Genomic DNA, 121,996 nt, shown 5'->3' with positions numbered 1-121,996 from the left:
TAAATCTTAAATAATTCATTTAATTGCTCTAAAGTAGAAGAAAAAGTTACCACAAGCAGGGTTCTCCAAGGGTCTTCCACCACACACTGCTCTGTCCTCTTGGACTCCTTATATTCAATCTGGCTTGCTTACGTAGTAAAAGTTAAATATGGGACACATGCAAATATGGTGTGGATCACAGGCAATGCAGATATTCATTGAAGCAGGTGTTGCTGGTACATAGATGTGTCTCTTATCATTTGGATTGCAGTCTGTAAGATCATGTCCTACTTTTTGATTTTATGAAGATGTCTTTTTACTTTCTTGAAATGTGTCTTCAATGACATGACAATAGAAGGTATTGTATTAACATAATAGAAAGGGGAGGCGTGCACAGAAAGCACTTCTATTTTTTGCATGACTCATAATTGTAGAACAGACTTATTTTCTATGATTACCTCCAAATTGCCTCTGACCTTGTCACAGTGCCTGCCTTGGCTGTTATCAACAACACAGAATGCTTTTTAGTCACATTTGTCAGTTGTCTTTCTTATGCACAAATGATGGAACAGATATTTTAATCAATATAGATCTCTGCACATGTTGTGCAGTGGCTCACATTTCACTCATGGGCTTTACGAGTGTGACCACGACTAAGAATCTTTATAGGCTTCAAGTCTATTTTCTGCCTTTCTACGATCGTAACATATTACATACACATATTACTCATCACTGGTGTCAGTTATGCATCTCCAAATCATTTAGACCAAAGTTTGTCTTGACTTCTTCTGTTGCTGAAATATTTTTCTTACTATTTTTTCAACAGTAGTTTTCCATTCTAAGGAGTCCAAAACATGTTCTCCTGATGTGCATTCTGTGATGGCAAAATTGTTTTCCTGGACAATTTAGGAGCTCTAGGACAATACCACCGTGGACCATGACCACCAAAGATCGTGTATCACATCTTTTAACCAAAACACAGGGAATCTAAATAGGATTGCAACTACTGTATGCAAACTTGAGCAACACATTCTTTCACGTATATTTTAGGATCATCCATTGAGATTTTTTTTATTTATTTATTTTTTTTTCATGATGGGAGACTTAAAGTAGTAAACAACAGCGAAAAGTAGTAGAGATGTGTAAAGGCTGCTCGAACACTATACTATAACACGTACTAATGAAATATAATCCACATACGGTATGTAGCAGTGGAATATTCTACAGACTGCTTTGAGAAATTTAGAACTTCCTGTGAATATTCGGATATATTTAGACATGCTTTTTTTCTGTGACTCAGGGTCACAATTGGAATCTATTGCAGCTGCCATGAATCCAAGTTGACTACAGCTGTCATTGTCCTAAGCGAATGAATGAGATTTAAATGTTTCAGCAGCAACAGAACAGTGACACCAGGTCAGGCTCGGCTGTGATGCCAAGACATCTCAAAATGCTCTTATATTGGGAGGATGCCCACTCGTTTCCCTCAGCACCAATACTTTAAATATTAGTGTTAATTTAGGATTTTTGGTTGTTTGTCTCTAAACAGTGCAAGGAACTTTTGCCATCTGATCAGAGCTTTATAACTGCTCATATTATCCATTCATCACAAAACCATTATGCATACGTGACGTTATAGCCAGATTTTCGGACACAAATTTTGGTTTGTTAAGTTTCATGTTTTTCTGATATGAATTCAAGTTTCATTCTCAGGGGAAAGAATGTGGTGAGACTCATTTACTCTTTACTAGAAGACTATGCAAGGATTTCTCAACCTTTCTCACCCCATTTACAGGTTGCATGATTCTATTCAACCTTCAAGAGCATGTAAGAGAGCTCGTTCTGCTCCTTCATAATGCCTCCTATAGGCCTTCACCTTGAGCTATGAGATCTATGAGCCTGGTAATGTTTTCCTTCAATTTGTAGTATAAATGCATTTGCAAGTTTTAATGTTTTCAGCGATAACTATGTTTGATTTATTTTTTGTGTTAAATGTCAAGGTTGAATTGCATCTCTTCCTCCATGTCTCTTCGCCTTATCTTAACTATTTAGCCCGATCCAGGCAGTAATGCAGTTCTTCAGTAACAACTTCCAGTCGCTACTTCACTGTCGCTAGTTAGGTCATATATGAAATAAAGAGCACATGAAATGTACTGCTATCAGTGATGGCCTTCTTGGTCCCTCTCTGCCTATTTCAGAACAACCCTTAAATTTCTGCCATCTGTTGACTGACTCTACTCCTAGTAGGGGGATGCTTATGTGTGTTTAGACTACTAATATCCTTAGTTAATGTAATTGAGTTCTACTAAATATGTGCAACACCATAGTTTGATTTCAAAGCAGTTTATTGAGCTAGAGTTATAAAGCTTGTTCTGACTTAAAAAAAATGCACATGCTTAATAATATCAATATTTATTTAACATACAGAACTATTCCCTCGTGTGAAATGAGTAAAAGTTGTTGTGCATAACTAGCTTTAGCTATTGTAGACAGAATAGTTAATTTAACATGTGTAACTGATTAAAAAAAAATATTGCTTCTCTTCACATCATACTGCATAACAGTGTTGTATATTCAGACTACTGTTCCTTGACTCGTAGGCATCATAGTAATTAAAGTAAGTGGACAATTTCACCACACACACAAGCTTCACAGGCCTTCTTCCACACTGAGACTGGAATAGGATTCATTGCATTGAGTGTGTGTTGCTTACAAAGCAAAAGTTAAATGTGGGACACAAGCCAAATAGGGTTAGATAACAGCTGATGCTGACATGAGTTTGGCATTTGCTGCTGGTACATATATATCTTATGTTTCAGGTTCCCATCAGCAAAGGCACATCTTTAATTTGTGATAATCCCGTCTCAAAATTAATAACTTTAATTTTAGGTCTTTTGACAAACTGTTTATTCATTGATTTTTGTGAATTATTGAAGCATACCACTTACTGTTATAATACATATGTATTCTAATCCTTTTCTGAGATTGCTTGATTAAAAACTTAAAATGTTAAATTCTAAATACTAAATAGTAAGCAGAGCAACAATTAAGATGTCAATAGTTTCACAATAAATAAATAATAAAAAATATACAACCACTAATGATAAAGTGTAAGAGATATATCTGTGGTATTCACACTCATATGTCAAGTTATTAACACTTTAACTGACTCAGCAGACAGAGCTTCAAGTCCATTTTTGGCTCCAAGCACACCACTGCACTTTGAATGTCAGCTATTCTGGTTGTTGAGCAATATCTTTTTTAAATGTCACCGGCAGTAGTCTTGAACTTGCAGTACGAAAAATGCTCTGAAAATTCAGTTGTCACCCCACATTGTGACATGATGTTGTAATTTGTGATCTAAAAAATATCCCCTGTGTTAAAAAAGTGATTTAAATTCAGAAATTAGAATTTACCTTGACATTAAAGTGCACCCAATAATCACTAACACCACACTTCCAACAAATCAATAGTTTTTTTTTCTGAATTTAAGTTTAAACGTGCGCAATGTCAATGTCAATGTTTGTCAATGTTTTGTCGGAGGTGTCAGGACACCGAAAAACAGCTGTTACAGAACAGCTGACATGTGGGACCATGTGATAATGAAATATCAGGTTCATGTGCATGTGCATGCTTGGCATTGTGATGTGACTGATTTATGGAAATGTTCTAATAATTATATATTGGATTAGGTGGTTAATTAATCTATTTTTCATGCCTGTTTTCCAAGTTAGGATTAAAGTAATTTGAGTAACACACATGCCTTTTTTTTTCCCACAATCCATTTCTCTAACTTCCCCTGAGGAGTATAAAGGTGCTGGTAGGTCAGCTTGGCGATTTAGTCTCTGCACATCAGGGACAGGTTCATTAGCTGTCCATACCATCTCAACCTCAAATGTTAAAAATGTTAAGGACTGTTTTAGCATTTTAGACAATTGCTTGGCTGAAAACTTTGTGATATATGAACACTGATTACTGTACAAATTTCACATTACCCTTCATGGTAAGAAAAGACATGAAAGTATTGCAGACAAATTAAAAGTAACTGCTTAATCTTTATTGTTTCAGCATGTATTATATCATATTATATGACTCAAAACAGTGAAACATTCAAAGTGCTTTACTCAGCTGCGTCTTTTCCCTGTAAAAAAAAACAGAAAAATGGCTTGCGTGAGTTTGATTTTCATGAGCTCTAGGTGACAGTAATACTGATCAGTTAATGTCATAGCATTCAAACGTAATGCTGTGCACTGGTGAGAATATAATACTGTTAAGAATCTACCGTAACACAATGAAAAAGACAAATCAAAGAATGATGATTTAGTTATTTTCGTTAAGCTGACTTATATTTACCTTGCCAGAGTCACGGCTCTTTGCTCTCATTTTGTTGACCTGGGACTCAGCAATGTCAGCGCGCTCCTCAGCCTCCTCCAGCTCGTGCTGGATCTTCCTGCACTTGGACAGATGAACATTGGCCTGCTCCTCCTGAAATGCAAGAAAAACATGTAAATGTTCAAAAAGGCCTACTAAGTCAACAACAATGCCATTGTATTAAGTTGCCTTTTATAAATGTTTTGTCCTTACCGCTTCCTCAGCCTGCCTCTTGTAGGCCTTCACCTTAAGCTGCAACTTGTCAACCAGATCCTGCAGCCTGGTAATGTTTTTCTTGTCCTCCTCAGTCTGAAATAGAGAAGAAAGATTTGTATGTTTAAATATTTAAATATGTTAGCTCTGAACTCTACATGAAAAATCTTTATCTCGTTGTACCTGATAGGTGAGCTCCTTCACCCGCCTCTCATATTTGCGGACACCCTTAACAGCATCTGCTCCACGTCTCTGCTCACCCTCAACCTCTGTCTCCAGCTCACGCACCTTCAGAAAACCAGGAAATGTTGCTAATATTAAGAACCCATATGTGTTACATGCTTTCTTACATTTGTTCGAATTTGTTGATTTGTTGTGTAAATCTTAACAGCATTGTTTTACCCTAGACTCAAGTTTCTGGAGCTGCTTCTTGCCACCCTTCATGGCCAGGTTCTCAGCCTCATCCAGGCGATGCTGCAGGTCCTTAACAGCGACCTCCAGGTTCTTCTTCATCCTCTCCAGGTGAGCGCTAGTGTCCTGCTCCTTCTTCAGCTCCTCAGCCATCATAGCAGCCTAGAGGAGAGAGAGCATACAATGTTGATTGCAAATACCCTGAAAATAGACACATTTTGCCAGGTGTAAGATTAGGAACAAAAAATATTTAAACCTACATCAGTGATGGCCTTCTTGGCCTTATCCTCTGCATTCCTTGCTTCCTGAACAGTGTCATCCACTTCACTCTGGATCTGGACCAGGTCAGACTCAAGCTTCTTCTTGGTGTTCATCAGGCTTGTGTTCTAAAACATAAAAAGATTTAGTTGCTGAAGTTATGACATGCCTGATTTCCACATCATTTAAAAACTGGTTAGATTTTTGAATTATTCAAAACATCATGGTGTTTGTTCACCTGAGAGTGCAGAAGTCCAACACGCTCACTGGCATCCACCAGCTCCTGCTCAGCGATTTTGCGGCTTCTCTCTGTCTGTTCCAGAGCAGCTCTAAGTTCCTCAATTTCAGCCATCATGAGACCGTTCCTACGCTCCACCATAGCAGCTTGTTCCTTGAGGTCATCCTGGGCTCTGACAGCATCATCAAGGTGCAGTTGTGCATCCTGGTGGAAAAATGTCAGGAACATATTCACAGCATGCCAAAATGTAGGTGTACTGACCACAGTCTGTGCAACAAGTCCATGTCTTACAATACCTTCAGTTGTGCCTGCACATTCCTCAGCTGCTTCTGGGATTCAGCAGCCTGGCGATTGGCATGGCTCAACTGAATCTCCATCTCATTCAGGTCTCCCTCCATCTTCTTCTTGATTCTCAGGGCATCGTTCCTGCTCCTGACCTCAGAATCCAGTGTGCTCTGCATGGAGTCAGTCACCCTCTGGCTGTTCCTCTTGATCTGCTCCATCTCCTCATCTTTTTCTGCCAACTTCCTGTCCACTTCACCCTTAATCTGGTTGAGCTCCAGCTGGACACGCAGGATCTTAGACTCCTCATGTTCCAGAGTTCCCTGGTGATATCAAAGAAAGAAAACATTCACCTCTGCCTTCAGACATATGATAAAACTTGTCCCTGGTTTTTCAGAGGATCTTCCCAGACGAAATGTACCTCAGCCTCTTCAAGAGCTGTCTGGATCTCAGCCTTCTCAGTCTCCACCTGCTTCTTGGCCTTCTCCAGCTCATGGATGCTCTTGCCAGTCTCGCCAATCTGTTCAGTCAGATCTGAGATCTCCTCTGCAGAGAGAGCCATGTGTTTCATATTGTTAAGCTTTAAAATGTAAAATATTAATCACTTAATTCTAATAACTATATACATATGTTTAGTACACAAATGTGTTGAATACGATGTAAGTGTAGTTGCTAATATAATCTGGTAAGAACGTACGTTGCAGGTTCTTGTTTTCACGCTTCATGGTCTCCAGCTGATCCAGAGCTTCCTCATAAGAGTTCTTCATCTTGAATAGCTCAGTGCCAAGAGAACGAGCCTCCTTCTGAGCTCCCTCAAGCTCTGCCTGACCCTCCTCGTACTTCTGTTTCCACTCTGCCAACACCTGAATAACACAATCAATACAGTTCAGTTGGTTATGTAGCAACAAAAAGACCATTAAATATGTATTTCACTGTTTGAAAAGTGTGGTGACACAAAGTACTGTGAAAGAAGTGTTACCTTGTCAAAGTTCCTCTGCTTCTTGTCCAGATTGGCAGCCAGTCCATTGGCCCTCTCCACATCAATCATGAGGTCCTCCACCTCACTCTGGAGCCTCTGTTTGGTTTTCTCAAGAGAAGCACACTTGGAATTCACAGCCTCGATCTGCTCCTCAGCCTCCTGAAGGCGCTGGGCCAGCTTTTTCCTGTTTGCAAAAGGTAGGATTTGTTTTTTCATATATGAAGTAGAAATACTTAGATATACAAAACAAGAAAGCAGTGCTGAAATGTAAAATGTCTGCCCCAAAATATAATTCGAAATAAATGTCAAATTGTAATGTTTGGATAAGTTTGTTTAAATACAGGTATTGATACAAACAATTCATGGTTTGAACATGACTCACTTGGCTTCCTCAAGCTCTTCAGTGCGCTGGATAGCATCAGTTTCATACTTAGTTCTCCACTGAGCCACCTCACTGTTGGCCTTGGACATTCCTCGCTGCAGCTCAGCCTTGGCCTCCTGCTCCTCCTCAAACTGCTCCCTCAGCAGATCACAGTCATGGCGGGCTGATTGCAGTCCATGGGCAAGAGCATTCTTGGCCTGGTGTGAGAAATAATATTCAGTGTGAAAAATGTCTAAATAACAAACGTTAAGTTTGTCAGTATACACTTAACGTTTTCTTACCTTAACCTCCTCTTCAGTCTGCCTCTTCAGCTCCTCAATCTGCTGTGTGAAGGCCTGTTTGCCTCTGGTCAGCTGGGAGACGAGAGCCTCTTTCTCCTCAATTTGACGACTGAACTCGCCTGTGTGAGACACGTCATGACAAATTAGTTTCTGCTATGTTTCTCGATAATACACAACAGATCGTTTGCTGATAACCTTACATACCATTTTCTGTCAGGAGACGTGCTTTCTGTGCACCAATGTCGTTGATTTGACGGACATTTTCATCATTCTTGGTCTTCAGTTCGCTAAGTTGGTCCTCAAGAGTACGGCACATCTTTTCAAGATTTCCCTAATGAACAAAAGACACATCAGATCAGTGGTCATATTTTATTTGTAATATGAATGACCTCATGTACTGTAATACATTTTCTTATTGAAATAACATTTAATGTATTGTGTACCTTTGCTTTGGCAACAGCCTCCATGTTACTGGAGAGGTCATCAATTTCCATCTTGTATTCACTCTTTTCCTTCTCAAGCTTCTGCTTGACACGCTGGAGGTTGTCAATCTGCTCTCCCAGCTCAGCAACACTGTCAGCCTGCTTCTTGCGAAGAGCAGCAGCGGTGGCTTCATGCTGCAGAGTGGACTCTTCCAGGTCACGACGAAGCTTCTGGAACTCAGCTTCACGCTTCTTGTTCATCTCAATCTGAGCAGCTGTGGCACCACCTGCCTCCTCCAGCCTCTCACTGATCTCCTCAAGTTCCCTGGAGAGATCAGCTCTCTGCTTCTCAACCTTGGCACGAGCAGCACGCTCAGCCTCAATCTCCTCCTCCAGTTCCTCAATGCGGGCCTGTTGAATGTAGGTGCGTTGTCTGTCAACAAACTTTGACTACACAAAATAGGAAATGATTGCAGAAATGTTTTGTGGAACACAATGTGTCACCTGAAGCTCCTTGATCTTCTTCTGAAGCTGAGCACCCATTGACTGCTCATCCTCAATCTTGCTCAGGAGCTGACTGATTTCAAAGTCCTTCCTGTGAAAATAATGGATAAACAACATAGTAAGAGCTCATGCAGTTGACCATGATATTAAAAAGAGAAGTTGTACAAATTCAAAAGCAACATTACTTTTTCGTTTTCTCCTCAGATTGCTGCTTGTCATTCTCAAGATCCATGATGGATTCCTGGGCCAGTTTCAGATCTCCCTCCAGCTTCCTCTTGGCTCTCTCAAGGTCCATACGCAGCTTCTTCTCTTGCTCCAGAGAACCCTCAAGCTGATCATTAAAATGAGTTTTTAATTATCACGTTCAAGAGGAATCTTGCTTTGCAAATCCAAGTGACTTTGAACTTACATCATCCACTTGCTGCTCAAGCTTGGTCTTGGCCTTGGTCAGAGTGTTGACCTTGTCTTCCTCAGCCTGCAGGTCATCAAGTGTCTGCTGATGAGCCTCCTGAAGGGCTTTCTTTTCCTTGGTCAGCTTAGCAATGCTCTCATCCTGAGAGGCCATCTCCTCGGTCAGGTTCTTGACCTAAGTTAGCAAGAAAGATGTTAGGATTACATGGTGATCCTTAAACGTGACTTGATTTGCCCAATATCTTGATATTTACAGACCTTGTTCTCAGTGGCATGCTTCTCCTTCTCCACTTTGGCCAAGGTAAGCTCCAGGTCATCAATATCCTTCTTGAGCTCAGAGCATTCATCCTCCAGCTTTCTCTTCTTGGCAGTGAGTTCAGCATTGATTTCCTCTTCATCCTCCAGTCTCTCAGTTGTCTCTTTGAGTTTGGCCTCCAGCTGAATTTTACTCTTGATAAGTCCCTCACATCTCTCCTCAGCATCGGACAGATTCTCTGATTCCTAGTTCACATGATGGAAATAGGTACATATTAGCACATCAGCACTGAAACAACAAGAGAAAGCACAGCTGCTTTTGATGTGTACTTACAGATGCGACTTGCAGCTGCAGATCATTCTTCTCCTGCAGAAGGGACACCATCTTCTCCTCCAGCTCCTTCTTCTTGGCCAGGGCAGCAGCCAAGTCTGATTGCATCTTCTCATAGTTCTCCTTCATCTGGGCCAGCTCCTTCTCAGTTTCAGCACTCTTCAGCAGAGGCTTGATCTTGTAGTACACCTTCATCCATGGCCAGTGTTTGACATTCATGAATGAGCGGACATTGTACTGAATGGTAAAGATGGCATCCCTGTGGACAAGAAATTGCTGTTATCGACAAACTAATTCTTCATTATTCATTCCATGAGTGTGCACTCAAAAGCTGTTTTCAACATGCCTCCTCTCTGTCATCTTCACAAACTCCTTTCTCATGAGGTAACCACGACAGAGAGCCTGAGTCATGGTGACCAGAGCTGCCAACTTGTCATCTCTCATCTCTTCAAGGGTACCCAGCAGACCGGCTTTGAAGAACACCTGAACAAACAATGAATAGAAATTTGCTGTATTTCTGCACTGTGTACAATACTGAACAATAAACAAAAAGTTTTCACAGAGAAAGTGTACCTGACAAAATCATTCAAATCTATTTTTGAGAATTTTTTTTAATTTTTTATCTGCACCAGAATCTGGATCTGTATCAAAATACTGTTAAGAGTGAAAGACAATTATGCTACAGTAAATGGCTGAGAGCTATGAATATTCAAGACATCTTGAATCCTGTCTGGAAACATTTTACAGGGGTGAGTTGTGTGTTAGTGAGTCATACTTGTGATAACAGATTTATGGTAATTTAAAACGCAATTCAAATGCATTACAATCCTGAATCACCACCTTTGAAAACATAATGGTTTACACTAAATTTGATTGCAGTTTATGCAAAGGACTGCAATTTATGTTAAATAGAGTATACAAAAATTAGGCCAGAGGAAAATCTCATAACAAATGGTAAAATTAAACTCTTTGCAAGCTAATCCATATAATTAATATACTTAGTGAGAACAGGGGTGGGGCTTGCAGACAGGCAAGCCAGGCAGTTGCTTGGAGCCCCGGGCCACTATGGGGGCCCCAGCCACTTAGCCTGGGCTTTCAGGGACCTCTGTTGATCCCTGGACCTCACTTTGAGAACCACTAATGTATTTTTTCACTGTTCATCTCAAATGTCCCGGAAATTGTGCATTTATGTGTGCAAAAACCAAAATTTTTGCAGCATGCACGGGTGGGGTGGGGGCCCAAGGGATTTCTTGCTTGGAGCCCCAGGAGACACTAGCAACACCACTGGGTGAGAATCTCAATACATTTGTAGTGGGACTAAATTCAAAAGCAGTTCAATCAACATTTTGAATTGCTGAAAATGACACAGAATCCAGAGCAGAAAAAAGTTGATGTCTAAGTCTCTTTGTTCAAGAGTAACAAGGCCAAATGTAATGTTTATGTATGGCCAGATGCTGGTACAGTTTCTTTGGATGCCTTGTTATTATTTCACTCTTTGTCAACTTTTCCTTTGAATTATTTCAAATTGGGTAAAACGTTTTTAAGATACTATTCTATTGGACAAATAGAACTCTGACTGAAACCAGGGGCGAGGCTTGTGGACAGGCAAGCCAGGGAGTTGCTTGGAGCCCCCGGCCACTAGGGGGAACCCAGCCACTTATTTACAGCAACGATTATTGATAGTCTGGGCTTTCAGGGACCTCTGTTGGTCTCTGGACCTCACTTTGAGAACCACTAATGTATTTTTTCAGTATTCATCTCAAATGTCCCAGAAATTGTGCATTTATGTGTGCAAAAACCAAATTGTTGCGGTGTGCACGGGTGGGGTGGGGGCCCCAGGGATTTCTTGCATGGAGCGCCAAGAGACCCGAGCAACGCCACTGACTGAAACACATATCCACATTGGTAAGGACACTAAAGAATTTGAATGCTATCAATGTGCTTACCTTGGTGTGTCCAAATCTGTACTGGTCATGATCAACATCAATGGACCCAAGCAGCTTCTCTGAAGCCTTCTTGTTATCAATGAATTGGCCCTCAGGGATGACACTGGCATTCAGCACCTTGTACCTGTCATGAGAGTTAATGGTCAGTGCGAGCATTTTCTCTGACATTGTGCATCAAAATTGTACTCCAATGTCAATTAATACCTCTGCTTGAAGTCACCATAGAGGATTCTGCTGGGGAAACCTTTTCTGCAGATTCTGATACCCTCCAGCACACCGTTACACCTGAGCTGGTGGATAACTAGGAAGTTCTCCATCAGACCTGTTAAGAAGACATTTCTTAATTACTTCTTGAGTAAATGGTCTCTTTGTTGAAGCAGCACAAAATTAATCAAACCATAACAACAAAATAAAGCCACTCCTCAAAGACTCTATTTAGAGTATGTTTTCTATGTACCTGGAGTCTTTGACTCATTGGGAATCAGGCAGCGCACAAAGTGAGGATGGGTGCTCCTCAAGTTGGTCATCAGCTTGCCCAAGTTCTCCTGTAGATCCAAAATGATAACTCTTGTCATGAAATGTAACAGTTGTGAGTTTGAGCATAAACTGAGATATGATTTTATAACCAAGTTTAAAAGTTAAAACATTACCCTGAACTGAGAGGACACAGTCTGCATAGAACCACCCTTCTTCTTGCCTCCCTTCTTACCACCACCACCACTCTCTGTTGAAAATTGGGAGAAGACATGTTTTGTTAGTACAAAAATGTACATGAATATATGCTTTAAAATAACAGTATGAGTTTACTATTGTTAATGTCATACCCTCAACAACGGGAGGATACAAAAAGGCCAGCAGTTTAACTGAGGATTTCTGGTACAGCTGCAAAACAGACTCATTCAGTGGATCCTTGTTCTTGTCCAGCCAGCCAGCGATATTGTAGTCCACGGTTCCAGCATAGTGCACCAGGGAGAAGTGGGCCTCAGCCTTTCCCTTGGCTGGCTTTGGCTTCTCAAATGCTTTGCATTTGCCAAGATGCTGGTCATACAGCTTGTTCTTGAAGGATGTGTCTGTGGCCTTGGGGAACATGCACTCCTCTTCAAGGATGGAGAAGATGCCCATGGGCTTGAAAAAGTAGGAAGAATTCTTTAATGAAGGAACACATCAATTGAAATGAAGAAGAAGAATTAGGTAGATCACAAAATTGAATGGTTACCTTTTCAATCAGCTCAATGCAGGCAGCCAAGTCCATGCCAAAGTCAATGAACTCCCAAATAATACCCTCCTTCTTGTACTCCTCTTGCTCCAGGACAAACATGTGGTGGTTGAAGAACTGTTGCAGTTTCTCATTGGTGAAGTTGATGCACAGCTGTTCCATGCTGTTGAACTGCGAGTGGATAAGTAATTAGCAAATCTCTTACAGACAATGAGAATGATTCTGTTATGAAAAGTACTGCCTGCTGAATTGTTGGGAATGAAGCTCACATCAAAGATTTCAAAGCCAGCAATATCCAGGACACCAATGAAGAACTGCCTTGGCTGTTTAGTGTCCAACATCTGGTTGATACGGATGACCATCCACAAGAACATCCTCTCATAGATAGACTTGGCCAGGGCAGTCACTGAGTTCAGCACCTGAATGAAAACAAGGATGTGATGTTATTAATGTCAGTCAGATGTTTTGCCAAATGCCAATTTACTGGTATTCTGAAGTTTTAATGAAGTAAATGAGACAAAAGAATCAAAAGTGAACTCCAATTCAGACTTCAGGTTTATACCAGAACATCTCAATTACCTGAGGTACAGTCTGTCCCTTGGTGACAAACTCATTTCCGACCTTCACTCTGGGATAGCACAGAGCCTTCAGCATGTCAGCAGAGTTCAGACCCAGCAAGTAAGCAACCTTGTCAGCATCTGAAAATAGTTCAATCATTTACATCTAATACATATAGTATGTGACCGTGATTGCTGATTATGGTGTAATAGAAACCAGTCTGACAAAGAACTTCTCTGATGTTGTTCTGAAGATATTCAAGTTGCGCTGACATAAAATTCTCACCCTCTGTGCCATCAGGCTCAGCCTGCTCCTCACGCTGCTTCTGCTTGAACTTCATGTTACCATGGTGGAGCACAGCACCAGTCATCTTGTAGATGCTCATCTTCTCTTCACCACTGAAGCCCAGGATATCAATAGCATTCTGTGTTGAAGAGATGTATCCACATAAAACATTATCATTGTAGAAAATGCATGTAAGAGAGAAGTTTTAATGTTGTGTTTAATGAACAGAATGTTTTTTTATTTTATTATTATTTTGAAGTGAAGATCACTCACATCAGTGGCTTCCAGCTCAACTTTGTCATCAATGCTGGCCACAGTGATCTGACCCATACTGCACATGGGGAAGTCGTAGGGGTTGGTTGAGATGAGTGCCAATTCTGGAGATACAAACAAGGGTAATAAGGTCAATAGATTGTTGTACATGAAAACTGTATGCATGTTTAATATTGTGCAAGAACTCAATCTGTTTACCAATCAATTCAGGTTTGTGGTTGGTCATCATCTGGTAGAAGATGTGGTAGCCTCTTTCATCAGGAAGCTGGAATGTCACTCTAGACTTCTCCAGCAGATCTACAAATGTTGGTCATAAGTCACAACCTGGACAATTTTCAATTCAGTTGTTTTGCATGGACTCTGAGAATTGTTACTTACATGTCTCAATATCAGCACTAGACAGTTTGCCAGTTGTGCCGAAATGGATTCTGATGAATTTACCCTGTTTGGAACAAATTAGTTTTCAGCATCCCTCCAGATGGACAATGTGTAAAAAGACCTCTTGTGTCGAAATATCTCCATACTTACGAAACGAGAGGAGTTGTCATTCCTCACAGTTTTGGCATTACCATAGGCCTCCAGCAGAGGATTGGCTGCAATAATCTGATCCTCCAGTGACCCCTAAGATCCAGGTTTAGAATTGATATCAGAACATGACTGGAGAAATATTCTGTCCTTAAAGAACACTGAATTGCAATCATCAAACAGTTGCATGCTCCTACCTTTGATGTGTCACGCTTCTTATCTCCACCAACTGAGATTGTTGCAAAATACTGGATGACACGCTTGGTGTTCACAGTCTTTCCAGCACCAGATTCTCCACTAGGTATAAAGACAGACTTTTGAGAATTTGATCAAGATATTTGATTTTGTCAAACAAAGTCAACAAATGTTCAACTTACGTGATCAAGACAGACTGGTTCTCCCTATCTGTTAAATGACAAACAGCGGGATTAACTCTTTTTTTCTTCAACAGAAACCTCATATACTGACAAATTCTACATTGTTATGGCAATGACTTACCAGTAAGCATGTTCTGATAAGCGTTGTCAGAGACCGAGAAGATGTGGGGTGGAGCCTCCATACGCTTCTTGCCTCTATAGGCACTAACAACTTCAGCATCGTACACTGGGAGCCATTTGTAGGGGTTCACAGTGGCACAGAACAACCCAGAGTAGGTCTGAAAGTGATAATTGAGATTGAGCAATTTACTCTATATTTCCTTCAAGTATGGCCATTTTGCAATATTTAACATTTCTCAATCGGCAGATTGTCTTACGTAGATCATCCATGCTGCATAACGCTCTTTGAGGTTATACAGCACAGAGGCTTCATTGAGATGGGTCATCATGGCCATGTCCTCAATTTTGTCGTACTTGGGAGGGTTCATTGGAGAGACGTCATCTTCTTTAACTGTCCTCTCCTGGAACCGGACATATTATGTGTGAGAACTGATCATATTGATTTGCTGGTTGACTCTTACTTCATGATACCAACCTCTTGAGTGTCCAAGACTTTGACAGTGACTTTGCCACCATCTTTCTTGATGATAGTTCCCTTCAAGTACAGTTCCTTGGCATCAACAACATAGCAGGCAGACTTGGCATCAAAAGGTTTGTTCTGAGCCTCAATTCTCTCCTTCTCTGGCTTCCGGAGGTAAATGGCAGCTTTGCCATAAATGGCCATCTCCGCGTCCGTACTCATGGTGGCGGCTTATGTCTGTCACAGGTCAAACATATACAGTTTTAGGCTGGTATTTCCTATTCATCTTAACAGTGCCTAAGTGCCTGGTGTTATCCTGAACAGTTAGCATTTCCACATCCAACAATTTTTTTTCCTCATTACACAGCTTCAGCTTAGTTAAAGCCTTTCAGACTGGCAGACTGATTGCTGTAATAATTAACATTCACCATTATTTCCAAATTGGGTGAAAAACACCTGAACATACATCAAACATCCATCCATCCACCCACTACCTATACTTCCTCATCCTTTAGAGAGTTGTGTGCCGCTTGATTTTTGCTGTCACAGAGTAAGAGGCAGGATGCATATGGCACACACAACTGACACATGGAGATAGACAACTGTTCATGCTCACATTCACACCTTACGGGTAATTCAGAGTTGCAAATTAATGCAGACACAGGGAAGACATTCAAACTCCGCAATGAAAATCTCCACCCAGAATGTTCTTTCTGTGAGGCTAATCACTGCTTCACTGGGCCACCCATGAATTGAAACATAAATACTACTTAAACATATATTAAATGACATTATCTGACAGTTGTACATACCTTTTCCTTCCCCCTTGTGAAAAGTATGTTATATTCCACAATCCTGTTGAAAATATTATTTTGTTTGTCAGAGCAGGAAACAATGGAAAATTAATTTTAATTGAACTTGTGCTGACAATCATTTTAAAGTTACAAGGAAAGTACATTTGAGTGCAATTAATAAAATTCCATAAATATTTTTCCTCTTATATGACACTGTATTTTGTAAACTAATTTCTCAAATGAGCAAGACATTCAGTTGTTAAGAGGCATGTCAGCAGATAATCTCACCACAAGCAGGAACCTCAGTCTTCCACCATGCACTGTGAAGCTCTTCTTGGACCCCTTATATTCAGTTTGGTTTGCTTACAAAGCAAAGCTTCAAGCAGGTTAACACGCCAAATATGGTTGGACTGACAGCTGTGCCTTCAAGCTAAATTTGGGAGAATCCCCACCTGAAGTCAGTTCCTTGAGTTCATTTCAAACACTGAATGTATTTATTTCAATCCATATAAGCAGTAGATGGAATTATGGTTCATTTAATCTTTTTTTTATTAAAGATGATAACATCCAACACTAAGATGTGATATCATCACTCTTATCTTAATGTATAAACACCTTTAAGATCATTTCATGAGTGTGCATCACTTTCATACACTATCGATATTTTGCTTGTTAAAAGCTGTTGGTTGGCTTCAAATCATTTTTTGTGCTTATTTCGTAATTTCTTGGCTCCACATAAACCTGTTTGTGCTTAGGTAAGTGATTTTGCTTTTAGTCAGAATGTCACAGTGGCTCTGGTACTTGTTTTGGCATGATGTTACATTTAATTTTCTGAGCTAATGGCAGCCTTTATAGAAAATGCAAGAGTTAAGAGCAAACTCTGCACCCCAGTTCACATTAACATTAGGACTACAGCAGACATGCTTAGGAAGCATACTGGGCTCCATCAGAGCTCAGGCAGTTTTTCTTCTGAATAATCAAAATAATAATCAAAATAATAATTTTGTCATTGTGATAGTGGACATGTAAATATACCTTTGCTAACATGATATCTCAGTGTTGTCACTGTCTTCAAATATAAAGTCAACGCGCTCCCACTTCTGTGGTCTGAGGAGATTCAGTCCACATGACTGACTTTGATTTAGTGGGCTGAGTGAGCCAGTTGTCAGCTAACTTGGGGTGCAGTAAGGAACACATGCTGTGCCTCTATGAGCTACATTTGTCAGGGACCCTCTGTCATACTCCATCATGTAATGTGAGTAGTTTCAAAGATTGCACTGTGTAGGTGAAAGAAGTGGGCATGTCATCAAAGAGTGGGAGGGTGCATGGCTCATCCTGGATTGGTTGACTCTATATTGACTACATGAAAGGAATGTTTAGAATGAAACTGTATACTGCATTAAACTGTAGGGGGCATACTGTAAGTGTGAACAAGAGTCAATATTTATTCCAATACTCTTTACACATTGAACCCTTGTACTATTGCATTCTTGTTTGCAATTTGCAGATACAGTTTAACTTGTATAAAGAAGTTGTTTTGCTGTATATATTTATATGCATTTTTTTTTCATCTACTGGTATGTGCATTATAGATCATTTTTATTTGACCTATCTTTACTTGGATTTATGAATGGTACAAATGGTAATTGGAGTGCATTTATAACCATTCAAAGTTTTGCAACACAGGCCGTGATTCATTTATTCACACACACTTTCACACACTGGTGGCAGTGGCTACCATGCAAGGACACTTGCTCATCGGGAGCGATAACCATTCACGCACACTCACACACCCATGACACAGCATCAGGAGCAAAGTTGGTGAAGGACACTTTGACATGTACACACTTCGACCTTCTCATTAATGGACAGCCACTCTACCTCCTGAGTCTATTTGTTGTCCTTGTTTTCAGCTGTCTATTTCTATCTTCCTGAAAATTGTTCTTGGAGCTGTGTGTAACTTTGACAGCAAGGAAAAACTTGGAGTTAAATTCCTTGTGTGTGCACATGTAAGCAAACAGATTCAGATTCAGAAGACAAGGTTGCTATGACACTGCTTTTACTGACCTAGATGTCAGAAATATAGTTACAGAACTGATGAAACCGTGTTTCTGTGGATGATCCAAATGCCCACAATGAATTTTCAAAATGTAATGTTTACACATGTACAGTCTACTGAAGATATGCCAGGAAAGAGAAAAACACATTAAAAGTGAAATAGTTAAGGTGCATCAAGTGTGCGTGATACAGTGAAAGCACAAAATTAACACATTATCCAATTGTGTCCATTTTCCTGAAGGTGTGAATATGACTACTACTTCTACAACCTACTGCTCAAAGCTGCAGCAGCCACATGAGTGCTGCCTTCAATAGACAAAGTAAATGTATACAAGCTGCAATTTAACTCTTTATAATTACTATAACCACACATCACCATACATTATGGGAGAGGCTAGTCAAGCTCACCCTCCTATATAAGTTGAACAAATTCTGTTTAAGATGATTTGACGCACAGGTCACAGTCTCCCCACCCCTGCATTCGCAGTGAGCATGCTGTTGATTGATGGCACACAGGAGAGCCCTCCCATCTCTAGAGTTGGCCTCACTTGGTCAGCTGATACAGCCATACTATTTAGGTTACAAGAAGTATAAACTCTCTGTCAGTTCCATCAATCTATGATTTTGGTTTGAGTGTCTAAATGAATTCAGACAATTTCCACCCAACAGTGGTGTGCATTATCTGCTTATTTTGTACAAGAGTCTGTTTATGTTGAGTGCAAGTCCATGAATCACCGTGTATTGCAAAAGTTATTTGTTTATTATGTTTTCTTGAAAGCTTACTTAACATTTGGGGTGTGGTTGTACTGAAAAAGAAGAGGTCAGGCGGTGTAGTATGGTAGGAGTTTTAAGGCACAAGGCTGTAAAAAGCCAGTCAGCGGATTAGTTACCAAGGTGAGATGGCATAATACAGAAAAAGCTTTGACCAGTGGAAGTAGAGTCTAGTTGTGTTGAAAAAATGTGGCTAAATGGGACTGCAGCTCACCAAGGACACAGAGGGGATGAGCAGACACAGCGGGACACAGTTGCTTCTTCAGTCTCCCTGAGTATAATTAGAAATCATCTTTGGACATTAGACTTCAGTTGTTGTGGAGCTGGACAGCAAGAGTGTGAACACGGATAACATAAATTCATTTTACACCTACCTGTATTTATTTAATACTCAATTTTAAATGAAAACTTTAACTTAAAAGTATTAAAAGTAACTCAGTAACACAACAGTTGTTCCTTCACTGTCATATATTGTGTGTCTATGGCAGCCGGGCGCCCGCACGACGCACGGTGCGCTTTGTTTAATGTGACCATAAGGAGCCTCTGCCTCGCTCCGAAAGAGCTGAGCTCATCATTTGTGAACGAAACAGGTCTTATACCAAAACGTCACTCCCCGCCAGATTCCAACAGTTGTTAGTGAAATAATTTCTAAGCTATAAACAAATAAGTTTTAGACTAGCCGTCCATCAATGATCCTCACGTGTCCGTCTCTGCACAGAAGAATTGGCTGGCCCCCCAGTCTGTGCAAAAACGAAACCAAAACAATACCCTGCACTTAGTTTCGTTTTAGAATAAAAGGCGCCCTGACTGCAGAGAAATGCAGTCTGCGACAACAGCTGTTGGTGAGTGCTTATTTAATCCATTTTAGCGAACTTTGAACTAAGACAATGAGCAGTTTGCGCTCAACATGACAACATGTGAGAACAAAGCGATGCTCGTTACCTCAAACGACCTCGGCTCCAAATGAGCCTGTCCAGGTCAGGCTGGAGGACATGAGAACAAAAAGTAAGCTTTATACCTTAATGGATTTTTCAAGGGACAGTGCATTTATAAGGAAGACAACAGAAACTTAATGGTCGTCCAAAACAAAAGTAATGAAGTAGGCTACATTCATGCACAGGATATACTTCGTCTGGCTACGTTAAAAATATACGCACGCGCCCATGTCTGATGTCGGAGATAATAAAATTCTTTATGAACAGTTCGTTAATCCACAGAACCTGAAGTCTGATGTCAGAATCATTCACTTGTTTTACTCCATCATACGTGGCAAAAAAACAAAATACAGTTGATGAGATAGGGAGCTAAACAGAGAAAGAATAGTCTTACAAATGGCAACAATGAATGAAAACATGTCTATTAACTGGCTGAAAGAGGCAAAATCTAGACCATTAATGAGGCTCTGCTAATAGATTAGTAACTTTGAATTATAGCTCAAAGTTATACGTATAGTCAGTAATTAAGAGGAGCAGCTCCTGCATATGAAATGGACGTCTATCTCCCTGCGTCCACTTTGCAGACTGACTTTCTGCTATGGTGTTGCCTGATTGGTTTCATGTTTGCAGGGTCAGTCATTACTCAAAATATGGCCCAATTGATAAAAAACCCAACCAAATTATTATCTACGATAAATAATACAGTTGTGCTCTATGTATTCACATAATTAAGGAATTTTATTTATTAATGTATTTTTAATATACTATGAAGTTGAATGTATCTGCCCACCCAAGCTCGTTTTAACCCACACAATGTAACCCAAAACTGTCCAAATGGGAAGGAAAACCTTGTAATCTGGTAATACTGCGAAGATGATAATGTCAGTGGTCATCAGGTTCATAGCTGGTGTGAGTGGTTTGTCTGTTGTATGCTTACATTTACCTGACTAAGAGGAACTGTAAGAATCATAGGTGTCTCCCTAGCAGTTTAAATAGGCATTAACTGTTTCTGTTGTAAATTTTTCCTAAGTTAAAACAGTGAGATTGCGTGAGATTGTGCATGAATGGATACATGTGTGCCTGTGCTCATGTTTGCTTTTTTGTGTACCAGCTGATGGAGTCTGACCATGGATGAGGAGGTTGATCCTGACGATGCAAATGTGAACTTGATCTTGGCCCAGGAATCCTCAGAACTGCTCAGCATCCTTAGCAGTCAGTCACCCGCAGTCATAATGAAGTTGTGCCAAATGATGCCCGGTTTTACTGGGTGGAACATCAACCATCCGGCCCCTTCTCCAGCAGCACTAAGAGAACACATCAAAGCCATGTTGGAGTACTTCAGAGAGGCCAGTGCTGCAGATTGCTGCAACTTCCTTCAGAGCATGTGTATCTTGTGCGAGAACATCCCAATGCACCTGGAGTCGAGGCTCATGTCATTGGCTGGGCATGCAAACAGTGAGTGTATGATGCTATAAATGTTGTGATCGTTCTTGGCTACAAGGTTTACACTGGGTGTGAAGTGAGAGCATCCTCATTCAACCCATAGATCAAAACTGACTTCAGTGTATTTCATGTGTATGTGTGCAAAGACCATTATGGGAAGCACCTTTTATTGCAGCACCAGTCATGGTGCAACTTCACATGAAACAGTGCTGCAGCAGTTTTCTGCCTAAATTAATTCACCAATGCTGCATTTTGTCAGTGCATGTGCAGTGGCGTTGTTAGTGTCTCTTGGGGCTCCAAGCAAGAAATCCCTAGGGACCCCACCCCATCCGTGCACGCTGCAAAAATTTGGTTTTTGCACACATAAATGCACAATTTCTGGGACATTTGAGATGAATACTGAAAAAAATAGATTAGTGGTTCTCAAATTGAGGTCCAGGGACCAACAGAGGTCCTTGAAAGCCCAGGCCTATCAATAATCGTTGTTGTAATTAAGTGGCTGGGGCCCTGCGGATCTGCAGATTAATTCCATGCTTGATATTTTATGGTCTGCTAAAGTCAGACAGGATATAAGATGAATAAATCCCCGTGTTTGTTATCTTCATTGCATTCTTGACTGCTTCTCCTGTTTAATAACTGTGATAGTAGCGTACTCTGTTTAAACTGTGACCTTGGCACTGTACTAAACCAGAAACAGTTGATTGCTGAATTTGGTAGATACACTATATTCTGGTCGTAACTGATAGATTCCATTTTTACTTCATACTTTATCACTGTGGAGCAGTGTCAACATCCATCCATCCATCCATCCATCCATCCATCCATCCATTTTCTATAACACCTATCCCTTTCGGGGTTGGGGGGGGCTGAAGCCTATCCCAGCTTCAACGGGCGAGAGGCGGGGTACACCCTGAACCGGTCGCCAGCCGATTGCAGGGCCAGTGTCAACATGACAACTTAAATAATACTTTTCTTTTCAGTCCTTATACCCTTTGTCATTTGCCTTAAAGCTGAAAATGCTGTTCTGTTCACTGCATGAGGTGGAGTAATAGATAGTCAAATAGTGACATTTGCTCATACTAGAAAAACAGTCCAGCTAACAGTGTGACTTCCTGTTTGATTGTTCAGCTGATGCCATTCCATCTCCAGCCACAGAACCAGTGTCTCTGAGAAACACAGATAGTTCATTTGGTTTCCTGTTTTACCTACTTGCATGCACATCTTGCCATGCATCCAGTCACTTCAAAGGCAACATTTCCTCAAGTCACTAAACTTTATGCAACACGCGTTTTCACTGTTTACTGTTGACTCGCTGTTATGTATTTACATATTGAGCACAACCAAAGCAGCTCCCAAAAGATGAAATGCGGTATAAGGCTCATGAGCCAGTGAGCTATTTTGAGGGAAAGGGTTTGTCTTGGGACTTGTTTTTTTAATTTTCTTTATTTGTCTTTATAGTTAAGCACTTTGTTTTGTTTCACTTTGGGAATCCCCAGGATCCCCAGATGATTCAGAAAGTAAAAGTGAGTGCTGAAGAATATTATGCAGCATATGCAAATTCTTGCAGTGCTCTTGAAAGCATTAGTCTATATCTAGTATATCATGCTATACCTTTATTTAGGCAGATTTTTATATTTGTAGCATTTGAGCTTTTGTCATATATGTGTGTATAGATAGATAGATAGATAGATAGATAGATAGATAGATAGATAGATAGATAGATAGATAGATAGATAGATAGATAGATAGATAGATATTGTGAATAATAATAATAATTTTGTGTGTGTTTCTGCATTGCAGGTGTTTGGGAAAATTCCACTCCCAGTGTAACGGATGAGAAGTCGTCATCACCACCATCAGAGCAGCAGCTCATCAAACGCCCTCGGATTGGTAGAACATGCACAAAACACTAACGCAGCTACATTCACATGCACATGACTAACCTGGCAAATGGCCATTCACTGGTTAAAGTCCGTGGTTACAGTGGGGCTGAATTGCTGACGATTTATTCTACTGGCAGTAGCTGTGCTGTCACAAAAAAGTATTTCATCCAAAGAAAGTGTGTCCCCCTGCTGTAGCTGTAAAACCGCAAGCAGGACTTTCTTAGAAAAACGATTTTTTGGTATTTCAATGTAAAACACATGTCATGACTGACATGGACATGGCATGGAACAGTAAAAATATTTCTGGTGTATATGCTCGATGAGCAGCTGTCACTGGAATGACTGGGATCTATCATAAAACACTGTATCCAATATACAAGTGCTGCCAGCTACCAATATCAAGATGCAACCATAAAAGTGCAATGACGTTTACGCAGGTATAAAAAGTGAAATGAGATGTTTTCATTTCACAGTGACATGTTAATTGTCAGTGTCAGTGTAAACAAGGCATCTTAGCAATGTTTCTTTTATTGAGTATGACATTACCAGGGTTGGCCCAGCTCTTGGTTTAGTGCAGAACTAAAACAAGCTTGAATAACTACGAACCAACGCCCTGTGTGTTTACAGTAGATGCCCAGTATCTGATTTATTTTTTTAAATACCTTGGATTCCATCAGCCGTTTTATGTCTTTTTCGCACCAAATAATCTCCAACTCTCTAAATGTTCTATATAAGTTTGTACGTGTCATTACACACGAACAGGAAATTGTCCGTTGAAACTGCAATTAAATGTCAAAAAAATAAAAAAGGCGCATCTGACCCCGTGGGCTGGGGCACATTAGGAGCAGGGCTGCTGTTTACTTCGGCGGACACTTTTCTCTGCAGAAAAACTACAAATAATTTGTCTTTCCACCCACAGACCACTGGGAGCAGTACATTTTTGCGGTGATGAGTTTTTTGACAAGGAGGTGGGAGCAACTCAGTGAATGCCTGGTGAGAGAAGTGCCCCTAGAGAATGTGTGGGTCAGCCTAAGAGCAGCCAACAGAGGCAGGGACAGACCTGATCAAACCCCTGGATCAGCAGACAGAGGGAGCAGAACACCAGGTTAGCATGACTTATTACTGTACATCAAGTATCTACCAAATTTAAATCTTTAAATATGAAAGAATTTAAATATGCGTGGCACATGCAGCTAAAAATGCATCTTATACGGTGAGAATTGGCCATATATAGAACTTTCCCGCTCTTACATAATTAAAATCTGATGTATGTTAACCAAACTTTTTTTTTTTCAAATTCAGAGCCTGATGGGGATTATGGGTCGACGGAGTCCAGATTGACGTTGGAGACCTTCCTCCAGGGATGTGCGGGAAAGGTGACAGTTCTCATTGGCCAATCTGGATCAGGAAAAACTCTGCTGATGTGTAGTTTAGCACAGCAGTGGGCACGTGGACTAGTAAGTTTATCTTTTCTCATCATTCACTTGAAACAGATATTTACATTATCAGGGATGTGATGTGTCAGTCTGCTGGATTACTGTTAGGCTGCACAAACAAATACACCGCTGACGGTAGTTTCACTGAAATGGGAACACCACCTATTTTACACCTCAAGCTCTGTTTACAGGCCTTGAGAACTACTGCATATACCATGTGAGCAGACCTCCGTAGTCCACTCCTCATCCTTACGTGAGGCCAGAGGCACAACCGCCATGCAACCGGCATAACATGCCTGAATCTCTGGCCAAACTGCCTGCGGTCCACTTACATTGCGGGCAATGTAGGCACCAGGTTTTGACGTAGACATTGTGTATCAGAAAGCAAAGCCACCAGAGTCTCCTGTGACTTTACTCAGGTCTGTGTTGTGTGTTGTTCATGCTGGGGATGAAAGCAGAATGTCCAAACTTTTATAGTTAAAGCACATAAAGGTACACTGAGGAATTAAAACTTAACAAATATTAAAGGAAGCCTGCTTCAGGCTAAGGCTAAAGCTGTATTTATTTTAGGTCAGCACTCAACATACAAACATATACTGAGTATCCCACAGTATGTATTGTCTTCATACATTTTATACTAGAATGTCTCAATACTTAATACTTAATAACATTTTTTAATTCCACTCATTATTTCAAAGCTGCTTCCTACATTACTCACAATGTAACTCGGTTGCCAGCAGTCTGAGGCCTGATTTGGGTGTGTTATGCTAGTAGTGGCTAATGTAGCCTTGACCTGCTAGCAAGCAGAAGTAGGAGTGGGCCACAGAGGTCACATGATTTCACATGCCTACCTCTGGAGCTACCAAGGACTTTATTTTTGTAAAATTTTGGTAGTTCAAAAAGGACCCAAATGCCGAACATCAAGGCAGACAGGTTGAAGAACACGAAGCCAGCTATAACAACTGGTCTGCGATCACAAAGGCGGGAAGAAGACTAAGACAGACAGTACAACAGATCACAACACAAAACAGAAACATGAAACAGGAAACAACTAAATTAAAACCCAAACTCGTGGCACTTTTTTCACATGTGCAGTCTTACTCCCCAAGACCTGTAAACAGACTTTAACAGGTAAAATTGGTGCAGTTCCCCTTTAATTTTTCCTTTTCTGCTTGGTTTATTCTCTAATTCTGTCTTGATCCCCCCATCATTCAGGGTCCTATCCCCTCATCCTTTCTGTTTGTCCTGCTGGAGTTTCGCCAGCTCAACTTACTCTCCCAGCCTCTCTCCCTGTCTGAGCTGCTATTCCGACACTACCTCCCTCCAAAAGGGGGTGATGATGAAAAGGTATGCAGGTAGCAGCAATACATCAGCACCTTTATAAATCAGGACTTTTCTGATTTTGGATTTGACTGTAGCACTTTCTACTGTGATCATTGTTCAACCTGCCCACAGGTTGATTGTCAGGTCAATACGTTGTCTTTATTAGTCTCACACTGTCCATGTATTCTGTCTGTCTGAGCAGAGAGCCATTGTGGAATACCTCCTCTCCAATCCAGAGCAAAGCTGTTGGGTGCTGGATGGCTATGATGAGTTTCACAGCAAACTGACCAGACAAGAGGTGCAGAAAGAGCTACTGGACCCAGAAAGCCCTCTGCCTGTTGCAGACCTCATCTCAGGGTTATTAAATCGTCAGCTTCTTCCAGGATGTACTGTTATGGTGACCTGTCGTCCACGTGATGTCACTGATTTGGATGGCATACCAGATAAAGTGGGGCAGCTACTGGGGTGGGACTGCCATGAAATCAAGGAGTATGTACACAGCTTCTTTGGAGTAAAAGGTGAAAATGCGCTTTTCTATTTATATTATGTTTGTCCCTGTTCAAAACGTAGCTGTGTTAATTTGAAAAAGCTAGTTTTTAAACAGTTGATTTGGGTTGAACCCACTAGAATGTAATTCCTTCATGTGCACTTTGAAATTGACCCCCCACACATGTTTTTAAGTTATTCTAGCTGACCTCTGCTCAGCTTGAAGTCATGTTGAGCAATGCTGGGAATTATGTAAAGTCACTGAACTTAATGTAACAACAGGAATCATAACAGAGTCAGCAAAACTAAGATGAGAGTCACACCCACCCAATTATCCGCTCTGATGAGGCAAAATGATAAGAACACCTGTGTGGGTCTAATTCCAATTTCTGTGCGCTTCAACTAATTTATGTCTCAACTGCAAAGGTCACGCAGCAAACAGAGCTCTTGGGGTGCAGGCAGCAGACCTCCTTCTTTCCACTCGACATCTCCTTGCCATGTCATCCCTCCCTGTCCGCTGCAACATCTGCTGCATCTGTCTGGAGCATTTACTGCTGGAACAGAGAGACACAGGGATGGCACAGAAACAGGAAGAGAGAAGAAGTGAGACAAGGAAAGATGCCAGAGAAATTGAAGAAAAAGGAGTACAGATGCCAGGAGGGGCACGAGGAAAAGAGGGCAGTTTAGGAGGGAATCATGCACAGAGGGAAGATCAAGGCGGAAGAAGACGAGGGAGTGAAGACATAATGCTACCTCCCACCCTCACCCAGGTCTACCTCACTGGTCTCACTGCATTTCTAAGCCGTGACCCTGATAAAAGAGGAAGAAAAGATCCGGCAAAGACTGTGACACCTCAACAGAGGTGAAGGCTGAGTAGAGTAATAAACATATTAACACCATTTCACACCACTGACACAACATGCATAATATAACATTTCAGTAAATTTGATTGACAAGGTGAATTCAGAGGGAAGCTTGATTCTTCACTGTTAAATGCACATTGTTATTTTACACAAAGAGAGATGATACTCCCAGAAAGATTTAACTCTTCAAAAAAAATTAAAGACAATAAAATACAAAAATGGTGGCATGAACTGAAAAAAAACAAACTAAAGAATACTCATGTTTAAAGACACACTACCTCCTTTTAAGTTCACGTTCAGCTTCAACTCACTTTCACGTGATTGTTGATTAAATAATGTACTGAATGCAGATTTTCAGATAAATTTGTTTCTGTCTCTTTTTGCAGTATTGTGGGCATGCTGAGTCAGTATCGGTCTGAGTTGTGTGAGCTGAGTCAGCTGGCTTGGAAAGGCTTAGAGGACAGCAAGATCCTCTTCATGGAAGAAGACATTTCTCAGGATGTTTTACATTTTTCAGTCAGGACGGGCCTCTTCTCAAAGGTCAGACATGGTTAGACACGATGTGTGAATGTAGTCTGTGTCTGTCTCTCCTATGTCTGAGGGTGAGGAGGGTTTCTTCTGAAACCTGAGGGTGATCGTAGCAGTTGGAGGAGGTAAGGTTTCACTCTGTGTGTATGTGTGTGCGCGCGTGTGTTTGTGTGTGCGTGTATGCATGTGTGTGTGTGGGTGTGTGTGTGTATGTAGATACTTTGATACTTACTTTGAGCCTTAACTGGGTTTGCCCATTGTGCAAAACTAAGAATTTAGAAGCTCCTTTGCTTAGCATTAAAAATCTAATTGCTACACCTATGTGAGAGCACTGGGAATTAGTTTTTATTGTGGGCAAAATAATTTAGTAACCACCCTCTTCTGCCAAAAATCCCTACAGCTGAAACATGTGCACCATTCTGTAGCATGAACCATGTAACCATAGTGAGGACATGTTAGATTACAGTTCTCCCGTTGTTTGCAGCTCTTCATCTGAACCTGAACCTTCAGCAGAACCTTTGTGCCGTTCTATAAATTACTACCAATGTTTACATTCACTTCATGGCAGGCGCAGCTGAGGACTGTTCGTGACATAACAAATAACACATTTGTTGGTGTCTTCCTGTCAGGTGGAGCTCAGACGTGAGGATGGGATGCTCGTCAACTCCTACTGCTTCATCCATCTGACGATGCAGGAGTTTTTGGCTGCGCTCAGAATTATGACCAGTCAGGATGTTAGTGACACGCAGCTGACAAAGAGGTAGGGAACTGACCTCACAGAAGCCAAATGGATATGGGAACATGATTATATTTCCAATAGCCTGTTGTCATAATCACCACATTATCAGCTGAATGGCAGACTGGAAAAAGATGTATATTTACACTCCAGCATGTACTATATGAACAAATTATCTGAATACCAACACCTACTGTGTCTTAACACTGCCTCCTTTGAATCAACCTTCATCTGTTTGCACCTGTCCGTCCACATTTGTGCCATACGGTCTATGCAGGGCACAAATGTACCAAAGAGACAGGACACTTTTTTGGGGTCAGGTTAACACCAGCTTGTTTTAGTGTGTGTACTGTGACCAAAATAGAGCCCTGTAACCTAAGCTTGAAAAGTTATCTTATCAGTAGAGGAGCAAGTACTCACATCATTTGTTTAAGAGTATTAATACCATACTAAAAGTACTCCAAAATGTTTGCTAAAAGAAAAAAAAGTTACTTAAAGAAAGTATGTGAGCGTAATCAGGAAAATTCACTTAAAATATCTCAATTTAGAAAAATGGCCCCTGTGACTGTGGCACTATTATCTCATTATCATTACTCACGCATTACTGTCTATGCAGCATTTTACTGTTGATGTGATGATAGATTTGAACTACTTTGTATAAGTCGCTAATGATTATTTTTATTATGGATTTATCTGTTGGTTATTTTTTCGAGGAATCAGTTCAGCTGATAAATTTTCAGAAAATAGTGACACTTTCACAGTCTTAGCACCACCTACATGTGAAATTATGCTACAGACTTGTTCAGGATCCCCACTGCCGAATGTGCACTGCTCAATTTTGTAACAAGGTACAGTAACCTTACATTAAAGAGATACACCAGCTAATAAGTAGTATGGTGGTGTTTCACTAATGGCAACAAGGTGGGGCCATTGGTGCCATGCTTCAATTCGTCGCACACATGCTCATGAGGAACTGGTTTGCTGAGTTTAATTTTATGTTAGTCAGCAGGATTGTGGAAGTATCATGTTTTGATGCTACTGTAGCGCCCCCTGTGGTTAGAATTGCATGAAATATTTAACGCTTTTGCAATGTGACTCTATGCACAACATCCAAATTTGGTTGCAATCCAGTTTAGCACTAACGAGTTGTGGCCTGTTAAGGACGTCAGGCCACACTTTCAAAAGTATGCTAACTACAGACAAACAGTAAGTATCCAAAAACAGACTCATCTAAGCATGATGTGTGCTGAGTTTGCTGAAGGTTACAGCTTGCAGGTTGATTTTGTGCCAAAAGAAGCAAAAAATATTCTTAGCAAAAAATCCAAAATAGTTGCCTGAATCAGTGAAATCAGCAGCATCACAGGGACACATCTTCCAAGTATTGTTTAGCCACACCTCACGGTCGACGAGTTATTCGTCATAACATAAAACGTGTAATTACTGACCACATGGTGGCGCTATTGAAACCATGTTTCCAGATGGGGCACCTGTAGCTTTCAGATAATCACTTGTAGTTGCTGAGATTTCAACTTTCAAACATTCCTCCCATAGACTTCCATTATACATTTTAATATATTCAAAAAGGATATGAAGTCACTCAAACATGTTAGCATAAAAAAAATTAAGAACTTACATCTCCTGCAGAATAATTATGTTTTGACATCGAAAAGAAGTTCAAATGACAAACAGTGTGTAAGTAGATAGATAAATAATAATAATAATAATTTTTTTTTACATTAAAAAATTACTGCCATTATTGCCGTTAATTAATTAGTGAGTAAGTAAAGCTGTCAGATAAATGTAGTGAGTTAGAGCAGTATTTTATTTCTGTATGAAATGTAGTGGAATAGAGTTTGCATGAAAAGAAAATAAGTTCAGTACTTGATTAAATGTACTCAGATTACAGATTACTCACTGCACCTCATATATAAAAAAATCATACCAATAATTCTATTCAATCATCAAGTGATCTTGCAGCTTATATGAAAACTAAATTTCTAGATATCCCCTAACATCAGTGTGCAGTAATTTTGAATTATCTGAATAATGATACAACGTGCGAAAGAGTGCAATAGATAGTCTGACCATATAGAGTTACACTCCTAACCAGGAATAACCTTGCTTTGGAAACAGATGACTCGTGTAAGATGAGCACACTAAGATATGTTGCCTGTCTGCCCTGACCGTAAAAGGAGAGCAAAAATATGCTGACAAAGGCCCAAAGTGGATGATCCAATCACAGTAGTGAGGGCTCAGGGGGCGAGTGGGGAGGGGGCTTGACACAGCAGGAGGTGTCACTAAATAAGATAGATTTATTAGCCCCACAACGGGGACAGTTACAGAAATAAAAGCATTCCTGTCTATTCTGAATTCTACAAACAGCTCCTGCCTAATGTTTTGCTTGGAGAGAGAATGTGTTGCTGCTACTTCACCAGTCAATTAGGGACATCCAGTATAAAAAAGACTAATCAGCAGGGCAGGTGGTCCGGTGGTGGAGACACATGCCACAGACGTTCTATGGTGTCATTCTGGCCGTGGACTTTTCTTTTATGTCATATCATGTTTATGTTTATGTTTGGTATCCACAGTAGTGCAGGGATTTCCCAATGGTCGATCAGGCACTCAGAAGCAGGTAAAACTGCGCTCTGCTGTGCCAGTATCCTACTGTACGCTGTGTACTGTGGCGGTTCATTAAGTTCATTACAAGTGTGTGACATAGTGATCCCACAGCTAGTAAAAGTACCCATGGGCTCATTTTACAACAGCCATACAAACAACACAACCTCTTTGATGTAATATTTGTCAGTGGTTTGTGTTTATAAACTAAAAGGTAGCTTAATAAATACAGATAAATATTGCTCTCGTGCCAAAATATGACATGGGATCATCACCGAGCAGTGTAGTGTGCAACGTGACTTACTCTTATCATATGGCTAGAGAGGCAAGGAACTGTCCTCTACACAGCACAGGTGTGTCCTTCCTTCTTAATCTAACTATCAGCATGCTCTATCCTCTTCCTCATTGCTCTCTCAGATTCAGCCTGAAAACTCGCTGGACGACCAAGTCAGACCAGAGGACAGTCTTCACTGACTCCCTGCACCTGTATGTGTGTGGTCTGGCTTCCCCACGCTGCACTCAAGCCTTAGTTCAACTAGCCAGGACCTCTGGTGGAGCAGGAGGCCTAAATTTTGTCCAAACACGACAAGCCCTTGTTATAAAATTGCTGAAAAAACTGTGTCACAGCAACACCCTGACTGGACCAAAGGTAGAATATGAACTGAAGTGAATCCTGATAAACAGATGTATAATTTAACTGTACAGAATCTCTCTGTTTCTTTCTTTACTGATTCTGCCACATTACGTCTTCTCAGATATTGGAGCTCTGTCACTGTGTCCAGGAGAGCCAGGACCACCAGTTAGCTCAGCAGGTTTTGGGTATGAGACCCACCCTGGAGCTGCGCAACATCCGGCTAGTACCAGACGATATTGATGCTCTGGCTTTTGTAGCTAACTCAGTTGGTGATAATGGCATCGGACTGGACTTTGGAGCATGCTCAATGGAGTTGGAGTGTTTAGATGTCCTACCGCGCTGTCAGTACATTCACTATCTCTGGTAAGTCTGCACAAGTGCTCACATATGCAAAGCAATACATAGACCGTCAGCCATGTAAATGCAGTCAAAGAGCCAGGTGTGCACGGCATGCAGAGCTAAGTATTATTTTAATGGCCACAAGTGAAATTGCAACACACAGAAATGATGAGGTGGATGGTGTTAATCTGTCAAGAATCTGAAAACCTGTGTTTAGCTTCTGGCCCTTGGGAGGACAGCAAATGTGGAATGAGCTGCTGCTTTGCTGTTGACATTCCTCAGCTGATTGGCCAGCTGTCCCACATACTGTGAAACTAACTGAAGCTCTTTGTTTCCTGCTGTGATCTGTGGCTGGCTGAGTCTGTGCGTAACAAGCAGACCTGGCTCTGGACTCAGCAACGAAAAGACGACAGCTAAGTCATTAGAGGGATATTTTATCAGGCTGACTGATAAAGTAAACAATAAACAGTGAAGTGAAACTGGCCCGGAGACGGACTGAGCTGGAAAGTTAACAAACAGACTCTATGTGAAAAACAAACTCAGGCTCTTGTTCATAAGCACACTAGATTAAGCTGCATTGCATTTGTAATCCAACATGTTTTTTTTTCTCGCCACTTTTTGTTTGCTTTCAGTTTTCGTGGGCGTAAGTATGGGGACAAGTTTGCTGAGAAGCTGTCCTCCATTTTGCCAAAATTCACAACCCTGAGGAAACTAGAGTAAGATTCAAATTGGTGCTTTTTTCCTTCTGTGTTTTCTGTCTGTCTTGAATCATGAATTCATATCCATCTTATCTGAAGTGGTGTAGTGTAAGTGTTTGTTTACCCTCCTCGGACTCTACTCACAGATCAGTGTATTTTTTGCTGTAAAGATTGCAGTAGAAGCAATCAGCCTGATACTGTCTTTTGTCTTCTCGAGGTTTTGTGGTGCCAGTCTGACGGCCACAGGAGCAGCTTGTCTGGCCTCTGCCCTGCAGAACTGTCCGGCCATCACTGAAATCAAGTAAATTTGCCACATCATCATTTTTATTGTGTTTCTGAATAAATAAGATCGCTGATGCCTAATGGTGAAGTATTTTGGATGCAGCTCTTGCAGCGTGACACCAACTTCTGTTTTTTGTTTTGCAGCGTGAGTGACAACAATCTGAAAGACGCAGGCATTGAACACATTGCTGATGTCTTCACCAAACTACCAGGACTGGTCTCCGTGATGTAAGTGCGTGTTGCTAACCAGGTGCTGTTTTTAAAGAACCACAACAGCTCAAGATTTTGCTGTAGATTTTGCTGATTCCATGCACAGGGGTTGTGTGTGTGTGTGTGTGTGTGTGTGTGTGTGCGCGCGCGCCTTGCAGGTTGGGTCGAAACAACAGCTCTCTGAAAGCAGTGGACTGTCTCATCAGGAAAATGACTTCATGTTTGAACATCCAGCACGTTCATGCAGAGTATGACCACACACATTCACACACACATGCACACATGCACAGATACACAGCATGGTTTCATGGTTTAACAATGAGGCTGTATAGTACACACCCACGGGCTCTCCGGTGTGGGATCCATGAAAGTTTTGAGCTTATCCACTATCATACTTCTAACACTTGACTGCATTATATTCACATCTGTTTGGTCTAAATCCAAACTGTCTTCTCATCACATGTAACCTTGAGATTTATGATACTTAAACTTTTTTAAACAGTACACATTTTTCTTTGCAGTGGGATGAAGGAAGTGACAGTAACTTTCTCCCAAAACTCTGATTTGAATGGGTGAGTGTAATGGTCAGATAAACATGAGTAAGTACAAACCATAAGTGAGTAGCCGTACAGTGTCTCTGTGGCATGGTATGTCTATAATATTGTCATCAAATGACTCCTGCACATTCTGAAGTTCTGTCTTGTTTCCGTATTCCCCTCTGCAGCCATAAAACTAAGTCTGAGCCGAGAATCAGGTGAGGCATGAGTCAATTAAACGCTTATCAAATGTTGACCACTTTCCAGGTCTTTACGAACACAGCCCGTTTCCTTGAAGAACTTTGCTCCTTTTTGAAATCTAATGGTTCCTCAAAAGCTTCACGCACCTGAAATGGCCTCTGAATCAGTGAAGTCCAGTTACTTATTGTGGCCATTGATTTGAACAGGATTCAAATTATGTATATTTCGCACTTTCTTTATTGTGATATTGTTTTTATTATTATTTTGTGGTACCATTTGTTCTGCAGCTTGTTGAACCAGAAATGGAGCCAGCTTGAGATGCATAAACTTGCAGAGTCAGTGGCGCGTTGCCCGGCCTTGTCCATCCTTGAGTAAGTAAACCTAAATAACTATAACTAAATACACCCACCAAAGATATAACCAGTGGTGGAATGGAAAAAGTAGTTCCATTATATGCAACTTTAAACTTCTCTTCCACTAAATCTCAGATGCAAAAAAACCTTGACTCGTACCCTTCCTGTCCAGTGAAAACCATGCATCTCCATATGTAGTGATTCTGAATTGAGGATCGACTGCTCTTTTTTGTGTTGAGGAACTGCCCTCCTTCTTACACTAAATAAACTTTTTAAAAGCTGCCTCAGAATAGCTGGAAAATGCATTTTGATTTTTAGAGAAGTGGTTCTCACAGGACTCATAGAGCACTACAAACATATGATGGTTTTACAGAATATGAAACGTTGTTGTAGATTAAATTACCCAACAGTATATAAAGTAGCCAAAATGAGCTCAGCTTTAAACATCTTTAAGCATTATATAACAACACATTAATGCAGCAGTAACATTAACATAAACAAACATAATAGTAAAGCAAAGTAAAGTGAAGTGAAGTTAATACAGAAAAACATCGTAGCAGTAAAACACTGACAGGAAGCGTTTTACTGCTCAGTTAGTACTTTCACTTTTGATACGCTATGTAAGCACACTGTGCTGATGATACTTTTACTTTAGTAAAGCATTTGAATACTTCTTCCATCACTGGATACAACATCCTGGAAGAGAAGAATGCAACACTGAGTACAATAACATCTAGTTGTTGACTTGGCTGTTGTTGGTAGAAGTGATGTTTTACGAGAGTCGTCACTTCCTTTCGTCGCTGGAGTTCAGTTCACCACAACTGACAATTTGCATGGTGTAGCTTTACGTTAGTTAGAACTATACTGATACTACTTATACTATATTCATTCCGATGCTAATGAAGGTCTGTGTGTGTGTGTGTGTGTGTGTGTGTGTGTGTGTGTGTGTGTGTGTGTGTGTGTGTGTGTGTGTGTGTGTGTGTACACCCCCTAGTCTGTCTGGAAGCCAGTGGGATGTGGAAACTCTGAGGATGCTGACACAGTTTTTGCCAACGTTCAACATAACGGGAAAGATTATGTAAGACTGGATTCGTACGAAGCTGCGCATCACAAAGCACATGATACAAGAGTGACATGAAGCTGCATACGGCTGCTTTTTACTACACTACTTTTGCTATTCTAATGTGCCATTTATGCCAAACTCTATTTTAGCTAGCTGTTACAGACGACATTTAATGCATCATTTCATTCTTAGTGGTAAAGGATAGGCAAGTAGAAGGAAGTGTATTCAGCAGCAATAAGAAGTGAACAGCAGCAGACTGCTGACATTCAGAGGTCTCTTCTCAGTGTGAATGACAGCTGCTCTTCAGTGGAGGATTTGGTGATTCTGACTGCTCTGCTGCCTGACTGTCCCGCTGTGATCGAGCTTCATATCAGGTACAAACACACCCGCCATGTGCATTGCACACTATAAAGGCACACATGCACACACCTTTAAACATACTATACATACAACTTCATCATTATGGTTACAACAGGCAGGGCCATCATGTCATTGTTCAGCAACGCTCCTCTTTGTGTAAAACAACCAGCAACATATGTAAATTACATTAGTTGACCTCTATTTTTCATTATTTTGCATTTGTTATGACACACTGGAAGCATTCACAAACACTCATAACTTGTTTATTCATGGTAAGCCACATAGATGACTTAATTTAAATCTTTAATGGTGGCATCACCACTGCTCTGCATCCATATTTTTCTTAATGTTTCAGACTACAGATACCTGCCCAGGTGTCTATGGTGTTCTCTGGAAGGAGGGAAAAACCTGCAGATGAAAGATCTAAAATACTCTGGTATGTATCAAGTGCAGCTGCCCACAGGAAGTAATAATAAACAATATATTACTTAATATTGGTATTACTGATGGTGATGATGATAATGATGGTAATCACGAATGTGTTGCTTCTGTCAGCCTCAGCTGCTGTGATCTGCTGCCTGCCGATCTGGAGAGAGTGTGGAAGAGTTTGGGAGCCTCCTCGGATATCACTTTGCTGGAGTACGATACACGAGAACATCAGCCTCACCACCATACCTCATTAGCAATCACCATGTGTCTGCATGGTGATCAGATGTGTCCATAGATTATAATGCACTGATATTTTTCTCAAATTTTTTTTGTGTTTTCTGCATCCTCAGTTTACTTCAGTATCTCTACTATTTTATGCTCTTGTCTGTCAGTCTGTCCAGTAACTGTTTAGGCTGCAAAGGTCTGAGGAAACTGTTGGAGGCCTTACCTCGTCTGAGTAGCATCCAGGAGATCAAGTAAGACTCACACGTGACGTGATAACAGCATGACTAATGATACATTCCAAACAATAGAAAACTATCTGAAACTTTAGTGATCTTTGCAGCAAACCCCCGATATAAGGTTGTATGTTATGTTGTATGTCATTTGATAATTCTGCCTCCAGAATTGTGTGTTGTGGCTTCTGTATACGGAAATGAGGAGCTGTTTAAAATGAAGGACGAGACTCTGTCGTGAGACAGAGCTGATCTAATCTTGGTTAGCTGGCAAAAACTGGATGATTATATCCTCACCAAACAGGTTCCAAACACAATGTGCCAGTGCTGGCAGTACTATGTTTACCCTGGGGCTCTATTCAGTATAAATGGTGTATTTAGAGCTGAATGATGTCCCTCTTCCTGGCTCATTGTTCTCTGTGTGTTTTTCAGTGCCCATAACAACAACATCGGCATGGAGGGAGTGGTGATGCTGGCTGGTGCTTTGTGTTCCCATAACAACTTAACAGAAATCCTCATCAGGTACTCTTTGTTTCACATTTGAGGTATTAAATGATTTTATTACAGCAGCAACAATTTGAGCACCTGTTTCTCCATCGTGTTGAGCTTTCCGTTAAAACAGCTGATAAATGTTGGATGAGTGTCACTGTATATGTGCCGTAGAAATCAGCAAAATGTGCAGATCATTATTCTGATTGTGTCCTTTTGGTTTTACAGTCATGGAGGCAGAGGGCAGGTGACCCTGAAGTTCTGCCCTGACAGAAGGTAGAAAACCTCCACACATCTGGAAACCACTGTTTGCATTTTCATTTGCACTTAATAAACTCACCCTGTGCTCTTTTGTAGCGATGACAAACAGCAGATGAAGACGTTCAGGTACAGTGAGATGGCAGAGAGTTTGAGGAAAAACACGTGACCTGTGTCTGTGTCTCCATTACTTTGACGTTATCATTAAGTATTAATGATTCTTCTTTATGCTGTAGGATGAACAACAGCAGCCTGCTGCCATCTAATGTAACCACGCTGTGTAGAAAACTGGTCCAGTGTCACTCCCCTTTGGAGTTAGAGTAAGTTTAATTATTTCACATCCACATATTATTTTATGATCGTGACCAAACAGGTAGACATTAATATATTTCTCCGTTGGGTCAGTTTGTCTCACAGCTCGCTGACAGACAAGGCAGTTGAGAATCTGCTGAAGGTTTTGCCGAAGATGACGTCACTGCAGAGGCTGAAGTAAGAGCTACACACATGCAGGAGTTAATTAGTGTGGATGGTTTTATGTGTGAGCAAAAATCTCTCAGTCAAGAGAAACTTAAATAATCATGGCCGGCAGCATTAACAGATAACCAGATGGAGGAGTTATAATCAAACGTGGCACAAATATGTGTACTGTATGAATATTTACTGCTGTACTGACATGTACTGTTAGTTACTGAGATGGAGAAAATATAAAGATGCTGTCACAATCCAGAAATGAGTATGACTTCAGTTTGAAATGCCAAACAGAATGAAGTGTTTATGATGCCTTGGTTTTGAATTTAAGTGGTAGCCCAGTGTGAACAACCGCCTCCTGGGTCTCAGTGCGGAGGCTACTGATTGAAAAGGCTCTTTTCTAAGTGAGTCTGCAGGCCAATTCACCAGACCAGAACATGCTGTCAAGCTGAGGAAAGTCTTCATAGTTCATTTAGAACCACCACCTTTAAAGACACTGAAATTTGTTGGTTTGTGGTTTGCTTAACTTCTCATTTCATCTGAATCAACTCTGTCGTCTTCCTCCTCAGTGTCAGCCACAGCATCACATCCACAGCTGCAGCCCTGATGTTGGTCAGTTGTTTGACTGTCAGTCAGCGAGCCATGTCGGTGGAGCTCAGGTACTTTCCTGTGTTGCATCTGTCAATAATAGGAGTAATTACAATACTGTAAACATGTCCCTGCAGTAATTGTGCATGTTTTTTCTGTCTGGTAAATTCTGCTTCTTCAGGCCTCAGACTGAATCCTTCATCCATTTTGACAGTGTGAAAGCAGAACACGCCAGCTGCAGGTCTGTGATCAGCAGCTGAATAAATACAAAAAAAAGATTTTATGGCCCATAAGCAGTTTATCATGAAGTGTCTGTCTGTCTGTCTGCCTGCATGCCTGCCTGCCTGCCTGCCTGCCTGTCTGTCTGACTGAGTGACTGTCTGTCTGTCTGTCTGTCTGTCTGTCTGTCTGTCTGTCTGTCTGTCTGTCTGCCTGCCTGCCTGCCTGCCTGTCTGTCTGTCTGTCTGTCTGCCTGCCTGCCTGCCTGTCTGTCTGTCTGTCTGTCTGTCTGTCTGTCTGTCTGTCTGCCTGCCTGCCTGCCTGCCTGCCTGTCTGTCTGTCTGCCTGCCTGCCTGCCTGCCTGCCTGCCTGCCTGCCTGCCTGCCTGCCTGCCTGTCTGTCTGTCTGTCTGTCTGTCTGTCTGCCTGCCTGCCTGCCTGTCTGTCTGTCTGTCTGTCTGTCTGTCTGCCTGCCTGCCTGCCTGCCTGCCTGCCTGCCTGCCTGTCTGTCTGACTGAGTGACTGTCTGTCTGTCTGTCTGTCTGTCTGTCTGTCTGTCTGTCTGTCTGTCTGTCTGTCTGTCTGTCTAACTCACTGTCTGTCCATCTGTCTGACTGAGTGTCTGTCTGTGTGTCTGTGTGTCTGTCTGTCTGTCTGTCTGTCTGTCTGTCTGTCTGTCTGTCTGTCTAACTGCCTGTCTAACTGTCTGTCTAACTGTCTGTCTGACTGTCTTTGCACGCAGGTTAACTCACTTCAGCTTGAATGGAGACAGCTTGGAGAGACTGCTTGGGATCCTGCAGCAGGGTCCCCACCTGTCTGATCTGGAGTATGTGCTTCACCCAAACCACACACACAACACAGTCTTACTTACTTTAGTGTGTAATCGTGTGCTGTAAATACACACCGGAGCTTACTGCTGAGTAATACTGAGTCATCCTTTCTTTTGACTGCAGTTTATCAAGTAACCAACTGGAAGATGAAGGAGTGAAGCGTTTTGTGGATTCTCTGCCAGAGCTGAAAATCACCAGCTGCGTCAAGTAAGACCCATGCTGTGAAATACTGATGTTCATTTCTGTTTTCATTTGTAACAGCCGTAAAGAACAAGACAAGCAGCAAACAATACTGTTTTAATGAAGGGCTTGTTAAAAGTTGGAAAAAGGGGAAAATCAGTTGGTCCCTGTACAAAATAATTCAAATTATAAAATTCAACACAGAATAACACCTGCCTGGTCTTTAATGTGTCTTCATACACAGTTTGAGCAACAACAGCCTGACCCAGCAGGGGCTGCTGGATGTGGCCAGTACACTGTCTACCTGTGCCAACGTCTCTGATGTAGAAGTCAGGTGAGTCTGGAAACGAGTGGAGAAAGGACCAAGAGAAGACAGCGATGAAATGAATGGTTGAAAGGGTGAAAAACTGTATGAGCTAATGAAGTTTCATCCCTGTCTGTTTCTTTGTCTCTGACAGTTTGAGAGTAGGGGAGAGGTGTGTCATCTGGTTTACACAATACGAAGGCTGTGAAAAGACTCTGAGGTAGGACAAGAAGAATGCAAAATGCCAAAAGTATAAGTTCCTCGCGTGTCATCGTGCACAGGCTTTCTGTTTGATGCACATTTTAGCCTTGAAGCATGACCACATTCATACTGTGCCCCTCTGACGTACAGTGTAGAGTGTAGCGTGGGAGTCGTTCCTGCTCTCAATGTAAATGAACACTGTGGTTTTCCTGTGATGGTTTCATAAATTTCCATTCAGTTTAAATCTCAATAATTTATATGTCAGCAACTAGGTTTCTTTTACTGTTCCTTCACTCGCAAGCATGCACAGATGGAAACTGACAGGAAGAAGCAAAGTTCATTCCACCATATGTGATTATGTGGTGGCACAGTTGATGCTAGAGAAGGTCAGAGCTAAACGACTGCTCGTCAGCATTCACTGCAGACAGTCATAGGTCCCTGTTTCAGGTGCTTTCAGTACACTTTCATTCATCAGTTAGGCAATACATAAATCCTCATTTGCTGTTACTGTTTGTTTGTTCTCTCTCTTTCCACCTTGCTTGCCTCTCTGCCAGCATCAGAGAGAGTAGTTTGGAACGTGAACATCTGGTCAGATTAGCAGAGATCGTGTCTGTCTGTCCCAGTCTGACCAAACTGCAGTAAGTATGCCTTCATCTTCAGACCATTTTATACTCTAACTCTGATCCTACAAAAAACTTCTGAACAGCTTCAGCTTGTAAGGAATTTAGGAGGTTTTTAAAATAAAAATGGCATTTTTATGTCAATGTTGATATTGCGAATATCTCAAAACTGTAATTCCAGTCTTGTTGAGTCTCAAAGTTACATTTCTGTTGAAGGATAACTTGTACATAGAAATTTTCTTGACATATATGATCAGAAGGGCATCTCATGACTCATCATTATAAGTGTCTCAGCTGGTCAAGTGTTTATTTTCAGTGCTAGACCCCAGTACTGAACCATCATCTGAAATTCAGCGATGTCATTGATCCACAGGTTGAAGAACAATTGGCTGCAGTCAGGCTGGATTGGAGACTTTGTGAAAGTGTTGAACAGCAGTGAGAGAGGATTCAGTGTGAGGTGAGGAGGATACAGTAGATGCAGCCTGCACTGTTAGCTCCTAAAGGGAAGTGGATAACCACTTTCTGTTTATTCAAACCACTGACACATGGCCTGAGATGGCTTTTCATGTGACTATCACATCTCCAGTCATGTGGCTTCTTTGTGTGTATTTCTGGCCACAGACACTTGTTGTCACTTTTTGCAGCTGGTGATGGTGAACACAGAAGCATCTTGTTGATTGTTCTCTTTAATAGTCCAGTGGTTTTAATAAACCCTCTGAACATGATTCTTCCGAAGTGAATCTGCATGAGCTGTGTTTCCTTCTCTCTTCCTCGTCAGTATTGAGGAGTGTTGGATCAGGTCTGAGGAAGCTGTTAGTTTGGTGTGTCGCTGTCTGGACCTGAACAGCAACATACAAACGATCAAGTGAGATATGCAAATGAACACACACACACACACACACACACACACACACACACAGTGGAGGACTATACCCTCTTTGTAGTGAAGCATATTCAGACTCATTGTAGAATGGCCCATATGAAACCAGCATGTGTGCAGTATATGTAACAGTACTGTACACATTGACTTTGCAGGGTTCACTACACCACACTGCACCTGTCTTTGATGAAGTCCGCTGAACTGACTTCAGTCAGGTAACACATGTTTAAGTTAATTCAACTCAAAGATGTGCTCATTGTTTCTTACTGTCAGCCCTCCAACTATGTGTCAGATCATTCCAGTATTTTGTGGCTCTTTTTTTTGTATGACATGCTTGAAAATAACTCTTAACGCCGGTTTGGTTTAAATGTCACTGGATAGCCAGCACAACATTTTTGAGTGACGTTCATGAATTGAAGTGAAATCTTCCTTTTTCTCTCCCAGTCTATCGGGTCATGTGATTGAGGACTCTGCAGCTCAGATTATGTTATTGTTTCTTCTCTTGGATGTTTGAGCTTCACTGTGTAGAATGATCTATGTGCAGAGTTTGACAGCAGAGATCTGTTTTTACATTCTGCTGTGGGGGGTTTGAAGTTTGCAAGCCAGTCTGTACTTTATCAGACAAATTATTACTCAAAGCAGAGTATTCTTCCTGTGTCTTAAAATATGTCAGAAGGGGTCTTCAGTGATCTCAACACCATAGTTAAAATACACATAAACCGTAAACATCTTAAATAAATAGATATCTTAAAGCTGGCGTTGGAAATGTTGGAGAAAAGAGCAAGCTAGATTTGTGCTAGAAGTCGAGAAATCCCTTCTCCTCCATTCATGCCTCCCTCCAAACCCACAAAACACATGAAAGCGTGCTGCTCGACTGCTGCTGGAAGACGAGTCCACAAGAGAGCGATGGGGAGAGGATGTGATAGTGATGAGAAAGACGACCATTTTTTCAACTGAAATAGCTCTATTAAATGCCACAGTCATATAAACACAAGCAAAACATCCCTCACAAACGTACCTTCCCATCTGTCAGTCTGAATCAGCTGCACGGCCTGGCAGTTACTGCTCACTGCTGTGAGTGAGTGCTGTGTGTTAGTTTGTTAGCTGCTGAACGACAGTCTGTCTCTACAGGTTAGCAGGTATGTAGGCAGACGGACAGACGGACAGACGGACAGACAGACAGACAGACAGACAGACAGACAGACACTGCATTTTCTTTTCCTGTCAGTATTTGATTTATTGACTGCTGTTGGGATTCAAAGATAATTTCAACACAAACTTTATGTGTTTTTGTGTTTTCAGTGGTGACTCTGCAGATCTGACTCCATCAATGGCCACAGAGAAAATAGGGTACTTTTTCCTTACAATGTGCTAGCCTAAGCATTATTAGCAAGATTTACTTCCAGATGATCCATAATTTTAGCACAGTCCCATTGTTCTGCTGGCATGATTCAACGTCATGTTAGCTCCCCTTGGGAAAATACACATTAAGTTGGCCATTTTCACTGCACTTACCAGCTATGATCCTTGTTTCTCTTGAAAACAAATTTGTTGCCCTGTTAAGAATATCATATATATTGATAGAAAACGAGATTTGTTCTTCTGTCCTGCAGCCTTGTGGACTGTGCAGTGGAGGGACATCAGCTTGCATCTATGACAAGAATCATCCAGAAGTGTCCTTTACTGACAGAGTTGGAGTTAGTACTCTTTTGTGTCTGAATATAATATGCAATCATGAGCCTGTGCCAGGGAGACATTTTTGAAACAGAACTTGTCAAATCATGTTTGTTGTCATCATTCACAGTTTTTCCCACAACAGCCTGGGTCTAGAGGGAGCTGAGTTTCTCTGTTCTGTTTTGCCCTCGCTGCCACATCTCACGTCTCTCAGGTGAGAGTTTTCCTCTCACATTTGGTGCTTTTACTAATGTCTGGTTTAAAGTTGGAGCATGACAAGCGTCTGCTTTGATCCTTTGCAGTATTGGTTCCAAAGAGGCTTGTGGGGTTGAGAAGCTCTCAGAGGCCTTGCTGCAGGCCACAGCCCTTCAGTGCTTAAAGTGAGCAACACATGCATATTTTCAGGTTTCTTCCTCCTGTAATTATGGGCAAAGCGTCAAAGACTCTTGACTGAGTTACTGTCAGCTCTCCAAATATGTGTCAGATCATTCCAGTATTTTGTGGCTCTTTTTTTGTACAGTATGACATGCTTGAAAATAACTCGACATGGTTTAAATGTCACTGGATAGCCAGCACAACATTTTTGAGTGACGTTCATGAATTGAAGTGAAATCTTCCTTTTTTCTCTCCCAGTCTATCAGGTCATGTGATTGAGGACTCTGCAGCTCAGATTATGACCATGATGTTGCCCCGTCTACGATCACTTAAGTAAGCCTCAAACATTCAGCATAGTATTTCTGTAGAACTGTAAATTATTCTCGCATGTAGTTTCGTAGACTATGTGGACCTTACATGTGGGACTGTGTGAAGTGCTTCAACCATCTCATACAGTCTAAGAACATTAGACAATGTTATCGTCTGAATTGTCTCCTCTAGCCTGTCTCATTGTGTGTGGTCAGCGGCGGGAGGGCTGCAGCTCATCAAAGCCCTGGGAGAGTGTGTGAGTCTGGAAGGCCTTTGGTAAGACACACATGCAAGCATATGAATCAATATGTGTGAAAATGTTGGAATACAGATAGACTGGCTTCTATAATGTCTTGAAGTCCTAAGTGTGTTTCTGTCTGCATCCCAAGTCTGGACTCTTTGGAGCTGAATGAGGAGAGCAGGGTGTGTCTGGCACAGTCACTGAGGAATATCCACTCTATACGCAGTCTCAAGTAAGAAACACAGTCTCATTGAACTTGATGTGCTCCCCCAGTCCAAACAATAATCAATTAAGATTTCTTCATCTTATAAAAATGTATTCATAATCCAACATCTGACCTTTCCAAGTGATGTTAAAGGCTAATTAAGTGCAGTATAATGTGGCCTGTTATTAGCTCTTTACTCCGCAGTCCATCTATAAGTATTTATATACTATGTGGAGCTAAGCCCGCAAAGCTGAGGCAGATGTCTTTATGTGTACCTCTACGGACACACTGACACGCACAAATATCCATCACCTCTCTAATAATCTGATCTATTTATGATATCATGCATTGGCTTACACTCTTGCGGCCAAAACTACAGCTTCACTGCTCACATTACAGCCAAGGTTGCTGCAGCTCATCATGCCAGCATGTCATCAACTCCACATGAAGCTGATCATAAATGCCTGTGGGAGAAGTGTACCATTCTCATAGTGCTAGGCTGTAAAGTGTCGCACACTAACAGGCTTCCAGGCCAGAACTTAGATGGCTAATGCCAGTGCTGTTTGTACGCTGTGTGAATACGTATCGTATATCATATGTACATGGCTATACATCCCCCTCGCATTCACTTCATGGATATCCACTCCCAGATTGGAACCAGTATAACAGTTTTACAGAGGGTCTGATTGCATGGTACACAGCACATGTGACCCTTTTTTTCTGCAACGTGTGTGTGTGTGTGTGTGTGTGTGTGTGTGTGTGTGTGTGTCTGTGTGTGTGTGTGTGTCAGGCTAAATAAGATTGCTCCGGCAATGGGACATTCAGGAGCAAACAGTGTGTTACATCTCCTACCTGCCTTGGAGGGACTCACACGAATGGAGGAGATAGAGTGAGTTTTTCACATGGACTGTATACAAAGCACCCTGCACATAAACAAATGTGATAAACCACATTTTAGTCTGTTGTAAGATGTCACAAATTTGTCATCCGTGATTTTGGATGTGTTCTTTTTCATGTGGTTTTCAGGTTGGAGGGCTGGAGGATGGCTGATGTAGGAATAGAGCTGCTCACCAGACTGCTTCCTGTCTGGACGCAGCTCAGGAAGATCAGGTAGGCAGAAAGGTCCTGGTGGAAAAAAATGGTAGAGAAACTGTATGACAAGCATGTACAGTACAGAATGGTGTTTTCTCAGGAGGTCATTATTAATGCATTACGGTTCCATCTCGTATCCTGTTGTGCATATTTTAGGTCTTTCTCAAAGTTAGCTTCGTGTCTGGTGTGAAGGACTTGTGGACTGGTTAGCAACTAGAGACAAACCATGATGAAACAAATAAAAAAGAGTTCTATCCTTTTCCAAATGTTTTAACTGATAAAATAATCTACTGCGTTGGCATTTTTGGCTAAACTCATGAGTGCAGTTGAAGTGGAGACAGACAACTTTTCAACCTCCCTCGTGTTTCCAAGTGCTATCAGTGCTAGTGCTGCTGTAGCCAAGACAAGCAGGCTGCTTTCAGTTTTCCCCAGAGCTCAGCAGCAACCAACAACACAGGATACACTGCATTTGTTTCCAAATTTCCATGAAAAAACAATGAACACCACTTTGGAAGTAAGAGAGGAGGAAGGAGCGTGTTCACTGAAGAGGCAAAGTGCAATTGTCATAATTTTATATGAAGCAATAACATAGTTTGAGTATTGCTCTGTGCAAACAAGTAACTACAGCAGGGGTTGGTGTTGAGGTGGTGGAGAAGAAAACATTAGGAGAAAAAGTGGGAGTTCATTCCTTCATTTCATCTATCATGGAGATATGGAAACAGCCAGCCGGACCTGATCGCCAGTCAGTCTTCATTGTCTTTGGAGATTGTACCCATTGGCAGACACAATAATGCAAGCGTAAAGGGAACCAATCAAAACACTGATGGTGTCATTGCTCTAAAGCTATTATGATGTGCAATCAGCATTTACCTCATCATGATACATTAAAGAAAAAAAACCTGTCTATTGCCAGTTTAGACCATTCCTAAAGATCACAGGCTTGTCCACTGCTTGGTCATAATTGTGTGTGAAGTGACAATCACTCAGAACATTCAGGTCATTTTATTGGACTGTCATCACCTTATTTATGGGCACCAGCTGTTTCCATTTGGCAGCGGTTTCCTCTTCTCCAAGTGTTGAACTGACAGCCAAGTCATTTGGCCTTCATTTGGTGATGCTGTAATTTTGCGTTCATCTTATGTTGTATTACATGTTTTATACAGTGTCTTATGAATACAAACTGTTTCCTGGCTCCTAAGTCTCAATATACAGAATTTTGTGTGTGTGTGTCTGTGTGTGTGCGCGTGTGCTCGGCCTTTCAGTCTTTCCAAGAACCTTATCAGTGACCAATCAGGAGACAAGCTACTGGAGGCTTTGAGCAGCTGTGGTCGTCTGGAAGAACTCCAGTAAGGACACGATGACATTTTTTTATCATCCCTGTTAATACTGTTTTGGAAGTTTGCCCTGTGAGAGGTGACATGTAAAAGCTTTATTACAGCCAAGGGAAGAAGGAGGTCACAGCCTTTAATAGTGCAAACGTCTGGTTTATGTTGGACAAACTAAAAGAGCTTAAACACGAAGCATGGACTATGCTGCTGCTTGGCGTTATGCGCATACTAGCACGGTGGCACAAGTGGTAACACTGTCGCCTCACAGCTAGAAGGTCCCCGGTTCGAATCCCGCTGTGGGCGCTGGTGGCGTGTCCTCCACCATGCCTTGGTGCTCGAGGAAAAAGGGGCCTTTCTGTGTGGAGTTTGCATGTTCTCCCCGTGCTCACACAGGGTTTCCTCCGTAATAACCCCCACTGAAAACATGCAAGAAGATCACCACCTGACCGATGGTGACGGAGAAGTGCTGGTCCCCGGGCGCGGGCGTCAGCGTTGCCTGGCAGCTGGCAGCCCACCGCTCCTGGTCTGCCGCGGAGGATCAACAGATCGAGGATGGGTCAAATGCGGAAAAACTAATTTCACGGAAAGCATGGCGTGTAGTGCAACTAACACCTTGTGTGATGTGATTAATAAAGTACGTTTCTTCTTCTTTATTCTTCTTCTAACTGTGGCTCTGCAGCACTGTTGCAAGTCAGGGGAAGAGAAGAAAGGCTGCAAATCAATCACTCCCTTTTTCCACCTGGAAGTTTTGTCCTTGAGCTGAGAGTCATCTGATTTAGCTGCTTACTGCTGGAAGATGTGCAGAGAGCCCTGTTTTCAACAGTCTGACGTTTTGGTCTAATAGACTCTGCTGGGAAAAGTGTAGTTTTCCCATATGACCTTTACATTTTGCCATATTTATTTTTGTATTATCTGTAGTCCGTACTTTGGTTCGAGAGAAGAAATGAAAAATCTTTTCTTTTGCATGCTTCCATCAGTACACAATTCAAAAACATGCGTTTGTGCTGTCTTCCAGTGTGTCTGATAATAATCTGGGTGACCTCACTGCTGCCAGGATGGCTCTCGTTCTGCCATGGCTCACACACATCACTGTGTTAGAGTAAGTCACACACACACATTCAGATTCCTTACTGCCATTTATTCTAGTCGTTTGGCTCATCCTGAGGTGTGTCTTTTGTAGAATTTCAGAAAACCGTATTGGACGTGAAGGGTCAGTGAGTCTGTCCAAAGCAATAATGTGCATGAAGAACCTCACCAAGATTCAGTAAGACTGAAACTCCTCAGCTTGTTTTGAGGAGTCACAACCCTGATGTATGGCTAGATTCACTCATCATTAGTTTTATTTTGATAAAGTGTTTCTGCTTCTGTGTGTGGTCTGTCAGTCTGACCTCTGTTGGGACTTCAGAGCTGTGTGCTGTAGCTGCCAGTCTGGCCCACTGTCCTCTCGTACAGGATGTGGGGTAAGATCATAATTGAATACGTTGTTAGTACAAGCTACTGTGTGCAGTTTTCTGGCATCAAATAAGATAAAAACTCCTCCTGAATAAAATGAATCAGTGGATTCAAGTGAATCCTATGGGACAATTGACTGAATGATTGTGGATTGTGATGTGAGGTGTGAGGTTTGTCAGGTCTGATCTGAGTGTGTAGAGGGATCGTTAAACAACTGCGTCTGTCTGTGTCTGCAGTCTGGGCTGGAATAACTGTGGTGATGATGTGGCAGAGGAGCTGGCCAGAGTTCTGCCTCTCTGTCAGAAGCTGACCAGGATAGAGTGAGTTTATAAATGCACACACACACACACACACACACACACACACACACACACACACACACACACACACACACACACACACACACACACACACACACACACACACACACACACGTTGTGTTTTTATCACTTGTGGGGACATTACATAGACTTACATTCATTTCCTGGAGCCTTACCCTAACCTGACAGCCTTACATGTTACAGCAGAGACCCTGAAGTGAGGGGGGGACTTCGATAAACATACAAGTTCCCGCGGCCGGCCTGCACCGTGGCCCAATCCACCAAGCACATTTCAACGTCACACTTGGCCAGTCTTTTAAGTATTTCTAAGGATCAAAGATCCTTTGAGCCCCCGAGAGCCCGTGCCCCTCGGAGTGCTCCCCCAAGAGCACTGCGCCCTTATCTAAACCTAACCATAACCACTATTTGCCTGTTCCTGTTCCTGTTCGTAGTTGCTTTACAATTTAAGATTTTTGAGAACAAACCATATCAAGAACTGACAAATTAAACTACTCCACAGTTTATACAAGTACAGCTCAATTCACCAATTAGTCGATTGACAGAAAATTAATTGGCAACTAGTCTGATAATCTACATCTTTTAGGCACAGACGAATAACATTTCATGGATCCAGCTTCTCAAATGTCACTGTTTTTTCACTGTTTCAGAATTTTTACAAGCAGAAAATTAATCAGTTAACTGAAAAATAATCAATGAAAATAATAATGAACTCCACCTCAACCATCTACAACAGTAAAATCCTGCTTTTTACATTAACGCATGAGTAATCATCTAATGATGTGATACATATAATAGTATAACAGTCACAAGGGCCATTCAGATCACTTCAATAAAACAAGAATATTTAATAATACTTTAAAACCATTTTTTTTTGTGATTAGACTCACATTTACTTAAGTAACATTCACAATTCAGGACTTCTGTGAACACTTCATCTGCATTTTAGTTAGTTTGAAATACTTTGTTTATTTTTTTTCTCCATTTTGTTAAGGTTTTGTCTTTACTGCACTCAGTCAAATGTGCTCATGAAGATTTAGTTTAGATTGTGTTCTTACCTGCCGCCCACTCACTCACATTTGTTACACAGCATGTATGTTGTTTCTTTCTTCCAGTCTGGAGTCAAACAGTGTGAGTGTCTTAGGAGCAGAGGCCCTGGTTAGAGCCCTGCAGTCGTGTCCTGCTCTGCAGCTCATCAGGTAAACTGTCTGTCACAGTACCTCTCAGGCAAGGTTTGGCTCATGCAGGCACCTGTAGAGTTTGTTTCTCAGCTGTGCTATCTGCTGATAGCATATTAAATACCACTTTGCTTTTGAATTCATAATGTCTTTCATAATGTGTTTCAAACCAGCTATATTTTGATTTTTAAATATATATTTCAACACTGAAAATATTACATTCCCGCACACTGTGTTTTCCAGGCTGTGGAGGAACCACATCTCTCCCACTGAGGCCACCAGGCTCCATCTGAAGGAGAGGAGGCTGAATTTCTCCTCCACCTAATGGACGGTGGCAGTGAGAAGTAAAATTCTAGTTCATCAGAATCTGCAGAGGTGAATCACTGCTACAGTAAAGTTGTGCTCCAGCCACAAATACAGTAGAAATGTGTTTTCTCTGCAGTAGGACCGTGAAAAAGCACGAGGAATCTCACAGCAAATTATTAATATCGCCAAGTTTTCTTTTTTAAAACCCTTAATCAGATGTGTGTCTGATGACTGCAGCAGCTGGTGTTTCTAATAGTATGAAGTGTTAAAAGACCACTATGTGGTCAAGTATGGGAGAAAACTCATTTTGATGCATATCGTCTAACTATGTATATATGAAAGATTCTCATCCCTTGTTGTATTTCCTTAAAATGTGTTGATTTTTTTTTTCTTTTTTTGATCCTAAGAACTGTTTGAGGGAATATGCAATGAGATGCCTGTTTTAAAGGTGTTATTTTAGTGACAAGAAAGCTTCTATTTTTCAGCCTATTTAAATGCTTGAATATGTACTAATTGGCCTTTAGTGTTGCCATGGTGAACCAGCGTAATCAGCTGATGCTGGGTGTGGCGATTCTCACATGGGTGTGTTACGAATACACTACTACACCTGAGTACTGAGCAGCAACTAGTGCATCAGCACCTGTGACGGCCAGCTGGCAGACTGTTGTCTGTCCAGCCTCTGGACAGGACACTGATAGTATAAGAGAAAAATGTCTCACTGTTCAGTCACTACAACAGAATGTGATACTATATGATATGATAAATCAAAACTAAGACAAACTTAGATAAGGCCACTAAGTGTAGTGTAAATATAATACTGACAACAGACAGATAAGTCACTGTGGGAATATTCAAAATGACCAAAATAAACATTGACAATGTTCTAACAGCAACTAATTTCATCAAGGGGCTAAAGTTATGATTCAGCAAACATAGAGGTACCAATATTACACAGGGCTTAAAACGATAAAGTAAGTGAACTATTGCTCTGAAATTCGCTTTTTTAATTGATGTTGTTCTAAGCTGCCTACTGCTTGCTTCTAATTGTACACACAGCATGGCTAGTGGACTTGTATGTACATGGGAATGGAGTTGTTGGTTAAGTAAGACAATTCAGAGATTGACAGTAATTTGAGGTTGTATGAGGCACATTTCCTTCTTTTTAAGATGAAAGGTATGCATTTTAATCGGCAGCTGTTGGTATGTGTGATTTATCTGTGTGGAGGCTGATGGGTCTTACTGGTGAACTAAAATTGCACTTTCTGCCAACCCATACCTCTGTGGCCCTGGAGGCCATGATGTGAAAGATTCCTTGGTTTCCAGTAAGGTTTCCTCTGATGGAAATGACTCTGATAAACTGTTCACTTTGAACTGTGATGTGTTTACAATAACTAGAGGCCACATGCGTGATAACACAATAAATCATACACTCACAGTAAAAGAAGAGCTGAGAGGGAGAATCCTGCTCTGCTGTTCGCTCGCACTCATTTTAGGTTGTGGTCTCTATCCAATTTGCGTATTTATTTCTGGTGTTATCATGGAAAGAAAGAAAGCGTTTTTTCAGTTACTTATTTAGCTGTAATTCTTTCAAATGTCTGCATAATTATGCACAATGAGAATTAGATTGAACAGGATGTATTGTGTGTATTTAATGGCAGAAAAGGGGACAATTACAGATTGTCTCACCACTGTTATCTCTGCTTTCTTGTTGGACTGATAATGTTTTAATGACGCATTCATTCTGAAATGAATGCACCTTATTTCCTCTCCCATTCCTCTGTGTATTGTTGTCCAGCTTTTCCAGTTCATTCAGTTTCATTGTAATCTCTACAAAGACTCTGGATTTTAATTAGCACTGAGATGTTCTGTGCTATGTGTTAAATGCGGGTTTGCTCTTTAACGTTTGTGTTCAGGTTGAGGTTTAAGTTCTCAGGTGACTGATTACATTTGACATTCATTCATTCTAGCTTGCACTGAGATGTCCATTGAGAATAAAAGAAAGACTGCCTTGAGTTTTGGCTTTTATTCACACTTTACACACTTCGTTTATCCATCTTTCTTTCACAACTTGCTGCTAAATTTGGTCTTAATTCCTTTATTCTTTTTTTGTAATCCTGTTTATTAGGTTTGCACTGAACAGGGTCATAAGGGCACTGAGTGGAAATCAGTCCTCACCAGATCCTGTCCCTAAAGGATTTAAAAATGTCTGATAAGCAGGGACAGGTTCAAAGTGTGGAGCAAGTCAGCAGGTGACTGTCCATAACACTTACTTGCATTACTTGTGCCAGGAAGTACCCTTGCTAGTCTAGCATTAGTATAATGAATGCGATGTGAAATCTTACACTGTGAAAGATTGTGTCTGGCATATATGGAGGAGGTGTGAGCTCACCCCAGCACAGTCTTTCCATCCATCAGCTCTCCCCCTCCCTCCAACCAAATCCTGCTCCCACGCCACTTTGACGTTATTAGTAAGAGTTTGGGGCTTAATGGCGTGGTGTAAGTAAAATTAGGCTCTTTACATTGGAGTTCAAAAGGAAGATGGAATCGGTTTCAGAATGACTGGGCTGGTTTGGAAACTGCTTTTGTAATTGTGTAATCTTGAATTCTTTTCATCAGGCTTAAAGTTGAGATGAACAGCAGTGAAATACAGTCATAAGCACAAAATCTCAAAATCTACTGGAACTGTTAGAAGTACAGTATTTCACCCATGTAGCTGTGTGTCTACAGATCTTGAATCAAGCCCAGTCAAAAATCTCCCCTCCCATGTATACAAAATTAAAAGTTGATTGTTACATATTTCACTGCTTATTAGTTGAGATGACTTGTCAATATAACCTTTGTTTTGTGACCCACTCTTATTTCCTCCTGACTTCTGCCAACAGGAGCAGCTGAAATGACAGCTGGGCCTGCTAAGACAGGGCTCCCATTCATGTGTGTTCATCTGGCACTCTCTTGTGGTTAAGACTAGTGGTGCAAATATGGTGCAGTCAGACACACAGATGCACATTAATAAGACATAATGATGTTTCATGGTTGAGTCTCAGGCTCTGTTAAGACTAGTGCCCTTATCACTGTCTTTAGTTTGCTGTGCTCAGACATCCACCAGGACGATCAAGTTGCTTTCCTCATCCACATGTTATTTATCACTGTAGACTCTGTGCAGTGTTGGAAGAATATCTACTAAAATGTCATGCAATTAAATAAGGAATTAACAGGGAATTAACTTCATTACTTCATCATATGCTGACATACTGTATTACAAATAGTTTCTAACCACATATGCATATTCATCTAACATTAGACACTAATTATTACACAAACTTCCGATCACATGTGGACGGACTGAAGACAGAGCGATGTCTCCCTTAGTGAAGCCCAACAGTCCTGTGCGCCCCCTGCTGGAGCTCTCCGGTAACTACTACCACTCTCACCACTGCAGGTGTTAAAGTGTGTTACAACGCAAAACATACGAAAACAAATAAAAGTACTGTACTGTCACCGCTGAAACTGGAACATTATAACCATACATTGTGCCATGAAAATCCATCATGTAAATACATCAGAATGTGAAAACTGTAGTAAATGAGACCATTAAATGTTACTCTACTTGCTGTGACTTGCTGATAATGCACATTACGCCATCCACCCGTCACACATGTCTCTATTTGTTTTATTTGATTTCCACAATGACATTAAAAAAGCACTTTCCTCTTAAAATAACGTCACCTCCACCTGCTCTACCAGCATGAAACATGAACAGCAATCCATCAGTGATAGCAATCCAATAACGAAATGTGACAGATAACACTAGGATGGGTCACTGCACTGCATGTTGAGTACATGTGTTACTTTTACTTAATACCAATTCTTCCACGCCTGGTAATGTAAATACTGTGTTTTGTAAAGTAATGAACAAACATGGGTCGTGATACCTGTATTAACCACAAGAGAGAGCCAGGGGAACAATCCATCTTCCACAGAGATGTTACAATACATCACAGGCAGTTTGTATGCTCTTCATAAAAACCACCATCAGGTACGACCGTCACGCAAAGTGTGCGTGTCTGAGGATCAAGTCTGCAAATGTTACAAAAGCAAGTTCTAAATTAGGATTAAACACTTCTGACGGAAGCTATCCACGTCTCCTTGACAGCGACGCTTTTATTTTGTACGCGAACTCGCATTACTTCCGGGCGTAAGCTAACTCCGTTAACTTGACCGAGCAGTTCTGTCCATCAGTGGCGCTAAGCAGAGCGAACAGGAGTCCAGGTGGATCCGAGGATGATTTATGGTCACACACTGTTGCGCCTTTCCGAACACTGTGGATGAAAATGCCAACATCAACTTCAGTTTTCACTCTTTGGTAGAAACCCCCCCCCCAAAAAAAATCTTTTAGGCATTTTATTTCTCCTCACTGTGCGCAGTAATTAAAGAACTGAAGAGCGGAGAAGTTGGTCGTCGTTTAGTGAGGTGAGTGCGGCTTTAATTTTCACATTTTGTTCCACTTTGACATTCATTGGTAGACATGAACAGTTCGCTGCTGTGTGTGTTTGCTGTTTGAAGAACACTGAGGGGCTCGAAATGACTCCAAAGCCAAAACGTGCGCTCAGCCTGCTGCTTAGAGAGGTTCAATACGGAAAAGGGAAGGATACTAGAAGGATGAGGCATTCACTGAACACCTTCCGTGCGGGGTGAACATTAAAGAAAACATGGACAAGTGTGTTTGCGTGTTCATGCATGAAAGAGAGTTGCTGTCCTGCTGTTACGTCTGTTTCATGCTCAGTTTAAGTGGACCTCATCTCTTAATGACTGCTGTTCACAGTCAGTCATTTCTATTGGGCAGTCTGACTGAAATAAGGCACACGACATGTAATTAGACTTAATGACTGTGCAGGGCTCGCTCTGTGCAGGGCGACACACTTGACCTGCCCTTTATATCAGGTTTTTTTTCTGCTCTGCCCCCTGCACAGGGGTGACTCAGGTGTGGATGTGCAGTTTGACTGGGTGTGAACATCTTCAGCGCGCTTAGTACAACCAGAGACCTGGACAAGGCTGCCAATGCTTGGTTTTATGTGATCCTGCTGTATAGTCCATGCATACCTGTAATGCACTCAAATATGCAGTTTGCTGCTGTTCTACTGTCATACATACAGAGTGCAAACGGTCTTGATCTAATTGCACCTTAAAGGCAGGTGATATGGTCTTAATAGCAGGTTCAGGGTGTTGCAACTGCAGTGAGGTTATGGCATCAGCTTCTTTGGGATTATCATTGGAAGACATTTAAAGGATGTTTTTCATGCCTGCAGCCTTGAAAGTTGGTTAACAGCCCTTGTTTGTGTTTCCAGCTGATCAAAGTAAAGCATGATGGCACAAAATATACTGGTCTTTGCCAGAAAAGAATAAGCACACACTATCTAAGTAGTCGTAGTATAGTTTTCTCTCCTGGTAGCAGCTCTGATAATCAGTCTTGGTGATTATGAGGTCATTTTACAAGATATCTTGCTTTAACACCTGCCCCAGTTTAGTGCACCATCACGTATGAATTGTGTAAGCAGTGTCCGTTCATGGCACCTGTTAATTTTTCTGAGCTCATCTTGGAAAAAGTAAGCGTAATCGTTCCTCGTGTGGTCCATTCATGAGCCATGAGTGATTGAGTAAAAGTGTTTCAGCCAGGCAAAACAAGCTTTTCATCACCTATGAATGACTGAGCAAATGAATGAAAATAATACTTTGGTGTTTTCAGTACATCACCACAACCAGTGTGACATCACAGGAGCAGGATGGGAGGAGCACGCTGGCTATGACACTTTAGTATCTTAGCAACAGACTGCATCCTTTTAGCTTGCCGCTCTGAGAACAAAACCACCTTTACGCTGTGCCGTTTATTTGTCCTGTAAGTCTCTCGGAAATTATTTAAAATGTGACACAAGTTTTTTCTGAGGACATGTCAACAGCTTGATCAGACGTGTAGTTTTTATACGCGACACATGAGTGTGTTTTCTCATGTCTTTTTCCACTTATTGCTCCATTTTTGAGGTTCTGTGGTGGCTTTGATCTGGGGTTGTGTGTGTGTGTGTGTGTGTGTGTGTGTGTGTGTGTGTGTGTGTGTTTGTGTGTGGTCTGTGCAGTGTCTAATACTGGATATCGTTGGGGCTTCCAGAGGGCAGCAATGGCCTATACTAGGGTCATGCTGCATTGTCAAGGCCTCACATTGTGTGTGTGTGTGTGTGTGTGTATTACCGTCTGTGTTAACTCTTCCTCAGGGGGTAGTTCTAACAGTATCATTAGTCTAATTAAACTGAACTCTTTAGGGCTCTAAAACCACAGGTGACATATTGTAGTTTTGATTCATTCATTATTTGCAAGTACTTAATCGTGTACTTTTTTGTCAAACATAAATAAACATTGAAATGTTGCCTAAATTACACAAATTTCAAACTCAACATTATTTTCTGACAGTCTACCTGTGTAAACCCTTTGTTTCTGCAGGGAAACGCACACCCAGTGACACGGACACCCAGTGTGCCGCTATTATCTTATTTTCTCTCTGCAGTGATGTTTCCTGTAATTTATGATTTTGTCAGCTGTCAGTGTAAGACACACTCTTGCTCCTGTAAAGTGTTGGAGTTACATAAGACCCCTAATGAGAACCTGCATGTTATCTTGGATACCAGCCATCACTGTGTGTAACAACAACCAACAGTGCAGCTCTTTTCCCAGAGACTGTTTGGTGGACCTTACAGTCTTTCATTGATCATGACGTCAGTGGTTGGCAGACACTTGCCGCTGTTGTTTTCAAAGAAAAATGCCAAACATTTGATGAATCCATGTTCTCAAGTGTGACAATTTGCAGCTTTTCTTCATCTAACCGAATAGTAAGTTGAATATTTTTGGGTTCTGGACTGTTGCTCACACAAAACAAGATGACATCATCTTGTGCTCCAGGACACTGGGTCAGGCGTTTTTCACTGCTCTGATGCTTTATAGGCAACACAATTAATCAATTAGTTGAGAAAAAAATCTGTTTTGTAATCTGTAGATTAATCAATAATGAAGATAATCGTTAATTGCAGTCCAAGACTTTGGTTTATGACCAAATGCCTGCAAACTAGCGACATAGTGCTTTTAGTGCTGATGATTAGCAGATGTCAGCATGCTAACACACAAAACTAAGAGCATAATGAACATTGTTCACACTGAACGCAAGCATGTTAACTCACTTTTTCATTGAACTCAAAACATCACTTTGCCAAGTTCATCTCACAGAGCCGCTAGCATGGCTGCAGCTTCTGACTATGGTTTTTGTGCACATGCCTACAAAAGCCTTGACCGGAGGAATAATGCCGATGTACAGACGGATGGACAGACAACCCAAAGGCGTACTCTTGTGAATGCAACATCTGAGGAATGCCTTGAGGAATTTTGTTCACTTGGACTCAAGGATGACTTGATTAGAGTTTGGTGGTCAAAGGTCACCTGGCCAAACACATTTTTTGACCATAACTCAAGAATTCATACTTTAAATATGACAGAACATGACAATAATATCTCACAGGAAAAAATGACGACGTGATGACATTTTATCTCCAAGAGGTCAAAGGTCAGCTTCACTGTGACATCACAGTGTTGTGCAAATACCGTTTTCTGGCCTTTATTCAACACCATAACTGAGGAACAGAAGGCAGATTGTGACCAAGTTTCACATCTGCAGATACTCAATTGGAGACACTAGTCTTGGGTGTCTGCCTTGAAACTGTGCTGATTGTAGAGATCTTCTAAGATGTGCATGAAGTGTCCACTTCTTCAGTTAGTAGCTTCTCTGCAGCAACACCCATATTTGAATCACTGTAGTCCACCATGAACTCATTGGCTCTGCTCATATTGATCTTCAGGTGATTGTCGTTGCTCCATGTGATGAAGCTCTCTCTCTGTCCTCTGTGCTCCTCTGGAAAAACAGTCTCTAAGTGAAGACAGCATGTTTCTACCTGGAAATCATTCACTGGAATCAAACATGTCGATACGGTGATAATTTCCATTTAGCCAAAAAAGACACTCAATACCTTTTATTAAATTCCTTCAAAGCCTTCACCACATGTAGGAGTCTGGACAGACATGGATGTGAACTGCAGCTTGACTGGTTGGTGGAGGCAGGCAACCATGAGGTGGTTGTACTTGTACTGACGGTAATGAGCACCTGTTTTGGCTTGGCTTGTTGTTTAATTAGTTTACAGAACTCTATTTTGTTGTCTATTCCACACTCTAGTTTTAGCCACGGTACTAAATGTTCAAAATGTGTTATTATTCTGTTGTCAGTTATCAAGCGGCAGCCGTGGTCACCCAAGAAACAGCCACAGTGGGATTTAGTCTACTTATTTCTCTTTGCTTTCTTTTCTCCAGGGTGATTAGTCTTGACTTCAGACCATGGCCTACACCCTAGGCTCGGCCACTGAGGGCCAGACACGCAGCGTCGCACCTCAGCACTGCGTCACTCGGGTGGAGCTGTCCGTCACCGCAGCCAGCCTGCTGGACCGAGATGTAGCCTCCAAGTCTGACCCGTTCTGTGTTCTCTTCCATGAAGTTGATGGAAACTGGGTGGAGGTAAGGAGGAAGGGGTGACGGGATAAAAGAAAAACTGGCAGATGAAAAGAGAGGCGGAGAATCAGATGTGAAATATGTGAAAGGCATGATTTGTCATCATAAAACAGGTGGAAAAGGGAGAGAAATCAGCAGAGGATGAGAATGGCAGATTGTGGCGAAAAGGCTGAACAGAGAGTAATATATTAGTGTTCGGATCATAAGAAGTCAAACCCATTTCTGGTGCTTCGCCATGCTGTGTGTTTCAACTCCAGGGAGGCGCAGAGAAGAGGATAAAAGGGAGGCAGAAATGAAAAGATTGAAGGGAGGATGGATGATTTGAATAAGTGTTAGAAGTGCTTTCAAGGTCACATGCAGCATGCTGGCTCCTCCAGCAAACGAAAGACTAGAAGACTGTGTTTGTTGTCTATGGTACTTTGCAGACAGTTTATGTTGTGAACTAGATCCAAACTCATGATGTCTTGACCATCTGGCATGAGCCCCGGCGTGCTGAGCCCAGGATGTTGTAATATTTGTTAGCATCTTCCAGCACTGGTCTGCCTCTGGAGACTTGGTTAAAGACACTATTTGCCTGCCAAATTAATAAAATAGGTTTCCACAAGTAGGCCTAGGTCCTGTTAGTGACTGAGCTGAGTGAAGGGAAGTTTGCCAACTGATCGTTAGCAAGCTCGTTTCCCTCTTCACTAAATTTATATTGAACAAAATGGTTTATAATAGTAAGAAAATAGAAAGAATCTCCAGAAGCTATTATGGCAAGCAGTATGTTAATAGTACAATGTAAAACTGATTATGTGAATGATACTTGACTATAGATTTTATACATACAAATATGTATATATAAATAATACATGCACATAAATGACAGTCCTGCATCAGTCAGCGGATGGGTTGAGCTCAGGCACATTGTACTCTGTGTTCTGTTTCTTGTTTGCGTAACCTTCTGCCTCGCTCTAATTCTATAAACAACATCTGATGTCATGTGATGTACAGAATTTTCATGGTGTAGAAAAAAAAAAACGTGCGCTAAGTTGAAGATGCTCGAGACATGGCGATGAAGTTTTGGTGTGTGTAGGCAGCAGCAGCCGCCTCGAGGCTTTTTTGTAGCGAACAGCTGGTCAACAGGGCAAGCTGGCTTTGGTGTTTGTGCGTGCATGTGTGCTTGTGTGTGTGTGTAGGCGAGTGCCTCGGGTTGTAGCTCGCTGTCGGTCAGCAGGGCATGTGGCTCTGATATGAAATTGCCAACGGTTTCTATGGCGACGGCAAGGGAAACAAAAGCTTAGTGCTCCTGGAGTGAGGGAACGATGGAGGAGGCGAAATGAGGCCCAAACCTTTTCTCGGATATTATCCACAGCTCGCTGTTTCTCTCACACCCCAGCATTCTCACTTTCTCTGATCCCCTCCTGTTCGCTTTGTTTTCTCTCTCCTCCGATTGTCTTTCTCATTTCTCTCATCAGATTTCCCCTCTCTGTCTCTCTCTCTCTCTCTGTCTCACTGTCTGTCTGTCTGTCTGTCTGTCTGTCTGTCTGTCTGTCTGTCTGTCTGTCTGTCTGTCTGTCTGTCTGTCTGTCTGCCTTCTGAGATAGAGGTGTGAGAAGCAGCTGGGTCCCTCGGGGAGAGAGGGGGTAAGGAGGGTAAAAGTGTGAGAGCGAGGAGGTGTGTGAGAGAGAGATGAGAAAAGGGTGGAGGGAAAGAGAGGGTGAGGGGAAAATGAAAATCAGAGATCAGAGAAAGAAAGAGAATGAGCGACAGATAGAGAAAGAAGTGGTACCAAGCAAGTGGTGAATGAAGGGCGCCATGATGGGAAAATGTGATAGCAGCTAAAACTGGTGTTAGAGAGGCTTTAGAGGACATGATAGGCCTACAGAAATGTGGATCTAATATATGTAAATGATGTGGCACACAGTTAGCTGACTACTTGGGCTATTTTCTAAAGTCCTTTGATTTTTTTTTTTCTCTCCAAACTCCAAATCCTCATACTAATCTCAACACGTGTCATGGACACAGATGTACGCCTGTAACGCAAGTGAAAGCTCACATTCAACGTGATGCCAAAATCAGCAGGGTTTAAACTCACATCTCTGTGCTGAGTGCGTTATTAGTGCTTATATAGCTTTGTAATGTCTTTTGCAGGATCAATTTTTGTGATACTGAACATTTCAATGACATTTCTGCTTTATTAAACACCATTAAATGGAGCATCTAAAGAAAGTTAGCTGAATAACAAGGTCCTTCACCAAAGTCGTCATCAGCACACATCAGCCTTTTTTGGGTTACTTTTTGGTTGAGTGATCAAATCAATTCAAATATGCACATGGATTATTGCAGCTGCTCTAATCAATATTGTTCACAGTGGATCGAATCACTATGCGCAATGTGAAAGGTGAAGCTCACAGTGACGAGCAACAGATAATTATCACTCCATCCTGCAGCTTCCCTCAGCGCTGCGGTGCATTTTCACATCTTTCAGCTCGTTGTTTTGCTTTTATGGTCCATAACCGGTTTGGTTCTCTCTCACCACTCTCATCAGCCTAATTTTCACCAGCAGCAGGAAGCTGTTTTTCAGGGAAAAAGCTCAGATAAATCCATTGTACACCACCTGCCCAGCACCAAACAGCAGTCAGACAAAGTAAGGTTCTAGCTGGTGAACATAGCGGAGCATTTAGCTGATACAGAGACAGAGATGATGAAAACATGCCAGAGCAAAAGGAGAGTATTGGACTTGATTCATTTGGTGGATGCTCTAAAATAAGGTTAATGTTACTCCCTATCTGCTCTGTGTGTAAATAAGCAACTGTTTGCTAGCACCATCTCACTTTTTTAAAGGTCATAAGCTGTTTTTGTGTTTAAAGCTTGTTGTGTACCCAAGTGGCCAAAAAGTTCATTCTTGTTTTTGGTTCTGCAGATTTGTTCAAGTGATTTCTTTTTAACAGCAACTTCTCTGATATCTCTGAGTCCTGGAGACCACCTGGGCTCGTCTTATTGACTGAACCCGTAAACATTGAGCTGTTTGGCTCTCTTTTCTCTCCCTATTGAACACCAGAAACAACACAGAAACTATAAACCACCTCATTACATTCATATTGGTCATTAACATTTTTTTCAATCCCCAAGTGCACAGTCAGGTCTATCCCATACACACATTTACCATAAGAGAGTTCAAATGTTTCAGGTAGTTTTCAGTACTTGTAATCCAAACCCTAACAGGTCCTTGAGCAGTCATACAACCTAAAGCACCATCCAACCCCAAATAACTGCCAATCAGCAAACACCTATAACTGTGTGCTCACAAGGGAGTTTGTCTCAAGACATTCTTGTTATCATGGCCCTGTAGTCAGGTATTGTTGCTTCCAGCTGTATATTGTTATTGTTAATATTGCACCATTGGTAACATATATGAAAATGCCTTTTCTTCTGATAGTAAACCTCTCATGCCTCAAGAGTCTGATTCATTTCCAGAGTCGGTCAGCCAGGTTCAAATCCACAGTGGCACAAATATAAGATATGCAGTCTGTCAGGCGGCCATGATGCCCCAGTAATATCAGTCTTTAAGTCAAAAAGTGCAGCCATTCTTCTCTGCTGTCCTCCCATGCGTCAGACAGATGGATAAGTGCTGTAAGCAAGCTGAAGTTAACTCTTTTCTTTCCAAAATAGATCTGCAGCCTCTCAGTTCTTTAGTAATAACAGTGTTTACAGTCAGAGTAAGATAAGATGTTTTGGATAAAAGTATTGATAATGGCATGTAAAAGGTACATTTTATAGAGGTACCATATGTCCATGCAGTTATTTGATACTATACTACTATACTATACTACTATACTCAAAGGGAAAACACTGAATCATGTCAGACAATAGGTGGAGAGTTTCAGCTGCCTTGAGACAGATGAATCGAAGCAAAATGATATGTATTTTCCCTTCAGACCCAGTTCAGTTTAACTGCACAATAGAAGAAAATCAAAAGATAATACATGAAAAAACAAAGAAAACAACTCCTGATTGGACAGTCTACCGTAACTCTATGCTGTAATGTGTGTGAGAGAACAACTAACCAATGAATGGGCCATGAACTGGAGGATGGTGCATAGAGGAGTCAAATATTTTATATTATGCTGCTAAACCCTTTCCCACGTGCCTTCATTAAAATAAGACAGAATAAAAGCAGCTCTGCAAGGCTGCTTTTGGGGCTGCTAACATGCTGATGTTGAGCAGGAAAAATGCTCTCAGAGGCTGCATTTAAGCACAGTGATGCTTTCAGCTAGCTAATGCTAATGTATGACATGCTCATAGTGACAATACTAATATATTGATGTTAAGCATCAGCATGTTAACATTGTCATTAGTACGGTATGTATACCGTATTAACAATCTTAGATTAGTAGGTTAGCATGCTAACATTTACTAAATAGCAGTAAACAAAAAATTGAGGATATGGTATGTTGTTAGTTTTGAAGCTATTTTGTCATTTAAAAACATTTTGGACAAAGTAACCTGATGATGGCACTTAATGAAATGTCTGTACATCACTACAGTTACAATTCATTCTGAGTCGCCATGAATGTCCGTACCAAATGTGGCAATCAGTGGAGTAATTTTCAGGATGTTTCACTTCAAACCACTAATGTCAACCTCATGGTGGCGCTAAGCAATAGGTTTTTCTTCTTGGGGCTACAGTTGTCAGTACAATCAATTGTTTATGGCAGTTGATTTGGTAGTTTTTGAGAAATTTTTCATCTGAACCAACATGGTGGACCCACCAACCAACATTGCTAACCTTTTATGCCACACCGCATGGCATGGATAAAAAGGATCAAAAGGTATGAGAATCATCACCAGCTCTGTGCTGACAGTAGTTGCACTTTACTTTGTGTATGAACTAAAATCAACTCAAATGGCTGACTTAAATTTAGCAACACTTATGTCCAAGCACCAAAACACCATAGCCTTTTATTACCACTGTGATAAAATATGACAAACACAGTTAAGTGCTTTGTTTAGTACCTGTGAATTAGCACATGGGCAGATGTAATTCAGTGTCAGGGTGTTGACATTTCATGCCTGCCATCCACAATGTATCAGTCCAATGAACATTCAAACTTTCCATTTATATTCACTCTAATCCGAAACTGGCATATAGTGACCTCATCTAGTGGTGGATAAACACACCCTGCAGTGCTTTCTGGGTGAGTCACACTGGAGAGTAACGAGGCTAGTGAGTATTAGTCATCCGACCACCTTGTTACAAGGACTACAAGGACCCACAGCAAATAAAATGACTCTTACAGTGCTCTCACAGACATCCATGCACTCTGATCTGTCTGTGTGCTGTCCAGGCTTTTGTTTTTTTTTGGGGGGGGACGATGAGAACTCATCACTTGTAATACCTCAAAGCTGGACCGACCTGCGAAAAGTAGTTAAGAATGAGGAAAACTAAGTTTAGGCAGCACCTTGGATTAGGGGTTAGCACTGTGGCCTCATAGCTGGAAGGGTTTGATTCATGTATGGAGTTTTCATGTTTTACCTGTGCTTGGGTGGGTTTACTCCAGGTGGTCTAGTTTCCTCCAACATCAGAACATGTACCTTAGGTCAGCTCTCCAGTCAGTGTCCTTGACCTAGGCACCTGAGCACCACACAGTGACTGCCCACTGCTCCTCAGGGATGGATTTAAATGCAGAGAGAACAGATTTGACTATGTTGTACTAACTATGAGTGTATGTGACAATAAAGCAATCTTCAATCTACAATAATCTTTTTTGTTTTCATTAGAACATTGAACCAAATTACTCTTTTGGCCCATTTTAACTCTTTGTTTTGCTTTTACGGTACATTTACCATTTGGGTCAGTCTCACAAAAGTGTACTCTCAGCTGTTTCCAGCAGCAGCAGGCTGACAGGCTAAAAAGCTCTGATGAGGCTGCTCAACTCAACATCACCTGTTCGGCACCAATGGCAGACAGACTGAGTTAGCAATGGATGAAATCAGCTAAGGTAATACCCGCATATTTCTAGTGACATCGCTCTAGACATGGCATTACTGATCCCCTGTCTTTTCCTCTTGCGACACCATTGAGATGGACTTTGTGCTTTTTAGTGTGTGTCTGAACACTTGTTAGTGTCACAGTATATTCAGTTCTCTTTCCTGCTGCCGTTGTCTCCTCATCTGCTCACCTGTGGCCTCAGTACTGTTCCACACTCAGCCACGCCTACCTTTCTGCTCACCTGATCACACACCTGAGGCTCATAGCAATTAGTGCAGTATTTAAGCTGCTGTGCACACTCACTCATTGCCAGACTGTCTTCGCCCTTATGCAAGACTCTCCGGCATTACTATCTGGATTGATCTCCCAGTTTCAATCTTGCCTGTCCTCGACTTCGTCCGTTCTCTGCACCCCTGGTAACCACCCATGCCTTCTGTCTCTGCCCATGTCTCTAGCCTCACCCCTGTTGAACCCAAGAACTGTTAATTGTTTGGTTCACCAAACCTCTCCTGGGTCTGTTCGCTCCTCACCGAGCACCTAGTGTGCTACGGTACAACCACCCAGAAATTCCTGGGTTCAGTTTGTGCTGCTCTTGGATCCTAAGCCAAACCATGACAGTTGGATTAAATGGCTACAAAATGTGGCACATATATTAATGTTCTCTATAGAATGAATTGTAATTGTAACTTATGATCATTTGACTTTTTAAGCTAGCATCACCATCAGGTCACAATTTTATAATTCCTTGGTTTATGAACAAATTTGTGAGCAGCCAGTGCATTCCAATCAACTTCAGCTGTACTTTGTGTTTTATGGTAAGTAGTAAATGCTAGCATGCTAACATTTTAAACTAAGATGGTGAACATGGCAAACATTGTATTATACCTGCTTAACATTAGTTTATTGTCTTGAACAAGTTAGCACGCTAAGAACATCTAGAGAACTATAGATCATCTTGCTGTGGGATTTCACCATCCACGTAGCTCGTCAACATGTTGACCGTGAGTACTCAGTATTCATGGGTCAAACCATACCCATCTTCAGATGGATCAAGCTTACCCTTCATTTTGATCTCAACTACAGACTTAGTTGATATTAATTTTAAGGAATGGGGATTGACTTAGACTTAGTTGATATTAATTTTAGGTAATGGGGATTGTGGAATTCTTGGGTGGCTCTGCCATTTTTGGCCAATAGCATACTCGCAGTCATTATGTCTGTCTCTGGTCATTTGTCATCTGCCATCTGTCAATTGTTTATCATCAGAAATGTATTAAGTACTCACGAAAGACAAATGTCCATATAAAGAGAAGCTCTCAACAGAGACAAAGGGTGATATATTACAAAACTGAACTTAATGATACTTAGCTAATGACAGGGTTAGGCTTAGCTATTGTTATGCTAACTTAATGCTAACAAAACATCAGCTAAAACATCATGCATAACTAGTTTACCGTTATCTAGCAAAATGAAGCAGCATTAGCCAACCTTTGTTTGTGACTGTATAGTGCAATCTTTCGTGTTTTGAACCTTAATCAATGTGAAGTGTTTTTTGTGTTAGTTCAGCACTTCTTTTTTGACACACAGTAAACAGATGTTAGCACTCTCAGTGTTACAAATGTGCCAAGATCCTCAGTAACTATTATTTTTTATATCCTCTGACTGTGTGACACATAACATGTTGTAGCCTCTATACAGTAACTAGTAACAAGTTTATTTCTCACTGCCTACCTAATATATCCTCCATCTATCTTAAACTGAGAAAATGTTAAAGCTGTACTCACACATTTACTGTATCCAAAGGTCCTGCACTCACAGCGCCTCAGCGTGATCAAATTTGTTTTTGGTTGTTGGTTGTGTGATTGGCTGTTGCAGCCCACCATACAATGGTCTTTACCAACCATGTTGAGGTCAACCCGAGTTACACTGAGTTGAACAGGGTGTTGATGGTGTACAGGTGAAGGTTGGCATCCTCCAAATATGGCTGATGTGCTGTTGATGATGTCACATTCCCATTACCCATTACTAAAAACACAGCCTATTGCTAATGGGAGCTGGTTGTTGTTGCCACTATAGTCAGTTTGAGAGGAGCACTGAGAGTGCAGCTGGAACCGCTGTGTTTTGGTAATGAGGTGCTTACAAATACTAAACTAATAATAATACTAATTCTTATATATATTGTATTGATATCCCTATGAAATTGCATTTATTTGACCTTGATCTCTTCACACTTTTTTACACGGTTGTAATGTTACAGTGGATGGTGTTTCAGCACTACTGACCAGCTTTTGCATTGCATTACTCCACTCTGTTGTTTTGCAGTGCAAATAAACGGTTTCATTTAAACATTTTGTTGCTTGTTGCTCTTGCATTTCATTACTGGTGATAAGATGGAGAAACCAAATCCAGAGTGGTAAATGTAGTAGAGTACAGGCAGTCATAGACTAGAGTGGGTTCATCATTAAGCTCAGTTCATTTGGTACAGAAAAGACAGAGAGAGGCTGGATGTGGAGGAGTCAGAGACAAGCCTTCACAAAAAAGAAAAACTGCCTCTTAAGAAAAATGCCTTGATGTAATCAGGTTATTCTGTTTTCAGTTTAAACACAATGTCTTGAATCTGATCACAACCAGGATAAGATGTATAGCTTACAAGCATGCATGTAAACTGATGTTCAGTGGAACGTAGTGCCTTCTCAGTGAAACCACACTGTTCCATCAGCAGGTTCAGCCACAGTCCAGCTGAATTGCATGTGATTACATATTTTTTTGTTTTAAAAGTCTGTCCCTGTCTTTGTCTCTTGTGTTTTAGCTTGGCCGCACTGAAACAGCCGTGAACAATTTGAACCCAGTGTTTGGAGTGAAGTTTCAGGTGGACTACCACTTCGAGGAGATCCAGAAGCTTCGCTTTGCCATGTTCGATGAAGACAAGTGTGCCACACAGCTCTACGAACATGACTTCCTGGGAGAATTCATTTGTACGCTGGGAGTGGTAAGGAATGATTCCTCCTCTTTAGTCCAAAGTTGTGTCTGTATTGAATAGGATGACAGAGTATAATTTGCCATAAAATGTATTGATCTCATTTGGCCATTTTTTCATTTTGTTCCATTTCCAGTTTTATCTTTAAGCCTATGGACGCTGTTGCTGGCGATAGCAGACTCAAACCAAAAAAGTCTGTTAAGTCCCGATCTGTTCATATAGCCTGTTATGCATTTCTCAATACATCAGCGACACCCTGTCCATATTTTAGAGGAGGCCATTTGACCTGCCGACACGACATCCAGCACAGATAGCGGACTAAAAAAGACCATCTTTAGCACAAAGTTACCTGCAGTTTACTGTGTGTTGCAGAAGTACATGAGCTTGATCTTTGTATGGTGAAAATCACAGACATTTAACTTATCAGTACGATGATGCAGATGAGTGTGAGTGACTTTTTGCTTCGTTCGTTTGGAAGCTGTTATATAATAACAAATGTAATTAATATTGAATTAAACTAAAACCCACACAACTATGTAATGTAATGCATATTTTTCTGATAATATAATTTGGAATAATTAGCTTGTTGGACTGGACTATGTGTCATTGTAACTAAACAGACCAGTCTCTAAAGTGCAGTGTTTGTCGTTTGGATGAAGAAATTCGTATTGAACTCTCAGACAACTGAATTAAGCACACTTGGACAACTTCTATTGTAATGTCATATTTTTCTAAACACAAAATAAAACAAAAATACAGACACATTCTGACCAGTATCCATTGCTATTACAGTATAATAGTAGATGACCAGCTGATCCCAGAGCTGTGTGGGAGAACTAATTAGCACTGCTGTCTAAGTAATGGCCAGTGTTTGTCAGATTGTTGTAGAGCAAAGCCTCTCATTAAGCTCTAGCTCTGTCAGGCCTTCATGCTATAAAACTTGGTAAATATTCAGAAAATTTAGGTGCAAGGTGATCAGAAGCAGCAAATGTCAAGCTACACAACATCACACTACACTCACACTGTGTTCAGGAAGTTGACAGATAAAATAACAGAGTTGGAGCATTTCCTGTTTGCTAAAATGCACAAGTTGAGTAGTTAATTAAACTGATTGACCTGATTGAAGTTTATTAGGTTCAGACAATAATTTACAACAGAATAGGCCAGAGTAAATATGTTCACTGGTTCATACTCATATTTCTTTAGTTTTGTGTTTTGTCTCAACTATTCTTTCATGATTCCTTTCCTGTGTGTCTCTCTTAAATTGTCCATTAGATTGTGTCCAATAAGAAACTTCACAGGCCGTTGATTTTAGCCAATGGGAAGCCAGCTGGCAAAGGATCTATTACGGTAAGAATCAGTCCTGTCTTTTAAAGGTACTCTCTCTTTCTTTCTGTCTCTCCTCTTGACACACATACAGGCAGCACCATATCATCAGAGGTTCCTGTAGTTGCCCCTGGCCATTGACTATAATGGCATGTTTGCTATTGTTGATGATGATGACGATGAAGATGTTCCGGTGGATGCTGCTGTTACTGTTTTGATGACTGTTATTGCTGCTGCTCTTCCTGCTGATATTGGTGTGAATGCTAATAGTTACCAGTATTTTTGCTATTGTTGTGCTGTAATGTCATTTTAGATAACAGCTCAGGAGCTGTCTGACAACAGAATCATCACTTTGACCCTGAGTGGGCGTAAACTGGATAAGAAGGTATGCAGTTAGACCTACACACACACACACACACACACACACACACACTCTGGATGCATGCGAACGACATGTACTGCTTTGGGGCACACAAGCAAAGGCGACAGAGACAATACATTTATACATGAAAACCTTTACAGTAAATTAATTCATGCCGTTCACCAATTAATGGGCTGTCAGGTGCACTGATAGTCAGAGATGAAAATCATGTAGGATAATTATTTATTTTTATTTGTGCTTATTTTCAATCTTGCACCAAGGGAGTAGCTTCTGGGATATGGTGCAGGGAAGACCGACAGTGGGTCAGAGACAGCACAGCTTGAATTGTGATTTGAATGAATGCTGGTGTGTGCCTGCTGTGTACCCTCTGGTTAAACCTCCAGGATACATACGAAGCACAGTAATTGCAGGAGCTCAGAGAATCTTTTAATAGACATGTTAATTAAACAAAATAAAGACTTTGCAGTGCAATATGGTGTGTTTGGTCATTGTAATTTAATTTACTGTAAGAATTCATCATATTGGGATACATGTGTTATGATGAGGAGAGGGAGAATGAGGATAAAACAGGATTCACCCTCAAAAGACCTTCACAACAAACTGTCTCTGGTCTGCGCAGGACTTTTTTGGGAAGTCCGACCCCTACCTGGAGTTTCACAAGCAGGGAGAAGACGGCAAATGGATGCTGGTGCACAGGACAGAGGTGAGTCATCGGCAGGGATTAAAGCACCATCATCTAACTGTCATTATTGTCAACCATGAGCTGTCATTGTCAGCAACACCAGGTCTTACAGAAGGTCACGCACTGTAGCTTTAGCAGTAAGTGTAGGAGGCTGGATGAAGCAGATTATAGCCTGAAGTTTACAAATTTCTACTATGGCTACAACTGCATTATATATCTGCTGCTGTGTAATTCAAATATTACTTGTCTATTACTGTGTTTGTGACTTCAGGTCATAAAGAACACCTTAGATCCAGCATGGAAACCCTTCACTGTCCCCCTCATTTCTCTCTGCAATGGCGATGTGGACAGAAACATCAAGGTTAGTGCTTAGAGTTTCATATGTTGCAAAGCTGGTGTGGTATGGAATTTCTGCTTCATTAAATGTGAGATTGACAGTGGAAAAAGGACAGGATGTAGTGTGTTAATGCGCTGGTTAGCACTGCATCAAAGTGATTTGATCATGTTGTTTCAATGCTGTGTTATAATCACAAAGTACAGACTTGCAACAGTGTGTTTAAGTCCAAGTCTAAAAAGTGTTACTGTTCGTATAAAATGTAACCAATTATGAATTTTCATAACAGTTAACATTGTAGAATAGACAGTCTTTCGGATGGGCATACATGCAAGTGTGACAAGTATGGAAGTGTAAAGAGGGCAAAATACCACAGAAATAACCACTTGGGTCTCAGGAAGGAAGCTACACAAAGTAACCACGTCATGGAAAAGGTGATGGTATGATATGATGTGTTCTGCACAATGACAGGTTCTGTGTTATGACTATGATAATGATGGAGGCCACGACTTCATAGGAGAGTTTCAAACGACGGTTTCCAAGATGAGTGAAGCCCAGAACTCAGTGGAGGTAAAACATATTTGATGTTAGTACACTTAATGTGTTTATCAGTTCAGTTTAAATGTGAAATGTTAGGTTCTGAACTAACTCTGTACCTTCATTCAGTTCGGGTTTAAGCACATTTCCAGTGACAATGTAACCCCAGTTCTGTGAAAAGTCAGTGAGGTATCTCACTATGGGTGCCTTCAAGTGGGGTTTGAAATAGTACCCATCAGCCTCAGCATAACACGCTTTACATAAGCATGTTATATATGTGTGTGTGTGTGTGTGTGTGTGTGTGTGTGTGTGTGTGTGTGTGTGTGTGTGTGTGTGTGCGCGCGCGTGTGCGTGTGTATACATACATATCCATATATACATATATACACACACATCTATTTTAAGTTGCTTATTAGCTTGAGGGTAGGGTCAGCATATTAGCATGTTAACTTTTGTATTCAGCTGAGTGATGAGACATACAATAGACTGTACAGTACAGCTTATACCCAAGATGAGGCAGTGTCACGGTGTAGAGCTGACCTGAGATGGTTCAACAACATAACATAAACATGTATTTTATTGATATTTATTTTTTTAGTATTAAATTTTTGTTAATAATTTGCAATGGACATAAAACAGGAATTTCAGACAGAGAGGGAAGATAAATGGCAACAGTGCAAAGATCATGATCTGGATTGAAACCATTACATCATGTAGTTTGTCATGCAGCAGCTCAGCTGCCATTTATTTACCTAAAAACAGCATTTAGCTGATTTTGCACAAAATAACTGATATACTGCTGTCATCAGCTAATGGGTAACAGTTTTATTTTATCTTTTAGCTGTACTGAATGGGCTACAGCTCTGCCCCACACTGGCTAATTTGCAGTTTAAATGCATTCAGTCGCATTTATAAACGAGGAAGCCGGAATAATCATGCACAGATTTGCATTGTGCATTTTTCACACATTATGGTGACTTAGGACCAATTGGGTCTTCAGTCTGAGCTGCTAATGACTAAATACTACTGAGATTCATTTTCTCACTTTTGCATTTCTTGCCTGCCAAAGATGTGAAGATGCAGGGATCAGAAGATCGTTCATTCATTAGTAGCTCTGTGTGTGTTTGTGTGTGCATCTGTGTGTATGTGAGCAAATGTGTGTTCATTTGTGAAACTGCGTGCACGCATGTACCAAAGCAGCCTTATGACTTGTTCTCCCACTGAGTCTCTTCATGTGTGGTGAATGTTGTTGGGGGGAGGCGAGTGAAGAGATGGGGGATGGAAAGAGAGAGAGACAGTGTGTGAAAAGAAGGATGAGAAAATGAGAGGTGCTTTTGAGATGTAAAACAGCATTTAGCTGAGCCCTGGTAACACGACAAGGCATTTAGAGCTACCTGTCATATGAATCACCAGCTGACTTTAAGGCATGTGAGTCTGTGTAGTGTGTTTGTTTGTGTGTGTGTGTGTGTGTGTGTGTGTGTGTGTGTGCGTGCGCGCATGTCTCAAATGTCTCTTTTGATCAAACACATTGCTGTGCGATACTTACAGTATTAAAGACTTCAATCTTCATGTTCATCACATAAAATGAATTCATAGTGCTTTTAACAGTGTTTTTGTGGATTCCCATTTAAACTGTGTAGTACACCACTATAATACAGTTTGCCCAAAATACATCTCTAAGTTTGACTGTCAAGTTGTAGTTACTGTAGGCGGTGTGTAGAATGCGTGCAGATCCAAGTTTCAGTCTCTCAGTTGTCTGCTCATTTCCCCCAAGCTCACCGCTCCTCTTTCCAACCCTGCTATCATCTCTACTTTCCCCATTATTTCCCCCCTTCTTTTTAAACTTTATTCTCAGTTTCCGCTCTGATAGCAATACTTGTCATCTTTCTGTTCTCTGCAATGTCATAATGTCTCTTCAGGTGGAGTTTGACTGCATCAACCCCAAGAAACAGAAGAAGAAGAAGAACTATAAAAACTCTGGAATTATCATTGTCAAGTTATGTAAGGTGAGGATGGATGGATGGATGGAGCTTTGTTCTAGTCATTTTTACGGCAGCATCCATGTTTTTTTCACAATTTTAATGTTCGGTTATGTCTAAACTAGAGCTGAAACACGTAATCAATGAAATGGATTAAAATCTATGATAAAAATAGTTATCAAATCAATTATCAAAATCAATGTCATCATTGATTTGTTGGGTCTATGTTATGATGCATAGCACGTGCTGTGCCATCTCTGCTGCATAGTAAAGCTGTATCTGAAGTTGCCTACTCCATTCGCAGTACATACTGATTTGGCCAAAATGTAGCATGTGTTATGTTTACGCAAACAAAGGCAAAATTTGCTGTCTCCAGCAGCCGTTTACAGGTTAATTTAAAAACCAGTGTAATAGACAGAAATACCTTCTGTCTGTCTTTTCTCCATTTTGGGATGGATCAAGCTTTATCAGGGGCATTAGCTTTATCAAGCATTAGCTTTAGAATAGCTATATCAGGGGAGCTAGCTTTATTGAGCATAAGCTTTAAAATAGCTGTATCAGGGAAGTTAACTTTATCAAGTGTTAGCTTAAGAAATAGCTAAAGTTATATCAGGGGTTTTAGCTTTATAAAACGTCAGCTTTAAAATTGCTAAAACAGAAGCCCAAAATGGAGGGAAAACAGATGGAAGGCATTTTGGTGCATTACGTTTCTTTTTAAATCATCAAAACAACCACAAATCTGCCAGAGATGGCAGATTAGACAGTCTAAAGTGAATCCTGTATTTCCTCATAATGAAATCTTGAGTAATAAAATATATAATAAAAAATATATTAGTTACATTTCTCTTTTATTCTCAGTGCCTTGTACCACAAGACATGGAAAGGTTTTGTTTTTGAATGCTGGAAAGAATCAAATTTAGCTTTTTCTTTTTATCTGATTCCTGGATAAATCAAAGTAATAATCAACAGATTCATCGATTATCAAAATGGTCAGTTGATAGCCCAGTCTAAATTGTAACTACTGGTGTGATTATTTTCCGCAGATAGGATAGTGCAGACAATAATGATAAGTTGGGTTCTCAGCATTTGACTAATTAGCCTGGCACATAGATTTGTAGAATCCCATAAGCATGTTTCCAATTTTTACATTTGTCTTCCTGTGAGTTGTAGCATGGGGCCTTAAGATAACTTAGCAAAATAATCTTAGTAGCAAATAACGATACAACTTTATCAAGGCAAACAGAGTAGAAAGTAGAAATGTAACATTTTATTTCGGGGATTCTGTGTTTTTTTTGTTTTTTTTTTTGAGTGCCTTTAATAAAATTCGAAAGCTAACAATAGGAAAACAACTGACCTTTTCAGAATAAATACATTTTCATTTTATCATGCTCTATGAAAACAAACGTCACCTCTAATCTTAAAGCTTCATTAAATGATTTCTGACCACCAGAGGGCAAAATATTTCCAAAACAATCTTTCAGAAACACAGCCCTGATATTTAGACTTAGACTTTATTGATCCCAATTTGAGAAATTCTTTTGTTGCAGCAGCAGGTTAAACATACACATGAACATAAATTATATACAAATTACAGTTGTACAGTGTTATGGCTTGTGACAGGAATGATTTCGTGAAGCGGTCCTTGTAACAGCAGAGCTGGATGAGTCTATTGGAGAAGGATCTCCACTGTCACCACTCATGAACAGGACCACAAGATTCTTAAACTCCTTTGCTTAGGACAGCAACTCACCCCCAACCCAGAGGGAGGAATCCACTTGTTTCACCATGGTCTCAGACTCGGAGGTGCTGACTCTTGGCCACTTCACACTTGTCTGAAAACTGGCCCAGTGTCTGCTGAAGGTCTTAGTCTGATGAAGCCATCGGATCAACTTCATCTGCAAAAAGTAGACACACAGTTCTGAGGTTCCCAACCTGGACACTCTCTTTACCTGTGCCTTGAAATCCTGGCCATGAGAGGCAACCTTGGTAGAGTCCGCCACTCACTGAAAATGTGCTTGACTTTGTGCCGAGAATATGGACATAGCTCTCAATTTGGTTATACAAGAATGGCCCTAGTACCCCATACTCCCACAGTACCCCCACAGGATTCCCAGGGGGAAACTGTCGGAAGCCTTCTCCAAGTCCACAATACATATGTAGACTGGATAGTCAAACTCCCATGACCCCAGTAAACCTGCAAGGTTAAAGAGCTGGTCCATTGTTCCATGGCCAGGATGGAATCCGCATTTCTCCTCCTGAATCTGTGGTTCGACAGTCCTATCTAGGACCTTGGAGTGAATTTTCCTCGGGATACGTGGCAGTGTGATACCCTGGTAATTGGAGCTTTTTTGTAAATGGAATGCTCAAAGCTGCAACTGCCACTCCACAAATACTGTTTCTAACCTCCACGCAACATTTAAGAAGTGTGTTAGCCAAGACAGCCCAGCAATGTCCAGAGCCTTTAGCATCTCAAGGCAAATCTCATCATATCTGGTGCCTTGCTATCAAGGACCTTCTTGACTTTGACCATCTGCCAGAGATATCGGTGAGACTACCCTCAAGTCTTCAGACTCCGCAGAGGATGTGCTGGTTGCATTCAGGGGCTCCTCAAAGTGCTCTTTCCACTGTTTGAAAAAAGTTCGGTCCAGATCTGCACTTGTACTTGCCGGCTGAACACAGCCTTAGTTAAGCCCTGCTTTTCCTTCTTGAGTCATTGAACGATTTTTCAGAACTTCCATGATAGCCTCCCTGAACTTCTCCCACACCTGGGTTTTTGCTTCTAATGGGTCAGTCCTCCACTGATCTTCTGCAACTTATCAAAAAATATGTCACTGACAATTTTATATATCGCTAGGAAATACTAATGTGATGTAAATGTTAATAAATTAATGTACTTAATAAATAATTATAGACCTTATTTTTGTGGGGTTTTTTAACTTCTTGCTTTGCAGAAACCAGTTGCTTGTGGTTTCATATGGAGTGGTTCATGTGAACCATAAGACTAAGCCATACAGTGGAATCTCTCCGTGTGCAGAATGTAAAACAAAAACAATGAGTTAAAGAGGCTAAAATTGGGAGAAATCTGCTTGGTTTAAAACTCAGAATAGCTGCTAAGCTCTCCTCCTAACCCTAACTAACCACTTTCACACCACTGTAGTCACTCCCCTTTTTGGGGTAGCAATGTTACTTTTGCTTTTGGCCATGCTTTTTGTTGCTATGCGTGACAACATAATGCCATTCCTTGAACAAATACAGCATATTGGAATTATCGCAATATGGATTTTTTTTTCATCACATTAAAAAATACCAGTATTGTTGTGAACGATATGATGTGGCGCATTCCTAAATACCAGGTTAAGTTGCTTAAAGAATCTTTGTTGTCTGTTCAAGATGAAATCCAATTTCAAATTTCAATACGAAAAAAACCCACAAAAATAAGGTACGATATGGTTGTATCCAACTGACTTGACTGTCAACCAAATCATTCAGCATGTCCTCATGTCTTGTCACCTCATAATGACCCATCTTACACTCGATGCAATGAAGCATTATATTAAACCATTGTGGTTTTGATCCGCTGACACACTTCTAACTGGGTGTTAGTATCTCACTCTGAATAACTAATTAGTGCAGCAGCTTGGAGCCCAACAGAGGACACATTAAGCTGGAACACTGAGTCTTTAGATGACTACTGGAATGACATTAAAGCAGTGTGCATATGATGACAAGCTTTCATAATTGATTCTTTTCCTCCTTCTTCTTTTCATGTGCACAATCATGAACGAACGCCTTGGTACAGACATGTGCACACACATACACATCCAGCACAAAACTGCTAATACAGTAATTATATTTGTTGGCTGCCAGCATGGATTAGACTAATGACACTAAATTCCATGCTGAATATTCATTGTAATTGGAGTGGAAATTGTGTTCAAACATGATAATAATTGGTACTCCATTGGTGGTACCTTGAATCAGAAAACACATGGGTTGTTTTTTTTATGGAATGGAATTTTTTTATGGAATTTTATGGATCTGCTTCTGAAAGGAATTAATAATTTATGTATTTTTACAGTGTGCTATGTTTAGTTAGGTTGTTTTCAACATTGACTGGTGTAAGAAAAAATGCAACAAACTGTATCAGACACTGCCCCTCAAATAAAAACTTGTCAATAGGTCAACACTCTCCTCTTCTCTTGGAAGATGAAGTTAATTTCCTGAACCTTTTACTTACTTTGTCCTTTGGTTCTTGTGTTTTTAGATTACAAGAGACTACACTTTTCTGGATTACATACTGGGAGGATGCCAGCTCATGTTTACAGTGAGTAAGATATTATCGTGCCTGTCTTTCTGCCTCTGCAATGATATGATGATGTGATACATGTTTCTGCATGCTTTTGCTGTGAAAATGAGATTGAAAACAGTCAGTTTTCCTGTTTTCATCTCCTGGGGTTTCAGTTATATCAGGATCATTTACATACAGAGAGCAGAAGTGTGAGGGACAGGGAGAAGGTACTGAGAGATCAGAGGGAGTAATGGGGTTTTCTGAAATGTTGAAATGTGGGTACTTTAATTGAATTGTGAAAATGGGAGTGCAGAGAGATAGTACAAGAATTGTTGTAATAGAAAGTGCGTGGGGGATTAAGAAAGAGAAACAGGTAAAGAAAGAAAAGATTGAGATTTTACCAGAGGGAGGGAGGGAGACAGAGAATTGTTATCGTCTATTTTGGTCTCTTGTTAGGACAAACTCTTGTGTGTCCCTGGTGATGTCACCCCATTGTGTGCGACTGAGTGAGTGCGAGAAATTCCTGTTTTATAATAGCCAATCTCTCTCTCTCTCTCTCTCTCTCTCTCTCTCTCTCTCTCTCTCTCTCTCTCTCTCTCACACACACACACACACACACACACACACACACACATTGCACAACAAAATCGAGTTGTTTTTATTATTATCCAGGTTGATTTTGTCCAAGACATACATCTGCCCTGCTGGTGAATCTCAGGACTAGGAGTGGTTCACTGTTACTGTAAAGCACTCACGCACATACACACGTACACAAATCCTGAAACCACATGCACACAAAGAATAATGTGAAGACACACTTAAGATGCATGTACAGTGAGAGAACAAACACACATGCTGTATGCACATACACAGTGTCCCCTTTTTCTCTTCTCTATCTGTCCAGCAATTTCCCAGCTTTGTGAGCTAGAACCAGGCTCCAGATGTAGCGCAGTACAGATAATGTAGTTTATTACATGCTGGGTTTTGTGGGATTTCCCTTTAAGTATGCTCTGAGATTGGGCACCTGTGCAGCTCCTTGTATATTAAGATTTGGTAAGAGTCATTGCGTCTGTGCTCTGTGTTTAGTAAAACAAGTGATTAAATGCTAAAAATGGATCTAACCTATGAATGGTTTATTTCAATCATCATCAATCATGTTAACAACTGCTCCATTTTCTTCTATTCCAAAATTGACTCAACGTGTTCAAATTAATCATTCATTCATCCTCTATACCCGCCTATCCCTTTCGGGGTTGCGGGGGGCTGGAGCCTATCCCAGCTGTCAACGGATGAGAGGCGGGGTACACCCTGGACCGGTCGCCAGTCGATCGCAGGGCAACATACACAAACAACAACCATTCACTCTCACACTCACACCTAAGGGCAATCTAAGAGTCACCAATTAACCTAATGAGCATGTTTTTGGTCTGTGGGAGGAAGCCGGAGTGCCCGGAGAGAACCCACGCAAGCACAGAAAGGCCCCTGCCTGACCCGGGGATCGAACCGGCGACCTTTATGCTGTGAGGCACGCTCACTACCTGCTGTCCCACCGTGCCGCCCTATGTGTTCAAATTAATTATTATTATTTTTTTTTTTTGTTAAATGCACAAAAAATATTTCAGACCATTCCACATTGTTTATGCTAGTGGTTTTTAGATCAATCCAAGTGGCAGAATTGTCAAACAGCTGTTTTAGCCTCCCCTGCCTTGTTGCTGTACAGGAAAATGCAGCTCCACAGATGTGTCCTTTGTAGCATCTTGCACATTGCATCTCACCCTCTTGCTCTTGGTGACGGTAAAGCTATGATTGCGTGGAGTATATTTCTGGCTCAAGGTCTTGGTCAAGTGCAAGACAGTTGTTGTGCGGAGGTGACTTTACTCTTGTGCAGACATGCTGCCAGTGTCAGAGGATGTTTTATATGCCTCCTGGGGACAAATAACCACTAGATCGTCTGTTAAATTGAGGGCATTGTTGAGGAACACACATAGAAACACAAACAATGACAAGCTTCACTGTCAGCCTGTTATTTTCACCTTATCTTATTGTTGGAAATGAGGCATTAAAGCAAAGAGCATAGTGGTGTTGCCATAGTGACACTTTGTGCTGTTGATTACAATGTTTGCACTATGATGAATGAGTTGGGAGAAAAAAATGTAGCAGAGTGGGAAAAAGAGCATTAAAACAGAATGGTTTAATGCATGTTTGTCTGTGTGTATGAATGTTGTTTTTGTCAGTGAAGAGGATTTTATCCTCATAATGTGTTCTCAATTTAAAGTAGGCTTCTGCATTGACAAAACAGTTACAGCCAATTAATACATTTAAAATATTTATATCTTTTTATTCTTTGAATTGACTGTTTTAAAAATTAAAATTATTTTTAGTAATTCAAGTGAACAACAATAAAGAACAATTGTCCATTTATAGTGAAGCATCTGTCAAGTCAGTAAAGCTTTGGATTTCTCTTGAAGCAGAGTACATGGTACATCCTAAGAGGTTTTTTTTATACTAACCACATCTAAAATGTTAATGTGAAAACAGTGTGGCAGTGTGAAAGCGGTCAGTGGCAGTGATGAACCTACAGAAAATGATTCTAATATGCTACTTTACAGAGCTTTGCTGCTTTAGTTCGCTCTCACTGCTCTCATGGTGTAGTTCTCTCACAGCAAACGGACAAGGTTAGCGACAAGCTGCTGAACAGAGAGACAGATATTTTTTGGGGAGATGATACGGATGATGCCCTGCGATCGGCTGGCGACCGGTCCAGGGCGTACCCCGCCTCCCGCCCGTTGACAGCCGAGATAGGCTCCGGCCCCCCCGCGACCCCGAAAGGGATAAGCGGCATAGAAAATGGATGGTTGGATGGATGGATGGATGGATGATACGGATGAAAAACAGCCTAAATAACAGTGAACTTCAGACTTACATGTCAGGTGGTCAGAAACACAATTCCAAATGACTGATAATGTATTCAAATAATGATTCTGTGTAACTGCTGGATTTGTGAATCGTGAAATGTTTACTAGTTCACTACATCAACTTAAAAGGTGATACTATGGCAGTGTTTCTCAACTCCAGTCCTCGGGCCCCACTGCCCTGCATTAGATGTTGCCCTCCTCCACCACACCTGATTCAAATGACCAGCTTGTCATCAAGCTCTGCAGTGGCCTGATAACGAGCCACTCATTTGAATCAGGTGTGTTGGAGCAGGAAACATCTAAAACATGCAGGTTAGTGGGGCCCGAGGACCGGAGTTGAGAAACACTGTACTATGGCAACGCTGTTCACAACTGCTGTCACCAAGTGGCCAAAAAATTCAGTTATTGTACGGTTCAAAATGAAAGCAGATTGTTCGAAAATATGAACATGTTTGAAATGTATGAAACATTTTGATTTTACATTTTTCCTCAACATGCTTATAATAGGGGGACAAGAAAGCTCTGCACTACTACACGACAACAATGCTGTGTCTTTAATTCTTTGTTTTGTTCACTGGTGAAGACGCTGCCTTTTTTTCCTGAGACACGTGGCTTTGGCAGTCATTTATGACCCTGTTTACATGTTTCTCCTTTCTCATTTTAAAGTAAGTCACCTAGAAACTACCACCAAAGTCTTAGTGCTAAAGTTGGCTTAATTAGCTTTTTAGCTACAGCCGATAAAATCTGCTGGTGACAGATGGTTTCTTGACCAAGAAAAATTGTCACTGGCTAGAAATGATAAGCTGCTTTTGTGTACCTTATTTTGAAACCATTGAACCATTGTTCCAAACATTAGTAGAATTTTGTGCCTTGTTATCACTGTGAAGTACTGTGTTAAGTGCTGTGCTAGAATAGAGAGCTTGACAGGCAACACGAGTCAATGGAGGCGAAGTCTAACAAACGGCCAGTTTCACCCACATGTCAACTGAAGATGCATGTAGATAGGACACAATTACAGAAAGACTTACCCTCTATGTGCTACAATGTAGGTCCCACTTAATTGCTGGCTAGCTGATGTAGCACTGGTCAGAGCTTGATGACAGGTTAAAACCTGAGTGGGGAGTCTTGACTCTCTACATCCAGCCTGCTCTGTTTTGGATGACCGAGGCGAACGAGAAACACTCCCCTCTGTCCTCAGCGGCAGTCGAGTGCCTCAGTGAAAGGTTGGATGGTGTTGGGCTGCTCTCAGCTGTGAATATTTCAGTGCTGAGTGGGAATCGGGATGTTGCTAAAAGGCAAACATCCAACGCACTGTGTTAAAATAGAAATATCCCAATTTGTAGAATTTGCGAATGGATGCTGGTTATTGATTGACCTCTCTCACAGCCTTGCTTGCATGTAATGAGTAGAATTTATTCCAATGTGAACATTTGGCAGTTCTGGTGGTGGTGAGATGAGTAAATTTAAGGCGGAATGGGAAGTCTTAAATCCTCGCTGCGCCCTCCTAATCTTTTGCCTTTTGTCACAGACCTGCAGCTCTGCCACTGATACACACGCGTGCACACACACACACACACACACACACACACACACACACACACACACACACACACACACACACACACACACACACACACACACACACACACACACACCTAATACTGTCTTAACACAGATACTTCCTCTCTCCAGCTTACAAACTCATTTACATACACACACGTGAGCACAAACATATAATATCCTCGTCACACTCTCAACGATCGATTTACATGCAACCTCCCAAACATGACTTTGGGACAAACACACACACACCGGCACACACAAATCCAGACACAGTATCTTTTTCATGTAGATGTTTTATCACACATAGCTCTGCACTATGAACAAGATTTGTGTTGTAGGTGTGCACGCACACCTACAATATCTTCAATACCAAGCCTCCCTGCTTACACACACTGACTGATTTAGACATACACAAGCACACATAATCTCACGCAGGCGCTCAGTCACCAATAACATCCTCTCCTCACGTACACACTGCCACTTGTATGCACAGGTTTGACATACAGACACATACAGCGAGAAGCCTTCGTGTACAAAAACACACCCTCACAGAAGCACACACATGCAGAAAGAGCTCTTCTGCGGTGTTCAATCAGACTTAGTATGGCTCTAATCCTAATCTCCAGGAAGGGAAAGTCTCTCCTCGGGGTTGTGCGAGCTGGAGGCGAGAGCGGCATTTCTCTGTTACACACTCCAACACAAAGAGACAGCTTGCTAGTGCTGATGGGCTGTTTGTGAAAGACTCATTTCAACTGAATTACGCTATTATTCATATCTTATGTTTGATATCATTCGAGCTGTGTAGAGTGTAGTACTCATGTCCCCGTGGATTCATGGAGAAAACAAACTTTTCATGAATCAGAGCACAGACAAGCATCTCCACAGCGCAAGATGTTGATACAGACAATATCTCTGAGGACACGTATCTGTTTTCTGAGTTTCTACCTTTTTCCATACTGTGGCCTACGACACTGTTTAGATTTCTCACAACAAATCTAAGGGCCTCATCATTTTATTCAGTGAAGTGAGGACATGTGACACTGGCAAAATATTAGATCTTGACATGCTCCCAAAAGCCTGATGGTATCTCATGGTAGAGAAACATCTGTGCAGGACATGTTGAGTTTCACTGACTGTACTTAAACACCAATGAAAAACATAGACTCCAGTTCATTTGTGAATGAAAAGAACGGCATTTATGAATTATGTTGTTGTAATGACTGAATAAGTACTGTGGAAATGTACAATATATAGCCTGTACCATACTGGATTTTGAGATAAATGCAGATGTCAGTATTTCAGAGTTTAAACAAATCTGACCAAGTTATATCAACCATCATCCATTTTATATAAACAAACAACATAAACAAGCAATTAAATTTTAATAAAAGCCTGTCTCCAATATAACCCTCTTTCAGATAAAGGCCTGGTTCTATCTACAGTAAGGCTTCTTTTTTATTACGTATAATTTAATTGCTAAATCCAACCACATTACAAATAATCATTGTTATTCCTCATATCACTGTGTATGACACATCCCTGTGAGACATCCAGCAATGTATGCGAGGCACTACTGAGATTTTTATTGTTTTAAAAACATATGGTGGCTGTTATTTGGTGGATAAAACTTGTCATGAAGGACACAATACACAATGATACACAAGAACAAATATCGACCAAAAACAGATGTTCCCATAGTAAAGCTCTGCCAGTGGACAGCAGCTCCTGGTTATCTCAAAGAACACCTCAGAGGAAGACAGAGAATAGCTGCACAAGATGTTCACACACACTCATCCATCCAACCTCCCCTCCATCCATCTCTCTGGCTGTTTAACTGCAAATGAGTCTGAGAGGTCCTGGCGAGAGAATTGGCTGATTCTCAACAAGGCACAGCTGAGAAAACTCCAGCGTGAATGTCAGTATGTCAATTATTTGACAGTAATTTGGCAGTAGTGTAATCCCTCTAATTTACTGCAGCCACAGACGTTTTCTGCTCCATCGCTGCTCAGAAATATACAGTAATGAGATGCTGCTTTGTCGCCCCCTATTCATTCTAATTCTGTGCACTTGCTTGTTGAAATTGTGTGTTTGTCATGTCGTGTTTAGTCTTCTTGTGTGTTAGCAATTACTAATAGCTTGGGGCGAGGAATAAGTTGGAAGCAGAATGGTGTCATCTCCCACTGTCATCAAATTCGCAGCCATCAAACTAAAAATATCTGTCACCGGAGAGGGCACTGGAGGGAAAATGCCGTAATAGTGTTTTTGGATGATGTTGTGCCATCGACTTGTCACTTTGAGCATACATATTTTCAGGTTGATAGCAAGAAAAAATGAATGGATACCAATGCCAAAAAATGAACATCAGTCATACATGTGACAAGAACAAATGAAAAATACACTTCTTTCCTCTTTAGCAGTGTGCACATTCATGCACGTCAACTAGCACAGATGCAGGCATTTGAATCAGTTACAAGCAAGTTACACTATGTTCTCTTTAATATATTCTATGAGAAAATCCCAATGCAATTTCTCAGATATCACTTTTATAACTGCTGAGGTAAAGGCAAAACATCAGTGTCATCTTCAGTATACCAAACAGTAAACACAGATTATAATCAGAAATGCGTTCCAGCTATGTTTAATACAGAAACCTTTATGGTACACCTGAATAAGAGATACCAGTTAGCAGTTCAAGACTTACAAAAGTGTCACCTGGAACAGGAATGTCAGCGTCTGCTTTCTGAACCCAGGCTTGGAAGTGCTGTGCAGAGCTGAGAGCCTGTTGGCTGGATGATTAAAGTAAGTCTGGAAATGCATTTTGGGTCTCATTCAACATGACTTATCTCTGGGTAAAGAAAGCCAAGGTTGGTGCAAGAACGTCAGAGGGAACATAGTCACAGCTATACTGAGCACCTTGATGGGAAGAAAGAAGGTTTGGAATAGTGGTGGGTGATATAGCCAAAATCTTCTAATAAGGTATATGGGTTTTTTTTTTTTTTATCATAGTAATGGTATATATGGCTGTAAAGTAACTGCTATGTAAATTCAGTGAAGAAATGGTAAAATAACTGTACCATAACATACTTCATCACATTTTCTTATTTTCTTCTTTTATTTGGAACAAATACATCTGCCTCACACTTGAGTTAAAAACAAGAGACTCAAAACAGTAAAATTAGATTTCTGTCAAAATAGAAGCTTTAAGGGTCTAAATGAGAACAATAGAGATGCAATATCACCACCAACTGTTGCTCTCAGGTGAAAATGTGTGTAAGCTGCAACGCTGCACAAATCACCAGACCTAGTGAGGCAGCTGAACTCATACATCGCCCTGCCTGCCCCCGAATATATCGCACAGACGCTAGAAATTTTCTCATATGAACTCCTGACTGTGTCTGCAGAATGAGGTCTCGACATTGTCCTCTAACACATGTAGCACATTGCCTGTGTCAAACACATTCTCACTTACTGGAAATACTCCGTTTGGTTTCGGCGAGGGGTGTCGCCTGGGTAGTTTGCAAGAGGAGGACACATCTGTAATGACAACTGTTTTTGCATTGATATCAATACTACGTATCTTTGGACATATTCGCAATGTACAGACAAGCAGAAAAGAGTACGAAGCAGCTACACCATCATCAACACGGCCAGTCGCTTGCTGTGGAGCAGGGTAGCAGTGCAGACACTGTGAATGACAGTGTGAATAAGGGATAGCTCCCACAGTGGAAAAATGTATTGTCAAGTCTCTGCCAGTCGACACATTTCTACCATTGCTTGGTCTATACCATCAATTGCATAAAATTGGATCGCGACTGCCGAGACAGTTTGCAGTTAAGTTTGTTAGTTTGTCACTTAGGTAGGCGACGTGCATATTTAATCATGTATGTTGTGTTAACTCACACTACATGGTTTAATCAGCCTCTCTGCATGACCAAAACCTGCAGCTTTTATGCTCACACATTCTGGATCAATTGACCTTCCACGACGTGGCTGCTCACATTGAGCATTAGCATGGAATCCCTGGATGGGTTTGTCCATTGACTTTCCATTTTAATTCCAATAAAGTTTTACTCAAACAAGACGACCATGTCCTCAGAAATGACAAAAATAAAAAAAATGACTTAATGTCAGTGACAGCCAATCTGGCATAATTTTAGCCTGACGCCTGAAATGACCAATTTTGGACTAAAATCAGTTTTAATCAAGTGTGTGGACTTGAATGCCAAAGTTCATCAAAGTTTGACGTGAGAGCACTACACAAATTTATTTTGCCCCCATGAGTGACTCTGTTAATTAGAGTGATTATGCTGGAATTGAATTATTTTAGTCTCTAATGTTGCTGTTACAAAAACTGTCACCAACTTCCAAGAAGGATGGCCTCACTTAGCTGAGCCTGAGTAGTGTCATGATGTCAAGCTCCTTTGAGAAAATGATAGAGTTTTTTATTACAATATCCTAGAGCACAAGGTTGCGTCATTAAATGCCTTATTTTATTGACTTACAGTGCAAAACCCCAAAATATTAAATTTACTTTAATTCATATTCCCATATTTGAGAACCACCAAATGTTTGACATTTTTTCTTGAGAAAATACATAAATGATTTAGCGATTCCAGCTAGTGATTGTAGCCGCTAATTTTCTTTCGATCAATCAATTCATTAGATAATTTATCAACTAATCATTGCTGCTCTCTTGAGTTTTTGATTTCTAGGTTACAGGTTTATAAACTCATGAAATACTCAGCAATACTTTAAGCTATTATGATGTTTGATTTCCAGGGACCAGCTGTGATTACAGGGAAATGATTTGTTCACCTGTCACCCTGGACCGAGACTAGCATGCTACATATATAGTTCTTTTTTGCACGTATGTCCTTTCAGGAATAACACACATGCTCACACAGATACAAAATACACAAGAGCACCCTAATTCTGTCACCCTGAATCTCTGTGTCCGTCACTCCTGCTGCGCTTTAATGCTCCCTCCCGCATCTCTCTCCCCTCCCATTCATTCCCTCATTTACCCAGTTTTCTCTCTGGTACTCACACATCTACCACCTTTGCTCTCTCTTCCTGCTTCTCCATTTTCTCTGTCTTGGATCGTTGTCCCTTTTGAACAAGAGCATTGCGGTTTTATAAAAGTCCAGGCAGAGAGACAAAGAAAGGAGACGGTTCAGACTATCTTTAAGATGATAGGATGGAGGCGGAGTTTCTGGGTTGGGTTCTTGTCAGCACACAAACCTCAGGTCACCGCCTGAGGGAAAGCTTGTCACTCTTCATCCCATGTTATGTTAGGCTGTGTGTCTCCACGTCAGTGTGTGTGTGCCATATGTGCCTCTGTACTTTGGGTACATGTGTTCAAAGCAGCTGTGTGTTCATATTTATATATACTGTATGTCATTGCAGTGTCACCCTGTGGTCATCTGTGTTATAAATATGCCTCTCTGTGGTTTCAGGGCCATTCTTTCATTTTTAGACACAGCTGCGCTACAGTATTTCTTTTATCTGTCCTCACATGAAAACCTCCAAGTCCAGGCATGAAGACAGCCAGATCAATTACTTGCTTGCTTGAACTTGAAGTTTTGAAGTTATAACGTTTGTGGTGTATTTGATGAATTCAGGTTAAATTTACAAGAGACATTACGAGTCATTTAATGTCACGATCATGTCAGTTGGCTGTCAAACAAGGAACGCATGTGAGTGGTGCATTTCTCTCAAAATCAGATTGTCGATGTTCTCTTAGTCCAGGATAAGGAGATGTTCCAGCTCATACACTGTTTTCAAAACATACCAGCACCTGCAGTTTCTCTTTTTTCCTTCAGATCTCCACTTTGCATTGTGTGATGGCACTGAATGGCAGGAGTAAATCTGAAGATATCATGTGTGAACCCTAAACAGATCATTTGTGTTTCAGTGAGTCAGCAAGGTGCTCTCTGAACTAAACTAACAACTGTCTGAACTAAACATGCAGAAAACCCTGTCATGTGATACCACTAAAACACTGGACACTAAGACAATTGCAGTTATGTAGTTTCATGTTATCCTAGTTACTGCACCTTCAACAGAGAAACAAACTTAAACCGTTAGTGGTTCCAGTTAAAGTGATTGAGGCATCAATGAGAGCAGCAGGTACCACATTGAGAGCTCAGATTAAATTCCTCAGCCCACATTTAGATGATATACAAGTGAGCTGAACTGAATAACTTATTAAAAGTCACAGCTTGTGTAGTTGCCAGATGAATCCCGTGTACACTGTTGCACAGAAGGAAAACAATGAAACTGGGCTCCTACGCTGGCTCCTCCAGTGATGTTTTCATTTCAAAAGACACTCAACCATTCCTTTGTTTTAGGTTGCCCCTGCTACCTTTATTCACCTGTCAGTCCATCATTTTAGGTGATTTTGCGAGATGAAAACAATGGAAACAGATTACAACCCACAACAGTTACAGAATCTTGAGCCCACTGAAATCAGCTGGACCTTAACAAATCTGCAGCTTTCTAAGAGGAACTCTAATCTGTCTGTTTCTCCACAGGTTGGTATAGACTTCACAGCATCTAATGGGAACCCCCGAGAGCCGTCCTCCCTCCACTACATTAACCCACTGGGCAGCAACGAGTATCTTGCTGCCATTTTAGCTGTGGGACAAATCATACAGGACTATGATACGTGAGTATCTCATGCAGCCTTCTTGCTTGTTGCAGTGTTAAATGGTGACAGTTCAAATATTTCAGCACTGGAATCGAATGTTAACAGTGACAAAGAAATGGTTTCTCCTCTGTCATTTCCATCCACATCACTGTGGGCTTTGCAGTAAGAATTAAAGTGATTTATGATTTCCCTAATATCCGTCTTAATCCAATCCTCTACCCAAGAACCACCGCACGGAGCTTTGATATACCAGCCAACTATTCTGTTACAAGTACGGTTTTTAGAGTAAAGGCCTAAATTTGTGTCACTGAAAACATACTGAAGACCAAAGAAAATACATAGATTTAAATGCCATTTTTTAAGGTAATTGAAGAATTGATATTGTCAGAGTTTTTGTGTATACTGTCGCTCAAAAAAAAAGGTTCATCTTCTCTCAGCGATAAGCCATTTTACAATATCGCTTTTTTTTTTTTGCACCAGCTCTCCGCTTGTTTCTCTGTAAATGTCCTTGAATGCGTTTCTTTGTGAAACAGGTAACAGGATTTCCTCCGCTGTCTAAATCCAGCTTGTTGAATTTGGTTGAAAAAAAAAAAAAAGAAAAGGTTTAACTCACGTTCCAATCTGTTGTCATGGTTTCCTCCTCAGCGACAAAATGTTTCCTGCTCTGGGATTTGGAGCCCAACTCCCACCAGACTGGAAGGTGCAGTATGTGTGTGTGCGTTTGTTGTTGTTATTGTTGTGTGTGTGTGTGAGTGTGTGTGTGTTGTCTTCTAGACACATGCATATGAGATCCATGGATCTCTGAGTGACAGAGAGCAGGGAGTGGGAGGGGGGAGTGCCATATGCAAACTTCCAGTTAAAGCAGCCTATGTTATACATGCATTTTACACATCAACACACACACACACACACACACACACACACACACACAGATTAAACTGTAAGCATTATACATGCATATTCACTTGATTACGCAACTGTCAACCCATCTGTGTTGCCATGGCACTGAGCTGATGAAAAGGACAAAGGAGAGAGAGCGGTGAACAGAGAGAGAGTGGGTGGGAGGGAGAAAATGTGGGAGAAATGGACATTTTACAATGTAGTGAAGGATGGTTCCTTGTCTCCTCAGGTGTCACACGAATTTGCCATCAACTTTAACCCCACCAACCCCTTCTGTTCAGGTGAGTTACCGTGCAGTCGTCACAGACGCCATCCGTGACCCTGCCGCAGCTAGTGATGTTCCTAGCGAGCAGTTTCCCTGATGTTTAAACAGGAGCCTAAATTTAGAAGTCAACTTGTCTAAAAGTAAGAAAACACTCAAAAGAGTCAATATTGAGCACAACTCAATATAATGTTAAACATTCTCCAATAAAATATTCTGTAAATTGAGAGCCATTTGAAACTATCAATAACCAAACTGTGTTTTAAACTCTGCTGACATGTCAGTGCTGTGTGTTATGAACACTGCACAATAATAAAGCAATAATGATAAGATGAACAGACTAGTATTTCCGTTGCTGACTAGGGAGGGGAACAAAATTTAGGCTGCAGTTTTTGAAAAGATTGATCACATTTTCACATCATCTTTTTATTGGATTGATCTGTGTTCCTTGAGCAATACTGCATTTTTCTTAGGTTAATACTAATAGACTGTAAAATGCAATACATTGATTTTACAGTGGCTGAAACAGAAGAAGTTAAATTAAACGATCATTATAATATAATCCAATTATCTCTCAAAACATACAGGCATGAGGCTGCAATGCCATTGTTTTTTTCAGACTACTGGGAAACATCACCTCAGTAGAAACTGGAGTATTCTTCAGTTTAACAAGAATGCAGGACACCCAGTAAAAAATAGACATGCCATATCCAGATCATGTGACAGCAGCAGGTGCTGCACTTCTCTGTGAGCGTCTTGCTGAGTCTGAGTAAATAACACCTTCACACTTCACCTACACGTTCTGCTTAGGGCACTTGTGTAAATTGGCAGTGTGAACACCAGTGCACACTATGACACCAAACAGTTGCTCCTGACAATTTGGACCACTTAATGATGCAGATAATTGATTGTGTACAGCTCTAAAGAGGGTCACAACTGAAGAAGTGTTTTGGACGTGGTGGAATTTCCTCAAGAATCTACAGCAAGTCAAATTTCCTTTGACTGAGCACGTCAAGATAGCATATTATCTGGATGACTGAGTGTCTTTATAAAAATCCATTGATATTCCCCCCCTTCTCTGAGGATTTAGCACATTTTGGATCTTGGAGATAAAGAATTTGAGGTTTCAAACTGCATGGTTAAATAGTGTTAGGCTGATATCCAACTAGCTCAGTATACTGCATGCTAGCAATGCACACCTTATAAAATAATTGCCAATTCGGAAATTTAGCTCTGGTGGCTAGCTGTGGTCAGTGATGGTCAGTCAGTCATTGGTGGGTCCACCATGTTGTTCCACACTGATATATCTCAGCAACTCCTCATATTGCCATGAAATTTGAGAGTTAGGCTTTTCCATACATTCGTGGTTCCCATAGGATGAATCATCATGACAGTGGTGATTTCCTGAACCTTCCTCTAGCACATCAGAAGGTTGCTGTGTGATTTTGAGGGAAATGTGACAGCTGTTGGATGAATTGCTTTAAAATTTGTTAGACACATTCATGCCCTGCTCAGATGAATTGTAATCAATTTAGTGATTAAGCTAGCAAGGCCGTAGACTCTTGGTCTTCTTTAAACATGAGTGCTTATCAAAAGGTTATTCAGCATAAATGCATGCTCTAACTAGCATTTCCTCACCACTACATCTAGTTAAATTTAATGAACCACAAAGTGAGCACTTTTTAAAATTTTGATCTATGCGTGCACCATTAGCATTTTAAATGTTTAGTATGCAAATATGTTTATTGACAAATGCAAATGACTTGAGTACCACCTGCTGAGAGCACAACTGTGAGACTCAGAATGCAATTGACCTTTGCATTTCTCTACTTGCCGTCGAGTGTGGTGCTTACAGTGTGACTGAAGCTCTAAGAGGAGTGATACTCAGTATCTTAAATGTTTGGAGGGTTTTCTAGTTTTTGAAAAACACAAAACACAAGAACAAATGATTGAGAAATGGATTTAACTTTGTCTTTATCTGCTCTGACGTAAGCTGCATATGTTAGCATGTCTGGCTCATTAAGTTACAGTAGTAATCAAGCATTACATCCAAAGGCAAGGGGCATGTTACTAGGTTTTTACAGTATTTTGTGAGGTTAAAGGACCTGTTCATGAGTGACACGTCCACAGTGTGTCCATCTGTGAGCCAACTACATCAGAATTTAGCTTAATGATCGCAGCTCAGTCATCTTTATTTGGTTAGGGGAGGCTCACACTTCCAAACATTCATTATGACACCACTCCATTTGCCAAACTCATGGCTTTTTCCTCCAATCCTTCTCTCTTGTAAAAGTGAAGCACACTGTTTGAAAATATTATTATTATACTCTTATATTTTAAAACAATAAAGCATAGCCTAAATATTAGCCCTGTATTGCATATCCAAATAAGTTTTTCTGTTGTAAGCATCCAAAAAATTCAAGGGTTATGTTGAACCAATATCATTTAAATTGGCCTAGAATGTATTATTGTCGCATTTTATTTTTAAAACCGTGATGCAAACTAGCTCTACATTGAACTACACAAACAGGCTGCTCCCTTGTATATATATATAATATATGGATCAACACCTGGTGAGGATGCTGATGTTATGCTTCGAACATGTAGCTTTAGCCTCAGTCTTTTAGCTTCATATCATATGCAGTCATCAAGTAAGACCCTTTAAGACCCTTTTACAGGGTTCTCATTCTAAAATGTGTCACATGGAAAAGTTAGCTGGAGTCTCAGCTGACTCACAGAGTTTAAGCATTAATATTAGCTTTCATTAGCTAGCTACACACATAAAATCTGCTTGCGGGTCATCATTTTAGCCAACAAAATCCACTATCGTCAGCTAGAGATGAGAGGCCTGCTTTTGTTAACTCTTGTGAGGAATCGATAACCTAGTGTTTCAGAAATTATTTTGAATTTCCATGTTAAATCTGCCACCGTTATCACTGTAAACTCATTGAGTGCAGTGCGAGAATGAGAAGCTTGACAGGCGTAGCAACGGTGATCAAGGAGGGCGGGGCCTAGTGAACATTCAATGGCGTAACACATATTTTAACCTGCCAGTAGCAGGCGATTATGCTCAAAAGAACATTTATGCTTAGTCGTCTGCTGATGAAGGTCTGAGTAAAAACATTAAGTTCTGTGTGCTTCTTCAAAATAGATCTACAGCTTGTTGTTATTAAAACATCTGCCTCCACAAACAGCCTTTCTTTTTAAGTTCAGAAGATGAACTGCTTCTCTACAAACTACTTGCGGCTCATCTTTTCTTGGAAAGGCCAATACAGCCTCCAGTGCACTCTAAAATAAAAAAAAAAAAAAAAAAGTTTCAGGTCAAATAACAAAACCTGATTTGAAGGACTACAGCCACAAAGTGCTGCTAAGACTGCTGTAAAACCTTTTTCTATGAAGTGCAGTATGCAGTCATCCTAACAGCAGGTTAGTGTTATATCTGCTCTGGTTTATTGGTACACAGTCTTTGAAGATATCCACCATTTATCTGTCAGAAATCTGAAAGTGTATATTTTTAGCAAACTGGGATGTGACTGAACACAACTGTTATACCAAGAAATGAGAAAACATGAAAAATAAACACCTGTGTTTAAGCTGCAGTGTTGACTTTCCAGTTCGCTCAAAGGAGCGAAGACACATGCTGGTCGCAGAGACAGGAGGCTGCTGTTCAGCAAACAAACCGTCTGGGCACACATTCAGTCGTCTGGTTGTTTAAGCTGACGGGTGTCTGAAATAGCTGGGAAACAGGAATATGTTTTGTGAGCTTCTGGCCCTCTGAAAGTGTCTGATTTGAGCTGAAATGTGTAAACAGCATGTTTTTCATATGTGACCCATCGCCCGCCCCCCATCACAAACTCTCTCCTGCCCTCACCATTTCTCACCCATCTTTAAATTTAAGCTGTGTCTCTCTGTCTTCCTCTGTGTGCAGGTGTGGAGGGTATCGCCCAGGCCTACTCTGCCTGTCTCCCTCACATTCGCTTCTACGGCCCGACAAACTTTGCTCCGATCATAAACCATGTAGCTCGTTTTGCTGCCCAGGCGCTTCAGCAAGAGAAAGCAGCGGTAGGTGACAACGACTTACCTGCTTATCTGCCTTTCTGCATTTTAATTATTCTTCAGTTGAATGTAACGCAGACTGGAAAGGTGATTCCAGTTTGAACTCAGCTCCTCTTCCTTTCCTGGCATTTCTTATTTATCAGCTCTCAGGAGTCTGAGGTAGAATAAGTTTCTGGAGTAGGTATGTAACGCCAGACACAGCTGCCGACCCGAACCATAACCACGACAAATCCACACCTCAAACACAGCCAGACATTTCTCACAATCTGTCAGAGCAGCCTTTTATGATGGCACATCCGCCCATAATGCTTCACATGCCCACATGTTCCAGACATATGCTACAAACATATGTATGCTCTGTGATGTTTCCCATATGTGTCGGAAGGGAATAATTGTTGTTTATGAGAAGAATTGAAGGAAAGTCCACAGAATGGCTGGCTTCATCGTGACATTTAATATCAGCTGCACATTTCATGCCAGTCCTGCCAACATGTGCACAGGTCATGACTGAAACAGAGAAAGCCTCTGAGGAACATGTTTGTTACGTTCAAGTGGAAAATTCGACCTGATGGTAGCAACAGAGCAAAGGTCAAGTGAGGTTTATAGTCGTGGGAATTCCATCTTATTTGACTGTATATTTGATGTGGGTTTGATTATTTGAAGTGTTTCTCTCTATGGTTTACCCTGCTGCTGTTTTTTGTTTCTGATAGGGAGATTATTTTTTTGTATTTGTATTTTTTTGCCTATTTGATATCAATATATTTTATATTGGTTTTATGTCTGTGACTTCCGGTGGCCTGTGTGTTTAACTCCCACCTGCACACCACATTTTCTTCAGGATAATGACAAAGTTGAAGCTAAAGTTGGTTTGGATTAGATGGTGTAAAGTACGTTTAGGCTGCAGTTACCTGTAAAGGGCTAATTTCAGGACCAGTCAGGACCAAGGCTGCTTTCTGCTACCAGTCCTGTACCATCTTCCACCAGCTGCTTCTCTTGGTGAAACTGCCTCTTTTGTTACTTGAGTTGGACTTTGAAATTCAATGAAACAATAGTATGATTCTTTTCACATTTCATTGCAGTATCTCAAACTCTTCCATTTATTTTCTAAGTTCTAATGCACTTCCTGCTCTGTGTGCTGCTCTTATGCTTGGTGAACAGCTCACACACTGTATAATGCTGCACTACCCTCTTTCATTTCATCTCTTCACAGGATTCTGTGCCTTTTCGCAGTGCTATCAAACAGTTCTTTAAGTTCACTTGATCCCTTTCCAGATATCATCTTTCATCATCTGATTCCTCCCTCACTTTAGTCTCTGCCTTCCCTTTAAACTGCCTGGTGCCAAATCAGTGTTAGGATATTCCCACTAGTGCGTTTCTATTACTATTATTAATATTATGATTATTATTATTAATTCTTGTGGCTGTTATTGTACAAAGGTGTGCACACAAACACACCATTGAGTGATATCATTCACTCATTCATAGTAGATGAGCCTTCAGAAGTGAGTTAGTGTCTGTACTCTATAATCTATCTACTCTGTTTAGCAGCTTGATGGCTGATGAGACAAACAAGTGTGTGCATCTTTTGGCATGTTGACCACGGTGTCAAGGAGGAGGGTGACAGACTGGAGTGACAACTTCTGTCCTCTCTTCTTGCATCTCACACCTCTTTTAAGCTGACACACTGACCAGGCGTTTCACACATTTTTGGGCTCAACTGCATGATAGGGAGGAACCTACATTTCATTTTCTGCTTTTCTGTGTCACTTTAGGTTTAGTTTTCCTCCTTTGATACAGACAGCCGTGGTCCCCAGAGAATGGCTCCTAATGGCTTTTGTGATCCACTACATTTCCTCCCCCTAGCGCCACAGTAAGGTTGACATTTGTGGTTAATAGTGAAATGTCTCCACAGCTACTGGATGAATTGCCATAAAGTTTGGTTTCCATATTAATGTCCCCCTCAGGATGAATTGTAATCACTTTGGTGATCCTCTGACTTCTCCTCTAGTGTTATCATTTCAGCATACTGTACTTCCAGCAGGTGAAGCACTGGATTATGTATCTGAGCCAGTAACACATAAAATCCAAATTAAGAACAAGCCTAAGGCTCAGTCTCACACTCAAGACTGATTTCTATTTTGGTAGCATTTCTTGGTAGGAAGTCATACCATATTCCTCGAGCTGCAGTACATAACATAGAAATTGCTAAAAGGAATTAACAGTAAAAGTGTCAATAAACAGAAAAACTGTTATGTTTTTTTTTTTTTGCTGCACATGCTGATGAGAAAATAATCAGGAAACAGGGAGTCCAGTTTGAAAGCTTATCAAATGCAGTTTATTTTCCTTTGACACTGGATTTTATGCAGAAAAGTGAAAGCAATAATTTGCTCCTCTGACTCAGTGAATCAGTTAATACGATTGCACATGTTTTTTACCTAGTATCACAGTAAAATGAGTCTCTTACCTGCTGCTATATTCCTTCATCTGTTCACATGCTCAGTCAGTACTTTTCCACTCTCACTGCCCTGCCAGCCACACCCACCTGCCCACTCACCTGATTACACACCTGAGATTCATTCCCAATCAGTCTAGTATTTAAGCTGCTCTCCCACACTCACTCATTGCTGGACTGTTTGTTGTCATGTCATGCAAAACTCTCCAGCAATTACTACTGGACTGATCTCTCATTGCCAAACCTGCCTGCCTTTGACCCAGTCTGTTCTCCTGTTCCCCACTAAATATCTCTGCCTTTTGTCTCTGACTACAAGTCCTGCTTTGCACTTCCTGGATCTTTGTTTGCTTGTGATTGTTTGGTGTTGGTTAACAAACATTTCAAGAGTATCTGTATTCCATTGAGAGACTGTAGTTCTGAGCTGATCATTGAACTTCATTGTTGCTTAGCCATCTCTGCTGAGCTGGTAATTAAAGTTGCGACAAGCTCTTCCCGTGTTCTGGCGGTACTGCAATTGGGTCCTAAATCCCCGTTACACCTAGAATATGCACTTATATATCTGACCAGGCAATGTGACATTGGACTGCGCTGTGACAAATATTACCCCAGGATCATATTAAGCCTGATAACCTTACTTTTTTCACCCGATCCCTCTCCACAGCACCCTCACTGTGTCAATGCGGTCTCCAGTGTTTGCTCTCAGTTGACAGCTTTGGGGTGGCGATGGATGTGTCTGGTGGGGCTAACTAAGTTTGACACTCATTCTACCACCACGTCAAAGTCTATTTTTAAAATTAAATATTTATAAATTACATGAACCATGTGAACCACTCTTCACATCGGCATAAAGTAGATACCGCACACTCCACTTATTTAAAAAGAAAATAGGTCGTATTTAAGCTGGTTCACCTGTTATTCGTGTTATTTCCTTGTTCCCAAACAGTGATGAAAAACTGAGTTTTCATTCTAAGAAAATAATGACTGGAGTGTTCACTGCATTCCAAATTAATCAGAGCACAAAAGGCCGTGGACATTGATTTCCGAATGAATGGATATTTGGTGTTATTTTTGGCATTTCACAAAAAAGATTTTCTTCTTTTTTTGTTTTTTGGGCCTGGCAAGAGTTCCCGGTGGCCAGGCCTGTACAAGTACAGGGGAAACTCTGGTCTCATTGAATCGATTTAGGAGTCTGTGTTATTTGATGCAAAGGGTCATTCATTTTACTAATAATAGTCTCTTTTGCATGTCTAATCATAGCCCCAGTGTGGCCTCACCTGCAGCACACACATCACCCCGTCAGGCAGGTGTAACATTGATGGCCATCTCAGATTTGAGCTGCTTATCACTGAGTTCAGTGCACATCTGTCAGGGAAGTAACGCAGGACAGAACAAAGTCTCAGAGGACAGAATTAAATGGGAAGTTTTACTCTGTACCTTACTCTGTAAGTTGGCGTTACAAAAAAAAAAAAAAATGCAAGAACTGGTCTTCATCACTTTATTGTAGTCAGCAAAAAAGATGCCTACCTACAAGCTATCTGTTAAAACTCACCTGATTTGCCTACTTGGTTGGAAACATGTTTCAATGACAGTAAACTTGTGTTACAATTCAGGGAATTCATGCACACACAAGAGTCGCTGGGCTGCTGTGAGACTATTAAATCACAAATAAATATGTAACCTGAGCCGCTGCTCTACCACAGCTAAATCTGATGCTTGGGGTCCCAAATAAGAGAAGTATTGGTGGCTTTGATGCACAGACCTGTTCACTGTGAGGCAGCAGTGATTAGCACTGTAGGCTGCACCTCCAGTAAGACCTACTGAATCATATCGAGCCAGTATATCTACTTTAATTTCTGTTTCAATTTCAGAGCCAGCAAATGCAAAATACACAGAAGTAGTCATTCCGTAACAAAAGAAACTATAGTTTAATAAATAGCAGGCTGTGCAGCTGGAGGAAGCTTGTCGCCGTCCATTGGCTCAGCCTGTTTCAGTTTATGCTGTCTGATGTTTTGAGTTCATGCGTCGGACTGCGTGACTAGACCGCAGCTTAAACAAGACGAGTGTGGGCACAAACAGAGGTTTCACACACGTTGTTGTTGTCTGTACTGCAGCAAGATGGCAAACAGCAAGACAGGAACCATTACCTGTGAGGCTCAGCGTGATGTTCCCACTGGGATCATTCATACAGGAAAATGTACAGAGGTGTGACACTCACAGGAGCTTTGGATCTACAAACTTTCAACAAACGGTATATGTCCCCTTCTGCATATATCCAGTGGCACATCTCCTGCCGAAATCTGAAGAGGGTGCAGTAGCTGGGTATCATTATGCTCCCACAGTGCTTTTTGTCCCTAATTGCACCCTGTCACCCTGTGGAGAACAAATACACGAGCGAAATATACAAAGGATTGTACTCGTCTGTGTGTTGTGTGCCAGAATGCCTTTGTTTCTGTAAGGAAATGATTGTGGACCCTATTCTTGTTTTATATTACAGTGAGTTCAAACAGGGGGAACATATGAAGACAGGAAGGAGTAACAGACAATGAGATGTGACAGCTGCAGTAGTCAAGTGTCTGTGGACCACATACTGGGGTAGTGGTTAGACTGGTGTGTGTTGGGGTTAGTGGGTGGGTAGGTTGTAGGCTGCACAAATCGGCTGCTGCTCTGTACTCATTGTTCTTGTTCCTCAGATAATGAGGGAACCTGCGACTGCAGACTGTGTGACTGTGTACCAAGACACTCTTGCTCCTGACACACACACAGGCTGCAGGCCAGTGCAGTTTGTGCGTGCCCCAGTGTGTGAGCGACCCTGTCTGTCTGTGTGATAATGATTCTCTAATGAGCGCTGCTGTTAGCACATTAAAGGGACAGGCTTCAGAGCCCTCCCTGCGTGTGTGTCTGTGTGTGCGTGACATGGAAGTGTGATTTTGTTCCGAGTAAAGTCAGTGTGTGTCTTCACGTTGTCTGTTCTTATCATAGGATAACAATTCACATGTTAGTTTGCAGAACTGATGCACTTTCTTTGTGCGCGCGTGTGTGTTTCTGTGTATGATCTGCCTCATACCAGATCATGACCAAGCCGTTCAACATCAGGCTTTTCACCAGTAGAGCCTTCTCTGCCAAATCTAGCTGTGGAACCATTTGCTGTAAATAATTTGTTTTGCGTGTCACCTACTAATTTGAAGTATTGCATTAGTTCAGAGCACTGAAGATCGCGCTTGTATTGGCTGATCAGCGTCAGCTGATTGCATTTATCTTTCCAATAATTGGCTCATTCACAGCTGTGTGGTTATTAGTGCCCAGTCATATCCACCACCCCAGCCCGCTCCTAATGAGGCATTTCCTATTGTTGATTTAGCTAAGATTCACTGTGTGTTTCTTAAGGGGGGGTAGCTTTCTCAGCTGAATCCTCGTCGCTCCCTCAAACAGCAGAGTGTTTTCCGCCATAGCTATGTAACCACTTGATATAAATGATCAATTCCTCGGTGTTAGTGAACTGTGAAACTGTGGAAGAGCCAGTTTTAAGTTGTTGATTGTCAGCTCAGACCAGTCTTCAAAAACAGTTTTCCCCTTATGGCGCAGTCGCAGCAGAAAAGGGTTTAAAATACCCTCGTTGAACTACACTGGTGATCTGACCGCCAGCATCTGCCTGTATTTTCTTCTTTTTTGTTCGAATGAATATTCAGCACAATGCTTTACATACAGCGTGTGATTGAAATAAAAAATAACGAAATGATAGTTGTTGGATGTTTATTACAGGCAACGTTAAATAATGAAATTGATGTGATATGTCATTGTGTTTGGGGTTTACCATGGGAAGAGGAGGCGAGCATCTCACAGTGGTCACTGATTAAGATTTCAATTGCAAAATAAGTTTTTAAATGTATTAATAATGCAGCCTCTGAGAGAACAGAAAACACTCTTCTTGGTGTAACACGGCCCTCTCATGCACCAGACGCCAAATGTCATGGCAGTGTTGTAGATGTCCTGTCATGTCTGAATGCCGTAGTTAGGAACATTAACATAAAACACACCTATGTCTTCTACAACAGCCAGCAATGTTATGCATTTCATGTCTGAAAAGGGCTTAACATTGACAATTCTGGACAACCTGTGTCATGAAACTGGTTATCAAGTGGCTCATTTTCTTCATTCATTCATGTAGGATAGACGGATAATAGCTCCCTGAAATAGCATTCTCTGTCATGCTAACGTCGAGTGTATTTGATTGACAGCGCAAGATGTCCTGAAAGTGCTTTATTTCTCATTTGCCTGTTTGTTTTTTGTAAACACAGATGAGAAGAGATAGGATGAGTGCCATCTGTCTGCACAATCCATCTCCAGACCACGAAAAACATTTTTTCACTTTATACAGACACAACTTTTCCTATTCATCAGATAGTTCAGTGCCCTTTACGCCTTCATTATTGTTCCTCCTCTCATTTATTCAGGTTTGTCCTTTACCCATTTGTGGGTAAATTCACAAAAAATACCTGCAAGGAAAAAATGTCAGCATGTATCGATTATAACATGATATTTCAGTCTGATGCCAAAGACTGATCCTTTCTCTCCTGACTCTTCTTCACTGTTTGCTCTTCCTTTCTTTTTTCAGCTCTTTCTGTTTTTCATCACTGGGTTGTTTTTTTTTCTTCCTTCATTTTTTTCCAGGGACAGATGGTCTGCTGTGTCATATGAATGGAGCCCAACTTGCTGCTATGCAGAAAAGCTTTCATTCTGCTTTCTATTTTTCTGTCCCTCGTGAAGTGTCGTCCAGCTCCTCCTGTCTCCTCGTCCCTGTCACTCTCTGAAATATCCCTTTATAGTTTTTTTTCTTCACTTCTCCCTTGTTTCTGTTTTTGTTCTTCTGTCTCCACTTCCACAACTCTGCTTACCGTCACTGACAATATAATTATGGTTGTAACAGGTTTTCCCTGTCTCTTTGTCTCTTGATGTGGATTTCTCTTCAAGTAACTTTAGAAGCTTTGAGACGTCGCAGTGACATCACATGAAAATGGGATTTCTCATTTGCCTTTGTGTCTTCTCTCCCTCCTTTCCCTCATTTGTCTGCCCATCTCTTCTCATCTGCAGCAGTACTTCACTCTCCTCATTATAACAGACGGTGTCATCAGCGATATGGACGAGACGCGTCATGCCATCGTGCAGGCGTCTAAACTACCCATGTCCATCATCATCATAGGTGTGGGCAACGCAGACTTTGCTGCCATGGAGTTCTTAGATGGAGACGCCAGCGTTTTGAGGTCCAACACGGGAGAGGAGGCTGTTCGAGACATCGTGCAGTTCGTCCCTTTCAGGGATTTCCGTAATGTGAGTAATGCTCTCAGGCTGTTCATAACAAGGAACCTGCATGCTCTCAAAAAAACAAGAAAAAGTTTATCAGTGAGGCCCAGTCCCAGAGCTGGAAGATGTGCATTTCATTTTCTTCAGTAAACATCAATGCCACAATTCAAAGTACTTCAGTAAAAGTAGAAAATTTATGTTACAATGTTTAGACAAAGAAAAACTCTTCATTTCGAAAACCCCACTATGTATTATTGAGCCAGCACCAAACAGCAGACAGACATAGTTTGCAATGAGCTGGTCAACATATTGGAGCATTTAGGAGCTAAAGAGACACAATGTCCTCAAGAGTTTGTGCTAGAAGACGGAAAATACTGGACTGGTATCATCAGGCGGCCATAATAATGCTAATGTTGCTCCATATCTGCTGGATGTGTAAATAGGCATCCACTTGAGTTCACCACTTAAAGAGATTAAAATGTGCCAATGATGCATTCACAACTTCACAACCCCAAGTGACCAAAAAGGCAGTTATTGCAGGTTCATGTTTGAAGAATTTAACAGCACTTTTATATGCTTGACAGCTGGACACATAAAACCTTTTTGTTCCTGAAAACTAGTCAGCTATAAACAGATCAGATCAGATCAGATCATCAACATCAGGTAACATACCTGATGAGTACTTCAAAGTTTTCCATCAGTGAAATACTTGAGGTAAGTGTTCATTTACAGCTGTGGAGTGTAAACAAAATAGACATAGAAGAGAGTTTGGAGTGAATCATTGACAAAGTTCAACGACCGAACAGGTCTCAGCAAAGTTCGTCGTCTTTCACTCGTCATTTGCTGAGATGCCACTTTAGCCAGTATTTTAACTCGCTGATGTGATTAACAATGTCATTTTGACTCCATCTTAGTCCTGCAGTGGAGGCTTTACCTAATGACATGATGTCATGCTGTCTGAGTGTGAATGTGTTACCAGATGGCAGCCTGTTGCTACTCAGATTGTAGCTGCTCACACACAACACACACACAGTCTGCGAGATGAGGAGCGCTGCCTTGGTTATCTCAGGCTCAACAGAGATGTTGTGAGTGTGTATGTGCGTGTGTGTGTGAGAGTGATGTGTTGACGAGCGTGCATACCGCACATGGTAAAAGAGTTAAAGTGAGTGTCATATGTATTGAAGGTGAACACATGCACTGATTTGTGTGTGCACATTTATAGGCTGTGCACAGGAGGCAGTTTTGGTCATTATGTAAATTTTGTGTGTGTGCGCGCACGTGTGCATGTGTGTGTGTGTGGGCTGGTGGTGGGCGAACTGACTTCCTCTGTAGTGGGAGGAACAGACAGTGTTTGCTGGCTTCATTCCAGATTGTTGGTGGGAGGTTGAGAGACGGCAACAGACATAATAGAGCGGAAGAGGGAGAAATGAAGCTGAGACAGAGGCAAAGTAATAATGAGAGTGGCCTGAAATGATGAGCTGTGTTGGCAGGCGAACCTCCACTATAAAACATTATCTTCATGAAGCTGGACTCGTTGGTGCTGATTAGATACTCTGAAAGTTGTTGTTGTAGAATTTATAACCTTTTACAAAAATGCTGCAGAATAAAACCACGTCACAGCCATGTCGCATCAACAACATCCATCCATCCATTTTCTATGCCGCTTATCCCTTTCGGGGTCGCCGGAGCCGATCTCGGCTGTCAACGGGCGAGAGGCAGGGTACACCCTGGACCGGTCGCCAGCCGATCGCAGGCGATCGCAGTCACACTCACGCCTAGGGGCAATTTAGAGTCACCAATCAACCTAATGAGCATGTTTTTGGTCTGTGGGAGAGAACCCACGCATGCACGGGAAGAACATGCAAACTTCACACAGAAAGGCCCGACCCGGGAATCGAACCTGCAACCTTCTTGTTGTGAGGCACGCGCACTACCTGCTGCGCCACCGTGCAGCCCGCATCAACAACATCTTAATGCAAATTTTGGGAATAAAAAAGTTAAAGATAAAATGTTTGCTGGTCTGACTTGCAGGAACAAAAACTCCAGTCTTGAACTTTGAGTGTGACACAATCAGGAACCCTTCTTCTGATAATCTGAGAGCCAGACGGATCTGTATGGAATCAGTGACATATGGTGGAGCCTAATGTGTAGTGCTTGAAAAGCAATTTTAATGACTTTGAATTTCCTGAATTTGAGTATAAGGAAACCAGCACTGTGTTGATATAGAAACACTGTGAAGTCCTAAAAGTTTGAGCCACTTGTAATTGTGCTACAGCCTATTTGCTGAAACAAGAATAATGCATCACAGTAATCAAGATGTGAAGGGACAAAACAATGAATGATTTATTCAAACTCTTGGAAATAGCAGAAGGGATGCAGTTTCTGACAAGTGACATCAACTGACTTCAGATGATGCTCAACTTCGAATCAGAAATCGCTGGAAACCAACTTTGGGTTACAAGCCAGTAACACCACCAGGAAAGTGCTGGTGCAAAGACCAGAACTTCTTTGATTTTTATTCTGGAAACTCAGATACATCAAGGCATTAACCTCATTAAGGCAATTTTGTACAATGACCAGTGGCCTGGTTTCACAAACACACAAAGCTCGATATCTTCAGCACAGCAATGCTAACACAAATGGCCAAACTGATGGATAATGTGGGAACAAGCAACTTTCTCAAGACCACATTCTGACAGAGACAGTGTTGTAGAAATTGAAATTGTTCCCCACCTTCGGTCTACATGAACCTCTGTAGGAGCCACCATTGTTGTTTTTGAAGGTCCAATCTCACACCTAAACCACACCCGCCCATAGCTGCCAGCAGTTCCTCATAGGACGCTGATTGGTTCAAACCACTGTGGTTCTGCCACAAGCGCATAACATGAAGTCAGTTGTCGTTTCACGCAAGCTTTGTCGACATCAGTAAGACATCAAACTCTTCTGCTGTTGATGCTACTGCACCTCAAAAGGTAAAGAACATCTCTGTCAGGTAGAAATCACGGTTGAGAAACACCTCAGCTGTCACAAGTCAGAGAAGAGAATGCAAGAAAGCTGAGTGCAAATGGAATAATCTCCTGATTCTGAAGGCATCTTCAAAGAGAGGCTTCATATTTACTGTTGAGAAGCTAACTAATCCCCTGACTTCCTGTCTCTCAGTAAGTGTAATGAGTTTCATCTTTTTTTGTGGAAAAAAAAAGAAAAGATCAGGGTGGCCATAAATCCCTCCATGTCAAACAGAAGAACCACACCAGTGCTGCTACATTGTTAACCTCTTGTGCTATCAATGCTTAAACTCTGGAGGATTTAGTGAAGCATCTGAATTCATCCACCTGCTGTTTTGACACGCTGCCAACCTGCTTCTTCAGAAATGTTTTCAGTTCGCTTGTGTGGATAATGTGTATGCATTATTTCCATTTCTAAACCAGACTCTGCCTGTTCTTTCAGTTGATAGGACCTTTTCAGACTTTACAGCAGATTGAGATACCTGGCTGCAGGGATTTGCTCCCATCAGGCCACCGCAGCATCAGTGAGGTCGACCACAGATGTTGGACACAGTTTGCATCACTGTTCATTCCAAACATATGGAGGGGGTCGAGGTCAGCGCTCTGTGCAGCCGAGCCAAATTCTTCCACACCGAACTGGGAAAGCCATGTGTTTATGGAGCTGGCTTTGAGCACATGAGCATTGTCATGTTGAAAAAAGACAGACTTTTTCACCAAGCTGAAAGCACACTGTTCTCCACAGGTGTAGACACACATTATGACTGTGCAGCCAATTAAGAATATAATTTAGGCATGACGACTGATTGGACCAAGGACATACAAATACCAGGACTAGACTGGAAAAGTCTGCCAAAGCAGGATCAAAGACCACAATCACCAGTATGCTAACATTCTACAGCCTACAGCTTCTGTGTTTTTGTGGAAATGAATTCACTCTCCTGTTCTTTTTTCCTGTCAGGCACCCAAGGAGACCCTCGCTAAGTCGGTCCTGGCCGAGCTGCCTCAGCAGGTCACCCAGTACTTTAAACAGCGGAATCTACCGCCCATCAACCCGGCACCAGAGTGAGACACCCCGAGGACGAGAGCCCACACGCTGTACAATAGCTCAACAAGACCTCTCTTCTCATTAACAGCAAACAATACAGAAACAAAGTGTGTATATCAGCTGTGAACAAAAATATGTCATGGACAAAAAAATGAAACATTGAAGACATTCCTGTCATTATATTTGCAAAGTTTTTACTTGTTAAAGAATGTCTGGTCAGTATCCAGTGTGAATCCATCAGAAGTGATATTCTCTGTTTCATAAAGCTTTCCAGCACACAGAACACGATGATAATAAAAGACCTTGCATGTCTGCAGTGATGGCAGGTGTCTGCAAATGACAGTGATATATATAAATATGCAGGTAAAACACTGGCCTTTTTTTCAGAGAACTGAAAAATATCTTGATTTAGCAGGATGTAGGCTTTTTTGCTTTTTGCATGTGTGTGTCTCGTGATTGATACTGTGTCATACATACAACTCCTTGGTGTAAAGTCCCTCCTAAGCTGAAATATAGCAGTGGTTGAATCCCCTCCTGTTGTCATATGGAGCCTTTTTAGGTAGCGGACCGGATGAAGGCTGTTTGCTTTTGTCCTCTGTGTGACTCACAGCCTGAACCTGAACGCAGCACTGTCTCTTCACCCCTGCGGCATCGTCTGGGGAGGTTTTAAATTTGAAGTTGAGCACCAGTTGTCTGAGAGGCAGGTTTTAATGCTCCACTATGCTGACTTGACTCAAGAGGACAGAAGCAGGAGGACGAGGCCGTAGTGGCAGCTGTAGCATTAACACAGAATAGATGTGGAATACTGTGTGAACTCATTAGGCTGTTAAATATGGGGCCAATTTGGTAGCTTTTGCAGAATCTTTTCATTTCTAATGACCGGTTCATCCTGCATGTTGCCAATATCTACTCACTGTTTACAAACTGAAGCTGATGATCACAAACGCATGATTTTTTCCTTCTCAAATGATGTATTTATCAGATTTTGTAAATATTTTAACGAGATTCTGATGAAAGGGAAGAAAGTGTTAGATGGCACACAGTGTCAGAGAAGGCTGTGAGTGTCAGAGGTTTAATGACGGGAATCAGGAGACTTTCTGATATGCATATATATCGAATGTATATTTATATGACGCTGTTTATGTTCTGATAAGCCAATGTTTCTGACATGTTTTTAATGTACTTTTTATGCAGTGCTGAATTGTGTACTTAAACTACTACTATGTGTATTGCTGTGCATCTTTGTACTAAATGTGTTGCTATTGATTTTCTAAAGTTGTGTGTATGTCCACACTCAGGTTAATAAACTGAAGGAAATGTCAGATTTCTTGTGTCTCTGTGGATACGAGAGCAGCACACCACAAAAAAGATGACTACAGTGACACACAAAATGATCACATACACACACAACGCAACAACAAAAAAGTGACCACAGAGACACAAAATTCGAAAAAGGTCTGAAAATTCACTGCAAATGGATGTACAACAGCTACAAACAGATGCAAAATGACAACCAAGAGACTAAAAACATCCAGAAGAGACAAAATGACCACAAAGAGATGCAAAATGACTTCAAAGACATGCAAAATGAGAAATCGAGGAGTGGGCGGCGACAAAAAACACTCGCACCACATTTGTGTTTTACTCCACATGACTCATCTGATTTTTTGGTTTTTGCTTGGACTGGAGAGATAATGAATTACAGCCTGCTGCTGCTGAACGGACAGTGAATTCAGCAAAATGTGGCATATAAAAAAAAACACCAGGAAAAAAAGATTCTTATGAAAATTAGTCCAGATTTCCAGATTTCACCCCCATCGCACAGCCATCCGTCAGCCTTTTTGGGCAGTATGTGAATGTGTTGGTGCTCCGCTGTAGCGCTGCTGCCTGTGGCACAAACCACATATGAACATACACATGAACATACTGTTATAACTGCCAGGTGGGGGGAAAAAAAACATGTACACAGGGGACTGATGTTCATCTGAAACACTCAAAAACTCAGATTCTGAATTGATATATTCTTTGTGTATATTGATTATATTATTTGTTGTCATGGTAACTCTTCACAGCTTCACCGGTGATGCCGAGCTGCATCTGTCGGGTTAAACCGAGAAACTAACGGCTGCCTTAATGATGTCAGTGAATTGCCCTCAGACAAACTCAAATGCTTGTTATTGGCCATGAACACAAGATAAAATTATCCTCCAGCCCCATCATCACTGTGTTTACAAAGGCTTTGAGTCCCTCTTACACCTTCAGCAACACTGATTCTATCCACTAAAGACAAGTACAAACATTGCACTGCTCAGGTTTTTTAATGAGACTTCAGTACAGTTTGATATCATCTCACCTTGACTCTCAATCAGCTCACTGAGCTCAGCTTCAGATGCACAATTCTACTGCCAAGGTTTTAATGAGGACTCAAAACACATCCCAGAATCCAGTCACCCATATTAGTTTTGATCTAGTCCAATTTTCTCACATTAATTTTATGGTCCATGGCTCAAAGTTACTTCTCAGATCTTTTGACCTCCAACAAACTGGTCTTCTGGGTCTTTATGAGGAGTCGAAGCATAAGCAAGTTTTTACATTGCCGTGTTCCTGTTCTGTTGTCATCTTCAAACCTGTTCAAATTACATTTAAAGAACAACTATGTACTTCATACATCAACACTATCAGCCAACTGGGCTGGAAGCATAATAAGAGTGATTAAATACTTCAGTTCTGAGAACCTAGTCTTGTTTCCTTTTTGTTTTTAGGATGAATTGTAAGAACTTTGACTTTTCATTTAGTGCCATCATCAGGCAAACATTTTAATTAGTCCAATACTTTGGTTTATGACTAAATAAAACCAGTGATATTTCCATCAGCCTCAAAAGACTTTAACTCTAATTCGCAAATTTTAGCATGCTAACATCCTCGATGGAAAACATAGTAAACGTTAAACATGCTAGCCTTCAGCATCATCATTCTGAAATGTTAGTATTTAGCTCAGGGCACTGTCAAAGTTTTGTTGGACTACTGCATTAAAATTGATATTCCTATCTGTTCTGTATCTGCTCCTTTTCCTGTGTGTGCTAAATAATCATTTGTCTTCAGAGGTCAGGACAACATTTGTCAGCAGTGACATTTTCACCACACTGTCATTATGCACCATCTCTTAAAGGGGAACTCCGCCAATTTTACACATCAAAGTCTTTTTAAGTTATGGAAAACGCTACTGCATGCTACGAAGTTCTGAGGGAAGGAAGAAGAAGAATGTGTGGACTGATGAAGATGATATCTCTGGTTTTGCAACTCCATTTTTCTCTTTTGAACTATTCATCGTGAGTCTGATAATTAAGTTCTGTATACCGCAGTACAATACAAAAATACACACAGTAAACACACAGTAGAAGGGAAAGCTCTTTATTTCTCTCTGCTCAGACTCGGACCAACAAACCAAAGCTTCAGCGCCTCATACAGCAGCAAACGGTCCAGCATCTTTCCAGCATGATGTGACTTTGAGACAAACTACTAATGAGAAAACATATCACACGAATAAAAACATGACTGTTCAAAACATTCAGACTTTGCATTTAACCCAAAGAGAGAGAGAGAAGCATGTCCTGCCCCGGCTCCCTCCTCAGCTGCTGATAGCTAAAAGGTGTGAGTCATGTGACACAGTCTAAAGCAGTCTCTTCCTTGCTCCACAGCTGTCAATCACTGTTCCCTCAGCCAGCAGCACAGCTTGCAGTCGCTGTGGCTTGGGTTGGGAGGGGGGGTGTAGGGGGGGCAGGATGTCGTCGGGGTAGGCAGTGCGGGATTGGTTGCTCGGCTTAAACTGCGTGAGATGTGATTGATAGAAGGAAGGGTGGAGGTGTCATGTTTGAGTGCCACAATAGCAAAAACCACAAATAGACAGACAGATTTAGTTCAGAATAGAGTTTAAATTGGTGTTACTGATTATTAGGATGATTTTACTGGGCTGAACTTTGTCTGATGACAAAGAGCAACAGTTCAACTCACAGCTGTGAAAACAACAGGAATACTGAAAATGTCTGCTAGGTGTGTGTGCTGCCAGTGTATAATGAACATGATATGAACTTGTGTGGCCTGCAGGTGCGCTTCTGTAGGCTCTGTCGTGTGTGTACCCCTATATCAGTGTGTGTGTGTATGACCTTTACTCTGTCTCTGTGTGCATATCCTGTGTGAGGTTATCTTTTCTGACTGTTTGCAAGCGACTCTGAAGGCATGCAAGCATACTCTTCAGGTTGTGTGTGTGTGTGGATGCTGCTGTGTGTCTATCTGTAGGCCCTGCTGTGCCGGGGGTACGGCAACATGATTGCGTCCACGCTACCTTCGCTGTCCGAGCTGCTGTCAGAGTCGCTGCTGCCGGAATAAACCCAGAGTCCTGGTAAAACGCCGACGCACACGGCCGCTGACGGGAGGTGCAACACGCCTTGACCGGAGCTCAGGGGAGCCGAGGGGGTCTTCGCCGTCAGGCCGGGGACTGTTTGTTGATCTTCAGCTCCCCCCGCTTCTCCCCCTGCTCCATCCTCCTGTTCTGAACAGCACAACACACTGTCAGTTCCAGAGCTGGGAAATGCAGACGTCCCCGCGCCAGGCTTTTTTAAAAAGGTCAGAGATGAAAATTTGGAGAGCAGGAATTTCTGAATTATGCAAGCAAAGATGGAGAAAAATGAAATAACTATTAAATGTCGCCAGGCATTTCACAGAGCTTTAGTCACAGAAGTTGCTGTACATTGTAAATAAGACAAGACTGATCAAATGATTACATAGAACATGAAAGGTATTACTTGTAGTGACAAACACGCAAACTTTTCACCTGACTCTGTAGTTCCCCCCAGCTCTGCAGAGCACTTTCACTCCTTTCAGCTGGCCCACAACGTTACTGTTTTGGTTTCACTCTTGTTTGCAGCAACAGCAGGCAGCTTTTTTCAAACAGCTCTGATAACATCACTGTGCATTACCTGCTCAGCAGCAAACTGCTGTCACACAAAGTTAGCGACTAGCTGCTGATCTAGTGAGCATTTGGCACCTGAGAAGCCAGATAATGTCAGGTATGCTATTAGAGTGAACACTGGACAAATGAATGCTACCCTTGTGCCACTGTCCCATGTGGATCAGCTGGTCCTGGGCTTCCTGTAGACTCAGGTTTACCTTTTCTTAGCTTTCCAATATGAGGCAAACCTGCATAAAATTTGAGTAAACGTGGTACAACTGAAAACACTTTGCAAAGAGGATCAGTTGTCCACTCCTGGTATACAATCTATGTATCATTCAGTCACAAGCAGCGAGCTGAATATGAGTTTCTGTCTTTCTCTGATAGTGCTATCATTTAGCAATGGCAGGAACTGTCAGAGAGATGCACAGCTCGATTTCTGCCCACTTTGGACAGACATTCCTCCTTAAAATCCTCAAGCTATAGCCCACCTGTGTGTCGCTCTCCATTTCCTGTCGTTGCTGTTGCTGTTGTGATTTCCACCTTCTGTTTCTTACTGCTATCTGATGACTGGGACGAGCTGGGTGAGAGAACAAAGGTTTTGAAGAAGTGAAGCTGCTCTAATCAACATTTTCATGTTAACAACGGCTGAAATGACTATTGCAAAGTGAATGGCAGCAAATTATTATCCAACCCCACAGTTCCCCTGAGCTGCATTGTGCGTTTTAGCATCTTTCAGCTCATTGTTTTGGTTTTATCATCCACAAGTTGACTTGAGCATGGAGGCTTAGTCTTGACACATACAATATATTCTGATAAACAGTAAAATCAAGATTCACTTATATAGCTTTTCCTCAAGCTTTCCGCAGACGGACCTGGAGTATGGATGAAAGCTTTGGGAATATGTGCGTACCTGCGTCTCTTGACTGCTCCAGCCAATAAATGGGCCTGAGAAAGGTGGCTGGTCCTTTGCTCCGCCCCTGAATGTTTGGGTGCCGCCTTCTTTTCAGGCTCTTTGCGGCTTTCAGCGGACACCTGCTTCACTAGAGCGCTGTGAAAGTGCAGAGTTAAGGTGAATAGACCCCAATGCAGCCTTTGAGAGGGAAAGGGAAAGAGTTTGGCTCAGGGGAAAGACGGACAGGACCCACGCAGCAGCGGCCCATTCAACAAGTCACATTCTGTCCTCCCTTTAGGAGGAGCCATTACATCTTTTCACCAGTGTGCTGGAAAAAGTGACACAGATCTGAAAGGCTAAGAAAAGCACTCAGGCGCAGAGAGGTGACACAGATAGAGTCTAAAAGAAGACCAGGGTATGGACAGAGCTCAGGAGACGTGAAATTGGGTCGAGATGCAGAGACAGAGGACGCACAATAGACACACAAAAAGACAAGGCATAAGACAAAGGGGACAAATGGACAGCAATCAGCAGACACAAAGTGGGGCGTAAGGTATATGCGAGGTACAGACGAGCAGTCCCGAGTTTGCACTGCATTCATACAGCCCTGCGCCTGTGTGTCTGCGTGTGGACTTGTGCTCACAGCAACTGCTTTAAAGCGTCGCCGTAGTTACCAGCCTATGATACGGTTTCCACAACAACCCAGTCTCTTCTTCATCTGCAGACAAACCTGTCTGTCAGAACCTGTCTGTCTGCAAAGACAAAGAGAGAGTGACAGAGAGACAGATGAAAAGCACAGAGAGCAACAACCAGCAAGCCACAGCCCTGGACACGCTCTCAAACGTGCACAGTGCTGGAGTATTTACACTCTGATGTAAGACACAGGACCTATGGATTACAGGTGGTTCTTCCCAGCTGCTTATCATATTACTACATATTTCTATTTTTATCAAAAGACAATTCTAAAAACATAGCTGGGGGAGAGCTGATGAACAGACTGACCAACAGTAAGCACAAAATGCACTTTTTACTTCAACTAGTAACTAGTAATACACTTGTTGTGTGTCTGTTTTTCTGTACCGTGCAGACATGCTGCATGTGCTGCAACACAGTGAAGAAACAAAGAGGTCTGGGTGACACTGATGAATAAAACTGTGTAAAACATGAAACAGAATGTGATTAATTGCTTGTTCTGAATTTGATGCAGCAACGTGTTTCAACTAAAGACTGGGAAAAATGTGGAATGTTCCAAAAACACCTCTATGGAACATTCCACAGGTAAACAGCTTGATTGGTAACAGGTGACAGTATCATGATTGGGTATGAAAGGGGCATCCTGGAAAGGCTCAGTTGTTCACAAGCGAGGATGGAGAGAGGTTCACCACTTGTGAACACATGATTGGATAAAGGAGATTACTACATGGACTCAGGAACACTTTGGAAACTGATGCTGGTGATGACTGAAACTGATGATTCTTCTGCAAATGAGTGCATTCTGTTTCTATTTACATTTGCACAGCGTCCAAACTCTTTTTGGTATCGGGGTGCATTTGTCAGCTGATACGTAAAACGAAATATCTGCACAGAAATGCAAACTAGATTTAAACCAGTTTAGAGTGTGACAGTTAGTTCATCCAGACAGACACCTACAGGTTGATTTTTCTAACTTTAAAATGTCCCACTGAGGGTGTATCTTTGTGACAGGTTAAGAAAAAACACACACAGACATCTATGGGGAAAAAAATGATTTGAATTGGAATTTTCTATGTTTATATGAAAAAAAGATTACTGATGACAAACTGCTATCAGATTTTTTTGTTGTTGTTGTTTTACAATATCTTAAAAATCGGTATTTGCCTCAAAACAAGCAACAGCAAAATGACGCTGTGTGGATGAGATTGACACAGCAGAACAAGACGTTTAGAAATAACTCATACATGGACATATTTCCATCTATGAGAAAAATGCTCATGGCAACCGTTTGCAGACAATGGCAGGACAGACGTGTCACTTTCTACTGATTGGTTAAAGCTAAATAAGCAAATAATAATCCCCTCCAGCAAAACATTTGATAGTAGGAACACGATGTCAGACTGGATGAACATGAAGTGACACAAAATGCACATTGCTTGTAGTAATTTTGTTCTTCAGTTAAAGCTGAGGGATAAAATTACAGAGCAATCTGTGAACAGCATAGTGCTGGCATCACACATGAGGAAAGACACGTGTACAAGGTGTGAGTGTGTGTATGTGTGTCAGTATGTGTGTGTAATGTATGCATGATGCAGTCCCAGCAGGAGCTTCACCGTGAAGGAGCCGCGCCTGCCTCTGCCAACACACATAAAGCTGATTATCATATATGCACCAAGAAAGTCCTAGTTAGCAGCGTGCATGTCTTTCAGCTGTTAAAAACAGCATGAGGTGCGCAAAATGACCAGCTTCACTGCTCAGCGTAGGGGGATACTGAAACGCTTACTGAGATCCTCCATGCAATATGCAGTACTGTACGGAGAAAAGTGCTGCTCTGCTGCAACACAACAACCACATTTATCACTATGGACATGCGGTTTAGGGGGCAGTGAGCGTGCCTGGCTCTCATCATGTAGCTTAATCCAACCAATACATTTAACAAACGTTCACACTGTGATAGCTGCTGCGGCTAGTGCTAACATGAAACACTGATTTGTCAATTATCTGGCTGACAGAAGTTCCACTAATCAATGGTTTGTGTTATTTAGTATGTATGGAAACTACTGAGGATTAACTTCACAGATTTCTTTGCTTTTCCGAGTTCAGAGATTTGTATGACCTCAATCAGGAGGAAGTGGGAACTATACCAACACTAACACATCTCTGGCACAGCTGATACCTCCCACCCTAACATGTCCAGCAGCCTGTAACTGACACAAACAATAAAGTCACATTTCCACAACAGAGATGAGTGAGCCAGGCAAATACAGCAAACAGGAAAGCTGACAGAAGAGGCAAACGACCACAATATAAACACTAATGACACGACTTGAGCATGAAAGACGCTGGATGTTTCAGTGGGAAACAAGTGTTTCTGTTTCAAAACAGTGTTAGGTGTAGTAGTCACTAACCAACTGCATTAATATTATGGTTATTCCTTGCTGCTAGACAGATGTTTACCTGCTTGTTTGAAGCTCATTCACTCTCTGTGGAGTCTCTGTCAAGTTACAAAGGTGACCACAAAATTCAGTGGACTGCAACTTTGCTCTTACTGTAACTCTGATTATCGCTGATTATCTGTGTTCCCTCTTCATGTCAGTATGCACCTCAAACACTCACTCCAAGCTGCTTCAACAGAGTAAAATCCTCAGCATGGGAAGACAGAACGTGTGTGTTAAGCCTTGTGAAACGCTCGGAGCCGAACATCCCTGGGTCGAATGTGGAGACATGAAACTCATGTCGATGAGAAACGCGTGTTGATGACCATTATAACAGCTTCACAGTGCAAACGACACCCAGTTCAGCTGCTGCCTGTTAAGCAACTGCATGGTAAACATTTCTGAATTTCTGTCAAGCACATGTACACGTGTAGCCCTGATTATAGTTTCTCCAAATATTGATTCAGCATTTACATGAATTACTATTATTTGTAGTCATTTGTACTGGATGCATGTAGATTTGTACAGAACTGTGTTGTGTGGGCACTGTATGGGATGTTGGAATGGGCTTTCAGAATATTAAAACTGAGGCAATAGCTTCAATCCCAAATTTTCTTTTATTTTTTTGCCTGTGGAGCACATCAGGTTTCCCTGCTGAATTCCATGACCAGTCACCTCTCATCCTCATTTCATCAACAACAAAATAACACTAATAAGATGCAACTGCTGTGACCTCAACTACACCTCAGCGCTCATTTTAAACCTCAAAATCTGTTATCACTTACGCAAAAGGGGGAAAAAACAGAGAAAGGTATTTAGGCAAACACTCACAGAGCGATGCTGGCTAATTAAAACATGTTTTTACATAAACAAACCCGCCATAAAAGGATATTCTGTATTCCAATAGTTCCTGCTTCTCTTCATCTCTGCGCTGCTTCTCCACCAGGCACTGTTGCCGGGAGACCTCATCCAGGAAGCTGGTCTCATCCTCGTCCAATCCTCTCACCATGTTCCCTGTCACCATGGAAACAAACATGCTCTCAACACATGGCAGTAGAGTGACTGCATTTTTCAGAAAACAGACCATACCGGTTTATTTTGAATCCACACACACACAAGTGACCTTCATGTAAAAAGAAACAGACGTTTGCAGTTCAAGACGATAAGATAACATTTACTGCAGAGTTCAAACACTGCCATTTTTCAACATAATGCGTGACATGAACGAATCTGAATACTTTCCCAATTACTCTCTTTATTACTTGAAATGATGCTTTCAAGTTCTTTTAGAGGAAATACGGTGTTATAATAAGTAAAAATTAAGGAACAATTGTCTGTGTTGAGCTACGTCCTGTCCAAAAAAGCTATTACCAGTAGGTTACATGCAACTAAATAGATTCTACTGTGGTGAAGACGTGCCTTTGCTGCAGCAAACAAAGGAGATGGCAGCACGCACTCTGTTGTCTCAAACCAAAATGTCAACACTGCAAACGGACTTTCTAAATATCTTCACCCCAAGAGGAGTTTTCCAAAAGTTCAGTTTTTAGTGACCTAAAACTGCGTTTGTGTGTGGGCGATAGGCCAAAAGGCATAGAAAAAGCTGTGTTCGGTCAGATGCTGATGTATGTGTGGACGAGGAAAAACACTCACTGAATTTGAACTGCTCCTCATACTCCTCTTGTTTCTTGTCCTTCTGCTCCTGCAGTCGCTCATAGAGGGAACGTGGGTCATACTCCTCCTCTGGAGCCTCTGAGGATTACACAAACAAATATGTGGATTTTCACACAGCTGTGTCATTTTAAGAGGTTTGATGCATTTTTAATGTGTGTGTAAGCGTAGGTGTTCTTACCCTCTGGGTCGTCAGGTTTCCTGACTTTCTCCCATTCTTCCTGTCTCTTCTTCCTCCTCTCATCTAGCTCTGCTTCCGACACAAATTTCCTGCTGAGGTCGACACCCGCTGCCCCTCCCCCTGCCATTACAACTGACCTGCAAGCAAACACACCTCACTTCTGAGTATCACTAAGAAATTATGTTTTGTACTCAAGTTTAACAGTTTATTTCTATTGGGCCATTATAGACTTCTAGGTGAAAAAGTCTACAGGAACAGGGATCCACGCTGAGAATTTATGGATTCAATTTGTTTTCTATGTAGTCAGGCAAAGAAATATATGGCTATAATCCATTAATACTCAGCTTGTACCCCTTAGCAAAACCCTTTAAAACCACTACTGCACTTACTGCAATGCCATTACTTACTTAAGAGTGTTAACCAATGAAAACAACCTGAGACTACAGTTTCAACACGTGTGCAGACTCCCTCTGGACGAGGCAATAACACGCTACTAGTTTATTCATCAATATTAATGTCTTTTTGCCACAGGGGGCCCTGTAATGATTTCATCTGTTCATGTAATGTTTCAGTGATCAAATCATACAAACATCATTACAGCATTTGGAAATAAGAGACAGAGCTGCTAAAACAAGTCGAGATTGATACCATAAAGTCAGAATCCATGCATACTGCACCAAACTAAACAAACAGAACCAATACAACTATGTATACAACTTTTTCTGACATTTGGATTTTTACCATCTGATTATCTCATAATAGATTAACCAGTGAATTAAGGTCACTTAACAAGTCACTCACTTTTTGCTCAGACTGAACCATCGAGTCAACTCCACAGTGATGTTAGTTTCCACCGCTGTTACAATAGATTCACACTGTATGATGTTTTTTATGTTTTATCATTTAACTGCTGACACACAGCTGTAGTGAGCTCAACAAAAACACCAATGCCAACCATAACAACTACATAATCCCAACATGTGTGAGACTTACCAAATATATGTTTTTAATACCGTTATGTCAAAAGAGGACTAAAGCGAACGCAGCCTGTGAGGTTTTGGCTCTCCCTTGTGGTGATATATAATCATCGCAGGGGATTGTCAATGATCTCAATTCAACTGATAGTTCAACGAAGACAGCTCAACAGAACCATAACGATACCACAACTGATTAGCAGCGAGGTGACGATCGAGGTAAATGCGAGCTCTGCTTAACGGCCCAAAGCGTCCCGTTTGTATTGACCCCGTTGATACACTCACCACTGCGGCGACGGTAACAACGGCAGCTGCTAAAGGTTAGCCTTTCAGTCAGATGACACACTCGGCTAACGACGCAATACACCGACGCAACAATCAATCTGCAGTACGACAATCAGACTCACTGGCTTTTCACTGCTGTAACGTTAGTTCAGATGCTCGAGTGGTGAAGCAGTGGACACGCAGACACCTTGAGTGCTGCAACCCCCGGCTAGCATTAGCTTCGTTAGCATTCAAATAAGATACTGACATGGCTGTTAGCAGCACAACATCGTGTCATGTTGGAAAAGCAGCAGTTTCAGACGCACAGGCAACTACGCTCAAATCTCCGATTATGTCTGTTTCATATCATACTGAACAATTTATCTGTAACTTAACTTACCAAGCTCGCTATGATATATTACTGCTCCAAAATCGATGACGTTTTGTGTTACTGTAAAAATAGCCCGTCGGGATTTTCGACGTGCGACTTAAGTTCCGACCTGCTTTCTGCTGTTGGACCGTCTTGGCCTTGACCCTGTCTATGCCCTACAGTGCCACTGAGTGGTGAAAGTAGAAAACAGCAACGATGGATGATGATGATGATGATGATGATGATGATGATGGTGTGTGTGTGTGTGTGTGTGTGTGTGTGTGTGTGTGTGTGTGTGTGTGTGTGTGTGTGTGTGTGTGTGTGTGTGTGTGTGTGTGTGTGTTCAAAGATGCTTAAATTTTTTAAATTCTCACCAGAAACACCGGTGTTTGTTTGTGTCCTTGTGTGTTTCTCCACACATTTTTTTGAGGTAGTTCATGCAGTTAAACACAGAAGTAAAAACTTGCACAGAGTTAAAAAACAAATAAACATACACACAGAGTTTGAGATGATTGATAGTGATAGAAATGAATTGTTGAGTATTTAATGGTGCAGGCTTGGCATGAGTGAAATATTTACACTGTCTGCCTACTCATTCATTCAAAAGTTTGTCAAAAATCTTGTTCATGCAATTTATTCGCAGAAAACAGAAAGATGTGACTTCATATCAGAAGAAAAGTTTGGAAAAAGTTTCTATTAATATGCAAAGTGTTTTGATTATCTGAAACCAAATATAACCACAAACTACAAAGCATTCTGATCAAACTCATGTCCATGATACATTTAATAGTACTCCATTGTATCTTTGTTTAAGTTATTAAATCAGAATGATGTTTTAGTAATTTCAGGGATGTTTCAATTAAGATTGTAACTTCCTCCACTGCTACTCCTCATAATGATAATTAGCAAAAACCAGCTCTAAACACAATAAAATTTGATCTCTTGAATCTGCAACCTGTGACCAGAGGGTGTCTCTAGACATTTTTCTTGCGTTTTAAAGCAAACCAGCTCTACTTTATAGCACACCACATGATTCATGGCCTATAAGTGTTGTGCCTCCACATAGAAGAGCTGCTTCTTCAAGTAAACTTGAGTCCTATAATATGCAGTACTGCTTCTGTTATATGTAAAATGTTGGATTCATCAGGTGTTACACATGCTTGTGTCAACAGATGTGCTATAAAAAATAAATGTTTCATTTCAAAATAAATGCAGCTTGTAATGAACATCTCAACGTGTAGCACACATGGACTGAATTCAGGAGTTTTCCATTGGGGAGAAACGGACATGGGGACATTGATAATGGTGATGGTGATACTTTAGAAAGGACTCAGAGAATCAGAATCAGAATATGAGACAGAACATTTGACATCATAATGTCCATTCTAAACCGAGTGTCTATATAGAGAGAGAGCCGCTTCATTTCACCAGAAGATTTAATAGTTTTCACATCGACAACACAGAAATCATTGTATCAAGACAAGTTCAGAGAACCAAATGGAGCGATCCTTGAGCATCAGACCTTTTCAGTAACTTCAACAGAACTAAATGTCATTCTTTCACATGCAGGAACAGATCCAGTTAAATCTGTAACAGTTTTTATATTTTATAAATTAATCATTACTTTTTATTGTTAAATCTTAATCTGCCAAGTAACTTGGTTTTTTAAGACAACAGCTGTTACATAAATGTAGTATAAAAAGTAGAATTTATGCCTGAAAGGTGATGGAAAAAAAATATAAAGTAGAAGAAAATGGAGCAGTACCTCAAAACTGTACAGACTGTAAAAACATCACTGATTCAGATCTTCTACTGAAGTAAAATTGCTACTGCCATAATGTGAAAATACTTCATTAAACAAGGAAATGTTCCAGCTGCCTTCAAATCTTACTGAGCAAAAAGCAGAGAAATGTGAAAGTGGTGTTAAAAGTTCTCATCATGCAGACTGGCTCCTTTCAAAGACTCACATTATGACATAATTATAATATTGGAGTATTATTATTGATGCATGAACATGTAAGCAGCATTTTAATGGAGCTGGTCCACTTGAAGCTAAATTTACCAACTTTATATGTTGCTGAGTCGTTAAATTCATGTAAAATCCATATCTGTAAAGTACTTATATCTGCTCCACAAGTGTTATGAACTAAATGAGTATAAAATACTCTATAATATTTGATGTTACTCCCCATAAAAGTGTCAAGAGTCTTAAAAGCAGATTTCTATCAATGTGTGTGACAGGAGTCCAGTAACCAGACAACAAGACAGTTTCTTCTGGAATAGATCAGGGACAGCTACAGTAACAGCGGGACAATCGCCTCTGCTCCTGAATGGCTTTCAGGGCAGAGGTCGACCATGCTGTTGAGGAGATGGGGTCGGGAGAGGTGGTGTCCACGCTGTCTATGACCTGCTGGCCATCCCTCGACCTACTCCTTTGACACCTCCTGTCCTGTTCCTGTTGGGTTGGAACTCAACATCTCCCTTGAACCAGTTGAGGATCAGGGTCGAGGGTATGGTGGGTGTTTCCCCCTAGGAACAGTTCCTCAAGTGGTTGAGCAGCAAAACGTATTATGATTGTATACCTGCGTGTGGCAGATTCTCCATGTGTGTTTTTCCTCCAAAGATGTCACAGCAGCTCATTTGTGCGGTTCTTAGGGAGGGGAAATCCTGACACCTGGTGGACAGATGTGGTGAGGCTCCCTGACGGATTCACCCAAAACCTACGCTGTGTTGGACAACTGTAAGTAACGCAAACAAATCAATGTAAAGACACACACAAGTAAACACAGAGACTGAGCTTCAGTTTGCATTGTCACACACACACTCTTTCAACTGTCCGATGCGTCTGTCTGTCTCTCTTTATCTGTGTAGGAATGGAGAGCTGCTGTATGAGCTCCCACAGGTTTTCCCTCCATCTGCCTTTGCTGCTGCTCCACCCAACACCTCCAACTGAAAGTAAGTTTGCTTTGGACAGTTTGGATCAAATTGGATGTTTCTCTTTTTTCTGACTGGCTCTTGAATAATTATTTAAGCAACTCTAGTACTCCATAGAGAAGATTTATCTGTGGGGATGGACATAGTTAACCAAAAGCCCTGCCTGGGTACCAAAAGAAAGAAGAAAAAAGGAGGAGGAGAAAGAAGGCTGAGCCATTCTTTGAGATGTTTGAGAAGATTGCTGTCCAGTGAAAATGGCCTCAAAAGGAGTGGGTGACTCCCCTACAGGGTTACCTAGCAGGGAAGGCTCAGGAAATGTATGTTTCTCTAGCAAGAGTCAGACTGATGACTATGATGTTTGACAGACAATCCTATAAAAGCATGTGAGTTAGCTCCAGAGAAACAGTGGTTCAGGAAACAACTTAGACAGACTTATTTGGACTTTGCACAAAGCCTGCCAAAGGTCATGCAAACATACTTGAATGACATGGATGTTAAAACCTGTGGCAATTGTTGGTAAAGCAGGCTTGGAAATGTTTGATGGCTTCCTGTCTGATGGGATGGTGGCAGTTGAGGAGGAAGGGGTGGCTGAGACTCCTGTTATGGGTCTCAGAGACACAGCATGAAGACAACATGGTAACTGGTAGTATTAATCTGCCTGAAACATCTGCTACGGGGATATTTGTAGCTATTAAAATTTTTGGAGGTGCTTATAGTGGCCACCTACATGTTTGTAGTATAATGTGCTCAGGTGGGAGTGGTGCCTGAATTACTGGTGAAGGGTGTTACCTTTCTTTAGACTTATGACTTAGTTCTTGACCAGGTGGGGGTAATGACCCCCTCTTGTGTCCGACTACTTCTGAGATTGCAGAGACCATTGATTTGGAGGGGGAATATCCAGAAGTCTTCCCAGTCTGTGCAGCCACCTGTTCACAAACTAAAGCCCTCACAGATCTTACTGCTAATGTTGAGGATGATGCAGTAGCAAATGCACCGGTTGTGGAGGTGTCAGGATTATAGGACCCTCTCCCAGTTGATTTGGCAGACACAGTATTTATCAATTGGTGTGGTGTGAATCACTTGCCAGTGTTGAATGTGACAGGGTAAAACCCCTAGCACTCAAAACAGCACACGGACTGAAGTCTTAACAAAATGCAGTTTATGAAGAAAAATAACAATAGTCTAGTATTTGAAAATGATCGTTTTCTGTTAAAAAAAAAAATCTGTTTGCATGTAAACGAGAGGCCAAACCGCATGAAAACATATGCGTTTTCCCTAAATGTAAACATAGCCTCAATAACTAGTCCCAGAACGAAGAGCCCGTGCCTTCAGACAGTGCCCCAACCACATTTCTGTTTTCCCAGATTGGGCAGGT

At 41.3% G+C, this 121,996-nt stretch overlaps 4 protein-coding genes across 4 annotated transcripts; 2 read left to right on the top strand and 2 right to left on the bottom strand.

Annotated features, from left to right (window-relative positions):
• Positions 1 to 4,099: 4,099 nt before the first annotated feature.
• Positions 4,100 to 15,299, bottom strand: LOC139337392 (myosin heavy chain, fast skeletal muscle-like). Its single transcript, XM_070971937.1, has 39 exons — positions 15,093 to 15,299; positions 14,875 to 15,018; positions 14,619 to 14,775; positions 14,498 to 14,525; positions 14,312 to 14,417; positions 14,124 to 14,216; positions 13,974 to 14,037; positions 13,794 to 13,892; positions 13,596 to 13,699; positions 13,323 to 13,461; positions 13,059 to 13,177; positions 12,749 to 12,898; positions 12,480 to 12,650; positions 12,088 to 12,388; positions 11,914 to 11,987; positions 11,721 to 11,808; positions 11,468 to 11,585; positions 11,264 to 11,387; positions 9,664 to 9,800; positions 9,321 to 9,576; positions 8,990 to 9,232; positions 8,730 to 8,906; positions 8,506 to 8,651; positions 8,321 to 8,411; positions 7,838 to 8,227; positions 7,599 to 7,725; positions 7,395 to 7,513; positions 7,114 to 7,310; positions 6,732 to 6,915; positions 6,450 to 6,615; positions 6,174 to 6,298; positions 5,767 to 6,075; positions 5,471 to 5,674; positions 5,235 to 5,360; positions 4,966 to 5,136; positions 4,747 to 4,851; positions 4,564 to 4,659; positions 4,333 to 4,464; positions 4,100 to 4,120 (listed from the first exon to the last, which is right to left on the bottom strand). The coding sequence occupies exons 1-39, from the start codon at positions 15,297 to 15,299 to the stop codon at positions 4,100 to 4,102; spliced, it is 5,808 nt and encodes a 1,935-aa protein (XP_070828038.1).
• A 4,193-nt stretch (positions 15,300 to 19,492) lies between these two features.
• nlrc5 (NLR family, CARD domain containing 5) lies at positions 19,493 to 52,052 on the top strand. Its single transcript, XM_070973090.1, has 55 exons — positions 19,493 to 19,542; positions 20,747 to 21,090; positions 22,879 to 22,968; positions 23,881 to 24,066; positions 24,264 to 24,418; positions 25,613 to 25,744; positions 25,923 to 26,238; positions 26,633 to 27,068; positions 27,456 to 27,609; positions 28,227 to 28,357; positions 31,367 to 31,598; positions 31,705 to 31,946; positions 32,555 to 32,638; positions 32,838 to 32,921; positions 33,047 to 33,130; positions 33,271 to 33,360; positions 33,634 to 33,684; positions 33,837 to 33,866; positions 34,137 to 34,220; positions 35,197 to 35,280; positions 35,550 to 35,639; positions 35,981 to 36,061; positions 36,181 to 36,264; positions 36,447 to 36,530; positions 36,942 to 37,031; positions 37,227 to 37,274; positions 37,356 to 37,385; positions 37,493 to 37,576; positions 37,662 to 37,745; positions 38,294 to 38,383; positions 38,494 to 38,553; positions 39,273 to 39,356; positions 39,484 to 39,567; positions 39,785 to 39,874; positions 39,999 to 40,064; positions 40,600 to 40,683; positions 41,039 to 41,122; positions 41,444 to 41,530; positions 41,701 to 41,760; positions 42,848 to 42,895; positions 43,159 to 43,242; positions 43,350 to 43,433; positions 43,522 to 43,599; positions 43,853 to 43,927; positions 44,096 to 44,179; positions 44,293 to 44,376; positions 45,140 to 45,238; positions 45,376 to 45,459; positions 46,704 to 46,787; positions 47,785 to 47,868; positions 47,950 to 48,033; positions 48,152 to 48,229; positions 48,458 to 48,541; positions 49,675 to 49,758; positions 49,981 to 52,052. Exons 2-55 carry the CDS (start codon positions 20,763 to 20,765, stop codon positions 50,060 to 50,062), a joined length of 5,757 nt encoding a protein of 1,918 aa, XP_070829191.1. The 5' UTR covers positions 19,493 to 19,542; positions 20,747 to 20,762; the 3' UTR covers positions 50,063 to 52,052.
• A 2,221-nt stretch (positions 52,053 to 54,273) lies between these two features.
• On the top strand, positions 54,274 to 106,581 carry cpne2 (copine II). The gene is made up of 16 exons (XM_070971712.1): positions 54,274 to 54,513; positions 58,441 to 58,641; positions 67,419 to 67,598; positions 68,862 to 68,936; positions 69,226 to 69,297; positions 69,914 to 69,997; positions 70,248 to 70,337; positions 70,782 to 70,880; positions 72,767 to 72,853; positions 77,091 to 77,150; positions 88,126 to 88,259; positions 88,887 to 88,941; positions 89,371 to 89,422; positions 93,332 to 93,465; positions 101,000 to 101,236; positions 105,173 to 106,581. Exons 2-16 carry the CDS (start codon positions 58,465 to 58,467, stop codon positions 105,278 to 105,280), a joined length of 1,644 nt encoding a protein of 547 aa, XP_070827813.1. The 5' UTR covers positions 54,274 to 54,513; positions 58,441 to 58,464; the 3' UTR covers positions 105,281 to 106,581.
• A 2,072-nt stretch (positions 106,582 to 108,653) lies between these two features.
• Positions 108,654 to 117,815, bottom strand: psme3ip1 (proteasome activator subunit 3 interacting protein 1). Its single transcript, XM_070973098.1, has 7 exons — positions 117,718 to 117,815; positions 116,080 to 116,216; positions 115,881 to 115,979; positions 115,123 to 115,244; positions 111,121 to 111,260; positions 110,699 to 110,787; positions 108,654 to 109,808 (listed from the first exon to the last, which is right to left on the bottom strand). The coding sequence occupies exons 2-7, from the start codon at positions 116,204 to 116,206 to the stop codon at positions 109,546 to 109,548; spliced, it is 840 nt and encodes a 279-aa protein (XP_070829199.1). The 5' UTR covers positions 116,207 to 116,216; positions 117,718 to 117,815; the 3' UTR covers positions 108,654 to 109,545.
• Between the last annotated feature and the right edge of the window lie 4,181 nt (positions 117,816 to 121,996).

The sequence above is a fragment of the Chaetodon trifascialis genome, chromosome 10 (genome assembly GCF_039877785.1).
Source record: "Chaetodon trifascialis isolate fChaTrf1 chromosome 10, fChaTrf1.hap1, whole genome shotgun sequence".
NCBI lineage: Eukaryota > Metazoa > Chordata > Actinopteri > Chaetodontiformes > Chaetodontidae > Chaetodon > Chaetodon trifascialis.
This window is presented reverse-complemented; position numbering and strand designations above follow the sequence as displayed.

What these genes read in the sequence shown, in the direction of transcription:
- LOC139337392 (XM_070971937.1), bottom strand. Translation starts at nt 15,299, where the DNA reads ATGAGTACGGACGCGGAGATGGCCATTTATGGCAAAGCTGCCATTTAC. An exon ending in CAATGAGTCAAAGACTCCAG is followed by an intron (nt 11,586 to 11,720) that starts GTACATAGAAAA and finishes TCTTCTTAACAG; the next exon opens with GTCTGATGGAGAACTTCCTA. An exon ending in TTGGACTTCTGCACTCTCAG is followed by an intron (nt 5,361 to 5,470) that starts GTGAACAAACAC and finishes TTTATGTTTTAG; the next exon opens with AACACAAGCCTGATGAACAC.
- nlrc5 (XM_070973090.1), top strand. Translation starts at nt 20,763, where the DNA reads ATGGATGAGGAGGTTGATCCTGACGATGCAAATGTGAACTTGATCTTG. An exon ending in GTGAGTCTGGAAGGCCTTTG is followed by an intron (nt 44,180 to 44,292) that starts GTAAGACACACA and finishes CTGCATCCCAAG; the next exon opens with TCTGGACTCTTTGGAGCTGA. An exon ending in GGTCGTCTGGAAGAACTCCA is followed by an intron (nt 46,788 to 47,784) that starts GTAAGGACACGA and finishes GCTGTCTTCCAG; the next exon opens with TGTGTCTGATAATAATCTGG.
- cpne2 (XM_070971712.1), top strand. Translation starts at nt 58,465, where the DNA reads ATGGCCTACACCCTAGGCTCGGCCACTGAGGGCCAGACACGCAGCGTC. An exon ending in TTCAGCAAGAGAAAGCAGCG is followed by an intron (nt 93,466 to 100,999) that starts GTAGGTGACAAC and finishes TCTCATCTGCAG; the next exon opens with CAGTACTTCACTCTCCTCAT. An exon ending in CTTTCAGGGATTTCCGTAAT is followed by an intron (nt 101,237 to 105,172) that starts GTGAGTAATGCT and finishes TTTTCCTGTCAG; the next exon opens with GCACCCAAGGAGACCCTCGC.
- psme3ip1 (XM_070973098.1), bottom strand. Translation starts at nt 116,206, where the DNA reads ATGGCAGGGGGAGGGGCAGCGGGTGTCGACCTCAGCAGGAAATTTGTG. An exon ending in TGAGGAGCAGTTCAAATTCA is followed by an intron (nt 115,245 to 115,880) that starts GTGAGTGTTTTT and finishes CCATGGTGACAG; the next exon opens with GGAACATGGTGAGAGGATTG. An exon ending in AGGAACTATTGGAATACAGA is followed by an intron (nt 111,261 to 115,122) that starts ATATCCTTTTAT and finishes CTGCACTTTCAC; the next exon opens with AGCGCTCTAGTGAAGCAGGT.